Here is a 144,179-nt window from a genome sequence, read left to right on the forward strand (position 1 = left end):
ATATGCATGTGTATATATACATATGTATATGTACATATACGTACGTATATTGTACAATATGATATAGTATTATGCATATAACATTACACATATATGTGTGTGAATATATAATACATGTGTGTTTATATAGGCACATGTATATACACATATGCATAACCATGTACTGGCTATACATACATATTTATATGCTGGAAATAAACAGAAAAAATCAAGTGGATGACGAAGGCTTATTGTCTAGTCTATGGCATGAAATTAGAGTCAAGGAAAGAAGCATTTACTAAGCACTTACTATGTGCCAGATGTTGTGCTAAGAACTGAAATATCAAAATAAGTAAGAAAAAATACAGTCCCTACCCTCAAGGACCTTGCATTATATGTGTGGGTAGAACAAAACAGAAACCTGAAAAGCCAGGGGGAGAGGGGGAACATATCAAGATGAGAGGGCAGCTGAGGCTTGGTGGCAAAGTTCTGAGAGTCAGGTGATGAGCCAGAAGACAAATGAAGCATGGCTGGCCTGGGTCCTTTCCCAAAATGGAGGCCCTGGGAGGAACTTGCCACTGAAAGGTGGAGGCTACATGGATGAAGGAATATTCCAAGCCAAGAAGGTCTCAGTGCCACCGAGGGAACTTCCATAGCTAGATGGAATGGATAACCCATAAGGCCCACCAATTCATGAATGTATCCTGGACAGATATGACAAAGGGACAATGAACCAGGCTTAGAATTAAACAGAAGGAGCAGAGGGTATGTTAGGAAATCATACAATTCTTTTAGTGACTCTAGGCTTCTCCCTGACACAAAAGTCCAAATTTTAATATAGTTTTAATAGTAATATTTCATTGATAACTTTTCAAAATATAGCTGTCACTTTCCAACATTTATTTTACCTTAATGTAAATATTTGATGGCATTCTTAATTTGGGGGAATTGTACCTACATCGGTGAGATTATACAATCTTGGAAGAGGGATGTTAGCATGCATGTTTTATGTATATAGAGATAAATTCTCATGAATTTATATTGTCCATGAACCTGCATTATGAATCACAACAATTTTTAATCAATGCTCTGTGAGTAATGATTGCAGTTTAGATACTTTCACCACGCAGTAAATCCAATCTCAGGCTTCAGTCCTGTTGAGACTCATCATGACCTACTTACTACTTGTCTACAGTCACTCACAGACCATAACAACTTTAAATCAAAGATTTTTCTGCCTTCCCTTAGCAGCTAACTCAGGCTCATTCCTCTGCTTTTCTAAGAATCAATAAAGCTCCAATCCACATAAATGGATTCTTAGGTAGCATTCCAGGCATATCCAAGAAGTCATCACAATAACTCTGGATTTATAGCACTTGAACTTTTATGAAGCCATTTCTTTGACCCTTGGAGGTGAGCAGTATATTTGCTGTTATTATTGTTATCACTTTTATACACCATCAAGTGGCATGATGCAGCGTATCTTGGTTCAAATCTATCCTCTGATAGGAAGAAGTTGGGTGATCTGGAAGAAATCACTTAACCTCCTTAGTCCTTGATTTTTCTCATCTGTAAAGTGGAACTACATGGATTCTAATGTTTCCTCCAATTCTCATCTGTGATAATATGAAATCAAAGTAACAAAATAACAAGTAAGATGGTGTCCCAGAATTCTGATCTGTATGATGCAAACCATACTAAAATTTCTGGGAGTATTGATTTCAATAAAAAGAAAATGCACTTTTAACAAGGCTATGAAAGAGGTATATCTTTTGTTAGGCCACATATTCTGGTTTTGGGATTAAAAAATATGGTCACTCTGCAGGTCAGTCCTCATCCATCTGCTACTTAATGGACTAGAGCAGTTGCTAAAGAACTAATGATCTCTGCCTATTAGCAGCTGTTTAAGTTGCAGCTTACAAAGAAGTCTGCTGTCTGTCAACCAAAGCTGTGGAGTGTTTGCCCGAACAGGCCAGGCTGCTTATATCCAATATACGAGATATACTCTCTACTATGGGAAAATTGCAATCATTAAAAAAAAAAAAAAAGAAGAAGAGGAAGAAGTTAAAGAATGCCTTGCCTAGAAAGCTAGTCCCTGGGACTCTTGGGAAGAAGGAATATTGAGAAGAAGAAAGAGAAGCTTGGATAAAATTACATTTTTAAGGTTCGTTCCTTGAAGATAGATCTCTGACACTTAGTATTCTAAAAGCATTTTCATTTGCAGATCTTTGGAGGCTGGTGGGGGTGGGGTGCAATAGACAAAAGAGTCCCACTCAAATTCAAGTTAAAGACTGATTTTCAGTGACATGGTTGAGTTTTGATTCCCTTAATTTCCAAGCCTAAGCAAATGGAAATCGCCCTTATCTAGAGTCTGGCAAAAAAATTTCTGGATAAATCCAGTATCTATTAAAACATTTTATAAGTAGTAACTATTCTTGTGAGTTCAGCTAAACAAATATTTCATAGTGTATGACTATTTACAGCTTCAGTTTAAGAAAGTAGTTGTCATTTCCTCTGAATTCTTAGCATTTTAACATATACCAGTTATTTAGTTGCACAAACATCTTTGATTTTTAATTCCTCTTTGTGTATGTTATTTTGTAGCCTGTTTCCTGACCTGCATTTGGTTCGGGGAGACTGGAGTCTAAAACTTTGTATCTAAAGAGTGCTGTTTTTCTCTGCGTCTGATCCAATCTTCTGGCACACCTGGTTTATCACATTCATTCCATCATTATAGTAACATTGGCTTTGATTTTTTAAAAATTCCTATCCTTTGCTTCTATCAGGTTGTGTTTCGTTTTAGTTGTCAGGTATTAGAACTCTTTCATTCTTGGCTTCTACATTTTCTTTTTCTTATCAGCAGAGAAATTGGCAAGAAGGCATATTTCTCCATCATCCTTGTCCCCTCACCACTACTCCCAAAATGGCATAATCAGAACCAGATGATATTAAGGTGTTTTGATACTCCAAAATGTGAGTGAGTCCTCAATCTCACTCATGAGTGTATTCCATCCAGTGATTCAGATCCCAATTTATCCATACCTGGTGAAGGGTCTTACTCTTGTTGTCTTCACATATGAGGATATCAGTTTGGCATATGGGATATTCTTCTCCCTATGAAAAGCAGTGGAAGGGACAAAGTGACTTTTAAAAAAAGCTTGACAGGAGATTCACCTACCATAGACATTTGGAAAGTATTTAAGTACAAAATTATCATGAAGCAAAAGACAAAAAAAAATGGAATTATTAATAAAAATGATAACTTGCATTTATAAGAACTCGCATTTATACTGTGCTTTAAGGTTTGCAAAATGCTTAAAAGCATAATCTCATTTTATCCTTACAACAGCTCTGGCGGAGAGGTGTTATTATTATTGTGATTTTACAAATAAAGAAACTGATAGAGATAAGACTTGCCCGCAGTCACAGGGCTAGATTTGAACTAAGGTCTTCCTGGCTGAACATCCAGTGCTGGATCCATTGTGCCACCTAGCCACAAAGATGTTTATAACATATTTGTTTCACCATCAAGTAGTTACCAACATTCAAATACCAATCTTGTGGTATTAGATGAGCTTCTGTGGTGGGCAGATATAGCACTGTGGAAACAAAATATTGGGATCTCATAGATAATTGAGCTGAACCATACCTAAAGCATAGCTGAAATTCATGAGGTCTCTATATTTAAAAACTATTAATTAATGTTCAAAATAAAATAGCCTATGTGCAATTGCTAGCATATACTGTATCAAAACATGATGACATTTGCAATTCTTGGAAGAAAATTCTGTTCACAAAGACTTACTCTTACTTGAACTTTTGTCATCTGGAGTATTTTCTTATCTCATCTCCTGAAGTTCCTGGAGCTGTACATGTTATGATTAAGCATCACAAATTGGACAGTTCACTTGTTTTCCCTTTCCATTCACTAAACATTTTCTTTTACTTTGTACCTTTAATGCAAACCACGTGGTATGAGATAATGCCCAGAACTTTCTGGAAGTATGACCCCAAGAGTATGCAAGGCCCAGCCTTCTTGTGTCAAACTAGGACAGTTGGTTGCTAGAGAGGAGTCTTTTTTTCTGAGCAACCATCTACCAAACAGCTGTTTGACATAACTAATAAAAAATACTGTTTGTCATAGATCTCATCACTAAACAGTGCTAAGTAATTCAGTGTATTTTCCTTAACAGAACTAAAAGAAATGGGTAGGAAACATTTGGAGCAGCTCAACTATAGAAGGGGTCTGTCAGGAAGGGACACAATTTTGAGGCATTTGAGATTTTAATACTCAAGGTATCTGGAAGAAGGGAAGATACTGAAGCAAAGGAAATTTGGGGATGTTGCTATGACATAATAATCCTTGGCAAAAGTCCTACCCTGATGCCTCATTGTATTTTGAAAGTGAATCTGGCTTCTTGAAGGCTATTCCTGGAAAGCACAAGGTCTGGAAGACTCTTCCAAGCAGGAAAGACAACAAGTATGGGGCAGGTGACAAATTGCATTGACTTGTTAGAAGATGAGCCTAGCTAAGTATTGGGAACCAATTCATAAGAAAGAGTGTTCCACTCTGAGTCACAGGACCTGAGTTCAAATCCTGGCTCTGCCATTTACAGCCTGCATGATATCTGGCAAATCATGTCATCTCTCTAGAGCTCAGGTTCCTTGATGGCTTCAAGGGTTCCTTCCAACTCTATATCCCCAATTTTGTGGCTATGGTGATTCATGAAATTATTGTTTTTAAAAATGCCCTGGAGTCCTATGCAACACTCTTTCTCCTATACAGTGATGGTGACAGGCATTAACATCATGGTTGATGATCTACGTGTGAGATCTCTGTCCAATCACTAGCAAGATTAATTAATAATAATAGTATCTATATAGAACTTTTAGGCTTGTGAAACACTTGGTATACGTTACCTCGTTTGAGCACCATAACAACTCTGCTATTATTACTTCCATTTTACAGATAAGGAAGTTGGGCTGAGAGGAGTTGGCACCATGACACATAGGGTCATGCAACTAGTAAGAGTCTGAATGGAGATTTGAACTCAAGTCTTCCTGGCTTCAAGTCCAGTGCTCTATCCATACATTACCTAGTTGCCTAATATACTATAACCTCTATCTCAATGTCAATTGGTATGGAACCCTATTGGTGGAGATGAATTCCTGCCTATTGAGAGAGAGAGAGAGAGAGAGAGAGAGAGAGAGAGAGAGAGAGAGAGAGAGGGAGAAGGAGGGAGAGGGAGGGAGAGAAGGTGGGGAGAAAGAGATTCTTCAAGTCTTTTTCAAGTTCTTTTCAAGCTTCAAGTTGCTTGGGGTCTTTCAAGTGCTTCAGGCACTTCTGGCTTCTAGCTTCAAGAGGAAAGATGAACAAGGTTAATCCTATTCCATATTGTTGAAAGAAAAGACTCAGGAAGACATGAAAGAGAGGCTTGCAGTCTCCATCATATTCTCAATATCCAGCTTGCTACACTAGAAAGTTCAGGTAACTTTCCCTTGGGTGAGATCTAAGACTCTTTCTCTTGACCAAGCTGAGACACCTCATTCCTACTGGGAGAGTTCCTTCACCCTACATTGTCTGGTATATATCCTTCTCTGTATACTTGCTGTGACTTATGTTTTACTATCAATCTGGATAAATGGATTTTGAGGGGTTACGTGCTGTATGTGTTCATTGTGGATTTGGTAGTTCATGGGAAAGGGGTTAAGTCAAGCCTTGGATATAGGGCTTGTGGTTCTCTTTTCCCCTTAATAATGAAACAGAGATCAAAAGTTAACTTGAACCTGAAACTCATATCTCCTAGACTAACAATATTAAAGGGAGGAGAGGAGAGACATGGTGATACCCCATGTGGGGCAAGAGGTTTCCCCCACATGTAGCATGGTGGTGTCATTGTATAGCTTGCAAGGAGGCAGAATAGATAACTCTAGTCTCTTATCCCCTGACTCTTCTCCATGGAAGATTTTAATTCCTGCCAGGAGGGGAAGCCGGAAGTTGGGGACAAAGACCACGACATTGTGCACTTCAGAAAGAGACGATACCAGAATAGAAACATAGCAATGTGTTCCCAAGAGATGGATAACTAAGTAGAAAGCCCCAGTCTTCAGTCAGTGGACTTAGAGTTCTTCTATGTCTTATAAAGGTTGGCTTTGATTTAAGTCCTTATTATGAGAATCTGGGGACTCCTTTAGTCCCTTCCTGTAGGAGGATGCTAATGTTTTCATCTTTTCCTAGATCCTGAGATTCTGTCATTAGATCTTGGATCCTGTTTTCTTATTGTGAAGTGGGAATGGGGCAAATTGATGTATTTACTCTCCAAAGAAAATTTGTGAAAGATGCAGTTGATGCCTTGATTCATCTTATGGGTTGTTATGTAAAAGAGGGATTCAATTTATTCTACTAGGGTCCAGGATATAGAATTGGGAACATCTGGGTTGGTGAGTTGGGCAAATTACTGAGAGGGAGATTTTGAATTTATGTAAGGAAAAACTTTGGTACAATTAGAACTATCCAAAACTGCCTTGGAGTTAGAAGGATCCCCATTAATGGAAGTCTTCAAGAGGAGGTAGGACAACCCCTTGTTAGTAAACTAGTGGAAGAGATTCTTGTTTAGGTAGCAGCTGGACTGGAAGACCTGAAAAGTTTCTTTGAACTCCAAGATTCTGCATGATTTTGTTGAGACAATAGATTCAGAGAGCAATATACAACATAAAAAAGAAACTGAATCACAGCAGACAGGAGCTGTTGGTTATTACTATGATAATCATTTCTACACATAACTGGCTGTACGTTGTCAGGTCATCAACTGAACAGAGCAAAGGGCAAAATTAGCACCAACTTAGAAGAAAAGTTAATGATGAAAAGACACTATATACAATTATTATGTTTCAAATTCAACTTTAAAAATCAGCTTCAGATTTTGTGAAATAAAAATGAATAAAAATTAAGACATTAGTCATGACTATTGGGGTCATTTCTTGGAAAATTGTAACCAATTTAAAACAATAAAACAAATCTGCCCTCATTTCTATAACGATCTACTCATCATTGATGAGTCATCATATTTGGACTCTACAATCTTGGTAACAGAGGAGTGAAAATTGAAATTAAGAAAGTCAAGTCAAGAGGAGGAAGTCAACTTTGATAGAACAGAAATCCATGTTCATAATAAGACAATTTTAAGGGCTTCTAGGCAGATTGTGGGGGAAAGCACAGGAAATATACTAGAGTGTATATGACTGGAAACATTGGTAAAAGGAGACAATAGGTGGACACTTCAATTCATACAACAAACCATCTGTCTCCCCAACTCCTTGCCTTTTCACTGTCTGCATGTCTCCTCCCAGTCCTCATTCTTGCAATGCTCTCTCTCCTCAACTCTGCCTTCTGACTTCCCTTAAGAGTCAGCTCACATCTCACCTTCTGAAGTTCTCCCCTCCACCCTAAGCACTGCCAGTGCCTCCCTCTGAGGTTACATTCCATTTACTAGGTATATATCTTATATGTACAATTTCTGCATGTTCTCTCCCTTATTAGAATGGGAACTCCTTGAGGGGAGGCATTGTCTTTTGCCTTTCTTTGTGTCCTGAGCACTTAGCACAGTGCCTGACATGCAGTCATTGCTTAATAACAATGACTTACATTTTGATCTTGGACAAGTTACTTCACTAATCTGAGCCTGTTCTTTTCTGCCAAATGAAAGAGATTAGACAATAATTATTGTCCTTCCACCTCTAAAAGTCTATGACTTTCTGACTACCAGGGTTAATATCAGCCTAGGAGTGACACAATGGCTTATGGATCTTGCTGGTACTGATAGTGGATTGGAGGGTGGGGGGAACGCTCCTAATTTGGGAGCTGATGAAGCAACAGCTCTCAGATGAGGTAAAAGGAGGTGGGTGGGGAGGGGACAGAGAGCAGGAAGATCAAGTATTGTGAGTTCATCCAGAGTTAGGAAAGAGTATGAGATCAATATGGTAAAGGCAGAAGGACAGATGAGAGAGTCTAAAGCAAAAGTAAGGTTATTAAAAACCTGTGGTAGAAGGCTGGCAGTGGGAGGAATTGCCAGGAAAGCTGGGCCAGTGCACTGGCAAATGTATAAAAGTATAACCAAATGGCAAGACAGAAGTTAATTACAGACTGACGGAGATTTGAAGAACGGAATGCCTTTCAATGAGACATGGACCTGATAGTTTGTTATGCCTAATCATAGAATCAGAGCATTGAGTTACAAGTTAGTTCAGGTGCCACATAGTCCAGCTTGTACCTGAATAGAAGTTTTTATCCTGAGCAAATGGTCCTCCCGTCACTATGCAAAGGCTTCCAATGATAGAAAACTCATCATTCACTCCATTTTTATATATCTACAATTGGTCAAAAAAATATTTCTTTATTTTGAAGTCAAATATACCCCTCTGAAATTTCTACCTATTGCTCTGTATAGCTGTTGGATACCCAATGTGCTTACTTCCCACCTAAGGCATCTTCCAGAGGCTCTGGATTTGACCTTGGCTAAATTGGTGTTGAAAGACCTTCATTATTTTGGGAGCATATATACAAATAGGCAGTTTCCACATTTGGTCATCTGGACCATTTCTTTCTCATTCTATAAAGTACTGGAGTTGGCCATACCAATAAGTAGAGATGATAGCACAAACTACCTTTCCCCTTCAATGATAACTTATGGGACTTCTTATGATGATGGCTGATATAATAACCCAAGTTAAGTTCACTTAAAAAGAGATTGGTGAAAGATGCGATTAGTCTAAATTCTGGTACAGATGAAGTTAACAAGAGCCAAGGAGCAGAAGAAATTGATATTAATATTAGAGAGTAGTAGAGGCTTCAACTGGTCAGTGAGCCAACTGTACCTTGGCATGGTGAAAAGAATATGCAAGAGAAAAGAAGCACACAGGTCAAGAATTCTATAGCTGATCAAATGGCAAGCCTTATGAATTCAACCTCCACAATGGCTCTTGTATTCTTCTCCTCACCACTCACACATAAGAACTACTTTAGTTCGAAACCTTTTACTTGCTTTTTTCAGATCACCTTCTGAAGTGTCTCCCCGATTCATCTCTCTCTTCACCACCCCATGACACAGGTGTCAAAAGAAACTTTTTAAAGCACTTCAGGCCATACCTTTTCCCTGCTTGTAAATCTACAGTGGCTATTTCTCCTAAAACAAAATATAAACTTCTCAACTTGTTATGTGAGAACCATGGGCAAAACAAATAAAGAATATAAACTCACTTGTAAAATATGAGAAAAATGTATGGTGAAAAATTATAAGTAGAATCATCTCATAAGAGAGTAAGGAGTCATTATGGGAAAAAATGAATGTAAATAAAACTTGATGGTACCCAAGTAAGCAAAGTCTTCCTGAATATATATGGATGAAATTGGAAATAGGACAATTGACAGACAAACAAATGAAAAAGATCTGAAAATATGTCTATGGCAAAGACTGTATGCCATATTTGAACTCTGGCATCTCAGTGTGCTTGTGGATGAAGTAGAAATTCCATGAACACACACATGGGAAAAGCTACTGGACTAAATTAAGTAAATGTAAAGATTGCATGTGCTAGAGGTAACAGTTCTGATGGGGTTCAGGGATTGGTTTTTAAGGTAACTGAGGTCAAAAGTGATTTAAAGTATTGCTAAAAAGAGACATTTAAGAATATCAATAACTACCAAGAGATTTATACTAAATTTTTATGAGATCAGTCTACACATACATTAAGGATATCTTCTCTCAAAGCACTGAAAGAGAACAGGTATCCTTTTGAAAATTATATTACAGAGTATACCACATCTTCATATTATTCACTGAAAGATATAGAGAATATGAGATTCTCTTGTGATTATTTCTTCTTGATGTCTGCAACAACCCTAGGGTCTGCCCTAGGGTGGGAGTGGAGGGCAAATAGCAATTATGCATTGCTCTCAGTCCTTGGCTTGGAATGGAGCATTTATCAAGCCTGGGCGGTAGTAACTTCTAAGTCCTTCACCTCTCTGCAGTCTCAGATAGGACACGTCTTGAGTTGAGCAATCGTGTCCATCCCATTGATCAAAAGCCCAAAAAGCGTGAGTATGGGACAGGTATCAAGCTGGGTGGTTGTATCTGCCACCCTTCCTACTTAGCCATGGCTCAAAGCAAAGACCTTCATTATTTGGAGCTAGTAGCTGCCTACATTTCTTCTTGTACTGGCTAAGAGTGGACCAACATAATCCAGAAGACAGATGTCACCTCTCTTCTCACTCACCCTTGGCTTTAAGTGGGGCCAGTAAAGATACTGACAGTCAGTATAGTTCTTTTTTTTTTCTTTAAAATGAGTATTAACCTACCGTAGGTTCTTTTCATTTGTCTATTTTACTTTTTTTTAATCTCACATAGCTTAATTTCTTATTGTTCTTGAGGTAGTTTTAGAATAGAGATTGTTAGCCTGGGGTCTGTAGATATATTTCAAGGAGTCCATGAACCTGAATGAGAACAAATTAGATCTTTATTTTTACTAACTAATCTTTGTTTTTACTCATTGAAATTCAGTAATTTCTTCAATTATTCAAAAACATTCTTAAAAGGGGTTTCACTAGACTGTCAAAGAGATCCATGATACCAAGAAGAAGAAAGAGGAGGAGGAAGAAGAGGAGGAGGAGGAGAAGTGAATTTAGCTGGGACTTGACATCATTTTTCTCTCATTTATTCTTGAAAATTTACTTGTTTTTGAAATGCAGTTTTTAGGCCTTCTAACAGGCAAATTACCATAAAGTCTCTCTTTTCCCTGTCCTCACTCTTTTGATAATCCCATCTGGGGTCACTCGTGGGAACAGCAGCTGCTCCTGGGGGGTATTTTATGGGATTATTGCTAGCTATATGATCCCCAAATTTTTGGGCATGTTCCCAAATTCTCCCTTTCTCCTCAACGGTACAACAGACAGAGAAAAGAATATGCAGATCCTTCCAAGAAAGTTCAAATTGTAGGGATATGTCCCTAAAACCCTCAGCAAACGTATTGGGGTCTTCCGAGTATCTCCCCAGTTTCTCTTTAATCTGGATGAGATCTGAAAGAGAGAGTGGAACACGCATCCTGGTTGTCCCACTGGGTGGGGTAGGTACTTCTCTCAAGGGAAACAGTCCTGACAGTCCAGTGGGGACAGGGGCTTGTGGAGAAAGATAGGAAGTCCTACTTCTTGTGAGGGAGGGGCTGGGGAATGCCTGCTGAATTGGATTAGGCTGCAGGGCCAGGGGATCTGGCTGGCAAGCGGAAAGATCCACTGGTACTTGAGGAAGAGTAGGGATCAAAGGGGGAGATGCCCCAGAGAATGCCATGGGAGTGGGGCCTAAGGCCTGAGTGAATATTGCCCCAGCGAGAGGGGCTGCAGAGGGAGGCACCCCAGCAAGGCCCATAGTTGGGGCCTGAGGTAAAGTCTCCAAGGAGGGGTGGGTTACAGGCAGTGATACTGTACAGACTGCCATGGGGGTGGGGCCTGAGGTCTGAGTGAATGTTGCCCCAGTGAGAGGGACTGCAGAGGGAGGTATATTAGCAAGCCCTGTGGCTGGGAACTGAGTGAGGGTTGGGAACGGAGCTAGGGGAGGAAGTGAGGCGGAGACCCTAGGAGCCATAAACAGGGGGTCATCCAAAACATCCAATTCACCCCCATTTCCTTTTTGTGGGTTGGCTCTAGCTACAAGCGTCTTACAATCTGTTCTGAGAATGGGGTCCTGAGAGAGTTCGACAAAGGCCCTTGTGTAAGGTATTTCTATCCATTTTCCCTTTTGGAGGCAATATAATTGTAATTGTAAAAGGACATTACATTGTAAGGTCCCAAATATGGGCCTCACTTCGTTGTCCTCCAGGTGATACTGAGGCCAAAATGTGTTGCAAAAGAATACCAACTTTTTCTTTTTAAGGTCTTTAGAGAAGTTAATTTTTTTTCCAATTTTGTAAAAGACAGCCCAAAGGTGAATTCCTTGGAATTGATGAATTTTGACCCATTTTGGGGGGGGGGGGCTAGAAGTGCCCCCACTCCTTAAAGGAGGATGTGGAAGTAAGCCTTGAGAGAAAAAAACAAGAGGACAAAAATAATCGAGTTTTCCCTGATTTCCTTGTGCCCAGGAAATCTAGAGAATTGGACACCCACTTAACTGATGTTTCTCTAACCTTCTAGTGCCCAGAAAGTTCAGAAAATTGTGCTTTGGAGGGTATGCCCAGGTCCATGACCTCAAACACAGCTACTGGACCAACAACCTGAGTCTCTAACTCTCTAGTGCCCAGAAAGTTCAGAGACTTAGGCACACGCTAAAAAATAACCGAGTTTTCCCTGATTTCCTTGCGCCCAGGAAATCCAGAGAATTCCCAGGTCCACTGCCTAACCAATGGACCGACAACCTGAGTCTCTAACTTTCTAGTGCCCAGAAAGTTCAAAGACTTTGCCTGATACTGGGACCTGAAGCCAGGTCCAAAAATCTGCTTCCAAGGTGCTTGGAGAGCAAGTATGGGATAGGGAGAGGGGGAGGCTTACATACCTTCCAGTTTGAGCAGAAGAACTTGAGATTAGCAGCTTTCCGGGTCAGGGAACCATAAATGATGAGGTTGAGGGGTGAAGGGGACCCCAAAATACCAACAGTCCAGGTCATGCTCAAATGAATTTGACTCAAGCTTTCTTAAAGCCAAAGAAAACAAAGTTTATTAAAGATTCACCTAATTGGGTTGCCTCTTAAGGAGCCTAAGCATTTGTAATGCTTGTATTCACAAGCAGGCCAGACAGAATCTCAGCTAGACAGAGTCTGAGCTGGATTGAATCTGAGCCTCTCTCATTTATTCTTAAAGGACTAGAATTCTGCTCATCTTTAATGTCTCTGGTTGGGGTCTAATAGATAAAGCTTAAATCTTTTCATATTGCCAAAGGTCAGAGGGAAATTCATCACCTTAGTCATTTTACTCATAAAATGACTTAAATAAGTAAATTATTTCTATAATCCAATTTAAGATCTCCATCTGTTCTGAAAATGAAACAAAGCTTTTCCATAATGTTTAGGAACATATTTAGTTGTAGTGACTATACCTTTTAAATGGAAGACATGAAGAAAGGAGAAGAGGCAAGGGAGGAGAGAACTGAGAAGAGGGTAGGGAAGGAGAGGAAAGGGGAGGAGAAGAGAGGAAAAGAAAGGGGAGGAATGACATAAACTCCCAGGAGGGGACTGGATCACAGGTACAAATAAAGGATTTTGCTTTGACAAGGAAGAAAGTCATTTATGAGTATTACTGTAAAGATAAATCAGTGAAAGAGTCCTAGCTTCCAGGAGCCCTGGAACAAGCTGCTGCTCTTCTCTGTTCCTCAGTTTCCTCCTCTGTCAACTGAAGGTGTTGGACTAGATGATCTCAAAGATCTCTTTGAACTCTAACATTTCGTGATTCTTCTGCATCTATGATGCCTAGATAAAGCTGAAAATATAGGTTTCTTTTTATTTTTTTTTAAAGCTAAGTCCAACAATTTAAATAGATATGCTTAAAAAAATTCTTTAGGATCTGTTCAATGTGCAGTAGGGTAATAACAAGAATAAGAAGCATTTATGTGGCCTTTACATTTGCAAAGCACTATATATATGCATATGTATATGTATGTATATGTGTATGTCATTCACTTTAACTTCAAAGCAAGTCTGTGAGGTAGGTTCTGCAGATATTATTAACATTCCCATTTTATAACTGAGTCTCAGGTTAAGTAGTCTGCTTACAGTCACAGATCTAGGAAATGTGAAAGCTGGGATTTGAACCCAGGGCTTCTTGATTCTAGCCCTAGTAAACTGCAAGAAGCTATATCATTCTGTGGACCTTAAGGGATACCTCCACTGAGAAAACTGGGAGTTTCCAAAACGGAGCACAGATGTCTATTTCTGTCATCTAGATGAACAAAGTAAAATGTACTTGTTCTCATTGATTTCTAAAGGAGATCTAGGACTAGCTTGTAACCTGTAACTTTAGATCAATTCAAACTAATTCAATTCAATCCAAGAAGTATGTGTGTGTGTGTGTTTGTGTGTGTGTGTCTATGTGTGTATGTAGTGCCTGCTATATGGCAGATACTCTCCTAAGTGCTAGTGATACAAAGACTAAAATAAAACATTCTCTGCCCTCAAAGTATCACATCCTTTTGGTGGGTGAATATGTGTTTGATGTAAAACGTGTGTTACTATATATACATTGTCGTGAATTTTCAATACTGTCATGCTAATTTTAAAGGAAAGTTAATATCTTAAAGTATGTACCAACCCTTTGTGTGTGGATATTTTACAATACATGCATACATACATGTGTACATATACAAACATATGTGTGTATGCACATAGGCACATATACACACTGGGAAGATAATATATGATATAGTCAAAAGGGCACTAGAGGAAGTCAAGAGGTCCAAGTTCTAGTCCTGTCTCTGTCACAAACTAGAGACTTTGAGTAAATTATTTTCCACCTCTTGCTTGCGATTTCTCCATTTGTAAAACGAGGTAGTTGGACTACATGACCTTTAAGGTCCTTTCCAGGATAACATTCTACAACTGTATGGTCACTGACTTGTAGGACCCTGATTAGCTGACCCACATTTTGTAGACTTCATTGAGATTATGAAAATATCCTTTCCAGTGTAGATAGTGCTTATTTTTAGTACTTGCTTCTTAATCCTAGCATGAGGACTGGACCTGAGAGTTCCAAAGTGCTCTTGGATATGGGTCATGATTTATTTGTAGGTAGTTTGTGTACATTTTCTGGAAAGGTCAGAGGGGTTGGGGAGAAGAGCGGAAACTTTTAAAATATGTATATTTAATCATTAAATTACATTGTGTTGTCAATCTTACTTCCTCATCCCCCACAAACACACCCCTGGTACCACCAAGCTCATCACTTGAATCTGGGGTACTAAGGCAAGGAGTAGTTAGAAAATTCAGGGATGACATTGTTCTTCCCTAGATCCACAGCTGGTGTGTGGGGCGGGGGGAGCAAAATTCAAGGCTTTGCTCACAAGTTATTTTCAGCAAGCTGATAACAGTTGGGTTACTCATCGCTTGTTCATCCCTTCACTCCTGTGCTTTCCCTCCCCACTCACCCCTCCCCACCATGGGGGGCCAAGGCTGGTGATTGAGTGCCTTGAGTATTTAAAGGGGACCCTGGGATTCTCTGCCTTAGTTGAACACACAGAGACCACCCAGGGAGGTAAGTAGATACACAAAGGAATTTACATTTTTCTGTAATGAATGAGGTGGGAGGGTGTGCCATGAAAAGTTTTGGCTATTGGAATGTGATTGGGTGTTTTGCAAGGGGTACATAGCAATGGTCCTGCTCTTGAAATACGGGGCTGTTTCAGGCCACAAGTTCCAAAACAACCAAGGCTTGGAGAGGGGGTGGGGGTGATTAGATGTCCTTGAATGGATTAGAAAAGCCTTTGGCAGGCTTCAGTGGGTCTTCGCAAAAGCCCCTTAACCTATTTTCTTTGGACTCCAAAGGCAGTTGATGGTGAGATGAATGGGTCAGGGAGGGTTCTCTGCTGGTGTCTACTGCTTGTTTTCATAGTGGAATAAATTTTTATTCCCTCACCACCCCTCCACAGAGTGAAATGTCACAAACAGATGATAGTTGTACAGTAGACTAGATTAGATTACCAGAAGTCATGAAGCTTAGCCCTGCCTCTTATTAGCTGCTGACCTTGAGTGAGTCCAGTCCCTTTGCTTTCTGTCTCAGTTTGTCAGTTTCCTCATCTGTGAAATTCACACAAAGCCTTGCCTGAACTCTGTTGGAATATCAAAGGGGGTCCTAGTACAGAGATGTAATAAGGTACATGCAAATAGCCCAGGATCTGAGATTCAAATCTGCTTCTCTTGTTACTTTGGGTGAGTCAATGCACTTCATTAGGCTTTAATATCCTTCACTGTCAAATGGATGATCTCTAAAGCTTATGATTTGGGACTATTCTTATCTGGTGAAGAAGCAAAAGACAGAAACAATAGAAACCAGTCTCTCTAAAGCATGCTCAATAAAGCTTCAGGTACCCCAAAGAGCCCTAGGGGTGTGGTTGAAGGTGGATATGCCTATACTAGGCATAGCATTGCAATACTTTTCTATAGGTTATTTTCAAATGAAGAAATTCTTGAGACTAAGTGATTTATTTGCCCAAGATCTCACAGTTGGCCAGTGGCAGAGCCAGAATTTGAACAGGGTTCCAACTTTCAATCCAATGCTCTTTCTAGGGATTCTTAACCTGGGGTCATAAACTTGATTTTTAAAACTATTGCAATATATTTCAATAGAATTCATTTCCTTTGTAATCCTTTCAAAACATTTTATGCATTTAAATATATTATTCTAAGAAGAAGGGGTCCATAGGGCTTACCAAGTGGTTCATGGGTATCTAGGGGAAAGAGGATTAAACATTTTTAAAGTACCTATTATGAGTCATACATTGTACTAAGCATTTAATAAACATTTCATTTGATCCTCACAATACCCTTGTGAGGTAGGTGCTTCTGTTATCCCATTTTACAGCTGAGGAAACCAAAGCAAAGAGAGGTTAAATGATTTGCCCAAGGAAACATAGCTAGTAAGTGTCTGGTACTGGAATTGACTTCTGGTCTTCCTCATTCTAGGCCCAGCCCTCTATCAACTGTGCCACTCAGTTGTCTCTGTTGACTTTTAGGAGAAACAAAAATATTGGAGAGAGGGGTGGGAGAGACTCTCAAGAAGGGAAGAAAATTAGGAATCAGTAGTGCTGGGATTTTCGTCTCACTTTTGACGTTTACAAGCTACCTATTAGTTACATGACCTATAGGTAGAGATGGTTTGAAATCTTGGTCCCTTGACTCCCAGTTCACTGAACATAAATTACCTCATCTGTAAAATGAGGATAATGCTTCCTCTGGTCTGTGTCACAGTTCTCAATTCGTCTGATGATCTGAAAGAGAAGGCACCAGAAAAGTTTAGTGGATTGAGTGCTTAGCTTAGAAACAAGAAGCCTTAGACTCAATTCTAACCTTTGTAACTTTAGGTGGTTGACCTTGAGTAAGCCATCTAATCCTGTTGTACTCAAATAAATCCTTAGGACTTATCTATAGAGTATAGAGTAAATCTGAGTATGAGGAAGCATGACAAACTAGAAGATATAGGATAATTTCCCCAAACATTAAATATTACTCAACAGGGAAGCTCAGTTTCAGTAATAATATTGCTGGTACTTAGAGGTTCTTCTTATGAAAGAGAAGAAATCTATGTCCAGTAAACCAATCAACAAACCTTTCTCAGGGACCATCCATGTGCTAGGTACTGAGGATGTAAAGACAAAGACAAACAGATTTGAGTCCTTGCCCTCAGAGTGCCAGTGCTCCTCAGCAAAACAACATGTTCCCAGACAAATACACTTAATGCACACATACCTGTTTTGACTGGTCCTGTGATTTCATCAATTTAAGGAATCTCCACAAGAAAAATACCAGGACAAATCAACAACTTTTATGTAACTTGAGAGTTGTCTGGCGTACTGAGAAGTCAAATAACTATTCTAGGATCACAGAGAGTTGCGTAAACTATGGGACTTGAACTCAGATCTTCTTAACTTTAAGGCTCGTCCTTTATCCACTATTCAACATTATTTATATGTGAAATACATTTTGTTATTTTTCAGTTGTGTCCAACTTTATGACCCCATTTGGGGTTTTCTTGGCAAAGATATGGGAGTAGTTTGCCATTTCTTTTACAGTTTATTTTGCTGAGGCAAACTGGGTTAAGTGAGTCACCCAGAGTCTACAGCTAATAAATATCTGAGGTTGGATTTGAACTCAGGAAGATGAGTCTTCTTGACTCTAAGCCCCAGTGCTGAATCCACTCACCACCTACACATAAATATAAAGTAATTTAGTAGGTGCTGCATAACAGCTTCCATCGACCAACCCAAGAGGTAGGAGCAAGTCTACAAATGCTTGATTCTCTGTCTTCTACAGGGCTACAGCAATCAAGGGATATATGTGTGTGATATGGGACCTGTTCTGATGTCTTGAACTAGAGCAGCCAGACTTGTTGGGAGGGCCATATTTATTTATGCTTAGAGAATAGAACTGAAGCATCTAGATAAAAATGAGTGTAAGCAGTGTGGCATTTCTATGAGACTCTGGTCTTTATTCATCCTTCTAGTCTATGAATCAACAATTTGGGAAGTTTTGATAGTTTGTTCTGTGAAGTCTGGATTCGGTCAAAGGGCCACCCTTGAGGACCTAGAGGGCCACATGTGGCCTCAAGTCTGCAGGCTCCCCATTCCTGGTTTAGTCTGACACCCTCATTTTCCCAACCTAGACCCAGACCTAGAGAAGGAAAATGACTTGGCCAGTGTCACACAGTAAATTAGTCTTAGAGATGGGGACTAGAGCTCGCTCCCTTGACTCTGAGGTCCAAGGATGATCACTTTATTTTTCCATTGGAAAGTACTTAGAAATCTTCTAGATTCTAAATCTTCTAAGCTATATCTATAAATGAGAAAATCAAGGCTCAGAGAGGAAAATGACTTGTTCAAGGTGACACCGGTAGTGAGGAACAGGACTGGGAATTGATTCCTGGTCCTCTGAAATCTGAGACAGTGTTCAAACTCAGTCCTCTGACTCACAATCCTGCCATCTTTTCCATGGCATTATACTTCCTCCCCCTCTAATTCAGGACTCCACGTAACAGTAAGTCTCCTGAGCTCTTCTAATTGTTTGCTAGTTGGAAACATGGTGTTTCTGAAACCTGATACATGTCTTTGGCTTGTCAATATCTTTTCTGTGGCTTAGATTCTTTCCCTGAATTCATGTAGACGAGATGACGCAGGATGGAGGGTGATCCAGGGGAGAATAAGTATTGAACTGTAATGGTCTGTTTTGGCTACTTTGCCAAAACACCTTCTCTAAAGCTACCATACTTATAACTTAAATGATTGCCGACTAAATCCTGACCCAGGAGAAGTATAATCACTAACTAGCTGTTTTACTTGTTATGTTTAATTATCTTCAGGTGAAGCCTCTGAATATTTTACTTTTTTCCCCTTTTTTTGAAACCAAAAAGATTCTCTGAAACAGAGAATCTTAATACTTAAAACATAAGTACTTTCTACTTATTTTAATCCAAATTAATTCTAAGTAGCATTATTCCAATGGTAATCATCCCTGCCTATGATGCCTATCTTGATAGCAGTTTAGCTGTGGGTTAAGAAATTGGTCCTGTGAAAAGGTTTAATCTCATTTGGACTAGAATTGAGCATTGATGCCAAAGAAAATCCAACTGGGAAGCCTGGAGACATTCTGTCCCCTTTCTATGGGGACATTAGATAGGTCTCACTTTTTTTCAATTCTCATACTTCCCTGCTCAGATTCCTATTTTCATCTTGACCCAAGACCCTGTCAATGACAATGTAGACATGTCTAAAACCAACACAGAGTGGTCTGAGGGTGTAAGGGTGTTTGTGATAAATGTGACAGATGGAACTCAGCGACAAACTGACCTATATTTGGTGACCTACGCTAGCCATATCACACTGATAAACAAATGGTGTTTCCATCAAAACTTGGCCTGGAAACTCTAACATTGAGAGCCCCGTTGGAGGAATGTTGAGATGCAGGAATCCCACAGAAATGCAACAGGCTTAAAGGTCCATGTGTGCATGCCAGGACCCTAAACGCCCTTCTAAATAAATGACAGCTGTTTAATTCACTCCTGAAATGACACTCATATGAGTCCCTTACATTAATATAGCAATTATACCTTTCAAATTGCTTGGACATACTGTCCTTTTGGAGCCTTATGATAATTCTGGGTAAGGTAGGTAGGACAGTTTATCATAGTATTATTTTGGAGGGTGTACATAGAAGGGAAAGGGTCTAAATTGGTTAAAACGCTTGCCTAATATTACATAGCTACTTAGTGGCAGAGACAGGACTGGAACCCAGGTTCTCTGACTCCCAGTTGAGTGTTCTGCCCACTATGTTAACATGCTTCAGATTTGCTGGCTTCAGAATAAGAAATGATTGTTATTGACTGTTTGTAGTCTCTGTGGACACATTCCTGTCTGCACACACGGAAACTAACACCTGTTCAGTAGAAGGTTTGAAGACTCCCAATTTTTGCTACTTCTCATGCATGGATAGCAGAAATGGGCATCCTTTAGAAATAATCTTGGATGTGATACGTTACCTGATGGAGAATGTTCTACTCATTTTGAAACGCGTGTTGCCAATCATAGTCCCCAAGAGGCAGATCCATAGCCCATTATCTTTTAGGACGTGGAAGTGAAGTTCATACTGTAGATCTGAAATGAGAAATCCTATCCAGGGTCAGTTTGTAAATTTCCACATCATTAATCTCATCAATTCCACTGTCATTCTTGAATGAAATCAATTTACCTTACATTGAAAGTTGCAAGTAAAATAAGCATGAACAAAAATAGATTGTTTTCTTATTCTCTTGCATAGTTTGTCATCTTTCATGATAGAAGGTTGCATCTTTGATATAGAGGTGATAGCTGATAGATGTATCCCCAAAATGAATTAGAAGGCAGCATGATGTAACAAAACAAGCATTTTAAAGGGATTTGGTAAACCAGGGTCTAGTTTGGGGATTGACTCTGTCTCTAGCTAATTGTGTGACCTTGGACAAATCAATTTCACCTCTTTTGAGCCTCAGTTTTTCATATCTCAAAGGAGAAGGTTGGGTCAGATAAGCCCTAAATCCCTAAGTTTATCATTTACTCTAGATCCAAAATGAACAAGAGGCAGCACATATATAAATACTATACATAGAAGAGAAAAATATCTGGCTGTGGACAAGACAATTTTCAGTATAAACAGTAACTTCCTTTTTTGATGGTGACATTTAGTTACTATTTTTAAGGCTTTATGAAAAAAACATGTCTGTGTCTGTGCTAAGATTTTGAAAAGACTGAGACTGATATATTCTTCCCTTCTTGTCTTTGGGTCAGTGAAGAGGGGGTGGATGGGACTTGTACTTATTTCTTAGCTACAACTTAAGCTTTGAATTGAATTTAACAAAATATTTATTAAGCATCTGTTATGTGAAATGCACTGACTTTGTGCAATATGATCTGGACAAGTTGACCTAGGAGTATTCAATGATACTCATTAACTATTCTAGGGAAATGATTTCCTTCCAAGAAGAGAAAGGTCAGAGCCAAAAGCTCAGAGTGGTCTGATAATATGCCATGCAAATGACAAGCTGACATTCCAGGCACCCTGGTATAGTGCAAAGAGCCCTGTTATCCAGGGATCAAAAGACTTGGGTTTGACTCCTGGCTCTGTAACTAGCTGTGTGACCTTGAGCAAGTTACTTTGCATCTTCAGATCTCTGCCGTCCCCCAGCCCCCACCCATCTCTCTCTCTCTCTCTCTCTCTCTCTCTCTCTCTCTCTCTCTCTCTCTCTCTCTCTCTCTCTCTCTCTCTCTCTCTCTCTCACACACACACACACACACACACACACACACACACACACACACACAATGGTACAAAGATCAGTCTCTCTCTCTCTCCTTCTCTACCTCCCCCACCCTTCCTTTTCCCTCTCCTTTGCCCCCTCTCTCTCCCTGTCTTTCTCCCTCCTACCTGTCTCACTGAATCTTAGAAGTCAAAGCCCCTGAGTGCCACTGAACCAGATTAAAATGAATTGGGAAATGTTAAAAAAAATAAATGAAGCTACAATACAACATAGATGATATTTAATTGATGTTTTCTAAGATAATACATGGCTGCAGGAAATTTGCTTCCTTTTGACTTTGACACCATTGCTAGCATAAAAAGTTGGCATCTAAACCAGGAAAACTTTTCTTCATGGCCTCTCTCTGATACTTACTGGCTGCTTGACACTAATAAAGTCAAGACTCAAGGCAGCTCTCTAAGAATGCAAGTTAGACTGAAGCTTTGGTAATAGAGTTTCCTCACTAGGGCATTTCCTTTACCAATGAAATCACAGATCCAGTTCCCATTTCAAGAATACTTTTCTAAATAATATTATTTTGTATAATAAATAAGAAGAATCAAAATTGGGCAAAGCAAAGGAAACCAGAGGATGATTTATTCCCTCACAGTAAGGAGTATTTCAGAATCTGTGTCAAGAATCCATTAGTGCCATTCTAGACTGAAAGAATGGAAAATGGAATTATATTGTTTAGGAGAGAAAATGATTTTAAATAGCCCTCCTCAACTAATGCCATCTGCTAAACTTAGCGCTTAAGTATGGATTACAACAGTTTGGTAAACTCTATAGATAAGCAGATCCCATGTGTCTTATAGTTAAAAAACCTTCACAGTTGTGTAGTATTTTATATGTTTCCAAAGTACTTTCACTCCACTGTCTCATTTGATCTTCTTAACAACCCTGTGAGGTAAGCAGGGCAGAGATGATCATTTCCATTTTACAGGGGAGGAGACTGGAATAAATTGCCCCATGTGAGTGGGGATCCACTGTGTTACTCTAGCCCAATCCTTGTGAAGTGAGGAAAGCATTTTTGTATATCAGATTTTACATATCAGAGATTTTCAAAATCAAATTATTTTCTTAGCCAGATAAACTAGAGGGAAAAGATGGCTATGATGTAGTTTATTTCAAATAATTTTATTTCAAATTTCAAATTTATTTCAAATAATCAGAGATACTTGAGCCTGAACACTTTCAAGTGACAAGGAATCTTTTAGCTTCTGCTAACCTTTTGAAGGAGCTTATTAAGTTTTGTTGTTCAGTTGTGTTCAACTCATTATGACCCCATTTGGCATTTTCTTGCAAAGATATTGGAGTGGTTTGCCATTTCCTTTTCCAGATGAGAAAACTGAGGCAAACAGGATTAAATGACTTGCCCAGAGTCATATAGCTAGTACATGTCTGAAGTCAGATTTGAACTCAGGAAGATGAGTCTTTCTGAATCCAGACCCAATGTTTTATCCACTGTGCCAATTGAATTGTCAGGAAGCTCCAGCTGTTCCAATTGTCTAATTCTTTGATGTGTTGAGTTGAATTATGTTTCTCTAATAATTTTCACCCTTTAGTTTTAACCTCTCCCACCTTCTAGAGTCAAATAAAATGGGCATAATCTTCATTTTGTATGATAACACTTTAATTTTTGGTTTGAATGAGGCAGTGGAAAAACACCACTAGATTTTGGAGTAACAAGACTTGGGGCCGCATTCCTTCTCTGATATTTATTATCTATACATGGGAAAATCAGTTAACTTCTCTGGGTCTTGGTTTCCTTGTTGAAGGATAAAATAAATGCTTGTTAAGGTCTTGTCTGTCTCTAAATCTATAATCCTATGAATTCAATTTTTTGTTCGAGCTGAGATTTACTTGTTGAGACAAACTTGTATGGAGAAAAGTGATCTTACAGAAGATTTGTTCCACTCTTGGTGTTTCCTGAAAGTATTTTGTGTGTGTGTGCGTGTTCCCATAGGCTGCTTCTAGAATTCACTGAGAGCCTTGAAGATGCCAAACTGGGGTGGAGGAGCAAGCTGTGGGGCTTGTGGAAAAACAGTCTATCATGCGGAGGAAATCCAGTGCAATGGGAGAAGTTTCCACAAGACTTGCTTCCACTGCAGTAAGTTGGGTGACAAACCCTGGGTTTAGGTGGTGCTTCCAAATGCACATTGGATACAATGAATGAATGAATGAATGAATGAATGAATGAATGAATGAATGAATGAATGAATGAATGCAGTCAGTGAAAAAGCCTTTATTAAGTGCTTGCGTTGTATGTCTATCACTGACATATTAAATGAGGGGGAGGGTGGTTAGAGTTCTTTTTGTCCAGCTAGATTGTGAAGGGTCTTGGACAACAGGCTAAGCAGTTTAAACTCCATAGACCCAACGTAGCAGAGGGGAAGGGGGAGAAGGAAATGAGCATTTATATAGTGTCTACTGTGTGTTAGGCACTGTACTAAGTGCTTTAGAAATATTACCACATTTGACCCTCACAACAACCTTGCTATTACCCTCATTTTACAGTTGAGGCAACCAAGGCAAACAGAGGTTAAATGACTTGCCCAGGGTCATACAGCCAAGAAATATCTTGAGGTTGGATTTGGAACCCAGGTTTTTCTAATTCCAGGTTCATTGTTCTATCTACTCTATCACCTCCCTGACCAAGAACAGACACAGGCTTTGGAATCAGAAGACTTGAGTTCAAATTCTTGATGTCCTATGTACTTACTAATTCTGTGACCTTGGGCCAAGGTATATTCCATTTGTGGGCCTCAGTTTCTCATCTGAAAAATGAGGAATTTAGATTAGCTAATCTCCAATATTCTTTTTAGCTCTTGGGAACTTTATCATGCTGTCATAGGGAACAGAGAGTTGGCATCCAAGACTGGAAGACCCAGGTTCAAGTCTCTCTTCTGGATATATGACCCTGGATATAATTCCCTTAACCTTTCAATACTTTAGGCAACACATTGACAGTGTAAGTTGGGGAGAAGATGCTGAAGTTCATTAGTAAAAGAAGCTTTTCACATGGAACATCCTACACATATATGGTTCCAGTTCCAGTCCCCACCCTACCTTGTGAACTTTATTGGATGACAAAAGGGGGACTACCTACCCTGTGTCTTGTAAATGATGTCTGCTGGTTCCCATTTTATCCATGAATAAACTGGGGCTTAGAAAGATGAAGACTTTCCCAAGGTAGTCCAGATAGTAAATGGCAGAACCTGTGTTCCCATCCAAGCTTTCTGCTTCCAAGTCCTTCAAGACACACTCTATTAAGGCCCTTTCCAACCCTCTGAGCTCCTCAAAATCTCTGAAAAGTTGCTAAAACATGGATTTCTGTAACAGTAATACATCTAAAGGACATATAAGATGACTTTAGAAAACACTTCACCATCCTACAACTCAAACCATTAGCAAAATTTACACCTGTCTAAGAGTGTGTTTCTTTTTTCCATTTTATGTATTTTGTTCTGTTTTAAATTCTAATTCATTAGCTCTGCCCATTTGAGGATTTTCATCTTTAAAAGCAAAATAGCTAGATACTTAAAAAACTCCTGATGTGAGCAGATCGTGGGGTAATCTGTTAATCCAGCAAGTCATTCCACTTTGGGCACTGGTTCCTAGGATTTTCTTGGGATTATTGGCCTATCAGGTTATTCTCACAGGCACCGAATATGTCACTATGGTTAGAAGCTTAGAGTGATGAAAAAGACAGCACATGTCTGGTGCAAATGTTATCATTAACCAGCCCCATTGGTGCAAACTTGGTCATAAATCAGCCCCTAATGGGATGAAGGAGGCCCTCCTTTCCAAATCGCTCCTCATCTGGGTCTCCCCCATCTTGGTAGGCCTGGTTTCAAATTTAGCAGGCCAGTTCCTGCCAAACCTCTAACTCCTCTGTGCTCCTCATGGACTGCTAAGTTATGCCATATCTGGGAGCTATTTTAATAACACTTCAAGGGCTTTAGCTCCATTTGTTACAGTGAAAAAAGAGACTCCATTCCAGAAATAGGAACACTGCATCTACCCCCATGGCTTCCATTATCTTTTACCCTCCTTAGTGACTGTAATTATCATCATAAAACTGGGGAATAAATGGTCATTCTCAGATGAAGGCAGATTATCAATGTTTTCAGTTTTGTGATGAGAGATTTGTTAAAAGTCATGTCATACAGAAAGATTTCTACCATGATAATCCAGGTTTCAACAGCTCTAGTGAGACTATGATGGATTTTACAAATTCATACAGACAGAATCCTGGAATCTCAGAAGTGGGAGGAGTCTTGTGAGTCATCTAATCCAACTCATACCCCACCCAAGAATTCTCACAAGATAGTAAAAATTCATTTTTAGCCCATGATAAACAAAGCTTTTGAGGAGATCTTTGTCTTTGTCTCTTAATAAGTGTGGTTGATTAATTGATGATAAAGAATAAAAAATTCCATATGTCTGGAATGCTCTCCTTCTTAACCTCCACCTCTTAGAATTCCTGGTTTCCCTTAAGACTCAGCTCACATGTCACCAGGATGTCTTGCACTGGTCCCACAGCTACTAGCGCCATCTCCCCTAAAGTTACCTACTCTGTATGTCTCTCATATGTACTGACTTTTGTACATCTCCCCCAGTAGAACAGTAATTAGCCCAATGTCACTGGATAATAGAGCATGTGATGGAGGGAGTTTGTGTAAAAAGACTGGAAAGAAAGGAAGGGACCAAGTTGTAAAGGACTTTAAAAGTCACAGAAAGGGTTTTCTACTCAATCCTAGAGGTAATAGGGAGCCACTGGGTATATTGAGTAGAAAAGTGACATGGCCAGACCTATATTTAGGGAAATCATTTTGGTAGCTAAGAGGAAATTACTTAGAATGAAGACAGACCTGATGCACATTATTGCAATAGTTGAGACATGAGGAGATGAGGCCTGCACAAGGGTGGTGGCTGTACAAGTAGAGAGGAGAGGACATATAGGACAGAGGTTGTAAAGGGAGAAATAAGAAGATGTGGCAATAAATTGGCTACGTGGAATACGTGCAAGAGAGTAGTTGAGGATGACACTGAGGTTGTGAGCCTGGGTGACTGAAAGGATGGCAGTATCTTCAATAATAATTTGAGAAGTAGGGAAGAAGGGAAAGTCTGAGAAGAAAGATCATGGGTAGTTTTGGACATGTTGATTTTGAGATGCCTCCTGGACATCTAGTTGGAGTTGTCCAATAGACAACTGTTTATGTGAGATGTTCAGGAGAGAAGTTAGGGCTGGATATAAAGATTTGGGAATGATCTGCATAGAGATGATAATTGAGCCCACAGAACTGACTGGTGAAGTCAAATTAGGTAGTATATAGAGAGAAGAGAAAGTCTGGGACAGGGACTAAGGGATCCCCAAGATTGGTAGACATTAACCTAGATGAAAAACTAATAATGGGGACTAAGAAGTGAATAGATAATAATTTAGCTCATTGGAACTGATAAGGTCACCAAATAAGAATAATATAGAGAGATACCCAACATTAATGGGCATGACCTGGAGTAAAATCCAACAAAGGAGACTAAGATTGAGCAGGAGAACCAGCAGAAAAGAGAGTCATGAAAACCTAGAGAGAAGGGAGTGTCTAGGAGAAGTGGGTGATAAACAGTGACACAGCCTGTAAAGGAGGATTGACAAAGGGTCATCAGATCTATTGATTTAAACATCCTTGGCGACTTTATTGAAAGCACTTTCAACTGAATGATAATGTTGGAAGCTAAGTTGCAAACAGAGGTGAATTCAGTCGAAGGGCCACAGTTGAGGAGCTAGAGGGCCACATTTGACCTGGGGGCCAAAGTCTCTCCAATCTAGTGAGAAGAGAAGAAGGGAAGCACTGAGTATAGAAATCTTTGTCAAGGAAGTATTCACAAGATTTAGGATTACAGTGAGAAAGGACAGATCAAGTGAGGGTTTTTTGAAGGATTTAGATGGGCATGTTTATAGGCAGATGGCAAGGAGTCAACAGAATGAAGGTTGGAGAGAGTGGATATGACAAAGGAGGCTATCTTTTGGAGAACACGGGAAGGGATGGGATCAAAGCTGCACGTAAAGGGGTTTGCCTTGGTAAGGAGAAAGGCCACCCCAGGAGGATATAGTGGGACAAGAGATCTGAATGAATTGAGATGAAAATGAGAGAAGAACAGAGTGCTTTTGGTGGACGGCTTCAATGTTTTTCAGTGAAATATGAAGGGAAGTCCTCAGCAGAGGGGTGGGGGTGTGCAAGGATTGTGAAGGAATGAAAAGATTTATTAAAGTTGCAGTGGTAAAGAGAAAGAGAAGAGAGGAAGGGAATAACCTACTATATCCCAGACACTGTGCTAAACACATTTTACAATATTATCTCATTTGATCCACATTTTAGGGAGAATTAAAAGGATTGCCAATATTCAACCAGGGCCCAGTGTAGATTATGTACCATAAATCCATAGTGATTACAGTCAGTAGAGTTCCATAACTTTTTATAGTTCTTATCAGCAGCATGTGAATAAAAACAAAGGCAGCGGAGGGTGGTAGTAATCCAAGATGGGGGTTTGGCAAGGCATGTAGAAGGCGAGGAAAGAATTCAAACGCAGAGGGCAGTGTGGAGTTGAACTCATTCACTTTTGAAAATGTCCCTTTTTTAAGATGTTCAGTCTCAATCATTGAATGCCTAAACATGTGTGGCCTCTATCATATACTTATTATGTATTCGTTTGGGTCCAAGTTCTTTTGCCAATTTCATTTTCAATTTCTTGTCAAATTTCCATTTCCTCGTATAACTCAATGTGGATTGAAGTGATGAGTACACTAGCGGTGTTTTAATGTTAATAATAATCATTCAATCAACTGTTAATTATCCATGAAAATATTTTTCAAAGGTTTTAAATGACTAATAATAAGAAAAAATGCAAATTAAAGCAACTCTGAAGTTTTATTTCAAACCCAGTACATTGGGAAAGAACCAATCTGATCCAACAAAATTAGAAGCAACTCCAGTTGGATGGGTTATGGGAAGACAGGCACACTTTACTGTATTGTTCAAGTTGTGAATTGGTCTAACTGTTCTGGCTGATGATCTAGAATCCTTACAAGAAAAATAACTAAACCTTTCACTCTGAAGAAGCAGTCACAATACCAGCACCCAATTGGTGCATGCCCCAAGGAAGTCAAAGACAGAATAACAGACTCCATATCTAATGAAACATCTGTAGTGTGGTAGCAAAGACCTAGAAACAAAGTGCCTACCCATCACTTGGCCAACCAAAGCGGTATATGAATGGAATGGAATGTGTCTGTTCTGTGAGAAATGACTATGGAGAAACTGAGAGACATGAGAAGATCTGAATGCACTTTGAATGCGTAAAGAGAGACATGGTTGGGAGAATACTCTGTGAGATGATTATAATAATTGAAACAGAAAGGAAGCCAGACTCTGGATGGTTGAAATGACAAATCTTGGTCATGGAGAATGGTTAATGAAACATATCACCTTTTCACTGCAGAGAGGTAGGGGGCAGACAATGGGGGCAGAATATTATATACACTGCCAAATGCAGTGGTTTAGCTGAACTGTTTTTCTTTGTTACAAAGAAGTATTCCATTTTGGGGAACAAAGGGGAGTATCTGGAAATGATGGTAATACAAAAATAATACAAATTAAAATGCATTATTAATTCATGAAAACAAAAGATAGGTAGTAATTGAACAGCACTTGAAGCAAAGTAATTTATAAATATATCACAACTACCTTCGGAGACAGATGCTATTATTATCTTCATTTTATAGATGAGGAAACTGAGGCAGATAGTGGTGAAGTGACTTGCTTAAGGTCACACAGCTAATAAGTATCTGAGACCAGATTTGAACTCAGTTCTATCTGACTTCAGATCCAGCATTCTATCCACCACACCACCTCCCAATCTCTCATGCAAACTTGATAATGAACTTATTTTAAAAGTGACTGCTTAGGAGAATTATGATATGCTGACATAAGCAGGACCCATAATACCAAGTTTCCTCTTTCAGTGGCTTGCAGGAAATCTCTGGATAGTACAACAGTAGCAGCTCATGAATCTGAGATCTATTGTAAATCATGTTATGGGAGGAAATATGGCCCAAAAGGAATTGGATTTGGACAAGGTGCCGGCTGCCTTAGTACTGATACCGGTGAACATCTTGGATTGCATTTCCAACAGTACGTTAAAATCCTGTCACCTCTCTCTCTATTTTGTTGATGTTCTATTACCCAATTATTAGGGCACTTCATTTGGTTTCCATAACGATGCTTTCTGGATGTGGAAGAATGGACTGTAGTGTTGATGGGTCTGTAATGGGGATAGTCAACTTAACCAAGTTTTTTTAAAAAACAATGTTCCATTTTTCTAAAGACTCTTTAAATTATCTGCCATTCTAACAGGCAATTACTCTTACACAAGGTTCTTGGTTTGCATGTTGATGGAGAACCTGAAATGTATGGACTTTGAAGGTTTAGAGACCTTCACAACATCTCCTCTTTTAACCTTTGGTCTCCCATTAATGTCAATCACATTAATATAGGTAAAGTCATTACTGTACTGTACATTCTTATCTTTATAAGGGATACAACAATTCCCTCACCGGCTCCCCAGATTTTCACCCCTGGGTCATAAGATGAATAATTACAAACTATCCAAAAGGATGAGTTATAATAACTGTTTGTTGATTGACCTTACAATGCTGTTTGCTTTGTTTCTGATCTCCCACACAGGCTCCATCCTTTGAGTAAAATATGGTAGATTGAATTGCAAAGGGAAACTCTACATGCTTTTGGACATGTATCATCAATCCATTCTCACCCTATAATAAAGTTTTCAAATTTCTCTTTAGAGAGGAAGACAGAATGCTTCAAATCACTATACATGTAGAAATAGGGCCCCAAGCTGAAATGGAAAACTAGAACCTGGAAGCATAAACTATTAGAACTGGAAGGGCCCTTTAAAATCATCTCATTCATCTCCATCATTTAACACAAGAGATAACTAAGGCCCAGATATGGAAAGGGAGAGTCAGTGGCTGAACCTGCTCTTTCTACTATAATATCTGTCTCAGGAAATTAATTATCATTGGAGAAATGAATATTGGTAAATTGTGGACCACTAACCTGTTATTTGTCCATTAGGTCCCCAAAGACAGCTCGGTCAACTACCAGCAACCCTTCCAAATTTACCCCCAAGTTCGGTGAGGTGGAGAAATGCCCTCGCTGTGGGAAATCAGTCTATGCTGCTGAAAGGATAATGGGTGGTGGCAAAGTAAGGAGAACCTTCTTCTCTCTTCATTTTTGGTGGCAAACAGCTTTTGGTTGCATTTTGAATTCAAGAACCCAGGATACAATGAAAGAAATTCATATTACTAATTGTCTATGACCATCATTCTGAAACATACCCTGAAGTATGAAATTGAGTTAGCACTTTTGGGTTTGGGGATGTGTGGGGGCCGGGGAAGGAAGACCTTTAAAATAAAGAGATTGATGATTCTCACCTCTGACATAATTTTAGAGTTAGTTATCAAAAACAGAAAATAAATGTCCCTGAGAAGAGCCATAACTAATAATTCTGGTGTTTGGGGCAAACACCAGAAAATGTTCCAGCCCAAGACAACAGATCTCACAAGAGAAAACTCTGTAGAGGGGACAGATGTGAGTATAGCACCCTGTGATGGGGAAGATTGAGACCCTGGATCTCCTCTCCCCCAATCCCTGACACCCTACCCCTAAGGAAGAACTAGGAAAGGCTATTGCTATAAAAGCTGCAACTGGGGAAGAACTCACTTGGTTTATGGAAAGTGAGAAGGAAGTATGTCAATCAAAGAGCATTTATTAACTGTGTATGGGATACCAGGTATTGTTCTATACATTGGAGATACAAATAAAAAAGCAAAATCCCTCCCTGTTCTCAAGAAATTTACATTCTAAGGGGGAGAGGAAGACAACTATACACATATGAAATATATACAAATTTCATACAAAGTAGATAAGAAAATAATTTTTAAGGGCGAAGCTCTAATAACAATAGAATTTATACAGTGTGTTAAGGCTTGCAAAACACTATCTATCTATCTAGATGTTATTTTATTTCATCTTCACAATAGTCATGTGTGTAAGGGGCTTTTATTATCCCCATTTATGGATGAGGAAACTGAGGCTCAGGTAGGATGATGATTTGTTTAGGGTCTCACAGTTAGTAAGTATATCAGGCAAGATTTGAACTTAGGTCTTCCTCTCTTGAAGTCTAACATTTTATCTACTCCAGCTCAGGGGAGAGGGATAAGGGAATATGGGAAGGCATGGGACATTCAGTTTCCTATTTTAACTAATTTTTCTTTTTTGTGGGGGGCTGTTCAATACTTTTTTCTTTCTATTTAAATAATATTTTATTTTCCCCAATTACATGTAAAACAATTTTTTAAATTGAGTTCTAAAGTCCCTCATTCTCTCATTCCCCTCCTCCTTCCCTGAGTTAACTAATTATTCTTGATAGTTACCTTGCAGGGTTTTTCTTTGAGGAATACTTTATAAGCCTTCAAAGTAGGTAGATAGATAAAGCATTTATTAAATACTTACAGTATTTCCTACTGTCAAAGGAGTTTACATTCTAAAGGGGGAATAAAATACATAAAGAGGAGCAAGAAAGAGGGGGTGAGGTGGATGGAGCTAGGAACTTTCTGGTGAGGGTGCTGGTGAGGAAGTATAGAAGTCCTTAGAGTGAGAAATGGATCTGGGAGTGAAATGAGTGTATCTTTGGTACCTTATAAAATGGTGGTCCAAGCCAGGGACTCACCAATCAGAGGAGAGGGCTGCAAAACAAAGGCATCTTCAGAGTGAGAAGGCTGCTGGCATGAGATGGAAACGTCTAGAGAGTCAGGAATGGAACTGAGAGACTCTTCTAAGTGAGTTATTCAAATTACTGTGATGACTTGGGATAAACCCACAAGGTCACTTTCATCTGAAATATCCAAATAACTAAAGCAAAAAGATTTCAATAGGTTGAATTACTTGGATGACTGGCACTTTTCCTTTCATCCTGGATACAAGCTTAATTTGATCAATTAATTAATCAATGTCATATGCTTGCCACACACTGTTAGGTTGTTACTTGGATGATAAAAACTAATGAACATGTTCAAACCAAGCTAGCCTTCCTTGCTATAACGAAACACATTTACTCATCACTCATTTTAAATTTAATTGGCTTTAGCTGGATTTTTCTTCTGAGCCCATCCTGGATAATAGCCACCTATATTCTCTAAAGATTGGTTGGCTCTTTTCCTATGGCTTCAGTCACTGTCCTGTAGTATGAAAAGCCTGGTCATTTCTGACATCTTCCCTTCTACTCCTCAGCCATGGCACAAGACTTGTTTCCGCTGCGCCATCTGTGGGAAAAGCTTAGAATCCACAAATGTCACTGACAAAGATGGAGAACTTTACTGCAAAGGTGAGTGAGAGGAAAGGAATATGAAGTTACATCACGGGTATCTCTGTGCCAGGGGCTCTTTTTGCCTTTCTGTCAGTTAAGCCTTCCGAGCAATCACAGGATTTGGGGTCTCTGATAAGGGCTAAGGTGGCTTCAGAAGAGAGGACATGCCAAACTCAACACAGTTTTAGTCATTCTGTCCATTTCATCCCTTACCCAGAACCCAGCCTGGACTGAAGTCCTAAATCCCATACTTTGATGGGGGGCGGGTCAAAAGGGGAGGGAATTAAGTGTTACTATGACTGGAGAAGCAAATGATATATTCTCAGGCCCTAGAAATTAGCACTAAAAATGCTCTGAAGCTCTCATATGTAATTCTGTTTGTCTATAATGAAATCTCCACCTTCCACACATCTTTTTGGCTGCCTGTGCTTTTTGGCAACAGTACTCTTTCTCCTTTCAGACACCCTGCCAACTCAATCTCTGGCCCTTATCACCACACTCCTCAAGAAATTCTGGTCTCCTCCTAAGTGGAGGAGAAGAGTGATCATTGACTAACTTGTCTCGAATGTCACATCTCCCCTTCATTTCCCTTGCATTGGCACAGACTCCTTATTTGATGTCATCAGTGTGGGAACTCCCTTCCTGAATCTGATTCTAATACATCCACCCCTTCTCAACCAGTGTCTATATGTTTTCCTAAACCCTCATAGGAGTTAGAGATGGAAGGACCCTCAGAAACCATCCATCCCTCCTCTCATTTTACAGAGGAAAAAACTGAGGCTTATGGAGGCTAAGTGATGCCACGGGTCACGTAAGCTAGTAAGCTTCAGAGGCAGGATTTGCCACTGACCCAAGCAGCTTTGCCCAAAGAAGTTTTCCTCTGGTTCTTTGATTATTTCATAAATATCGGTGAATCACTGGGGCTGACTTTCATATGTTACTCTCACTACCCGGCCAGCCCATCTCTTTTTTTGCCCATAGATGGTCTTTTAATGTTTTCTGCATCACTTCCCCAGCACAAATCATTAGTGATGAGGTCTCCTAGTTACAGCCAGCATGGGCTCTTGTGCCCTCTGGGTACCCCACACCTAATTCCATGTAAATCTCAAAGATTTTTACATAGGGTTGCAAACAAATCACCATATACCTTGTGTTCAGCAACTCTCTTTTATTTACTTGTTCCAGCAATGTCATTTCTATTCCAGTCATAGTTATTTTTTCTCAATCTCATCCTCCACGACTCTTTTCTTATTGGCTTTTCTCTCATGTAATTGAAGAGGAAATGTGCCTCTTTTCAGAAATGTGAGGTTTCATTTTCTCTATAGTAAGTACTGCCTGGCTTCCAAGGATGAATGATGGATTTCCCCCAGATCCTAGATTTAACACTACTTGGACATTGGTCAGTGGCAGACAAAATAATGGTTCTGACTGAGCTCTAGGTTCTGATTCTAGGATCTGTCACTATCTTGCTGTGCGATCTTGGATAAGTCACTTAAACTTGAGCCTTATATTGCACTCCATAAAATGAACTGATTAAGCCAGAGGATCGTTAAGACTTTTTCCAGCACTTTTCTTCTAGAATTCTCTTACTTTTCACCACCCAACCTAACCATTGCTTCAAAAGTCAAACACTATCATGAAAGCATGGGATACCTACTGATGAGTGGACACAGTAAGAGCTGGTATCAGAACTGAAGTTGGCCCATTTTGTTTCACCCCAAAAGTGAAATGCCACCCAGAGTTTAGGCCTTTAAGAGTTTTCACTTCTTGTCCACACAACTAACTACAAATCATAACTACTGGTAAGGTTAGGATGATTTCCTCTTGGCAGACTACCTACACTGAAATTTCTTCCTGTAAGTTAGGCAAGAGCTTGTCAGTTACACATTCAGCTTAAACCTTTTAAGTGGATACATAGGTAGGTCCAGTTTTAAGAAAAACATTATTTAAGATACAGGTAGATCCAGATTTAAGAAAAAAAAATTTAAGATATTGGTAGGCTTACTTTTAAGGAAATCTACCCCAATCCCCACAAAAGAAACAAAAAGAATACCAAAAACCCAGTTGCTTTGGGGGAGATCATTTACATTATTGAAGCCCTCTGAGATTTTAGCTTGCCCAGACAGGTAGGTGTAAAGAAGTGAGCAAGAGAAGGCTTTGAGCACATATGGAGTAGATAGTTCTAGATGTCAAGACTCTCGTCATTCATTAAGGAGGAGAAGCTTGGAATTCTGGTATTTACTGGCAATAGAACCATGGAGTCCCAACCAGAATTCACAGATATTTTCAGAAAAATACCTATTGTGTAAAGTGTATTAGAACTAACAGAGAAAATGAACTCACTGAATCAGAATGAAGTAATACGACCTCACTGATGAAGCTGTCTTCTGTCTTTTTCCACATTCTCATCTCCTTTCTTTCAGTTTGCTATGCCAAAAATTTTGGCCCCACAGGGATTGGGTTTGGAGGTCACACAAAACAAGTGGAGAGGAAAGAGTGAAGTCTATGAATTCTGGGCATTTGATAACGACTTTTCCTGGCATAAAGTTTTGATGAGTAATCTCACACTGAATAACACCTTTTCCCAACAATCGTCTTTGAAGCTGGACAAGATTTCTTTCAGAAGCAGCTGATGTACTAAGTGATGCCAGGAAAGTCTTGGGGAGAAAATACATTTCAGTCTATTGTGTTACAAATAATTTAATTGTTGAGCTACTTTTGGGATTGATAAATAAATGTTAATTGGTGCCAGTGGATGTCTGGTATATTTTTTGAATTGACTTTCTAATGGGGAATGATTTTTCATGGGAAGTGAATGGAAGGTTTGGAAGTTGCAGGGCAAAGATTTCCTTGCACATGGTAGGTGTTTAATAAGTGTTTGTTGAATTAAAGAAAAAATAAGTGAGGAAAATAGCTGACTAAGGAAAACAGTGGAAGATTCAGATCATTTTCCCAACTTGGAGAAAAATTCACATACGGATGAAAAGAAGATGAGGGGATGAGGGAAAAGAGAAAATACAGTACCCATTTTTAAGCAGAAAGTTAAAAGCATGTTGTTGTTGGAAAGGAAATATTTATCTCACCCACCAGCTTTTTAATCCTGCATGTTTCTTGGAAATCCAAACGATAATAAATGGTAGATATTGTTTACTTCATAAACCATTTTAAAAGGCTGTTCCTTTATTCTTGGACTTACTCTCTCATTTAAATGTCTTTTATTTCAAATTATTAGAGTGGAGCTCAAACTGCAGCTGATTTTGAAACTCTTTCCTCTTTCATACTACCCAGAGATGCAATGTGTGTGTGTGTGTGTATGTGTGTATGTGTGAGAAAGAGAGAGAAAAAGAGAGAGAGATGATAGAAAATAGAAGTTAAGAAACCAGAATTGTAGTTCTACCTCAACTACCATGTGATTGTATAGACTTGGACACTTCCCTTCTCAGTTTAATCATCTGTAAGATGAAGGCTTTGGACTAAGTTATCTTTAAGACTCCTTCTAATTCTAATAATATTGGCAGTATGTTATAATGGGAAGAGTATTTGGAATCCAAAGATTTGTATGTGAGTCCAGATTCTCACACTTCATAGCTTTACAGGCAGATAATAACTAGCATTTATACATCACTTTAAAGTGCTTTACCTATGTTTTCTCAGTAACCCTGGGGAAGTCATTTAACTACCCCAAGATTCAGTTTCCTCATTGATGGGGATAATAATGTTTAAACTACCTGCTGAACTGTATGGTTCTGTGGAAAGTGTTTTATAAAGCCCTATAAAACGGGAGATGTCATTAGCATCCATGGTTCTACATTTTCATTAAACTGCCTTTTTCTACATTGATCCCTCATTTGAGCCAAATTATGAGATATATTCTTAATACAAACAGTAAAATAATCACCTCTATTTTTTGATTTTCAACTCATGTTTCGGAGTTAATTAAAACAAAAGAAAATGTATGAGAATAGGAGCAAATTAAGCGACAAGAAAAGATTCCCCCATAAGTTACCATCAGTAAAAGGAGAGCACATGCACATGCCCACACAGAGAGAAAGAGAGAGAGAGAGAGACACACAGAGAGACAGAGACAGAGACAGAAACAGAGAGAGAGAGAGAGAGAGAGAGAGAGAGAGAGAGAGAGAGAGAGAGAGAGAGAACAGAGAGAAAACATGCATGATAAGGAAACATGCATGAAGGGACACATACTACAAACCATTTAGTTAGGGTTTACACATGTAGGACACTGACACAGACATTCACACACACACACACACACACACACACACACACATCAGTGGTCAATGTGGCCAGGATAACTCACACCTGTAATGTTACTGGGCTGCCAAAGTCCTCCAATGATATCGCTGCTCAGTTCTCTTCTGGGCATTCAGTATCGTGTCTCTTCTCTGTTGACTTGTCTTTCCTGGATATCTCAACTGGTCTCATGATCTTCAAGCTACTTTAAGCTATTATTTACCTGGCTTTAGTTCTTCAGGGCTATTTGCTACTCTCTGCTTTTATCTAGTAAGATGAGATGGCTAGAAAGCATCTACTTGTTAAGTGCAAACTGATATTCTTTTAGTGTATAGTTAAGACTATGAGTCACCAGGATGAGTAGGGAAGAAAAGTAAGCAGGATACACTGGGCTAAGTTGAAGCCTATTCCAACCAGCACCCTGCCTCCTAGGCAAACCTGCAGTCCTAGGCTCCAGACAACCATTTGACTTAGGATTAAAAGTTCTTTTAAAATTCTTGATTGTTTTCCCATGTTTCCAAAGCACATGTTGTGGCCTCTGTCCTCAAAATTCTACTACATGGAAGCCTCACTCCCAAGCTCCTCTTTGACTGATATGCAAATGAAACTAGGTAAAGCTGGAATGATCCCTATTTCTGTTTTTGTTGTACATACCCACCAGTAACAAAACCTCTCACTTTTTTGCCATGCACAAAATCTCATAACTCTCCCTACATGTAAATTCTATGAGAATCAATGAATAACAACAAATTATTAAGTGCCATTGTGAATCAGGTATTGTGTCTCTTAGTTAGAGACACAAAGACAAATATGAAACACATATTACTCTAAGGAAAAATACATTCTATTGGTGTAAACAATATATAAGTAAGTAGAAATAACATATATGGAAGGCAATTTTGGGAGGAAGAGTACCAGGAAGTGATTAGGGAAGACTTCATGTAGAAGGCGGCATTTGAGCTGAGTTTTGAAAAAGACAAGTGATAGAAAGAAGTGGAGACAAGGAGAGAGTATATTCTAGGCATAGGTTATAGATAGTGAAGGCACAGAGATTAGAGATTGATTGTTATATGTAAGGGAACAGCAAAAAAGAATTTGGTAAGAGGAGTAGTGTATAATATGGCTGGAAAGGTAGGTTAAAGTCAGGTTGTGAAGGACTTTAAATGCCATATAGATGTCATACCAATCAAACTTACCAATGAATTACTTTATAGAGCTAGAAAAAATAACAGCAAAATTCATCTGGAGGAATAAAAGGTCTAAAATATCTAGAGAATTAATAAAAAATATTGGAAGGAAGGCAGTCAAACTGCTTTCCAGTTTTCCCAGTAATTCATTTAAATGGTGACTTCTTGGCCCAAAAGTTTAGGCTTTGGGATTTATCAAACACCAGCTTCCTGTGGTAATTTACTACTGCATATCTATTCCACTGATACACCATCACTTTTTAGTCAGTAACCAGATTGTTCTGATGCTTACTCCTTTGTAATATAGTTTGAAATTCGGCACTGCTAGGCTGCCCTCCTTCATATTTTTTTCATTTATTCCATGTGGGAGGAGTAGATAAAGCAAGAACAAGCATGGCACGTGTTGCCAGTACAGATTGACCTTGCTGGAATGGAGACTCTGCGTGGTGAAGTTATGTGAGAAAGAAGTGTTAAGATGGAGCCAGGTGATGAAAGACTATTGAAAGTGAGCTCAGGAACTACAAAATGACAGATAGCTACTGCAAATTCTTAGACAGAACAAAAGAAAATAGGGGAAATAAGGTAGCATTTGTGTATCGATGGAGTGGAATAGTATTAACCACTTAAGAGGCTGTCCCAGTAGACTAAATGTGAGGGTAGAAAGTCAAAACATCAAGGATGATTCCAAGAATCCATGACTTCCAGTCTAACACGAGGGAGATAGGAAATGGTAACATGATACTGACATAAAAGAGGAGCCATTTGAAGAAGAGGCAGGTGATGGTTTAAAATAGACACGGAGACCCTAAGGCAATGAAAATATTAATTAAAATAAAATTTTAAAATCCTAAATGACATTATTCTCCAGGGAGCTAAGAAAGAAATGGAGCTGTAGACTTGATTCTTCATTGTTTGTGGAAGTTATTTAAAATGAGAGAGCATAGGGAGAGGAGTAAAAGATTAATGGCTAAATTTCAGGGTATCCTTACATTTAAAGGAGAGGCAATGGAAGATCAGTTAGAGAGGTAAAAAAAGACCAGGGAAGTCATGTCGCAGAGGGCAAGGGAGAGAAGTTGAAGAGAATCAGTTCTCAAAAAGAATGAGAACTGGTCAAAAGGCTATTGGATTTTGCTGGGAGTCAGGCATATTGGTGACTGTTGAAAGAGTGGCTTAGTTGGCAGTGAAAAGGAGAAAAATGGATAATAAATCATGAAATATTGGAGTTGGAGGGATATTAGCGAAGTCATTCAGCACAACCTGCTCAGTTTACAAAGGAGGAAATAAAAAAGTGAACAGTCAAGCCCACATATATAGAGAAAGTGGCAGAATCCTGACTAGAAACCAGGAGCTCCAATTCACATTCCAGTAGGATAGGAGTTGAACCAAGGCGAAAGGTCTTGGTATTTTTATTTTTTCAAGCTAGGACAAAATGGACTCTGAAAGTAAAAGAATCTAGTGTAGAAGAAAATACTGAACATGCTGGAGAGGGGGATGAACACAGAATCAAAACCTCCTTATAAGCTGGGAAGGAATGGAATGTAGGTCATAGATAGAGGGGAGTGGGACACTTTTTCCAGACCTTGAAAAATACAGGAAAAGGGATTTGTTGAGGTAAGAGGGGTTGCAGATAGAACTACCATTATTATATTTGATTTTCTGGGTGAAGTAGGAGGTGAGATCATCAACGCTAAATGGACAGAGGGAGAGATTAAGGATCTAAGGACAGCACTGTGTAGACCTCATGGGGAGTGACCGATGGAGAAGATAATAAATATTGATTGATTGATAGATGAAGGATGATTACTAAGATGACTAATGATCAGAGCAAGTTATAGAGCAGCAGGGCATTATCCTGCATGTGGTGAGTCAGGTCTGCATGGTTTATTGTTAAGCCTCTAGAAAAGAGGCTGGGTGTTACTCATCCCCACAAAAAATGGCTAACTTTTAGTTTCTTTACAGATGTTGATACACTACAGGTGCAGTCACATGCTGAAGTATGAAGTTGTGCTTCCAGCCCTGAGTCTGACTCTTGAGTATTTTGAGGGGGAGGGGCTGCTTTAGGGAACAAGCCTTTGACACTGTTCCTTTTATCTAAAGGGTCTTCCTTGCTTCTTTCCATTTGTCTGTATGCTACCCATACTTTTAGGCCCATCTCAGGTCCAATAGTCACTATTAAGCCTTAACTTTGATGCTAGAGTCAATAGTGAGCTCCTGGAGTTTACAAAGTAGTGGAGGGACAGGATCAGCCTTGTGCTTTAGAAAAGTCAGTTTTATAGAGGCTGGATTGGAGGGGAATGACTTAAGGCTGGAAACCCAATTAAGAGGCTATTACAATGACACAAGTGAGAAATAATCACACTCTGAACTAGGGTGAAGGTTGCGTAATTGGAAAGAAGTGCACAAATGTAAGAAATGTTGTCAAGGTAGAACCAACAAGGTAGAACCACTTTCCTTAAGCAAAGGAAAGTTTGGAGTTGAACAGGTTAACAAAGTGGTGAAATCTCAAATGTTGGGGCAATAAAGTGGTGCAATGAATCACACTCCAGGCCTGGAGTTAGAAAGACCCAAGTTCAAATCTGGCCTCAGATAGTTACTAGCTATATGACCTTGGGCAAGTCACTTAACTTTGCCTCAGTTTCTTCATCTGTAAAATAAGCTAGGGAAGGAAATGGTAAATTGTTCTAGTATCTTTGCCAAGATCCCCACCACCACCAACAGCATCACAATCAGACATGACTGAAAATGACTGAACAAGATTGTAATTTAATATTATCTGCAATCCAGATTATAACACATGTATAGCTGCTATTCATATGCACCTCTCTGTCCCACTCAAAACAGAATGGGGAAAATCAATGTTCATACTAATCCCTGACACAGAGCACAGAACTCACCCTCCAAGAGTTACTGCTGCAGCTGAGAGGTGACCTGAGGGGCAAGGGCCTGAAGTTTTTGGCCCAGGTTGAGTGCTCGCACAGCCCAGAGAAGAGCTGCTGTGAGGACCACCAGGGGCCAAGCCTACGTGGGGTTGTATTGTGAGGCAAGCTCCACTGATTGGGTATGACAGCGACTTTTATGGGGGAAGTCACTTTTCCTCACTGGGCTTGCTTTCTTGGATATAACATGAAGGGAGTGACTAGGCTATCCCAAGGCATCGCTCTACATATGATGATTCTAATTCCTAACCTCTGATTGGCTCGCCCAGCTGCATTTCTCTCTGTGGATAAGAGCTGTTTTAGAGGTTTTTGACTTTTTCAGCGTAAATCAGTGATCAACTAGCCCAAGCTCTTCATTTTCTAGATGAGGAAACTGAGGCCCAGGAAGGCTAAGTTTGACAGTCTGGTGAAGCCTATGGGTTGCTTCCCCAAGCAATATTTTAAAATGCATAAAATAAAATACACAGGATTAGAAAGGAAATACTGAAATTTAGTTATCAAAACAAAACTGTTAAGGAAGTTAATTAAGTCAAGGTTAAGAACCAATGATATAGATCTGCCTCCTATCTCATCTGAAACAAGAAGCAGCATTTATCAAGTGTTTTGTATGTACAACTGTCTTTTTTGTTCTTACAATGACTGACTTCCTGGGCAAAGTTCATTTTAGAGTGGGTATCCTTTAAACAACTGATCTTAGTTAAATATAACAAAAATCATGTGATGTAGGTTTTGCCTTTAAACAGTTATGTGACATTGGATAACTCACTTCATCTCCCTGTACCTCAGTTTCCTCATTTATAAAATTAAATGGCAGGACTGGAGGGCCTAGCAGGTTCCCTTCAGCTTAGATATTCTGTGGCTCCAGTGCTCTTTGTACTTGTCTTATCCCTTTACTTAGAGGGTAAAATCCTTAGCTTGAGGACTAGAATCTATTCTTACTGCTCCCTGTCATCTCTCAGCACACAGTAGGCTCTCAGCAAAAACAAAGCTAAATAATAACAATGAGTCACAAGGTAAATATCTCTTCCCAACTGTTTCCACAGGGATTTTGATAAGCAGTAGTGCAATAAAGAGGTTCATGTCTGGCATTGTGAATGCTAAGGATGTTACAGTTCCTTCCATCTGATGGTATGGAATGGAATGGAATGGAAAGCATGAGTCAGCCAATCTGGTAACTAGCAGCAGGAGAGAGTGGAAAGAGTCAGAGGGGGTCAGAGAACTTGGGCTCAATTCCCTTTCTTCTACTTCCTTACATGGAAGATCACTTGGTGTCTCTGGGCCTCAGGTTCCTCATCTAGAACATGCAGGGCTTGGACTGGATGATCTCTATGATTTTCATGTATAAATATGAGGTTTAGGCATCACCCCACGCTCCACATCAGATGTCAGGTGCCCTGGCCTTTAGAACAGCCAGTGCTGTTGTTCCCAGGTCAGTAGCCCGAGGATCCACTGGGAGATGGGTTAGAAATGCCCGGGCCTGGCTACCAGCACTTTCCTATGGGCAGAATGTTGTCTTTACTGTAATCTGGTTAGCGCATGATCCTGGATCACACCCTATCATAGACCTAGTATCAGATTTAAAGCTGAGAGGAACTTCTGAGGAAACTGAGATTCAGAGAGGTTAAGTGATCTGTGTCACACAAGCAGCTGAGTTGGGATTTTCCCCCTAGTGCTAAGATACAAATCCAGAACTCTTTCCATATATCTTGCTGATATACTCACCATGATTTTCTGCAATAATCTCAACTTCCTCAACCTTTCCATCCTGAAGAGATTGTAGCCACCTTGAAAAACCATGTCCTTGTCATTGATCATGTGAAGCTTCATGGATTTAAGAAAAAAAAACAACTTTTAATGCTTCCATTATTTTCACTCTTTCCCACATTATATCAATCCAACAAATACTTAATGGGCACCTATCCTATATACAAGGCACTATGAGGAGCCCCATAAAAGATTAACAGATCTAACTCTTCTAATGCTTATAGGCTAAGGCATCTCAGTCAGTATTTCCTGAGTACATGGATTTAACATGGCTACATTCCCACACACATATGTGGAAATCAGTCCATACCACTTGAGAGAACCTTACATGAGTGAGGTGGCGCAGCATATTGTGGGACGTGAAGTCAGGAAGTCTTGAGTTCAAATCTAGCTTCAGAGACTTACTAGCCATGTGACCCTGAGCAAGTCAATTAACTGCTCAGTGTCTCAGTTTCCCCACTTATAAAACAGCAAAAATAATAGCACCTACTAGTTCAGGATACTGTAAAGATTAAAATGATACACTGTAAAGCACTTTGTACTTTGTAAGTCTTAAATCACCGTGTAAATGCTAGCTATTATTACTATTAATGCTACCTATTAAAAATAATACTCAACTTGACTTGAAAATGTGGTTTTCAAAGCTGTGGAGCACTAATATTGACAGCTGGCATTTTTATAGGGCACTAAGGTAGACCAAGAGTTTTATAAATATCACAATATATGTAAGGCACATTGCAAACTTCAAAGCTTTCTACAGAAGTTAGTTATTACTATTATCTCAATTCAGTTAAATATATATGCAGTATCTCATTCAATCTTCACAACAACTCTGTGGAACTGGTACTTTGGTATCACAATCTTAGTTTTACAGATGAGGAAACTGAGGCTCGGAGTGGTCAAGTAATTTAAAAATTAAGCCAGAAGAGGAATTTGAATCTGGGTCTCTCTGGAATCCAGATCTGGAGAACAGAGTGCAGTAGGTTGATCCTAAACTAGGATTATGGTTGTTTTGAGCTTGTTTCTTGGAAAGGAAATACAAAAGGACCTGGGAAGGCTTCATAAATTTACCTGCCCTTGCAGTGCAGATGGGGCATAAACACTGTTTCCATAAAAATAAATCAGCCAATTCAATCTAGACTGTTATACATATGCTTTCTCTTTCCTTAATTAAGTTTTTACATTTTAAAGTTATTCTTAAAGGCAGTTAAAATACTACTGGGAATTCTGAAAGAAGAAAAAAAAACACCTCATTTTGAAATGCTGGCTGGTTGCATCCATTCTCTAGTGCGTTAGAATCCCCAGGCCCAGAGAGAAAGGATTATGGTGATCATGCATCTCCATTTTTGCCTGAATTCTGCACAAGAACTGTGTTAACCTGATGCTATTGCTGGTTCTTAAAGGCCACGGCCCAGCCCGAAGAACATGGAGCTTGGAGTCCCAGGACCTGAGTTTGAATCCTGAATTGTCACTTACCATGAGTGTGGTGTTAGGCAAGTTACTCCACTGGTCTGTGCCTTAGTTTCCTCAGCTGTAAAATGAGCAGAGGAGACTAGATGACCCCCAAGGTCCTTCCAAGTTGGAAACAAGAACCATCACAGTGAGATTTCCCAAGAGCCTTATATTTTCACTAGGCACTTTCAACAGTCTAGAGACCAGTAAGAAACACAGGAATGCATTTGAATGTTTCACTGAATGGGCATCGCCTCCCCCTGAGCGAGGACCTGCATAGGCCTTGGCCTAAAGGGACCAAAGTCTCCCATTGCATCCTGGGCCTTCTCCAGTCATCCTGATGAACATCTGGTTACTGGACCCAGATGGCTCAGGAGGGGAAAGTGAGGCTGTGACCTTGCACAGCCCTCCCTCCCTCAAAGCAAAGTCAAGTGCAAGTCATGGCACCATTTCTCTGATGATCGGCATGGTCTTCTTCAGCAAAGAAGGACAAACACAACAACACAACAAGAATAAGCACTGCTTTTTGCAACAGATGTATTCCTAAAGGTTTGTGTGAATCAGATTCCATTTTACATGTACTGAGAGATTTAGTATCGAAAGGTGCCCTCCAACATACCTCATCATGAAGTTCCTTTGTACAGTGAATGACCAGACCTAATTTTCTGCCGTATTTCTATACTGCGGATTTAAATCTTTAAAATGAGGGCAGATTTTGCCCGACTTGAAACATTTCCTTACACAAAAAGGGAAAATGAGACATGATCTGACTACTGATGTGACAGCAAAGCAGAGAGAACATGAAGTCAAATGTACTGCGTTCAAATACCAGCTTTACTCCTTATAACTTCCTGGGCCTCTGGTTGCTCATCTGTAAAATGAGAGAGAAAATACACTGACCTCAAAAGTCCCTTTTAGCTCTAGATCTATGTTTCCATACTACTGTGTGAGATAGTTGTATCCATCTCTATTGGTACTTTCTAGCTAATGCAAGCAACTGAATCTAATCCCGTGAGTCTGCCTAGCATGAAATCCTTGGTTTACCTCCAGGGCTGGGAGTCTAACGTGTTTCTTTAAGACATGTATGCCTTTTTCAGTCAAATTCCAGAGGTGTTAGGAGAATCACTGAATGAACCTACTTGTATAAAAGACCCGATTTATTAAGTGTGAAAGCAAAACAGATACATCCATTCAAACATTTTTTTATACAGGTTTATAGAAGCAATATAAAGAAAAATAATTTACCAAAATTCCTAGTTTTAAGAATAAAACTATTTCAAAATAGCCAATACAATGTGAAAATACAATACATTTTATCCACAATCAATGAATATAATCTTCAAAATTAAAAAAAAATTAAACAGTGGTATTTCTCTGGTGAAAAAAGTATCAAAAGAGTTGAAGTAACTTGCTGAGATAATTCAGGAAAAGTTTATCTTGTTGTAACTACAAAGTGCAATGAGGTGAGCTGTCGGCGAGGCATGAAGACCTGGAAGAGTGCTTTCATTTGAAGGTTAGCTTCAGTTTTGATAAATTTCTGACCCTTACTTGTTTCTGTGCCCCAGCCCAATAAACAAAAACTCAGATTTATAATTCGGAATTTAGCATGGCTTTTCGTCATACAGAGCGCAAAACTTTCTCTTTGGCTGGGTGAAATACCACAGTGTACTGGGAGGTCCAATCCACAGCACTGGGCTTGAACAGGCCAAAGCATCCACACTGAAAGAAGTCAGCGAGGTTCTGAGTGAATCCGTGGCTATTCGAGAAAAGAAAAGAGAAACAGAGCTGAGTGGGCTGCCTCTGGTCAGTTCTGGCTATTCCTGGCTACAGGGCTCAGGTCCATTGTTGGTGAGAGGCTACTACAGGGATTCTTTTCCTTGGTTTTCCCCGGTTACTCTACCTTGGCTTTTCCACTGTTTCTAGGTTCCATTTTCCAAGGGATTGTCACTACCATCAAAATGTCACTTCTTTTCCACTTAAAATGCTACTACCTGGTCCAGGTAACCACCCCACACTTGGACTATTATGACTAGCATCCTTTCTGGCCTCCTTGCCTCTCCCCCCCCCCCCCCCCATTTCATCATATACTCTGTTACCATAAGACAAGCTTATTAAAACAATGGATTTTATGTAGCACTGCTCCAATCAACATGGCTCTTCGTTGGCCAGAAAGTTAAGCCCAACCCCCTTATGCTGGCATTTAAGACCCTCTATGTGGCGTTCCTCATTTTCTACCATCCCCCCTACCAGAAAGACTGTATTATTCATTGTTTTCCAAGCAAATCAGCATTCCCATTGCTGTCCCTTTATTCACACCTATTGGCAAAAGGTCTCCTTCTTCTTCTTTGCCTGTCTGAAGCCTCCCTTTCCTTCAAGGCCCTGTTCAAGTCCTATCATCTCTACAAAGTCTTCCCAACTGCTCCTGCCACTGGGAATTACTTCTCCTGTATCCTACTGACTGTTCCTCACTCCCCCACCTCCGTGCTTTTGCACTAGCTGTACCCCTTATCTGGAAGGCTCTGTCTCCTCATGTCAGTCTTTAAGACTTAGCCAAAGCACTACTTCTGGAAGGAATCCTTCCCCAGCCCCTAGTGCTGCCACTTCCCCTCCAAGTCTACCTTCCATCTACTCTTGTATGTATCTTGTATGTGCTGACTTTGGGCAATTGTGTCCTCTAGAATGGAGCTCCTTAAGGGTAGGGGGCATTTGTCCTTGCATCCCTGGCACTTAGCATAATGCTTGGTACAGAGCAGGTATTTAATAAATGTGTGCAGCCCTGGCCATCTCTGGCACTTACTGGCATTAACTCTTCCATCACATTTAGCACAATCTACCTTTACTTTAAGAAAACTACAGTCTTGCCACTACCAGTACTCTGTAGACCTGCTGAGGGCAGGGACCAGGTGTTCTCTCTCTGGTTCCCAAACTCATTGCTTAGTATCCTGCACATAGGAACTGCTCTGTATACATTTGGAACTGTTATCATTAAAAGGTCTTTTCCTTCTAGAGACAGCTAGGCAGCTCAGGGAACAGAGCACTGAACCCAGAGTAAGGAAGACCTGAGTCCAAATACTGCCTTAGATACTTACTAGCTGTGTGGCCCTAGGCAAAATGCTTCACCTCTCTGCCTTAGTTTCCTTATCTGTAAAATGGGGATAAGAAGATTACTAGTTGTGTTAACACTGGGCAACCCACTTAATCTGTCTGCCTCAGTTTCTTCACCTATGTAATGGAGATAATAATAGCACAGTGCCTGGCACATCGAAGGCATGACCTCTCAGGGATGTGGTGAGAACTAAATGTAATAAAGATTCTATAGAAATACTGGCACTTATTATGTTCATTATGATTAATACTGATAAGAGAAAAATGTAGAAACTTCAGAGTCAGCCAGGCAGCCCTCTCAGGCCTCAAGGTACGATTAGGTGAGCCCCGGCCGAGCCATGCTTGGCAGGAAGCCTCTTCTTTCCTCTCCCTGCTATCTACTTCTTCTGGTGTCCAAATGTGGTATCATGTATTTGCTCTTTTTCTGATCAAATACCTGAGGCTTCTTTGAAATGGTCATCATAAGCCTGGCCCTTTGTTATTTCCCCACCACCTCTTGAAGCCCTCTTTCTCCAATGAAGCCCATCTGTCCCTTCTCCCTGTGTGTGTTGCAGCCACCTGACTTTCTTGTGAGAAGGCCTAACAGTTTTATCTTGTACTGTGATGGGCTTTAAAATAGACTTCTCATGGAGATATGCTGGGAACATTTGCCTGAGAGGGCTCTGGGTCACCTCAGCCGCATTCCTAGACCTGACGTGTGAAGTTGGGGCACAGATAAGCTTCACATACCAAAGACTTAAGACTCTTCTGTAAATACCCCTGTCCCCCTCTGGGAATAAACTGCAGAATTTTTATATGCCTATGGCTCTGGATTGAAAAACAAAACAGCAGCACAAAATTGAGGTGCTAATTTCCATTTGATATAGATGGAGAAATTAGCCATCTAGACAAAGGACTAGAAAGGAGACTGGCCAGGTCCTCACGATCACCCTCTTTCCCCAGAGGGCCCCATGCCCTGGCTTCCTCACAGAATACTTATCTACCTCCTGATGTCTTCACACTAGCACCATGCAGCCTTGTGACTGTGACACTTGTGGGAGGACCCTGCCTGCCTAAGCATCATCTCCAAAGCAGTTTACAGCTGAGGTCAAGCAGGGCAGGCCTCTGGCTGCCTACAGAGAAGCCATCTGGGGCCTATCTCTGTCTACAGAGTCCTGGCAAGCAGCTCAATGAGCTCAGAGAGGGAGGCCCTTTTGAGACAGGCAATGTGGGAGGTGAGTGGGAGTGAGGGACTGGCTGGGGCACTGCCCCAGAGGAAGGACATCTCTGCTTACTTGTATGGTGTCTTCCTGAGGGAAAAAGTCTGTTTCATGTGCTTGCTCTGCTTCACCAGGCTGATTCTCTCATGTGATGTCAAGCCCAGGACTGCAATCTGAAAGTGTAGCAAAGGTAACAGAAAACAATTTATTCCTGACAACATGTTAAAAGCATCCAAAGTTTTTCAAGAGCTTTTCCAAAGAAGATGGCTCTTAGCTGTCCAACCAGAAAATGAAGCCTTAACCCGCATGTATTGCAGCCACTCTTTGTTTGACCAATTATCTATTAACCTAGTACTAAATTCCTTTAAGAAAACATCACGCCATAAAACAAGTGTGCGATCTCTCCTTTCTTTGAAGAGGTAGGGGGTGCTATGAGTGTATAACATGGCATATACTGTCATACTTGGCTGACATATTGGTTAGCTTGGCTGAACTTTTTTTCCTCCTCTTTGAAATTCTTTTATCCAAGAGATGGCCAGCAAGGTAGAGGAGGAATCTATTCTGAAGTGAAGGTCAAAACAAAAGATATGAGTGAAAATTGAAAATTCAGTTTAAAGTAAAATATGAAACGGCACACACTGGACTCTTTTAAACTGCTTTATTATCTTATTGGGTAGAGGATAAATTTAGAGTTGGAAGGTACCTTAATAGTCATCTGTTCCAACCTAAAGTTAATAATTCCATGAATAAAATCTGAATAAAATGAATAAGAACTATCCATAAAACCTGCATATCACTTGCAGATTCAATTATTTTGAATTTTAGGAGCTGCTTTTATGAATAAAATCAAAGTTATTCTTTTGGTGGTGTTTATATACCAAGTTTCTGAAGAATACCAGAATACCTTAAAAGATTGACAATTATTGCATGAGGAAGGTAAAAATAAAATAACTTAACCTTATTACATTGGATTTACTGTAGTCAAACTTCAATTTACCAGGATGGCTTCCTCAGAATCCTACACTAGTAGAAGTAGAAGGTCCCTTGGAAACAATCTAGAAGCCTCATTGGGCACATGCTGAGGTTTACAGAGGGACTCATTTGCCCAAGGTCATGCGGTTAAAAGTATGACCAAGTTGGGACGAGGGCACAAAGCCCCAAATGATCCAGCCACTGAAGACAATATGATTTCCTGGTTAGCTGAGCATTAAATAGAAAGCCCTTACCAAACAAATATTGTGTCCCTGGAAATCTCTATTAGACTGGGAATTTTCAGAAGGCAGAACTATCTTGTTTCATGGCACCCAGAAGAGTGCACTAGAAACAAGGTGCTTAGTATTAGTAGTATGATTCCTTACACTCTCTGAGCCAACTCTTCTGCCCCCATAACTACAGTGAGAAGTTGAAATCCTTGACGATTTCCATGGTGCCTTATGTATAAGTTCTAGATAAACACAGAACTGAACTTGGATCCCCTGGGGGTCATGCAGGGTCTCATTCTCACTGTCCACTCTTGGCATTGTGGAAGACTGGACTGATCCACAACCAACACATGCTGTCCTCAGAAGTTATTCTGCGGACTAAACATCTCCTAAAACTTTTCTTCTTCTCTTTCATTTTAAAAGCATAACACAGCAACAAAGTCCCAGGTCTAGTGAATGAGTTCCAAATAATTAAGGTTCTGAATCAGCTTAGATAGCCTTCGTCTGCCCATTCAACGAGAGGCTCCCAGCAGCAGGAAGAGTGAGCAGCAGTACAAGGCTGTCAGACTCACAGGAAATGCAGGAAAGCATGGCTGGGAGTAAAATTGGTGGAAGCTGGTTGGCTGGTGCCCAGGTATCTGAGGTCTGCAACGGCCACCTTTGTCTTTGGAGGTGTCATCACCATAGCCATTAGCTACTATTTCACCCTTTCACCTCTTCCCCAGCCACCACAATAAGCACAGCGTTTTCATAGTTGGAGAATATGACATGTGTTTGGTAATGTTTTATGAAAGTAAGAGAAATGAGGGAATAAAAAACTTCGGTAGCTAGAAAATGGTGCCCAAGACATTATAAGATGTAAAAAAAATACCTGATAGAACTGATTTAATAACAAAAAAGTAGACCATGATACATGAAAAGACACCAGCATGAAGATATAGAGAACCCAAGGAGAACAGGATACAATCTGACTGAGGTAGGTCCATGCTCCATCTTGACTGTACGTTGTAGTGCAATGATTGGACCAATCTGTGGATTCATAAAAAGGAACTAATTAGAAAGCAAACAAAAGAACAGATGAGTGATCCCTCTCTAAAAGGATAAAACCATCACAGATCTAGTGGAGGAGAACAAGATGCAGCATATGTGTGTACATGTCAGGGAACTCCAGAAATTTACAATGAGAAGATGTTTTCTAAGGGTCACCATGGTCTGTGGGTTAACAACAAATGAAGAGAGAAAGGAAATGACAGAAAAAAATGTACCATCAAACTCGGAAAAAACTCTAGCAGATTCAGCCTAAAATGTACTGGGAGAAAGTTACTCACTTGAGGACTTGCCAGCTGAAAATGATAAAAGCTAAAAAATATTTTGCCTGTGTTGTTTTTTGGTAACTAACTCTCTCTCTCTCTCTCTCTCTCTCTCTCTCTCTCTCTCTCTCTCTCTCTCTCTCTCTCTCTCTCTCTTCTCTCTCTCTCTCTCTCTCTCTCTCTCTCTCTCTCTCTCTCTCTCTCTCTCTCTCTCTCTCTCTCTCTCTCTCTCTCTCTCTCTCTCTCTCTCTCTCTCTCTCTCTCTCTCTCTTTCTCTCTCTCTCTCTCCCCCTCTCTCTCTGTTGGGGGGGGAACCATCCCTTTTCTACAAAATGCTCCAATTAATCTAAAAGTTGCAAATAGTTTCTACTCTCTTAAGAGATAGGTTAAGCAGTTCCTTGTGCAGGGCTCAACTGAGGAACATACATTGAGAGCTGGAAGTGATTTTAGAGGTCATCTAGTCCAAGGGCTCCCAACACTTTGGCTTTCAATAAGCCTCTTACACTTATCAATATAAAATAAGAAATAAATTCTAGAGTTTACCATGTATGTGTACAGAAGAAAATGGCATTCATTATTACTTCACACAAAACAATGAACCCTTGATAAGGTTCTTGTAGACCGCTCCCCCCCCCCCCAGGTTTGGAAGCTCTGGTCCAGTCTACCCCACCTCATTTCACAGGTAAGGAAACTTAAGGGTATGAGAGTTAAAAGAACTTGCCCCAGTCACAGAGAATTTAAGTTGAAGAGCCAGGATTTGAAACCACATCCTCTGAATCCAATTAGGTCATCCTTTCTACCTTACTATACTGCCCTATAAAGTACCTGTAGCATCAGTGTGTTGAACACAAATAGGTCTCGACTATTACTCATCTGTCAACTGGGTCTTATCTCCTTATGATAATTAAATAGGTTACCACACCTGCTGGGGAAAGGCTCAGAGACACTGAAAGTCCGGAAAACAAAGCAGAGTTGGATCTATGCTGTCCCAACTTAGTGGCTGTCTATGGAACTCCTCTATCAAGTTAATGGGAGGTTTCATCTATCTACAGCCTCTCCTGGATCTTGACCACAAACCTAGGGTTCCCTCAGCGAACCCCCTGGGGAGTGGCCCTTGATGAAAGAGAAGAAATGAAGGGGCAGGACTCTTAAAGGGAAATTGAATAACTATTACAATGACTGTGACCATGTAGAAAGGGTGAATGGTTTTTAAAATTAGAATTCTGCAGAGCTGCACAATAGGGTTTCATAAATGCCTCTGACAGTTGGATAGTTTTAGACTTTTTTCCCCCAAAGGAGCATTTATAAATTCCTGAGATGCAGAGAAAATGTGTGCTGTCTTTACTATCAACCATCTGTTCAATTTGGTCCTGAAGTAAATTTCCTAGATCCAGCCTTAAAAAAGAAAGCTCTTAGACTGCCACCCACCTCCGCTGAATACATGCCAGCAACATTCTGGGGGCAATCATCGCAGAATGACAGTCAAGGTAACAAGTTAAAGTAATTTATACTCTCCACAAAGCTCCTCATTAGGATGGTGAAGGAAGCTACCTAGTAAGCACCTGATGTCACAAAGTCATTACTACAATTTCCAACAGCAGGTGGAGGCAACAGCTGACATGGAGCAAGCAGGAATGGGCATCCACTGGTTTTTAAATCTCGACTGCTTCCTTTAGAAGGCCTTCCATGAAATCACATAATCCCCAACAGGTGGGTTCTGGGAGTTGCGATGACTTAAGCTGAGCTCTTGTTTAACCCACAGGAAGTGAACTGAGTGAGTCACTTGCTAGCCAGCGGATGGACTAGTCACTAGACAGACCACCATGAGGAGAGAGCACGGGGTGACCAGTGCTTTGTGTCTGGGCTACACAGCAGTAAAAGCGGGGTTGGCGGTGATTGGGGTGATAGCAGGTAACTCATTAAGGGACTTGGGTATGTCTTAACTGTCCAGTAGATGCTTATGCCCTTACATAACTGGGGGTAAGGGTCACTGCCCGCTCATTAGCTCTTAATGTTGGGCCTTTGCTGTGACCTTCAGCCTGAGCAGTTGGGCTTCTTTAGGGTCATAACAAGTTTATGAGCTTTACCATCTATCAGAGGTGGATGGAGGTGGAAGGCCTTTTCAGGGTCCTTTGAACCCAACTGGCTCTCGCTTTCTGCCTTTCCCTGTGCCAGCCAGGTCTCATTTCTAAGAAAGGAGATCATCAGTTCAATCACAGGGTCACAGGGCCATGGCTCCCAAGAAGAAAGGGAACCCAGAGGTCATCTAATCCAAACCCCTATTTTATACAGGAGTAAATTGAGGCCCAGAGAAGCTTTGTGATCTGCCTAATGTCAGAGAGGTTGCCAGCGTCCTGGGCCAGGTTCTGACTCTAAACCAATGCTCTTCTCAAAAGCACCACAGTCCTTTCACCAATTGCTTCTTTTGCTAGTGTGGTACAGTAATAAATGAGGAATAAAGCACTCATTCTGGACTCAGAGAACCTGGGTTCAAATCTTGCTTCTTATGCTTAATCCATGTGTGACCTTAGGCAAATTGCTCACTCTTCCTGGGCCTCAGTTTCCTCATTCACAAAATGAGGTTGGATTAGCTGGCACCTGAGGTCCCTTCCTTCTCTAATTCTATGGTCCCCTCACCTCCTGGCATGAAACAAAACTTCATTATCTCTCAAGGGCTCCATATCCCATCCCTGCCTCATCTATGCAAAAAAGGTCTGTTCCACCACTTACCCCGAATCTTAGCTCAAGCCATTTGCGTAACTCCTTTTTCTACTGGCATTTCCTGACTATCCTCAGCCATCATCATTCAACAATTTCTTCTCTCCTCTGAGATTCACAAAAGCAAAATAGAACAAGTAACCTCTCTGAAGTCAGATGCCAACTTCCAAGACACTCTTCCTCCTCCAGTGATTTCTACATACAGCATGGTCTTTTTTTTACACCTTGTCTCTATCACCTTCAGCAACTTTATCATCCTCATCAATAGCTATTCTAAATTCTGATCTCCCAGAACTTACACTTCTCTAAGTCCAAAACCTTCTACATTTCTGGCATATACACATAGGGTCACAATGGAGACCACCTCAGACCTTCCTGTGACCGGATATTGCTCTGCCTTTAAGATCCGAAACTCTGCAGTTCCCTTCTCTCGCCCTCCTCTTCCATGCCTTCCCTTCTCCCATGCCTCTTCTGCAGCTCCTCATAGTGGTCTCTAGTATTTCAACACTTACTCTCCCAGTTTGCTCTGATTTCTCTCACCTTAACCTCTATCCACCATGCCACTCATCTGCACATACTGCAGTAGCACCAAGCAAATGCTGAATGAATGAACGGATGAATGTTAAACACAGGAGAAAAACAGGATCTACTTCATAAAAACTGAATAATATGAATTTTTATTTACCAGGCTATTACACATTTTTAAAAAAATCAATCTCTTGCTTATTGTGCAGGTACATTAGGAGAAGAAATAGAAAATAGATATAATATGGTAACCTTTTCAAGAATATGTCCAATGTAAAATACAAAGTACGAAAGTGTTGAGAAAACATGAGTCAAGAAAAAATTACTAGTGGAGGGATAAAGAAAAGAGAAAAAAACAACACTGAGTATAAAAACCATTAGCTCATTGAATTTAGAGCTAGAAGAAAAACCCAACCCAATGCACTTATTCTGTAGCTCCAGAAAGGATAAGTGACTTCCCCAAAGTCTCCTGGGTTTTAAATTAGCAGTCAGAATTCAAATCTGGAGCCTCTCACTGCAAATCCAGTAGTCTTGGCAAAACAATAAGTGACAGTAACTGGAAGTAACTTACAACCCTATTAATCCCTATTAATACATCCTTATGCTGGACACAGACATCAGATAATGATGATTATTTTTAGTGAAGGGAATGAGGAGGAGAGACATGAGTGTGATGGAAAACTTGGTTCCTCTCCATCAAACTAAATCCAAGTGACAAGTAGAAGTCATTTCTCTGAGGCCAATACAGAAAGGTCTTTCCAGGAAAATGCTTTGCAATCAGCCCTAAAAAGGAAAACTTTCCAAAGGGCACTCGAAAAAGAATTTGCTTTCTTGCATGGCCGGGCATGACCCAGAAGGTTCTAAAAGCATAGGACTCTAGAAGTTTAGCTATATACTAAACTATACTGGCAACTATACTGGCAGCTGCTTTTAGTTACAGAGGTTACCACAAGAAGAATTAATCCCAAGAATTGGTTTCAGGACTAGAAGGAACTGATTTGAGTGCTATGTCCATCAGCATATCTCTTATGAGACCACAACTAAACCAACTCACACAAATCACAATGCACACTATTAAAAAATTTCCAAAGGCAGAAATTTCCATCCATGAGAAATAGTCAAGAAATTGTTTTAAACATATAAACTAAATCCATCCTGATTTAATTTAAACCAGTTTCCTTTTGATCAGTCTACAAGAGAAATGGACAACTGTTTAGTGTCCTTACTAAAATGCCACTGTTCTTTCCAAATATTATTAAATTCTCACAGCTTTCTTTGTTCCAGGCTACATCGTTCTTTTTTTTTTCTCACAGGTTACTAGTTCTTGACCCTTCCCATTCTCTCTAAGTTCCTACATCTATATTCCCATCTGTGGATGATACTTATTTTTCTTAAGCTGACTCAGCCAGTTTAGGCTTAGCTGATTTTCCCATCATTCTTTGCCAAAACACTTGTACCAAATTGGTTCATTCCCATCTGGAATTCTGGTCGTCTTCTTTCCCTAGATGTCCTGCCTCCCTGAACTTGTATTTCTAATAATTTTTCCAATCTGACAAGAACATTTTAAATTCATATCTCTTTTAAATTTTCTGGGAAGCGTCTTTTAGCTTGGTGCCATTAGCCAATCCAAAGAGCAAATTCATCATTCAATCATTAGGTTACAAATGAAAACTGATAAACAATAGCCTTACTTCATATGACTTCTACAATTAATGAAGTTCCATAGAAAACCATTTTTTGAAGGACAACAATAACAGCTCATATTTATATCACACCTTAAATTTGGCTCAACACACTTTATATTCATTTTATCTTATTTACTCACTAGAAGAGCCTTTAAGGGAAGTTGTATGGTTTACCAGCACCTAGGCAGAATGGTACAAAAGTAAATGGAGAGGCTATGGCATCATGGCTTTGGGTAGATGGACCAATGTTAAAAAAACAAACAAACCAACCAACAATACTTACAGAGAAGAGTTGCATATAACATCCAATCACAGACTATGGCAAGGAAAATTAGGAAGAATATATAATAGTGATGATTTCCAAAACCTGAATTAAAGAAAAAAGAAATACTGAATAATTTCTCTTATTTTTTTCATTTAAAAATTATTTTAAACCCAAACACTAGAATACAAATACAATAGAATAGAGAGAAGAAAAATATATCACAGATTTAAATAGTGGAACTTAAATACAAAGTAAGAAAAGAAAAAAAACCATGTCATGTGCCCAGCAGAATATAAAAGAGGATTCAGAATATGTAACGATACATTTTCATTTCAAGAAAGCCTGTATGATAAATACTCCCTGTTGTGTTGAGAGCTGTCCTTTTCTTTGCTTCCTTCTACTTTTCTTTTCTCCTCTGCTCTGTACTTTTTACTTTGTTCTTTTTATCACCCTTCTTCCCCCTACCCCCAAAGGCTACAATTAAATGCAGATATATTACTACATAGAGATATATACATACACATATACACACCTCTCTATTCCCATAATAACTTTCTATGGCTGGATTCTTTCTCCTTTGCCTGTTCATTTTTGTGGTGATAGCTTTATTTTTGTCATCACCTCTAGCTCGGGAGTATGGAGGATGGTGCCTCCTGCCCGAGATCTTCAGTTCTCCCTTCAAGCCAGGACCTAAAGCCAAACCATCAGCCTCATGTAAGTGCCCACAGCCAGGGGCATTCTGCCCCATTGCTTCTGCACTCACTGGGTGTGTGCTGGCTCCTTCTCCCCCTCAGCTCTCTGCAGCACAGCTGGTTCGGGAGTTTCTTGTCTGCAGAGGTTCCCTCGATCTTTCTGGGCTCAGATGCTCAACTTCCCTCACTATCTTGGGGTGGGGGTGGCGGGGGTAAAAGTTCCTGTGGCTGGGACTGGGGCTGAGGCAGCCTCCTAACCCAGCTAAGCCCAGGGCTTGCCACTTGTTGTAAGAGGCTTGCTATTTGTTAATGCGGATCCTAGCCTAGAGGTGTTTACTCTTCACAGGGATCAAACCTCTTCCTTGGATTTTTCTTCTGATCTTCTCGGATTGTCCCAGAAAGATCACTGTCGTGCCCCTATCCTTATTTATTTTTACCCACACTTTGTCCACCCTAAGCTGCTATTTTCATCTTTTTTGTGGAAAATCTTCAGAGCTTGGAATTTTCTGACCTACTCTACCATCTTCCCAGAATCCTCTCCATTTTTTCCCATTTAAAAATAAATATCACTTTACTATCAAGGTCTTACTATGAAGGGAAGTACAAATAAGGTCATCCCATTAAACAATAATTAAGACAAAATAGCTGCATCATCTTGCTGTCAGCCATTCCTAGGGAAGTATGGAACCCAATGTGAATTTTAGTCTGCCTTTCCCTCTAATAACCCTTTTGTACATGTTAAATATGGTTAAAATGAACAAAAGTAGCCCTGACCAATGGAATGGAGAAATATAAACTTTAGCACCCTGCCATATTGCAATAGCTGGGTACTACTCCTGAGATATCTTACTCTTACGTTGCAAAAGGGCAGACACAGTGCAACAAAGGTCTGTGGGTGGAGCAAATGCACAAGAAGGTGCCCAAGAGAAACTAGTTCTGGTCTATGGCTGCCTCCGGTTCTCCTACTGCCAAGACGGGTGAAGAGCATGTAGAGAAGCTGGCTGCATCCCCTGAGCCTTTTTACAAGAACTGAGGACTCAACAATCCTGCTTTCCAAGAGATGATCCCCTTTAACAAGAAAGGACTAACAAAACTGATCCCTTTATCTTCCATAGGCCAATTACAGAGGATTAGTTTGCTGTTTTTCATTAAATGTGCACAGATGTGTGCCCATGTGCCCAAACAGACATGGACATGCAATCTCACCTATACAGCGTCCGGTCCATATGCAGTGCTGATCATACCGAGCCACACAGGAATTACAGAGATGACAGTGGAGGGACCTTAACGGTTTCTTTACCTAATTGGGAGGGCAAGAGACCTCAGTGAAAAACTGACACTTAAGCACTTAAGTCATGCATTAATTGAAGTATGGCTAATGCTTCAACTTCTTGTAGTGGAAAAAGTCCTAGATGAAGACTCTGTAAATATCTATTTGCCATTGGCTTTCTGACTGACATATGACAAGTTCCTTCTCCTGCACAGGGTTCATTTCCCTCACCTGAAAACATGGGGATTGGACTAGATGATCTCCATGTTGTTTTCCTAATATTCTATGATTTTGAGGAATTCCAAAGGAAGTAGTATACTTTTCAAATTATAGATTGAATATTAATCTCAATTATTATTTAAAGAAGGGATATAATGGGATAGATGATACAAAACAGGAGACCAATCAATAAATTATTTCAATTTGACTCTAGAACGTCACCTAGAATTTAGGGCAGTAGATTTACTATTATGATCCTGTTTTGATTAGGATATTTAAGATTAGTTTTTATTTCTTGAGTAAGCCACAGTGGACAGTAAAATACATGCTGGGTGGCAGGGGGAAGTTTACCAGAGACAAACAAGTCACTTATAACTTTTGAAGTGGATAATTGAGAGTTCATAGGATTTAAAGTTGGAAGGGATTTAGAAGACCAACTACGTCAAACCCACTTATTTTAAAGATAAAAAAGCTGAGGCCTAGAGAGGTTAAATGACCAACGTCAAACTTGGTATTAAAATAGCCGAATCAAGACTCAAACACTGGCCTTCTGATTTCAAACCCAGTGTTCTTCTTAGGACAGGTAAGTTGTATATAAGTTACACAGTATCTATAAAGCTTTGCCATGGCAGATGATCTTTTTGACATTACTTAAAAATCAGACCTTGGTAAAGATAAAGGAACACAGGAATATTACAAAATGTTCCAAATGGAAAACAGAATAGTGACACCCCCCCCCCCCCCCCCCAGTAGTGCCATCACAGCAGTTTGCTTTTAGAAGTTCACTTACAAGACAGGTTGTGCAAAATGTTCTGACATCCAGGCAACCAGCTTCTGCAAGGGCAATGATATTCTGAAAAGCATAACCAATGACATTATGATTGTGTTTCTTATCTAACTATGTATGGCTAAGTACCACTGAACAGACCACAGGCAGAAAGAAAACAGTTTCAAAGAGTTGCTACCAAACCATTGACACATTGGAAATATTGTAACTTTTTGAGACTACATTTTCTATTGTAGTCCATAACTATGGATGCATATAGATTTGCGATATCAACTCTGTGGCAATTCCCTCCCTCTTCTATTGGACAAAGGCAGCCTTTAAGAGAAATGGTGACACCATAAGTCATATTTGCTCTTGATTTTATGGAAGCAACAGACTTCTTGGCAAAGGTCAGAAGTGCTTCACCAACCTGCTAAAAGGGCATTTCACTGGCAACTTCACAGCTGCTGCTCTCTCACAGACCATGAGAGAGGTCCTATGGGTAAGTAGGTGTATTTATTCTGGTTGCAGGTCTGCATAAGTGGAGACGAAGGGACTACCACAGTAAAGGCCTTAAAATATTCATAAATCATGGATCACCAATTTTGAGCTGGAGGGGAATTTATTGAATCGACCCCCCTCTTTTTTATAGTTAATTAAACTGCAGCCCAGAGGGATTAAGTGTCCTACAGTTAGTAAATGTTGGGGGTAGGATTCAAACTCAGATCTCCCTGACTTGAAGTGCCACACTCTATTAATTATGCCTCTGAGTTGTCTCAGTTAAGGGACAACTGTTTTCTGGTAGAACTGGATGTGTTTATGAAAAAAAAGATTTAAAACATCAAATATATTATAAAAATTAATGGGAAACTCAGGTACAATCCACTAACTAAAATGACTGCTGATAATAAAAAGAAACAGAATGAAACAAAGTAGAGAAATTCCACAGTTATATTTCAAACCAAAGGAGATATCAATGGAGTTACTTAAAGAATTTACCGTTTTTCTTTCTTCCTCTGAAGTCTTGGAGTAGCCAGGATCGGTGACCCAGGTTTTGTAGAAAAAGTAGAGGAGGCCAGTCACACTGAGAAAGAAAGAAATCTGAAGAGGGGTGCCTGTTAAATGTAAAAACCAGGTCAAGGAACATAGAATTCAATGTTCAAGCCAGCCAAAAGGGAGTGACGGGGGTGAGCTTGTGTGTATCGCCCTCTCCTTTCTCCTGTCGATACCATATTTCTCCCACCGGGGTCTATCCCATCACCTAGTTGGTCAGATTCGATAAGTGTAAAACTAGTAATTAATTCTCCTGCCCCTACCTCCACACTCACCTAAAGTGTATCTAATAAAAATTTAAGGTATTACTTTGCCTAGAAATATTTGCATTTTAATATGGAACCTACAAGAGACTATAAAGCCTCTAAAGAATAGGAGAAACAAATCTCTAATTTGGACACTGCAAGGGAAGAATTTAGAGAGAGATGGAAGAGGAAGGAAGAAGGAAGGGAAATCTACTTTTATTGATAATTACGCTAAAACCATTTAAAAGCAGCTTCTGTAGCTAATCCAAAGAAGCACATTCTTGGCAAAAAAATTTCAAATATAATCAGCTTGAAAATTTTACTTATGTTAGATGTTGGTACAATTCATATTTACTAATCCTTGCGTGTAATAGCATTACAATGGAAAGCTGAATGACTGGGTGTAAATAGGTGTTAGTACATTAAGGAGAATGAATTGCCTTGCAATGTGTGAAGGATGGATAACAGCTAGAAAGGCTTTACTACTACATTTGTATCCTCCTAATGCCAAGAGATAGAGAGGAAGGCTCTCAATTAGCTGGAGAGATCCATTGGGGAGGATTTACAGGATGTGGGCAAGCAGCACAAAGGGCCAGGTAAAGTGTGGATAGGGTATGATAAAGGTTTTGGGGGGCAGGGACACACATTGTTAGGTTACGGTTCCATTTAATCACTGTAGTATGAGTAATAATATTATGGTGAGCTTATTTGGAGAGAAAAACCTGCTAAAAATAGCCAGCACAGATCAGGTGGCTTAATACAGAACATATTCTTAAGTAAATATAGCTCCCTTCTGAAATACAAAACAAAATAGCAAAGGCAAAAATCACTTTGCTATAGTGACAAAATGATGACGGTGATTATAACATTAATTTTTACTTATCAAACAAGAGTCAGTCTCCTGACATCCAGTGACTGTCATAGTCCTTCTAGAGTTTCTACTGTTAGGACTCTTGCACAGCACAGAAAATGTCATTCTAGGGGGCTGGGTTACAAAAAACACACCCTAAAATCCAGAGGCTACAGGGTCACAATTGTGGCTGAACCCAACAAGCATAGGAAATGGTTAGCACCCTTCACTGAGGCTTTTCTAAGTTCTATTTTTAAGAAGTATGTGGATTAGACTCTCCAGTTCATTTCTGTACTGTTGTTCCATATTTGTAATATGTTCTAGTCAGCACACACTCATAAGGTGCCTCTCCACTGCCCTCTGAGCGACATACCTTTTTATTTCTTCACAAGGTGTATTGTTCTGTGACTCATAGTCATACATCACAGAAGTATATTGGCATTCAAATAATGGGCTATTGTTTCAGTGAGAATTTTAGAATCATTAAAATAACTTCTCGTCCTTAAAGGCAATCTAGTCTCCTCCCCACTCCCTATTTAATCCTGGATTCAAGTGCCAGACTGACAAAATATAACAACACATACATAGACTCAAGAAAACAAACAAAAACTTAGGGGAAGGCCCCTTGACCAATGGACAGATCCTGTGTGGAGGAGCAACAGGACCAAGAAGTACACATAATGAACAGGCATGGATAGGTCAGGAGTGGCACCAGTGAGAGGAAGAGGTGCACTGATAAAATCACAGATTCACTACCTGTGGAATTATGGTCGAGCTGGTACAGACTTACAACGAGCATCCTCCTGTGGCAATCTAGGAATAGCTGTTGTCTTATCCTATCTGAGCGAGGATAACCCCAAATATGGAACCCTATCTTGAACTGTGGATAGTTCCCCATCAGCAGTCTCCTTTTCTCTCTCAGAAGTGTCCAGTCCAGCACCTTGGCATTCCTCTTGGAGTTTGCTCAAAATAAAAATTTTCCATGTCAGATCTTTTAGGAAAGGATGGGATTGTGTTTTAAAGACTAACTCAAAATGGCTTACAAAATCTAGTGTATCTATTCCCACTGCCCCTAGTATGTGGGTATGGAAATGATGGAAGGTTAGGGTAGCAGCAAAGCCATTGTGGCCAGAAGGATAGGGGCAGCAGCTCCTAATGTGTCCATAACTAATCAACTACTCCCTACATTGTGTATAGGTCTTACTGGAGCCCACGTATGACCTCTGTTAGGGCCCTTGTGGGGTACGAAATCTTCATACTGTTACTGTAAAGATGAGTGTATTGAAAGGAAGAGCCAGGTGAGGTCTCTGACTTCTTTGTTCTCCTTCATTACAATGCATGTGCTGCTGCAAAATAAAGGGCAATTTAGAAACACTGCCCAGGAGGCTTAGACATTTCAGTTTTTATAAATTAGCTGCAGGCAGACTCATGGCAGAAAAGGTATTAGTAAGTAACAGCTTTCAACTTTCAAATATTCATCTTGTCCTCCTCTTTGTATAAGACCTAAGCTATCTGGCTGAAATGTGAAAAAAGAAAGATAAATATTATATATAAACTGATTTTTTTCTTTGCAAATTAAATCATATTTTAAATAAGAGCACTCACTATTTAAGGGAACTCTAAGGTGAGTCACTGTGAAAAGCAGAGTCATCTCAATTTTCTTTCCTGTAAAACCAGATTTACATAGATGTGGCATAACTTAAAATAAGCTATATCTCCAAGCAGCTTCCCTGAAAGTACCTGTTCTACTGCTTGAGTAACTTTAAGATGACCCTGTGCAGAAAAGATCCATTGAATTTTCCTGTCACAGTCACAAAAGCCCAACAAAATAACCACTGAAAGCAAACTAAAATAACACAGCTTGGGAGATGAAACATATGATGACAAACCTTTCTTTACAGCCTGTTAGTGTCAAACTGGATTCTGCATCACTCTTCAAGGGCTGGCTTAAGTCTGATCTTTTACATGAAAGTTTCTAGGATGATATCCCCACTGCACTTATCATTAATACCACTCCAGCTTTCACTTAATTGTTCCCCAATAATTTTGCATTTGTTGGTTCTATTTTATTGTCCAGATTATAAACTGCTCAAGGGTAAAAATGCTTCACCTTCTTTGAGACATACCCCACGTAGCACAAATACCTTGTATACGGTAGAAGCTTAATGAATGCTTGTTGGATTGGTGATAAAGGATACTACCTAGATGTGCACCACAAAGTGGTCTTCTAACAAGTGATTTCTACACAGAGTCTGCATGTGTATTAAAAATAGCATCCACTGGATTCATAAAAACTGGGGAAGATTTATATGAATTGATGCAAAGTGAAGTAAGCAGAACTAGGAGAACAGCATACATTGTAACAGTAATATTGTATGATGATTAACTGTGACCAACTTAGCTCTTCTCAGCAACACAATGATCTGAAACAATTCCAAAGGGCTTATGATGAAAAGCGATATCTACCTCCAGAGAAATAACTGATGGAGTCTGAATGGGGATCACAGCAAATGTTTTTAAACTTGATTTTTCTTGGGGGTTTTTTTGGTCTGTGTTTTCTTTTGCAACGTGACTGGTATGGAAATAAGTTTTGTATGACTGCACATGTATCATCTATATCAAACTGCTTGCCTTCTCAAGGAAAGAGGATCTGAGAAAGGGAGGGAGAGAATTTGAAACTCAAAATTTTAAAAAACAAATGTTAACCCAGCAATATTGCTTCTAGGACTGTATCCCCAAGAGATCAAAAAAATGGGAAAGGGTCCCACATGCACAAAAATATTTATGGCAGCTCTCTTTGTAGTGGCCAAAAACTGGAAATCAAGGGGATGCCCATCAATTGGGGAATGGCTGAATAAATTATGGTATATGAATGTAATGGAGTACTATTGCACCATAAGAAATGATGAACAAGAAGACTTCAGGGAGGCCTGGAAGGACTTATATGATCTGATGCTGAGCGAAAGGAGCAGAACCAGGAGAACTTTGTGCACGGCAATGACCACAGTGTGCAAGAGTTTTTTCTGGTAGACTTGGATCTTCGTAGCAAAGCAAGGACATTAAAAAAAAAATTCTCAATGGTCTTCTAAGGCAAAATACCTTCCATATTCAGAGAAAGAAATATGGAATTCAATCTCAGAATGTAACAGATCATTTTTTTGTATGTGTCTGTGTGTGTGTATTATGTTTTGGTTTGTTATATGATTTCTCTCATTTATTTTAGTTCTTCTACACAGCATGACTATAATGAAAATGTATTCAATAGGAACGTATGTGTAGATCCTATATAAAATTGTACGCCATCCTGGGGAGGGAGGGGGGAAAAAAAATCTAAGTTTTATGGTAGTGATTGTAGAGCATTAAAAATAAATAAAATGAATATATTAAAAAAACAAATGTTAAAAACTGTTTTCATATGTAATTTAAAAATATATATGTACATATAATTTTTAAAAATAACATCCACATGAAGAATCTGAATTTGAACAAATACTAGACGTTTCTAACAGAAAAAATGAGACTGTAGAGTACACAACCAAAGAAGGAAACTTCCAAAGGGCATATGCAGGTCAGCTTCATTGATTTAAAACAAAAAATCACATTTATCTAAAGAAGAAGTGTGCCACCTAGTGATTTACCCAGAGTCTCTCATGAACAGCAAGCTTCAATTTAATGTTTAGGAAAAACTGTATGCCAAGGTGGACTCTAGACAAGGGAATAAAGTATTCCATCTCATTAGCTGTAATCCCCTGCCATGTTCGCCAGTCCACCAGGAGGTTCTCTCAGTTTTGTATTATATTCAGAGTAAAATATGTCTAAGTATCTTTGATCTAAATAAACTCAACTCATTTCCAATCACAATGTTATATCTCTGTTAACTAAGAAAACACACTCCAAGGACATTATCAGAAATTTCATGACCATAATTAGAAATAACACAGGGATGTATTCAAGATGCTAATTTCTTCCCCTCTGAGTTCCAGAAAGATCTGCCTTTCCTCCCTTCCTTTTTGTCAGGCTGCAATTCCTCAAGTCTTTGGGGCCTACATGGAGAAAAACTCTCATTTCTCTTCTGACGGTTGTCTGTCATGCGGTTGTTGCAGCTAGCTTCAGGCACTTACTAGCTGTGTGATCCTAGGCAAATCATTTACCTGTTTGCCTCAGTTTCCTCAATTGCAAAAATGGCAATTATCTACCTACAATCTAGGGTTGTTGTGAAGATCAAATGAGATAATAATTGTACATCACTGAGCATAGAACCTGGCACATAGGTACTTAAGAAATGTTTTTTCCTTTCCTTTTCTTTTCTCTCCATAACTGACATCTGTGTTCAGGCAGGTCTGTCTGTCCTTTCAGCTCCACAAGAATTCTGTATCTAGGAAAAACTTATTATCTCCTCTTTTTCAGCTGCTTTTGTCACTAACAAAACAATGAGGAGATAAGAACTTCTCCCAAACTCTGCCATGCCTACATTGGTTTTGTTAATGGGAGTTTTGTTCTCAGAGGATTTATTCATTGAAGAAACCCTGTTCTATAAAATTCCTGGCCAAGTTAAGTGATAGAACAGCTCAAAGGACATGTTTAAGAAATCAACCAAATTTATGTGCAACAGTTTAAAATGTAACATCTCATGCTACTGTTTGAAATAATAATAAAAAACCTGGGTACCTTCTGTTCTCACAGCATTCTATGAGAAGGTAAAAACCTATTTTTCATGCATTTCATTCAATTAGAATGTTTAAAGCAGGTATCTTTAACCTTTTTGGTGTTGTAGGCCCCTTTGGTGGCCTGGTGATGCCTCTAGACCCTGTCTCAGAAGAATTTTTAAATGAATAAAATTAAATTGAAATTACGAAGGAAACCAATTCTGTTGAAATAGATTTATCAAATTTTTTTCTGGAAAGTATTCAGATAAGGACCTCTGTTTTAAAGGGATGTGAATTTCAGCTTCCTTCCCAGAATTTCATCTGATACTCCATTCAGAATAAGGAGACTTCTTTTTGAGAGCAGAGAAATTAACCCAGCATTGGATGAAATTAAGAAATGTAACTTAGTTCACACAAAGGATATCAGGCAAAAATAAGATGAACCATGTCAGGGACATCCAAAAAATGGAGCTCAGCAAAATAAAGGTTGGCAAATACTTGAGGTTCTTGTGCTCCACCAGGAACCTAGGTTTAAAAAAAAAAAAAAGGAAAACCTATTTCTAGAGAGCATGATCAATCAATCACAAATACTTATTAAGTGCCCCCATATGCCAGACATTGTTCTAGGTAGTGAGGATACAAAGACAAAAGTGGTGATGGAAAATTCCAGGCACTGTCAATATTTGTTCTATTTCTGCCCCTGTCCCCCATTCCCACAAGGTATTTTTTTAATTCTTAGAGAAAACATAACCTAAAATTGTCATACACTTTAACCAAGTCATCTAGATTTGTTTTAAGAAATTGTAAAGCTAAAATACATGGAATGTTTTAGGTATAATCATATGTTTCTAAATTACTGCCACAGCATCTAACCAGTGACTTGTTCTATTTCACTGACTGACAAATTTACAAATCATAGCGTCTCTTTCACTGTTCCAAGTTCATTGACTTATTTAAGGTAATTCATCTCTTTAGCCTCAGTTTTTTATCTGTAAAATAAGAGGATTTACCTGATGGTTTTCAGTCTGTTCCAATTCTATGACTGCTTGTATATCTAAATGTCCAAATGCTTTCAAATATTTTATGCGCAATGCAAAGTTTTTACAAAATTGCCTTAGTATTTAAATGCCATAGTGTATATACTATGTAAAAATAGTGTCTTTATATAAATATATGTTCTCGTATATAACCAATATTCTATATTTGTATTTCTCTTACTTCCCCAATCACATCTGGAATAGACCTTAAGCATTTCCATGGTGTAGTCACCTCCACAGGAAGAGATCAACCTAATATGTTCAAAATCTCCCAAGTGACATGAAGATTCTCCCTCATTTTTGTCAAATGGATTAGTCACATGCACGTTGAAAGAAAAAGCTTTAAGTCTTTTGTACGAAGCCACTGACTTCTCTAAAACAACAAAGCAACCACACTTTAGCAAAGGAAAGGAAGGCAGATAAAGGTGAATGCAATAGGACCATTTCCCTTAATGATAAGGGTGGTTTACTGCCTGGAGAAACAGCAGGCTCCAGGCCAGCGGATCTTGCCAGCCTTGCTTCCCCACTGACAAATACAACAGGAAGCTCGCCAGTCCCACTGGCCCTCAGGATTTAATTATGTTGATTATTAATATTCACATTTCTAGGAAAAGGCACAAACCCAGACAAGCAATAAAGCTGTAACTGTTGATTGTGGGACCTGGGGCAAGCAAAACACACATACACACACACACACACACACATATGCTTGAGGCAAGCAGCATGAAAGGTGCCCTCAAAGTGATCCCTTAATTTAATTTCAGAGCACAGAATGACACTCTTTCTTTCTTTTTTCTTTTTGGACATGGCTAGTATGACACTCTTTCTTTCTTTTTTCTTTTTTGGACATGGCTAGTGCAGGAATTTGTTTTTGCTTTCTTAATGAGGGAAGGAAGAAAAGGGATCTGGGAAGGAGAAAAGGCAGATATGAAAATAAAATAAAATTAAAAATAAAAAAAATAGTATTCCTTAATATAAGTTCAGATGAAGGGGGTGGGGGGAAGCCTTGAAGAAAGTCATCAGGACACAAGGCCCCCAGGAGGGAAGAGACTCCAGGACACTACTGGAGAGGCAAACACTGAGGCAAGGAGCAAAGTGAGGAAGTAAATAGCTCCTTTGCAGAGTGGTCACTGGGGTGGGAGTGGGGGAGAAGCACGTCATTCTTGCTAAATATAATTAGTAGTTTCTATCTGCCAAAGGAGTGAAAGTGTTGTCTGGGTCCTCTGAAAATCAGCACTCTGGAACAAAGCTGTTACTGCCCCACCCTAGCTCTGCTGGTCTGTATCCAAACTAAGCAATGAATGCACAACCATTACTATAGCAACTCAGGAAAAAGTGTACATACCTTGGAAATAAAGATGTAACAAAAAATAATGCAACAAGAAGACTTCCTTTTAAAAGCCAAGAATCTGAATTGAGGTCCATTATGTATCCTATTGCCCACATCGTAATCGTGGAAAGTGCCAACAGCAGGAAAAGCTATTAAAACAAGCATAATTAAAATACTATAGGTAAAAAATGTTCCAATTACTATACTCCTTACAAGATCCATGTCAATAATAATTACTTCAACAACAGCAGTGATATGGGAAACTTCCTGTAGATTGATTGCTAAGTCATAAACTTAGAGAAACATACCTGAAAAATTCCTATAAGTTGCGGTGAAACCTTTATTACTTTATATCAAAATCCTGTTGATTTTTGTGTTTGGATGTTGCTTAAAATGTAATTTTTTATGCATGAAATATTACCTATTTTAGAAAACTACTTCAAGCATAAGTTGGTTTTGTGTGACTATAAACTCTTTCAAATAATTGTCTGTAATAGAAAGAATAATGATGGTTGCTAACAGGAACACAATTAACTCCAAAACTAGCCTGAGAAGTCAAAAGGTGGAGGAAAGCAGTTCTACAATCCTTCCCAAATACGTTAACTAAGCAAAAATACCTTTATTTGAAGAAAATAATAATCCCAAGATATATCATGCCGTGTGCAATGCTAGCTGCAGATCTACCATGTAACTCTAAATTATAAGGACAAGTGATGTGAGATCTGGGAATTACTTAGGAACTAGTTATTAAAGGCAGCGGTGGCAGGGATAATTCAAATCCAATCCAGGAAGCATTTATTAAGCGCTTACTTCATGCAAGACAAAGAGGCCCCATATTGGGGTGATTGGTTGGTTGTTTTCCTTCCTTCTCAGAGAGGATCGAAATGACACCACTATGCTAGAGTCATTTCTTTGTGTCCGACTGTGGCTGATCAGACCAATAGGAGCTCAATTTCACAGCACCATTGGGGAACTTTCCAAGATAGAAGTTACAGAAGAGCTGCTGTCTACATTACTGAAAGAATTTTTACACACAGGGAGTTCCTTACTTAACTGAAATTGGTCCTGGAGACCCAGAAACAAAATAAAAAACAGCCCTGCCCTCAAGGAACTTCATTCTCCTAGTAGCAAACAACTTGTAAACAGAAAAGTACATACATGGTAATCTGAAGAAAAGAAAACAAAGACCCTAAGCTAGGAAATAAAAAAAGACTTCTCATAAAGACGGCACACAAGCAGAACCTAGAAGAAATGTCCTAAGAAGTGGAATTGAGGAAGGATGCATTCCAGATAGAGGCACTATGATAGGAGATGGAAGAAAAAGCAGGTCAGTCTGGGTGTATCTGCAGTCATGACTGCAAAAAGCAGCCAGACTTTTGATGTTAAAGTAGTCTGAAAGCAGTAGCAGGTATCTTACCCTGGAACGACTTGGAATTATTAAATAAAGAAGGTGAGTTACAATGGGACTTTTTTTTTTTTGTTTATCCAAGACTGGTTTATAAATTTGTAGGTGGAATAATTTCCTAACATTTAAGGATTACCAAGATATCTGGTTGTACTTAAGCATTGTTTTGTTTGAAACTTGGTCTGCAGAATAAATATCTTTTAAAAATATTTAGTAATACAGCTATGTTCAGATGGTTTAATACAAAACTGACTTTTTAAAGGGTTGTCTAGAAAAGCATGCTAACCTTTCTTCATTAGCCACACCTACACCTGTGTCTGATTGTTCAGACCACGTCGTGCTACCTTTGTTCGTCTGGCAGCAATATAGTCTAATTAAAGGCAAAAAGAGAGGTAATGACTTCAAGTAATGAACTTGTAAATCTAAAGTGAACCTGACATTTCATGTAGGTATAGTTTTCATATACATACTAATGAGGGAGACAAGCATATACATATACATATATACATAATATATATATATACATACACTCACATGTATGTGAGTGGGTGTATATAAAATATATAATACACACATAATTATAAATAGAGATAAGTACGTTTCCCAAAACATAAATTATGTGGGAAAATCACTCTAGTTCAGATTCTCCAAGTAATTAAGCTCAGCCCAAGAAAATGTTCCAATAAGACTTCAACTGATCATGCCCATGGCCTGATAATCCTAGGGTCCTGCTTGATGTTTGTTTCTTGGGCACCGGGCCCACTGAGTTCAGAGTCAGAGAGATGCCCCTTCTGCGGATTTTGTGGCAGTGTCTGGAGCAGAGCTGAGCCAAATCTGCACATCATGTCTCCTTTGAGAATACACCTTACACCTATAAGGTGGATGGAACCTCTATAACTCCAAATGGGAGAAACCCAGTTTGTTCCACCTTGGCTGACAGTCAAGTTAGGCCCTGGGGTTGGGGAATCTCAGCCACAATGACTCTCTTTAAAGTACCTTCTGCATCTAAATTTTTGTTTGATTCAAACTTGTGATTTCATTGGTATAAAGAACACCTCAAGAGGAAACTCCCTCTTCTAAAGTAGATCAACACCTGCTCTGTGCCTTAAGAGTCTTAGAGAGCTCCTTGAGCAACAATGACAGGTGAAGTAACTGTACCAGGGTCCCACAGCTGGTATATGTTAGAGACATAAACCCTGGCCCTCCTGATTTGGAGGCCAGTACCACTCACTTCACCTTGATTCTTCTCTTTCAACTGTAATACATGTTATGATACAAATCAAGTGAGCTCTGGTTGAAAAGAAAGGTTCTTTCAGGTACTTTAAAGTTTGCAATCAGTGCAGTCTGAACATAGGAATGGTGATGAAATCTAAGTTTTTAAACTCTAATTCTAAATCTACCATTCACTTTGTCTCAGTTTACCTAAATATAACACAACCATAATATTCTTAATGGCCCAATGCAGAAGAGTGCCACATTTCTAATTATGAACAAGAAACTGAGAAAATGCCAAGTGCCACTTACTACTATTATCTGTATACTAGATGGCTATATTTGGAAGATGAAATCTTTCATTTGAAAATATTAGCCTAAAAGAGGCATCTGGATACTCTGCTTTACCTTTTCTCAACAGAAAGCATAATTTGAATTTGGCTGCTCTAATTTAGATTTTGTTAACCATTCCGGATAATGGGAAATTGTAGCTCTTAAATCAGAGTCAAATCTTGGCTTTTTCAGGGCTCAGAAGTTCATTTAAAAATTTATAAGAACAGAAACACCCAGAAGTTAAATGGCAGGTAATCTTCAAGACTTTTATGTCAATCGCTAGTCCTCAGCAATTCTCCCAAGGAAAACTATAAACACCTAATAATTATCAAGAAAAATATGACTTGACATCACTTCTACTTGGATTTTTTCCCTAATAACCTTAAAATTCAATTACTATGTTCAACAAATGGGCTCTGAAAATACCTCACATTTCTGTAGCCACCTGCAAAGTTTTAAGTTTTTGTTTGCTCTCATTTTAGCTTCTGCTCTTAGCATGTGGATAATCAGCTGATGTCTGTTTTTCTGAGCCAAATCAAGTGGTGTTTCTCCCTGAAAAAAAAAAAGAGAACAGGAAAACTCATTATAATTTTAAACATCATGCATACTGAACATTTCTCTGAATCATCATAATCATAACCTCTTTTTTCCAAAAGGAAGAACCATGTAATGTTTGTCCATTATTTTCATATATTCTGTGATAAATGGAGACAAAAGTCTGTCTCATTATACATTCCTACTAACTCATCACATTTCTAGCCAAAGATACAATTAATGGGAGACAAATAATTTATTCATACCTTGACATTTCTGATATCCAGACTTGAACCGGCTTGTAAAAGTTTGTCTACAGCACTAACGTTTCCTGCTGCAATTGCCCAGTGGAGTGGAGTGTTTTGGTGAACTTTATCTACTACATTGATAGAAGGATTAAACTTTAAAAGAAATCCAGTGGGTTCTGGTCTGCATATGAAAAAAAGATAAATACCACAATGTATTTAGCAGAAGATAACTTATACTGGAGAATTACTTTCATCTTTCTCACTAAGACACAAGGATGTATTTATCAGGCACCCAAAGCATCCTGTGCTAGGGAGTGTGGAATTTATACTCCAATGGTATCTATTTGTAAATACACACATATGAGGAGGAGAAGGGATTTCATCTGAAGAGGGAACTCTCTCCACCACCCTAGTTCACAAAGAAAGTCCTAGGCAGCTGCCTGAGGCACAGAGATGCTAAGTGACTTGCTCAGAGTCATAGTGTCATCAGTGGGATCTGAACTCAGGTCTTCCTAACTCTAAACCCAGTCATCATCATCGTCCTAGCCAACAATTATATAGCACCTACTACATGCTCTGCTTAGCCCTCTACTATAATCATCTCATTTGATCCTTACAACAGTCCTGAGAAGTAGGCACCATCACTACCTCCATTACAAAGCAGAGGAAACTGAGGCAGGCAGCAGTTAAGTAACTTGTCTAGGGTCACATGGCTAGTAGATGTCTGTTGTCGCTATAGTCTGTCCTCCAAAGTGAATTGGACTGAAGTGAGGCAGGACTGTACAAAGTCACCAGCCTCACTCTCTCCTCTGGAGTCATCTGGAGCCAGAGAGAGATCAGCACAGTTGGAGATGGCCTTGGATGCCATGGGGGATGTTGGCCTTTTTAAGCTAAGGTCTTGAACAGGTCTCGGTCTGATGGAGGCAACTTCATTCAGTGATTAAGGACTGATAAGAAATGAGGCAGAGAATGGCCTCTTTCTTAGTAAACGTCTGAGGCTGAATTTGAATTCAGGTCTTCCTGACTCCACTCCAGGCCCAGCACTTGCTGAACTGTGGTGCCACCGAGTGGCTTCCTGTATCTTTTATGCCACATTGCTTCTACATATATTAATCCTTACAGTTACTTATAAACACAATTTATTTTATTTTAAAGTACAATATATTAATTGTTGAATTAATTAAGGCATGAATGAGACACAGTCTTTGCCATCGAGAAGCTTACTGCTTAGCTGGGAAAATGAGAAAAGATAGGAGATAAATGAGAGAAAAGAATTACCAAATAAGAGTAACAACATAAGAAAGAATAAAATGGACGAATGGCATATCAGTACAAATTCGTGAATTTGCCAAGTGAAATTTGCAAAACTCAAATCAAGAAGTATTTATTAAATACTTATTATGGGCAAGGAATTTTTCTAGAAATTTTTGGAAAACAAAGTTGTATAAGATATGATTACAAATTTCATCTTTGTAGAAGGTCACTTGGCAGAGCCTAAACACTAAACTCTGAAAGGTAAATATCACATCCCCATTGCTTTCCCAGAATCCAGAGCCTGGCCTAAATGATAAAAAAAAAAAATTATTTTTGTGGTAAAGAAAGTGAAATTCCTATGGTTTTCCTTAAAGCTGATGATAATAGCTCACATTTAACCTACTTTATACAGAACAGACAAATGAAGAGAAACTCTTCATTAGAAGCTCTTAAATTTAATCTGTATTAAAGTGATGGATCAGAATTGAATGAAAATAATACAAAACTGGAAAGAACCTTATAAACCACCTAATTCAATGCCCTTGTTTTATAGATTAGAAAACCAAGTATCTGTTTTACAATTCTCATCAATTTGTTCCTTTCTACTATGGATGTCCCAGAGAGCCTAATACTGAAATAGCAGTCTTTTCTTAGTATTTAGGAAAATAATGGCATTGATACTTTTTCATGGAAACTGATAAAACAAAGAAAGAGAAAACAAAAACAACAAATGTTTGGCATTTAAAATTAATAGCATTACTTCCCTCTTTTATTTATAAAGCTTGGATACTGTGGTTGTAGAGCACTGTATATAATGCTGTACTTGGCTAACATATGGGCCATTATTCATTTATATCCTTTTCATAAGAAATGTCTCTCTGTGCCATCTCAAGGAGGGAGGGGAGAAAGAGAGGGAAAAATTTAAAATTTATGGAAGTGACTGTTGAAAACTGAAAACAAGTAAATTGGAAAAAAAAGAAATGTCTCTCTGAGGGAAGTGAAAGAATATTTTGGGAAAAGTAAAGTAATGCAGATGGCATTAACGTGGTGACCAAATCTTGGCCTTGGAGAACAGATGACGAAACACTTTCCCCTTTGTGGGATCCAGGTGAGACATGATAGGTGTGGAATACATTGTCAGACCAAGGCCTCTAGTTTTGCATAACTGATTTTCTTTGATACAAGGGAGGGCTCAAATAAGGGATGGGGAAGTGTCAGTATTATGGTGGTATTTTTTAATAGGCATCAATAATTTTTTAAAAAATAAAACAAGTAGCATTACAAGAAAAATTGAGCTTCTCGTCTCTAATCTGGTTTCTAGAATAACAGTCACGGCTGACAGTTGATCCACGGAGGGACAGACTGTTGAAAAACACTAATACTAACAGTGAGAAATGGAGCTTTTGCACAGAAAAAATACCAACAATCACATGATTATTAATCCTTTGTGAGGATATTTGTGAGGATAAATATAAGAGCTTAAGTTTTAAGCGCCTCATGGAATTGCACATAAAAAAGGATTTTTCCCAGATCGGTGGTCCTTAATATTAATGCAATATTCATAATATATTCAGAGAAAGTTCAAGGAAAATATTTATGGGGTTCATACCTTTCTTTTGCAGAACTGCATTTTATCATTTAGATCTCAGGCTGTAGCCATTAAAAGCACAAAGAAAACACTCCCACATCCCTAAACTAGGAAACACCAATCCAGTTAATGACCTGCACCACTGAATGAATATATAACCTATTTGAATGTTTTAATCATCATTAAATTAGACTTTTCATCATAACAAGTTAATGTTTTCTGAAGCATTTCAGTGGTGTTCCAAAATCCAACTACATCAAAAGGTCTAGTCATGGTTCTACTGTCATCCTTTTCTTAGGAGGACATCTTCAAATGTCAAAGTTACACAGACCTAATGCAATACATGTATGCAAAAAAATCAAGAATTAGATTGAGCATAACTCAATAAAGCTCACTACTTACCCAACTACTTTGTAAGCTGACAGCATCAGTGGTGTTTGCCCATTTAAATCTGTTGTGTCTATATTCTATTTCAAAAAGAAGAGAAGAGCGCTTCAACGTCACTTTTCAAACACACTTAAGTATTTCAAGGTTGTTTGGGTCCCTCAACCATGAATGTAAAGCCCAGCTCCTTTAAGCCCTAGCAAACAATCTCTATAAATTGCTGAGGCATCACCCAGTGGCCAACTTCATACCCAGGCCTTCTCTTCACGAGGCTCCAAGATTCTGCCTGCACCAGAAATCAAGTTCTAGAGGATTTAACCCTTTAATGCATGGAAATCCCACTCTGAGACTCCACTGTCCTGACAGGTGGTTGCCTCAATCACCTACTATATCTAGGCTTGGGCTACAGCTATGCTTCACTTCATTTCTCTATCGTTCTAATCATTTGCCCTATAATTTTTAAACCAAAATATCCCTCCCTGTCTAACACTCCTTTATATGTGTTATCTTACACTATTAGACTGCATGCTCTTTCAGGACAGGGATTACTCTTCATCTCTTAGCACAGTGGTTGGCACATAATAAACACTTTTTCATTCATTCCTTCATTTCCCTCTGTAGTCATCCCAGGGATCCCTGGGACATCCTTAGATAACAAACAGCCAGTCCAGCACTGGAGTTAAACACAAAGTCTTTGTAGCCTGACAAACTGGCAGAGCTTGATGTAGTGTAGTTGTTGGTCTAGTTTTTAAGAACCCAGAGTCCCTTTTATATCATGATGAGGCACCAGAGGAGGATTTCAGTGGAGGAACTTTTCAAATATGACATGCAATTGTGTACTTAGAATTCCCTTTCTTTTGTCAATATAAATACTTGGTATCACACTATCCAGCAACACAGTTGTGAACATAGGTCAAATAACATTTCAATTACTCTCATGTTTCATATTTCATAGACTGGAAATGGCTTTTATACTAATATTTTAAAAGGAAATCATATATGATTCAATACTTTGTGAAAATAAGATAGGAAGAAAGCTGGAAAAGAGGAAAATGACATCACTCTTCACAATTAGCAAGTAATGTTTATAATAAATAAAAACTAGAAACTACAGTCATCACAACTCTCTTTCCATACTCTGGATCAAAGTGGGGAATCTGTGGTCTTGAGGCTACATGTGGCCCCTTAATAAAAGGATTCGTTCTGTGAAGTTTAGATTTGGTGAAAGAACCACACTTGAGGACCTAAAGGGTCACATGTGGCCTCAAGGCCTCAGGTTCCCCACCCCTGCTCTGGATTATAGTTTTACAAATGGTACTTTCATCAGTAATAAGCCCAAATCTATTAAAACGTCCATAAGATATAGTGGGTTCTCCCTCATATGAGGTCCTCAGACAGTGGCCGAAGGACCACTTATGGAAAGTGTTAAAGAGGAAGGAAATTTTTCAAATAAACTTCAGTACTTCAGAGATGTATAATGGCCTCTAAGGACTCCTTCCAAATCTGAGGTTCTGTGATTCTGAAATATGCTGTATACAATGATGTACATCAGAGACAGCATATATTGCCCTGAAGTAATAAAGGTTAGATGTGCCTTGAAGTACTGTAATATATAGGGTGTCCCCCACATCTTGAACTTCAATAGTTTAAAACTGCGCTAAGACTTCTGAGACACCTTACATGAAGACGACCAAAGGGAGGATATGGAAGAATTTACTACTCCTACTCCTTTCTAATTTATGACTCAAGAGGTTATAATTATTCTGCTTCAATTAGCTCAGACTGATGGAAAGTGCTTGTTTAAACCAACTGCAATCATTTGGATATCATCTGTGCAAATATTTTTTCAATCTAAGTCTACTGGTACGTAAACTGTTTTCCCATCAGAAAGCATATCTTGGGCAGATGTAGTTGAGAGTGAAACCCCCCACTTCCAGTATCCTATAATTTAAACTATCATATTGAGCTACAAATGGATGCCTCATTGGGCAAGTCTTTTTTTTACAGAATTATATTTGAATACATATGAGAAATGTGAATTCAAATTGGCCTTTTATCTACTACACAGGTGATGGGTTAATTAAGGGCTGTACTAACATTTTTTACATGTCAGTGAAAGAAAAAACCAGGCTTTGAAGATGTGTCTTAAAGATACAATGGAAATTGTTGGGTTCACATGGAACACTATCATAGGCTTACATCTAGTTAAGTGCTGCAGAGCCAAATGGAATTTACTTTTGCTTGAATAGAATAGATGGAAATATGGTGCTCAATACCTATGCTAAGTGTAGATATTTTAAGGTTCAAAGAAAACTTCCATCCTTCAATGGATTCTTTGCCCCGTCAAAGCATGTACTTTTTCCATCCCTTAGATCACAACCCATCAATGGTATATTAGCTTGAGAGATTCTTGTTCATGATTCCTGGAAAATCCTCTCTAAGGTAGGCCCCCAACCTACTGGAGTACTTATTTGTGTGCATATGTGCATACGTGCATGTGTGTGTGTGTGCGTGCGCTGTGCAGGGGTGTGTGTGTGTGTGCGTGTGTGCACGTGTGCGCGTGCGCTTAACCGTTTCATGGACACTATTGAGGCACACAGACTATCTGTTGGTTATCCCTTATTCCTTACGCAATGGATCCATAATCTTACTCCTTCTCTATTTATATATGTTCTTGATCTTTTGCACACTTTTCTCACATATAAGTAATCACTGGTAATATAAGACAGACTTCTTACACACATTGTCCATTTCCCTGTGGTTCACCCACAATTCTGTTTCTTCTGAGTTTGGTGCTCTATGATTTATAGCCATAGGTATCAATGAGAAAATATTAGTATCATAAGAAAGATTGGCTATCCCAAGAGGAAGCAGTTTTGTAAAGGCTATAAAATTGCTCAAAAATAATTTAGCCTGACCTCATCTTTAACTGTGGAATCAGCTCACTGTTCACTAGCAGCACTAGTCTAAGATTTTGTATCAATCTAAGAATGATGATGATGAGAAGAGTAATGGGTTAACTGAATGGGCTGCCCTGAAACTGCACATGATCATCTGTTCATGATGTGCTTTTCATACCCTTTAGATTTCTAGGATGAATGACCAGGCCTGTACCTTTAGAGCAATAGTAGAGCTCTTTAAGATGGCCCTGGAGGGCTTGATGCAGTCAAGCATACTGTGTTCTGCAAACAGGAACACTTGGAAAATATCGCCATGGAAAGGAATCTTTGTTCTGTTTAGACATCTTGGTCTATACCAAATCTCTGTTTTATGCATTGCTTGATGATGATACTCAGTAGATACAGAAAAAACTGATCATTAAGATGGTATCTGTTCTAGAGACATGTATGGTTTTAACATACATATTTAAGCATCTTGTCTAAAGAAAGCCTTTCAGGTGGCATTGTGTTCTACCAAGTCAAATGCTATATCAGGACACTTCTGTAGAAAATTGCCTGTAAAAGCCTGCCTGTTGCCTTCTCATGTTTTTATCAAATATAAACTTGATGCATAAACTGACCATTCTCATAAGGATTTTATAAAGATGAGAAAGTAGGTCTATAAGTACAAAGTTGTGGATGTTTTACTGGTCACTTAATTTTTAGTAAAAATACTCAATAGATCTGTGTCTTCATCAATTCTTGAGCTCCTTTCAGTGACGCAAATTGCAATCCATCCATGACTACCACATCCTATACGACTCTTGTCCAAGTCATTCCATCAGTTTGCCACAGAGGTATCACCCCATGTGCTAGCGACCCTCTTACTTTCTTTTGATATTGTGAGGGTACCAGAGGAGCACTCTGCCTGTTCAACTGTCATCTTTTGTTCTTGCCACATGACCAGCCCATCTTCTCTTTTTATTTTACAATTCCTTGATGACATCTTCTACTCCTCCTTTGGAGCTTCCCATTAGTTAAATGTTTCCACTTTTGTACACCTACCATGTATCTTTCCATTGCCCTCTGTGTGAAATTTCTTTTTAATTCTTCAGAAGTAGTTCTATTCCATGTCTTACCGTCATAAAGGGAGAATGTTAGTATTAAAAATAAGGATGTTGGCTTTCATGGGAGGCTTGGGATCAGTAAAAAAGCTCTGAAGTTTACCAAAAACAATCTAATCCAATCCTTTCCTCCTATTCAATTCTGGGCCAAACTTGTTGTCGATTAGGATTATCTGTCCTAGATATACATATGGATGGAAAAACTCTATACTTTATCCTGTGTCCACTTTTTCAATTGACTACTGAAGTGGTACAGTCCACATGTGGTGCTCCTAATCTCTTCAATGATCTCCATGTCATGTCTATTTACTGCCCTCCTTCTGATTTCATCTATCAAAACTCTCAGGATAGTCTGGCTTTGCAGGCTCACACCAAGCTTCCTGGGGGTGCTATTTTCTTCTCAACTGCTTTTCTCTATTTTTCGCATTGATACAGTTCCTCATCTTGTCACCCTCCTCCATTGTGGCAAATGAGCTTTTACACTAACTTAGTGTTGATCTTAACTACTACATATTTTCCTTGGAAAGGTGTCCACATTTTTTCTTTTTTAAAAAGGTGATTGCCAGGGTCTTTTGATCTTCTTCTGGGGGCAACTATTTTGTATTCACTTAAACTTATCTAAAGAATCTCAAATGCTTTTCTATTTCCTTTCATCTTCCCATTTTTCATGGTCGGAAACTTGTTTAAAAGGTCAGATTAGTGCTGACCTTACTTGTCTTTGTACTTACTTAGTTGTAATTGCATGTATTATACCTTTCTCATTTTCATCCTTTATTCGTAATTTCTGTCTTGATTTTGATTTTTGTTCTTGTCAATGACCTGACTGCTCACAAACAGGCAATTCTCTCCTAATGGTAACTAGTTATTTCCTGTCCATTAAAATATAATATTTTTCAATTGCTGTGATATTGTTCAGTGTTCACTATAACCAGCATGAATCATCTTGAAGAAACAGGTAAGAAACTTTCAAGTAGCAAGACTTAAGCCTTTTGACTTGTTCATTTTTATCACAGGCTTTTTATCTTTCCTCTCCTGTGTCCACTTTCACTTCGATGTCATCAAAAATCATTGTATGTATCAGACTCAATTCGGAATATTTCACCAAATTCTTCAGAAAATTGTTCTACTTTATCTTCTGCACCAGGTTGAGGCCAAAAGCTGCAAGTATTTTCATGGTGGTCCACCTGTTTATCCTACTTGGAAGCATGACCAAAGAGCTCATAAAATGGTTCCTATTGCCTATGGGGATATGATGAAAACCAATCCTGACAACCCTATTACTTACTTCTCTGATGAGAAACTGTAAACTGTCCTTTCATCTGCCATAATTAGTTTATATTTGCCAATTACATTTATAGCAAGAATATTAAAGCAGATATGGTTTATTTCTCTAGCATTCTACCAATACATTATCCATTAAACAAAGATCCTATATAAGAACCATGTGAACCTATTTTCCTTCATTTTATGGAATCAGAACGAGGACCTTTTGGAATTTTAATGTTTGTGCATCACCATGCCCATAAAGTTAATCACCTGATAATTGATCTTCTAGTAATGAACCTTTCCACATTTGGCTAAACTGGTCCTCAGGGAACACACATAGTCTGTCACCAGGATCATTTTCAAAGCCTTTCCAGCTTAGTAGAACCTGCCAGTGTTTTGGGGTCATCTCAACATCTAGGTGAGGCATGAGATTAGGCCTTTTGTGATAAAGACTTAAATCCTATTTAAAAAACTGATTAATAATTAGAATCTTTCCAATTTATAACAGATGAAATATAAGGCATATTTCAAAAACATACCTGACCCTTTGAGATGAGATATGCTATGACAGGCATATGTTGAAATAATACTGCCAGATGGATACCACTAAATCCTTCTCCATCAATGAGCGTGGGATCTGCACCACATTGGAGTAACAATATTACCATAGGTAAATGTCCTTGTCTGTAAAAGACGACAGAAAAAAAATACCGTTGAGTTCTACAGTACCGAGGGAAAAAGCAAATGTTAACTTGAATCACCTTATCTGAGTCATGATAGATTTAGTTTAGAAATAGATAACCTAGTAGATAAAATATACATGAAAAGTTGCTTTCATCCCTATGGACACCTTTAAGTTAGGAGTGAATGTCATATACATGGGATGACTTGTAAGCAGGCAATGAACTGGTGATCTAACAGTACTACAAAAGATATGGTGATGGGGTTGCCTATGCCAGCCACTCCTCATGAATATATGTAGACTGTCAATATGTGTTCTTGGTCACAGCATTTTGCAGTATCCCTCATGCTATCCTTGTGGACAAGATAGAGAGATGAAGGATATGTGCGCTTGAAGTTGATTCAACTTGGGAAATGACCAATGTCCAAAACCCATCGGATTTGGAAGCAGATGACCTGGCTTCAAAGCCCAGCACTGCTGTTTGTTACCTGCGTGACCTTGGAGAAGTCATTTAACCCTTGTGGGGCTTAGTTTCCTCATGTGTAAAATGAAAAGGTTGGACTAGATGGTATCTTGGGTCCCTTCCAGATCTATGATCCTATGAACAATGAAGGAAGTCTGTAGTAGAGGACTACAGGTATCTGTTGTTGGTCCTCAGCTGTCCAATATTTTGATTAATAACTAAGAGAAATATGGTATCTAGATCAAATCTATGAATTATATGGAACTGGAAAGAAAAGCTAACACACTGAATGCTAGAATTGGGATCTATAATTTAAAATTTTTTTTAACTAGATCTAATAAATAAAATTATAACAGCTAACATCTATATAGTACTTCAAGGTTTACAAAGCATTTTACATACAACATCCGATTTGATCCTCAAAACAACCCTATGGGTTGTTGCTATTATCATCCCCATTTTATGAATGTTGAGAGTTTATATGACTTGCCCAGATTCCTACAGCTAATACGTGTCTGAGGCAGAATCTGAACTTAGGTTTCCAGACTCCAAGTCCAATGCTTTATCCACTACACCGAGTTTACATATAATTTCAAAAAACTCAACTGTGTAAGTTCAGGATAAAGAAATCAAGGCTAGAATACCTGGGAGTTTAAATCGTTAGCAAAGGTCAATAGAGTCAAAACTGTAGTAAAGCAGTCTAAAAGGCTCAGGTAATATTATGCAACATTATTGGAAGTTTAGAGCTCATAGGTTATTATAGTCCTGCTCCTTCCAAAGTACTGTGTTCAGTCCTGGGCACCACATTTGGAGAGAAGCATAAATAAGTTAGGCACTTTCAAGAGAGCAATCAGGACTGCAAGGGACCTGGAAATCACACCCTATGAGGATGAGTTGAAAGAAATAAGTACATGTAAACTGAAGATGAGAAGACTGAGGAGGCAACATGAGAGCTATCTTTAAGTATTTAAATGGCTGTCATGTGAAAGTTTAATTAAACTTGCCTTTTCTGGCCCCTGAGGGCAGAAGCAGGACCAAGAGGTAGGAGCTTCACAGGAAATTTGGTTTCATATTCAGAAAAACTTTGGAGCTGTCCAGAGTATAATGGATTACACCTCAGAAGACTGCGTTTCCCCATTAGTGAATATCTTTAAGTGGAAGATGAGGGGAGAGGGATTCCATTTTGGATATGGTTATACTAAACGTGAGTTCCCTTCTATCAAAATATGTGATTCTACAATTTAATGCAGCTAACCTGTTGACCTCTACCTCCTAGGTGAACATGAAGCCTGACTCTACAGAAATCAATTTATGCCAACAACTATAACTTTGAAATTACTTCTTATACAACATTATGCCTATTTACAAAATGAAAAATGCTATTTAAGCACCAGCTACAGAGATGTTTAAATTTAACAAACAGCAACATTGTAAGGCATATTATTTTAAAATATGTACATATATTATATCAGCCTAGGTTTTTCCTCCTAAGTACTTGACTTGGAACCCACAAAAAAGTTACTAATAACTCCAAATGTTTTCTGGCTTAGTCTCTCTGGCAACTGCTTTCTATTTCAAGTTTGGAGCTTCATTAAAGTGAGCCCCATTTGTAGCAAATGGAAGGATACTTACAAAGAAGATAGATGTAACTGTTGATGTACCTCAATGACTCAGGGGCCAGTAATTTCAATGGCCTATGTCACTACACCCTCAAGATGTAAATTGCAACTTCTCTCTGACTCAGCAGATTTTCTTCATGAGTTGCCATTGACAAAGTTCATTACCCCGTAACCAATCCAGTGGTGAAGTCTCTGAACTTAGCCCTGATTAATTCATGAGCAGGGAAGCTACATGGTTTAGAGGATAGAGTGCTGGGCCTAAAGTCAGGAAGAGTCATCTTCCTGATTTCAAACCTAGCCTCAGAAATGTACTAACTGTGTGGCCCTGGGCAAGTCACTTAACTCTGTCAGCCTCCATTTCCTCATCTGTAAAATGATTTCGAGAAGGAAAAAGTAAACCACTCCAGTATCTTTGCCAAGAAAACCCCAAATGGGATCAAAAAGAGACAGAAATAACTGAAAAATGAGTGAATAACAACAAATTCATGAGTGGCAGACATACTGTCTCTCCTGCTCACACTCACATTCAAAACATGGAAAGAGACCTGTCAGAACTTGTGCTCTACCATGTGACCTGAGTGAACCTGGGATCATCTGCATGCCACAATGAGGCAAACAGCAGGCCTTCAGGAGAAGATCTGTTAACATAACAGAATGGAAAGAGAACACTGCTTAACTGTGGCCCTCACAGTTAATGAACCAGATGACCCAATGGCAACTGCAGAAAGATATGGAGCTGGGGTTTGCCAATGCTAGCCATTCCTTGCAAATATATGCGAATTGCTACATCTATCTAACCCTATGTTTTAAGTTCTTTGATATGGGAAAAAAAATACATTTTTCTTACACTACTTTGGTTTCAAATGAAATTACATTTAAAGGTTATCTTTTATGGACAATGATATGGTAAAAGGGAAGTAAGAAGGGCAGAAGAGTGACTTTTAAATTACAGAACAGCACTAGGTGGGCACTGGTGGTCTCTACTTTAACTGCTTGGTATTTTATACTGGCCTATCTGTTCTTTGACAAATGTCAACACAGCTGAACCATTTGGGACAAATTCAGTCTACTAATGGTATCAGGATATGCCTCATATGCCCCTGATTTGAGGATCAAGCTGTGTTTTTGAATCCACTGATTAATGTTTTCAAATGGACATACATTCTATCACTACTCTAAGTGAGATCCCCAGTTTATAGAAATAGCAGTTCATCTATGTGATTAATTATGGGAACAGGAACTAGATCAAGGATCTCAATGATAAAGGGAACTCTTTCATGAGAAAACTCCCTTCTCCAATGCAAGTCAGTGCCTTATCTCCAAGTCATAGTCTAAGAAAATTGCTTAGGGCACTAAGATGTTTAATGGCTTGCCCAGGTGTATATCAGAGACAAGAACTAAACCCAGGTCTTGCTGGCTTTCTGTGCACTATGTCATGCAGTCCCTCAAGATTAATTATTCAAAACATTTATCTCAATTATGGAAACAATGTTTAAAGGCATACATCTGAATCTTGCAATCATCACTGAACAACTACATTATAACAGAGAAACCAATAACTCTACAAAAAACTTAAGGATAACATGAAAAAAACATTATTAAAACTGCTTATAATGCTTAGATAGGCTTGTGGAACCTGGGTTGAAATCTTAATAATACCAACTCACTGGGTGACCCTGGGTAAGGGCTTCACCTGTCTGAGCCCAAGTGTTCTCAATTATAAGATAGTAATGATATTTATAATTATTAACTCACAGATTTGTTGTGAGTAAAGAGCTTTCAAACCTTAAAAAACAATATAAAAAATCATTAGAAAACTTACCTGATGGCCCAGTGAAGAGGGGTTGAATTTAAGTCCCCACCCAACTGATCTACAACAGCACCTTTTGAAATATAAAACCTGGGCAGGAAAAGACATAAATCTATTAAAATTAAAAATTCATAATTCACATCAGATTTGTAATAATGCTAACAAAAATATTATTTGCTAAAAGAAAATACATTTTCAGCTCTATGGAATTTTGAAAAAGATTCTTCCTTAAGTTTTATGACTATTCCTAGTCAAATATTCTTGGCTGGTAACTAAAGACCTCAGTTACACATTCTCACTAGCCACATCAGCCTTCAAAAGCTTCATGCCTAAAATTTCATTATACGTATTAATGTCACACATGACACAATCTTAACGTGGTGCAAGAACAAAAAAGAGATCCCATCAGTTTTAATATTGAATTCAATTTCTCATTTGTGCTACTTTCAAAGTAGGACAAAGTTGGAAAGTCTTTCAGAAAAGTTTAAAGACAGTGCTCTCATCTTATTTGAGGCAAAGTTCTGGAAACTTAAAATTAGATAAAATAAATCTGAAATAGATTTGACGTTTTATATGAGAGTCTATTAAAGTAAGAAGACTGATTTTTTAAAATGTAACACAAGAAAACATATCATATCACTTTGTTATTACACCTCACATTTGTGGTAACATGCAACAAGGATTTATTAAGCAACTATTATGCACCAGGCAGTTTGGAAGGCACTAGGGATAGAAACACAAAAATGAAAAAAAAAAAACTGCCTTCAGGAGTTTACGTTCTATTGAGTGGAGACAAAATGTACACAGAAAAGTAATTACACACCATATATAAGTAGATACAACGTAACTGGGGTGGGGCTGAGGCACTAGCAAATAGATCAGGCTGGGCCTCTTTTAATGAAAGAGTGGGCACTTATGCAGAAACCTGAAGGAAGCAGCGAGGGGATCCAGGAAGTAGAAGTGAGGAGAGAGCACATTCCAGATTTGGGCTTGTGTGGAAACATAAAGGTGGGAGATGGATGGAACGTGGCATACAGAATAGGAAGTAGGTGACTTTGGTGGTGATTAGAGTGAGAGAAGGAGACTACTATACAGTAAACTTGGAATCTGGCTGGAATCAGATTGTGAAGAGCTTGAAAAAATGTCATTGTCTTTTCCCCTGGGGACGAGAAAGGGTTCCTAGGATAAATGGGACTTTCTTGAGCATGGGAGTGACAGTTAAAGCTGTGCTTTAGAATACAAGCCATGTGGAGAATGAACTGGAAAGGGAAAAGACCTGCTATTGCAAATAATCTAATGAGAGCCTATTAAGAACTGAAGTAGGGTACATGGTGTTTTAGTGTAGAGAAGAAAGTTATAAAAGGGATTATGTTCATAGAACTGAAAGGACTCGTCAATTAATTGGATATAAAAAATGAGGGTAGGTAAGGCACCAACAAGTACTCTTTTGTGACTGGAAGGATGATAGTGCCTTCAACAGAAAAAAGGAATGTTAGGAAGAAGAGATGTTTGGGTAGCAAAGATAATGAATCCTGTTATGGAAGTGTTGAGTTTGGGATGCCTAAGTGATATCTATTCAGAGTTATCCAATAGGTATTTGATCACATGGGGAGGAAAGGTGAGAGGAAGGGAGGACAGTAGTGGGCCCCTGGGCTGCACGGTAAGTGGGACATGGATGATGATCCAGCAAAAACAACTGAAAAGAAGAAGCCAGACATGTAAGAAGAAAACCGGAAGATAATGACATCAGGAGAACTCAGAGGAGAAAGTGGCTTACAGCATCACATTCTGCAATTTCGAGAAGGATGAAAAATGAGGAAACGCTACTGCAAAAAGGTCATCAAAAAAAGCAGATAGCTGTTTCCAATTATTCAAGAGTGGGAAGCATATGGGATGGAAATAACAATTTTTTAAATAGTTGCTTAACTTTAAAAAAAAAAAGATTATGGCCTCAGTGAGAACTTCTCCTAAACTTATGTTAGTAAATGACAAAATAGTAAAATACATATATATAATGTATATATATACATTATATATATATTAAAGAAATAAAAAGGATCATGAGTAAGTAGCAGTGTAATAATATCTTAAAATTTTATTGAAAGGGCAGTTCAAAATTCTCCCAACCATCTTCCCAAATGTAAAACACTGTAAGATCACAACTAAACTAGATTCAAGTTTCTGATATGCCATAAAAGGCATTTCCCCCCCCTTCTTTAAAGACTTCACATTTTTGGCACTCAAATTTTGTCTTTATGTTCACATCGATTCGATTAATGGCCTGTTGAAATCGCATTCTCAGGGAAATGACGAAAAAAAAATTTCTGCCAACCAAAGTCATTTACAGAGAAGTATTAAAAATGGGTCATCATTCAAACTTAAGCTTCAAAAAAGAGAAAAAATTCACACAAGGAAAACAAGAAATGGAAAAGGAAAATAATCATTAACAAAGAGACAGAGACATTTACGAAAGAGTTGCCCAGTCTTACTTTACAAGATCCAGTCTGTTGTTTATAGCAGCCCAGTGTAAAAGAGACACATTTTCTTTGTCCGGTTGTCTGACATCATATCCAGCTTCTATCAACTCCTTACATCGCTCAAAAATTCCATATCTAAAAAAAGAAAATATTCAAATCTACGCCACAGAGCACTATTTAAAAAAACATTCAATACACTAAAATGTCTCCTTTCCAAAGGCTTGTATTCTTTTTAGTCTGTCCTGCAGGTGAATAACAAGGCAATTACAATTCAAGGTAAGATGACAAGTTTGAATAACACAAGATGATGAGTTCTAATATTCAGACTTATGCTGATTTACTTCATTTCCTGATTCAGAATAAATAATGCTTGCTCAGCAAGTCCTCTAGGTCAAGGCTAACCAGGAATGATCTACAATTTTATGTAATAACAAGAGTGAATGGAGAGTGATATACAACAGGACTTAATTCTCCATCATTTAAACAACTTTAGGATTTTGCTGGAAAAAAAATACTTGTTTTTTCCTGTAATTAGTTAGTTTTAAATCTTCTATTAAAGTTCTACTCTAATGCCTCATCACTAGGGACATGATTCTGGAGAAGACACAACTTATCAGGAACATGAAGTAGCTATAGGAGTATTTGGGAGGTTGTCATGTAGAATAGGGATAAGATACGTTCTGTTAAATCGTAGAGGACAGGCTTAGGAGCAGTAACTGGGGCTTGAAAGTTTGAGCTTGAAGGAAGGAGAAATTATCGAACAACTATAGAGCTTTCCTGGGTGGAATGGGATGGAGATCTTTGGGAAGGGTCTGGATAATGATCACTTGACAGGAATATCATGGGGAACATTCTTGACCACGTGTCGGTTAAACTAGATGGCCTTGAGGTCCCTTCCAGTTCTGTGATTCTGTGATCAAAAGCTGTAGTAGTAAAATGCAAGCCCTGGAAGATAATCACCAAAAGGCTGGTCATCAGGCAATCAAGTTTTTGGCCCCAGCAATACATGAAGACTATGTACCAAGTTCTACAGGGTTTGTAATTTACAACTGTAGATAGAATATTCACAGAGAAGAAACCTGGTATCTGCTAAGACACAAATTTAGACTCACTATGAAGAAAAAAACTTTTCAACAATTAGAGTTGGCCAAAAGTATAATGAGCTACCTCAAGAGGCGATGGGTTCTTCTGCCTTGGAAGTCTTCAAGAAGAGACCAGAAAACCAATTTTGATTATGTAATAATGTTCTTTTTCACATATGGGTTGGACTAGATGAGCACTGAGGTCTCTCCTACTTTTCCAGTTCTATGACTCTGTGATATTTTATTTAAGCCTTTGATTGCTCTTTTAAACCACTCTAGAGGTTCTCAGCAGTGATGGTGTTGTCATCCTGGTATCTTTTCCAAATTTGTCAGAAAACCTTTTACCAAGACCTTTTCAGGTGAGTTTTACACACTTTTCTTTGTAATTAAGTACATCAATGGAGCTCTCCTCCTTAAATGTCTATTTCTCTTCTTCAATCAACCTTTGCCTGTCTTTATAAACCACTTTGCCAATTCTTCTCTAGCGTCTTCACTTGAAGTGTGCTTCTTACTGCAGCTCTTTCCTTCGGAAGGCCTAATGCTCTCAAGTCCTTCTTCTCAGGACCTTGGCACTGAATGAATCTACAATCCTCTCAGGTTGACAGAGACCCATTGGATAACATTGCCAAAATACTCTGACAGGCCTCTATAGTTGAACCTATTCTCCAATTTTCCCAGATTTATTTGGTTCTATGTCTAGGATCTATATTCACTTCACTCATTTTTAATTTTTGGTGAGTACCAGAAGAATTTTTACAATAACCACCTTCATCAATTTGCCTACTTTATTTTCCTTATAAATTTCCTTTAGCATTTTAATTCATTTATATAAAGAAATACATTAGTACTTTGATAGTGCATTCAACCTACAAATTAATTTATGAAGTATTGTCATTTCCAATAAGCTGACTTGTTCCATAAATGATTATTAAATGTACCTTCAGTTTTTTAAATCAATCAACAAATATTTTTTGAATGCTTATACTATGTGCAAAGGTTTTTGTTTGTATATTTAGAGTCACCTTTATTAAGGTTAGGGTCACCTGTACAAAGACTGGCTGTATATCCAAATAAATGAATTTCCAAATGTTAAATGTTCTTTGTTGTTTTAAATGCAGCCTTCTTATATATTTTCTTGAATGTTACTGTTATCATCCTTCATTAAGGTGAAAGCAGCAAAACAATGTTATGAACTGCACTGGATAGCACAGCATATATAGTAGTATACCAATAAAATTTAGCCCAATGATATGTGATCATAGAGGACTTACTGGGTAGCTTTCACAATGTCACAGTTACTAGAGTCCTCTATAAGAGGCAAAGCTTCTTTTTCCTTTGTGGGTTCTCTGTTTTCCTGTGCAGAGATGTTTCGATGACCAAGCCCTGGAGACCAATGGGAGCCATGACTGTGATTCCTGCACTGAAGATTTACAATGCAAAGGGTTATAAAATCATCAATAGTATATATAACCAACTGAGCAAACAAACATGATATTTATGTTAATTAACTAATTAGCATTTTGAAGTCTTAGTCATGGGTTCTGGGGTATGTAACCTTCATATTTGTTGATTCTGCCAATAATCTCTAGTACTTGGCACATAATAAATGCTCAATACTTTTTTCATTCATTAATATAAAGTCATACATTGTATAAATCATTACAGAAGGATGTTAGTAGTCTGAATGAAAAATTGTTTAGAAGTAGTCCTATCTTAGATTTATTAAATTTAACCTAAAAGTAAATTTCAGTTTTGAATGCCTTTGGCAAAAACACTAAAAGACTTCCAATGATATGGAATGGCTAGTTTGGTCATTAAGAAAAAAACAATTCAAGCCAATTTTTCGCAAACCAATTTACAGATTATCCATGACCTTTGTTCTTTTTCTTTCCTGCTGTATGGCTTTTAGGTTCACTGAGTGGAAAGCATAGGGGAAAGAAGGTGAATAAAGAATCAAGCCTGTTAACTTTTGCTACTAGTTAACAGTCCTATTAGAATAGCTTGTAGAAAAGAAAATTGGAACTATGGATTTAATGTAGTTTTTAAAGCCACACTGTCTGATTGTACAATTATCCCAAACTAGAGTTGATCAATTCCCTGAAGAGGGTAAAAACTATGTGAAAAATGAGCCCTCCTTTATAGGTTAGGTAAAGAAGCCTTAGTGTGCCTTAGTGCTTCCTCTGCCAAGTAGGGCATCCAAATCTGTACATGTAAATAAAATCTAGATATTATCTTACAGATATCATCCTAAGATCCTAAAAGGGAGGTCGCAGGTGCTGTGGGGAAGGGCAGGAGGAGAAGAAAGGATTACATAGGATCTAAAAATGTTATTCTATTTATGATATTGATTCTCTGGACCTTTCATTTACATAAAAAGAATTTTCAATAGCATAACCAATAAAATATTCAGAGATATTTCCATTGGGTGTGCATTTATAATCTGGTGGTTACTAGACTCAGGTTCTCAAGCCCGATAATACAGAACTGGCACTTCTTTTTAATGATGAGTCTCTGATTTTAAGATCACCTTAAAGTCAATGTGAATATCTTTAAGAAAGCTGGGCGCCATTCTAAAGTAGACCTTGAGAATTTTAGAGTCATTACCTTAAATCATCATATCTCCTCCTTCTTCTAGGCATTTATACAAGCTTTTTTCCCATCCCTAGAATACCCTCCCCCATCATATATGTCTTTCAGATTTTTTACATGCTCATAACACGTGCCTCTTCTTCCACCTGGCCTTCCCTCCTCACCCTGCCTTGATCACTTTGTTAAGTTCTCTTCTTTGAATCTATTACTCCCCCTCCCTTGCACCAGGCTTATCAATGTACATGCCATCTCTTCTTCCTGTCCTACCCCCAAACCAGAGAATAAAGACAGTTTCATGGATTGAATGGGAGAGAATTGAAGCAGAGGATTACAATTAGGAGGCAGTATTGTACAGGATAGAGAACACCGGACTTCGATTTAAGGCTTGGTTTTAAATCCCAGCAGATATTTAGTATTCATTTCCAGTAAGCAAATCCTTCAATTTTTAGTCTGTTTTCCACATCAGTAAAAATGGGGATAATAGCATCAACCTCATAGGATCATGTAAAGCATTTTGCAAATCTTATAGCACTATCTAAATGTGGATTGTTGTTGTGTTTGTCCAGGCAAAAAGTGAGGCATGATGACCTTAGATGGGAGCTGTGTCAGTGGAGAGAATGAGATGGATACCAAAATAAGTTGTGGAAAGAGAATCACAAAGACATGGCAACTAATTTAATATGGGAGATGGGGACAGAGTGAGCACCATGGATGATTCGGTGGTTATGAACCTGGGTGAATGGAAAGATGGTGGTTTTCTCTAACTGGGAAAGTTAAGAAAGGCAGGTTTTGGAGAAAAGATAATGAGTTCTGTTTTGTGCATGTTAAGATGCTTATAGGTCATCCACTTTTAAATGTTCAATAAGTGACAGCTCAGGAATAAAGCAGGAATAGATAAGGATAAGAGCTCAGGAGAAAGATTAGAGAATAGATAGACAGATAGATCTGGGAATCATCTACACAGAAACAATAACTGAACCCATGGGAACTGATTCCTCCATTGAAGGAGGATGTGGAGAGTAGAAGAGGGTGCAGGGGAGGGGAGAGGAACACAGGACAGAGCCTTTGGGGACAACTGTGGTTAGGCACAAGGCATGGATGATGACTCAACAAAGCAGACTTGAGAAGTGGCTACAGAGGTAGATGGAGAAGCAGAAGACAGCAGTGTCATGAAAAGCTGGGGAAAAGCATCCAGGAGCATAGGGTGATAAATTATGTCAAGTGGCGAATAGATGTTAACAATATGAGGAATAAGGAAAGGACATAGAATTTGGTAATTAGGAGTTAAATAGTAACTTGGATGAAAGCAGTTTGAGGTCAGTGATGAGGTTAGAAACAAAACTTCAAGGAGTTAAACAGTGAAAGGAGAGGAAACAGAAGTAATAAGCAAAGTTTTATCTAGGATTTTTGGCTATTAAAGGGGATGGGAAGACACAGAATAACAACTTGAAAAGGCAATAGGGTCAAGTGAAGTTTCAGTGTTTTTAAGAGTAGGGAAGACATGTTTGTAGACAACAAGGAAAAAGTCAGTAAATGACAAACTGTAGATTGGTGGGAAAGGTGTTAGAGCAAGCTGCCAGATGAGATAGAGAGGGAATGACATCAAGAGTATAAGTGTAGGGGTTGGTCTTAGGAAGAAGAACTCTATCTTCATCAGACACAGTAGTAAAGAAAGAGGCAGTGGGAGATAATGTGAAAGAGTTTTGAAATGTAAAAAAGGAGAAATGTGAGGCTATGGCAAATGGTCTCTATTTTCCCAGTAAAGTATGAGGCAGGGTCTTCTGCTAAGGAAAGAGAAAAGGGGTTGAGAAGAAGTTTAGAATAGTCTTTGTAGTTACTGGTATACTGAATCAACTAAGGAAGAGTAAAGGGATTACCTTACAACAATGAGAGCCCAGTAGAGGTTAGATAAAGTAAATTCATAGAGGACCCAGTAACCAGCACTTACTTGAGTTAAAATGGAGGAAGCAGATGGTGAGGGTAATTTGACAAGGGAAATTTGTCAAAGCATGAGAAACAATTAGAAAATGGAGCAAGGAATATAAGAATTATATTAGTGTGCAGATGAACCATTTTAACAAAACAAAGTTAGAGCAGGGGTGATGGCTTAGAAGAGCACTGAGGTCTGGAGGAAGTACAAATCATAATAAGGACAAAGAATGGAGTTAGAAAGAATGAAGAACAGCAAGTGATGAAAAGCTGTATTCAAATAAAGGGATTTCTGAACTCTTGATCAAAGAAGAGTAACTTGTAAATGATGGTGAGCTCGAGGGTGTGACCTTTCGTGGATGTGGCTAAAGTGAATGAAGACATAGGAAATGGGCGTTGAGGAAAGTGAGGACTTGGGAGTTCAAGGTCTTTGAGGGATCGTCAATATGTAAACGAAAGCCCATAAATATAAGTGAATAAGTCCAGGTAGAGAGAAATACTGAGACTCAAATACCAATCACTTGGAGAAAGGAAGAATGACCTGTGAACTGGTAGATAACTGCCAAGAGGTACAGATAAGATGATAAATCTGGATAGAACAAACTTCAGAAGATTGGGTGAATGGTATCTCTACCATGGAAACAATTTTCTCTTTCTGTCATCTCCCATACCTGATTAGTTACCAAGCCCTGTCAATGCCACCTTTGAAATCTGAATCCTTTTTTTAACCACTGCTGACATTCTAGTAGAGGCCTCAGTGTCTGGGCTATTACAATGTATAAATGTATACAAATGTATAACAATTCCCACCTCCTGTCTATCTCTATGAGATTCATCCTTCACACAGTCAGGATGACTTTTTCCATGCACAGATCTGATGTCCTCACTTCATTGCTCAAAATCCTTCAATAGATCCCTACTATATGCTAAGCTGAAGATCCTTAGCTTAGTATTCAAGTTCCACCACATTTGGTGTCTAACTTTCTTTTCATCTTTATCTCACACTACTTCCTTCCAAATACATTACACTGGACTATCCTTTGTACAAATCCAGAGGTATTCTTTGATCAGTCATATCCTGAATGGCCCTCCCCCAGCATTCCCCAACCTCTACCAGATGAAATTTTACAAAGGCAATGTGATACAGCTGGATGTGTGGAGCCATAAGAGACCTGGGTATAAGCCTTGCCTCTGAAGATCAAAAGCTACGTGACATTAGGCAAGTCATTGAGTTTATTTGAACCTCATTTGTAAAATGAGATAATAACAACTGTAGCACCTACTTCACAGGACTGGCATGAGGATCAAATGAAATACTGAACAAAGAGTGTTTTCTAAATTTTACAATACTACAGAAATGTCCTCTGCTGTTATTCTCATCCTTCAAGGTCTAGCTCAAATCTTCACCTGATCCTCTCAGTCATAAATGATCTTTCCTTCTACTGACCTCAAATAACACTTTGTATCTCTCTTGTACTCTTATCATGATTTATGCTGTATTATAATTATTAGACTTAGTTAATATTTACACTACATTTCCACATATCCTCATTTAAACATAGAGAATATGAAACCTAGTAAAGATAACTCTCTATTGGGCTTTGCAAGAAGTACTTTTGCCACTAAAAGCTTATTCCTAATCACAAGCATGGAAGGAGCTAGTCAGACAGCTTCTTATGAGATTAACATTTGACTGAGGATGGTCCCATAAAAGCCTTTGGTGAAAAAAACTGATCTTTCACTCCCCCTATAGAAAAAATATTAGACTAAATCCCTCTCAGAATACTGCCTGCTAGTCACTCTCCCGTTAATGAGTGCTTTACAATTCTTCTTTAAGTTCTTCATACATTCATATTTTGCCTCCCCTGAAACGATAGGCTACTTAAGCACAAGCACAATGCCTTCTTTCATCTTCCATTCATAAGAGTAACTTTAACAATTAAATATTTGTAGGCTAACTAAAATCTCCTGGAGATGTGCAAAACTCTTTCCCATCAGAATGCTTAAAATTTTCAGAGGACATGCTATGGTCAGGAATGGGCAGAATAGAATGACTTCCACAAATTGGGCAGTGTAATACCAGAACATTAGGCAGAGCTTCAGGTCAAGTGTGTAATGGGCAAGCAATTGTCCAATTACTGAAGCTCTTCAAGCAGAGAGGGGATGAACAATGGTCAGAATGTTATACGAGGCAATCTGTTGTACAGGTAGAGATTGGGCCAAACTTCGAGGTCCTTTCCAGTTCTGAGATCCTATGACTCAGGAATTCTAAGATGTAAACTATATTGAATGATAAATATATTTAAGGAGGTACAAAAGAAAGTTCTGCATTAGATCAAGGGAGAACGGAAATTTTTCTGACAAAGAAGAATCAAAGAAGTCTCCAAAGAAGGCAACTTTACAGGGCGAGTAGAAATTTAAAAGGTATAGACAGGGAGGAGAGTATTCCAACACTGGGGGACAGTATGAGAAATGGGATAGAAAGAAAAGTGCACAATGTATTTAAGGAATAAAAACCTAAGCAATTTGTCTGGAACATATGGAGAGAATACTATGAAATAAAAAGGAGAGAATGAATTTGGAGCAGAGGATCTTAACCTTTTTTGTGTCATGGCTTCCTTGTGCAGTCCTTCCAGAAGAAAGTTTTTAAATGAATAAAATAAGATATAAAGCATTATAAAGGAAACCAATTCTATTAATATGCAGCTATCAAAATACTAAAAGCAAACAAAGAAAACAAATTCATGGACCCATGGAAAATAGATTGAGGAAAAATAATTGAAGAATTATTGGATTACCTGAAAGTCATGATCAAAGAAAGAGTGTGGACAATTGTATTTCAAGAAATTATCTAGGAAAACTGCCCTGATATCCTAGAACCAGAGTGTAAAACAGAAATAGAAAAAATCCTCCAACCACCACCTGAAAGAGATCCCAAAATGTAAATTCCCAGAAATATTATGGCCAAAATCTAGAGTTCCTAGGTTAAGGAGAAAATACTTCAAGCAGCTAGAAAGAAACCATTCAAATACAGTGGAGCCACAGTCAGGATCACACAAGATTTACCAGTTATCACATTAAAGGAGCAGAGGGTTTGGAATATGATATTCCAGAAGGCAAAGGAACTGGGATTACAAGACAAAAACAACCTACATGGCAAAACTGAGTAGAATCATTCAAGGAAAAAAATGAACATGTAATGAAATAGAGGATTTTCAAGCATCCCTGATAAAAAAAAAGGCAGAGCTAAATAAAAAATCTAAATAAAAGGTAAGCATGAAAGAGAAATCAAATGGGACCTGAAAAGGTTAAACTGTTTACATTTCTAAATGGGAAGATGATACATGTATTTTCCAAGAATTTTATCAGTATTAAGGCAAATGAAAGGATTCTACATAGAAAGTGGGTGTAGGAGTGAGTCAATTAGGTTAGGATGATGTTTAAAAATCGAAAAATGAGAAAGAGGGATGCCTTTGGAGAAGAGAGAAAGGAGAGGAAGAATGGGGAAATTTATCTCACATAGAAGAGTTGCAAAATGAAGAGATTTTACAGTGGAATGGAAAATGGGTGGTGGTGGAGGAGGCATGAAATGCTTGAACTTCACATTTAAATTGGTTTGAAAAGGGGAAAAAATATATATACGTACACAGTTAGTAATAGATACCTATTTTACCCAACAGGAAAGTAGAAGGGGAAGGGGGTAAAGAGAAAGGGAATGGTGGAGGTGGTGACAAAAGGGTGAGCAGATACAAGAAGGCAATAGTCAGAAGCAAAAAAAATACTTTAGAGGAAGTACAGGATAAAAAAAGAGGAGGATAAACAGAAGAAAATAGGATGGAGGGAAATGCAGTTAGTAATCATAACTATGAATGCGAATGTGACAAACTCGTTCATAAAACAGAAGTGAATTGCATAATGGATTAGAAATGAGAATCCAACAATATACTGTTTACAAGAAACAAACTTAAAACAGAGTGACACATAGAGCTTTACAAAATGGCAGGGGAGGGAGGAGACTGGAACAGAATCTATCATGCTTCAGCTGAAGTTAAAAAGGCAGGGGTAGCAATCATGATCTCAGATAAAGTAAAAGCAAAAATAGGCCTAATTAAAAAGCATAAGCAATGTGGAAGAAAAAAGGTCAAGAATATCAAGGGAATCAATGAAAACAAAATGTGAAGAAAGATGAATTAGCAGTACCATGACTCAAGTGTATTACAATGTGGGAATCATCAAAGCAATCTGGTGCTGGCTAAGAAACAGAGTGGTGGAGCAGTGGAACAGCTTAGGTACACAATACACAGTAGCAAATAACCATAGTAATCTAGTGTTTGACAAACACAAAGATCCAAGGTTTTAAGACAGGAAATCACTATCTGACAAAGATTGCTGGGAAAACTTGGAAGCAGTTTGGCAGAAACTAAGCATAGACCAACGTCTCACACAGTATACCAAGATAAGGTCAAAATGGATAAACGATTTAGACATATATAATGATATCACAAGTAAACTAGAGAAAACATGGCAAAATGTACCTGTCAAATCTATGAATAAGGGAAGAGTTTATGTCTAAACAGAAAATAAAGGGGATTACAGGAAATAAAATAGACAATTTTGATTACATGAATTTAAAAAGCTTTTGCACAGACAAAACCAATGTAGCCAAAATTAGAAGGAAAATAGGAAACTGGGGGAAATTTTTTTTTACAGCAAGTGTCTCTAATAAAGGCCTCATATCTGAAATATATAGGAAATTGAGCCAACTTTATAAAAATAAGAGCCATAACTTATCAAAGGATATGAACAGACAGTTTTCAGAAAAAGAAATCAAACTATGGTTATGTGAAAAAAAATTCTCCAAATCACTATTGATTAGAGAAAAGCAAATTAATTAAAACAGCTCTGGGGTACCACCTCATACCTATCAGATAGGACAAATATGGGAGGTGATGCTGAAGCATAGACAATGAAGTGATATCAATACTAACCATATATGTACCAAATGGCAATGCATCCAAATTCTTACAGGAAAAATTAAATGAATTACAAAAGGGAATTGAAAAATTACGTTAGTGGAGAACCTCAACTTTCCCTCTCGCAATTACCTAAATCGAAACATAAAATAAATAAGAAAGAAGTCAAGGAGATGAATGGTAACATAGAAAAGTTAGATATGATAGACCTCTGAATGGGAATAGAAAAGAATACACCTTTTTCTTAGCTATATGTGGCACCTTCACAAAAACTAACAATGCGTTTAGGGCATAAAAACCTCACAACCAAATACAGAAATATTAGATGCACCATTCTTAGACTATAATACACTAAAAATTACATTTAATAAAGGGCTGTGAAAGCATAGATTAAAAGCTAATTGGAAAATAAATAATGTAATCTTAAAGAATGAATGGGTGAAGGAACAAATCATAGAAACAATCAATAATTTCATTAAAGAAGATGACAACAATGAAACGACATTCTAAAATTTGTGGAATGGAGCCAAAGCAGTACTTAGGGTAAAATTTATATCTCTAAATGCAGGCATCAATAGAAGAGAGAAAGAGAAGATCAATGAATTGGGCATGCAACTAAAAAAAACTAGAAAAGAACAAATTTTAAATCCCCAATTAAAAAATCAAAATAGAAAACTTGAAAAATCAAAGAAGAAATTAATAAAATTTAAAGTAAAAAAACACAATGAACTAACAAATAAAATCAGAAGCTGGATATGAAGGGGAAAAACCCACATTAAAAGATAAAACAATAATTAATTTGATTTTTAAAAAAGACAGAAGAAAATGAAATTCCTAATATGAAAAATGAAAAGGGTGAATGCACCACCAATGAAGATGAAATTAAAGCAATTATTAGGAGTTCCTTTGCCCAATTATATGCCAGCAAAACTTACAACCTAAGTGAAATGGATGAATATTTACCAAAATATAAACTCCCCAGATTAGCAGAGGAAACAAAATACTTAAATAACCCTAGACTAGAAAAAGACATTGAACAGTCATTCCCCAATTGATAAATGGTCAAAGGATATGAACAGGCAATTTTCAGAGGAAGAAATTAAAGATATCTATAATCATATGAAAAAAGGCTCTAAATTACTTTATTGATTAGAGAGATGCAAATCAAAACAACTCTGAGGTACCACATCACACCTATTAGACTGGCAAACATGACAGAACAGGAAAATGATAAATGTTGGAGAGGATGTGGGAGAGTTGGAACACTAATTCATTGTTGGTGGAGATGCAAGCTCATCCAACCATTCTGGAGAGCAGTTTGGAACTATTCCCCAAGGGCTACAAAATTGTGCATACCCTTTGACCCAACAATATCACTTCTAGGACTGTATCCCCAAGAGATCATAAAAATGGGAAAGGGTCCCACATGTACAAAAATATTTATAGCAGCACTCTTTGTAGTGGCCCAAAACTGGAAATCAAGGGGATGCCCATCAATTGGGGAATGGCTGAATAAATTATGGTATATGAATGTAATGGAGTACTATTGCGCCATAAGAAATGATGAACAAGAAGATTTCAGAGGCCTGGAAGGACTTATATGATCTGATGCTGAGTGAAAGGAGAAGAACCAGGAGAACTTTGTGCACAGCAACGACCACAGTGTGCAAGAGTTTTTTCTGGTAGACTTGGAACTTTGTAACAAAGCAAGAACTTAAAGAAAAAAAATTCCCAATGGTCTCCTAAGGCAAAATGCCTTCCACACTCAGAGAAGAAATATAGAATTCATTCGCAGAATGTAGCAGATCATTTGTGTGTGTGTGTGTGTGTGTGTATTATGTTTTGATTTGTTATATAATTTCCTCCATTCATTTTAGTTCGTCTCCATAGCATGACTATAGTGAAAACGTATTCAATAGGAAAGTATGTGTAGATCCTATATAGAATTGTATGCTGTCTTGGGGAGGGAGGGAGGTGGTAGGGGGTAGGTAGGGGGGAAAAAAATCTAAGTTTCATAGTAGTGATTGTAGAACATTAAAAATTTAAAAAAAAGAAAGAAAAAGAAAAAGACATTGAACAAGCCATCAAAGAACACCCTAAGAGATTTTTCTCCAAGACCAGAAGATGGATTCACAAGTGAATTATACCAAACATTTAAGGAACAATTAATCCCAATACTATACAAAATATTTGAAAAAATAGATAAGAAGCCCTACCAAATTCTTTTTATGCCATAAATACATTTTTGCTATCTAAACCAGAGAGAACAAATACAGAGAAAGAAAACTATAGACCAACTTCCCTAATCAATACTGACACATAAATTTTAAATAAATACTAGTAAGGAAATAACAGCAATATGTCGCAAAGATTACATACTATGATCAGGTATGATTTATACCAGGAACATAGGCCTGGTTCATTAGGGAAACCCTCAGTATAACTGACCCTATCAATGACAAAAACTACAAAAATCATAATTATATCAATATATGCAGGAAAAGCCTTTGACAAAATACAACACCCATTCCTATTAAAAACACTAGAAAGCACAGGAATCAATGGAGGTTTTCGTAAAAGGATAAACTTGAAGTCTTCTCAATAGATTAAGAATGAAACAAGGGATGTACATTAGCACTGCTATTATTCAGTATCACACTAAAAATGCTATCCATAGCAATAAGAAAAGAAAAAGAAACTGAAGGAATAAAAATATGCAACAAGGAGACAAAATTATCACTATGCAGATGATATGATGGTATACTTAGAAAATCAACTAAAAAATTATTTGAAACAATTAACAACTTTAGCAAAGTTCCAGTATATAAAATAACCCCACAGAAGTCATCAGCATTTCTATGTAATACCAACAAAACCTAGCAAGAAGAAATAGAAAAATCCCATTTAAAATAAATGCAGACTATATAAACTATTTGAGAGTCGACCTTGCCACGACCAACCCAGGGATTATATGAACACAATTATAAAACACTTTTTACACAAATAAAGACAGATTCTAAACAAAGAGAGAAATTTTAACTATTCATGGATAGTTTAAGACAATATAATGACAATTCTATGTAAGTTAATTTACTTATTCAGTGCCATACCAATCAAACTACCAAAGAATTATTTTATACAGCTAGGAAAAAATAGTAACAAAATTAATCAAGAGAATCAATGAAAAAAAAATGTGAAAGAACATGGTTTAGCAGTTCCAGATTCCAAACTATATTAACAAAGGGGTAAACATCAAAACAATCTGCTACTGGCTAAGAAATAGAGTGACAGATGAGTGGAAGAGATTAGGTACACAATTGTGGTGGTGGTGCTTTTTGTCCTTCATTCTTGAAGAGGACCATGGCATCTGAGAGGTGATACCATGACATACAAGTGAATTGGATTTAAATGAGGGAGAGCTGTGGAAAGTCACCAGCCTCACTTTCTCTATCAAAGCCATCTGGGACCAGTGGCAAGATATAGATCTGGATGACTGGAGATGACTCTGGATGCAGGAGGAGACCTTGGCCTTTTTAAGGCAGTACGCAGTAATAAATGAACATAGTAATGTAATGTTTGATATCCAAGCTTTGCGGATAAGAACTCGCCATTTGACAAAAATTACCGGGAAAACTGGAAAGCAGTTTGGTAGAAATTAGGCATTGACCAACATCTCATACACTATGCCAAGGAAAGGTCAAAATTGATAAATGATTTAGACATATAGGGTGATATCATAAGTAAATTCAGGGAACATGGAAAACTGTACCTGTCAGATTTACAGGTAAGGGAAGAGTTTATATGTAAATAAGAGATAAAGAGAATTATAGGAAGTAAAATGAACAATTTTTCATTACATGAATTTAAAAAGCTTTTGTACAAACAAAACCAATATAGCCAAAATTAGAAGGAAAACAGGAAACTATGGAAATTTTTTTTTTTTGCAGCAAATGTCTCTGATAAAGGCCTCATTTCTCAAATATTTAGGGAACTATGCCAAATTTTCAAAAATAAGAGCCATTCCCCAAATGATAAATGGCCACAGGAAATGAACAGGCAGTTTTTGGAAGAATTCAAAGCTATCAATAGTCACATGAAAAAATATTTCAAATCACTACTGATGAAAGAATTACAAATTAAAACAACTTTGAGATATTACCTCACACCTACCAGATTGGTTAACAGGACAAAAAGGAAAAATGACAAATGCTAGAGGGGATGTGAAAAATAGGGACATTAATACACCATTGGCAGAATTGTAAACTAGTCCAATCATTCTGGAGAGTAGCTACACCCAAAGAGCTGTACTTTACATACCCTTTAACCTAATACTCCAGTTAGGTCTGTATACCAGAGAGAAATCAAAGAAAAGGAAAAAGGACCTATTTGTACAAAACAAAAGATTTTTAAGCAGCTCTTTTTGTGGTGGCAAGAAACTGGATATTGAGGGGCTGTCCATCAGTTGGGGAATGGCTGAACAAGTTGTAGTATATGATTGTGATATACTGTCACTGGGCTATTAGAAATGATGATTTCAGGAAAAAAAACCTGGGAAGACTTACACAAACTGATACAAAGTGAAGTGAGCAGAATCAGGGAAACATTGTATGTAGTAACAGCAATACTGTAACAATTAACTGGGAAAGATTTGGCTTCTCTAATCAAGGTAATGATCCAAAATAATTCCAAAGGACCCACAATGAAAAATGCTACCCACCTTCAGAGAGAACTGATAAATTCTGAATGCAGACTGATGCCCAATTTTTTAAAACTTTCTTTATTTTTATTGTTTTATTTTGTGTTTTCTTTTGCAACATGGCTAATATGGAAATATGCTTTGCATGATCATACATAATATCATATCACATGTCTTCTCAAAAAGAGGGAGGAGCAGGAGAGAAGGAAAGAATTTGGAACTCAAAATTTTTAAAAATTATTTTTAATTTTTTACATGTAATTAAAAATATTTAAATAAGTAATTAAAGATAATTTTAAAAATAGAAATAAAACCTCTTAACTAGATACCCTAACTCAAATTTCTCTTCTCTTCAGTGTATCAAACAATCACAAACCAAGGACAGGTACTGCAGATTCAAAAATAAAAACCAAACAGTCCCTTATATCATTTTTATTGGGGAGGCTACAGACAACATATATAAATAAGCATATTCTTAATATATACAAAATAAACACAAAATAATTTTCAGAGGTTGACACTAGGGGTTAAGGAATCAAAAAAGCCGTCACAGTGATGGTGGTGCTTGAGCTGATTCTCAAAGGAAAGAAACTTTCTGAGAGGTGGAGGTAAGGATGGATTCATTCCAAGCATGGGGGAAATCCAGTAAAAAGTAACAGGGACCGTTAATAAAGTATTTTACGTGAGAAACACAAAGAAAGGCAGTTTGGATATTTCCTACAGTGCAGAAAAGGAAGTGATAAAACTGGAAAGATAGCTTGGAACCAAGTTGTAAAAGGCTTTAAATGGAAAACAGAAGAGTTTGTATTTTATATTTTCTTTTAGAGGTATAGGTAGCACCTGAGATTTACTAAACAGGGGAAAGACATGGTCATATCTGTGCTTTGGAGTAAATGTGTGGAGGATGATTGGAGAAGGATGGATGGAGAGATTTGAGGCAGGAGAACAAGTAGGCTACCATAGCAGAAGAGAGGTGATCTAGACCTGAACTAAGGTGGTAGCCACTGTATGACTAGAAATGAGAGGTCAGATCAAGAGATGCAGAGATAGAAAAGTTAAGATTTGTTAATTGAATAGACATTTGAAATGAGAGAAAGTGGACATCAAAGATAATGTCAAAGTTGTGCAGTTGGGTAACTGGAACAAAGTGGTGATGCCCTTGACAGAAATACAGAAGTTTAGGAGAGGGTTAGGTTTTTGGAAAAAGACTATGCACTGTTTTATATCATTTGGCAGACATGGCTATATACCTAGGTACTGATGGTTCAGTACTGGAGCTCAGGAAAGAAACTACCCTCCACACATGGGCCAAAGTGACACTCCCTAAGTGTAGCTCTATCAGCTCTAGTAATTCCTTCCTTCCTCTAGGATAAGTTACAGCCTTAAAGCCCTTCACCATATGACTCCAGTCAAGTTGTCTTGTTTCCTATACTTGGCATTCCATCCCTCTCCCATCTTTGTGCCTTTAACAGGCTATGTCTCCTATGTTTGGAATATACTTCCTCCTCTTAGAATCCTTAACATCATATAAAGTTCAGCTCAAGAGCCTTCTCCTTCAGGAAACCTTTCTTGGTCTTCTCAAGTGTTTCCCCCAGAAATGACATGGTAGGTATTTTATATTTAATTGTCCACGTACATATTTCTCTCAAAAGAATATAGGTGCTTGAGGATAAAAACTGTTTTATTTTTGTCATAGTAATCCCAGCAAATAGAGTGTGCCTGGTGCTTGATAAATTGAAATGAGTGAATGAGACTATCAAAGGAGAGGAAAAAAAATAACTTAGAATTAAATGCACCTCTATCCTTGGTGTTGTCAAGGACATCCAACTCATCTTTCATTAAGTAAATATGACCTGGTCAAAACACTAAAAGAATTCTTCTAAGGGGAAGATAAATGTGGTAATGTTATGCTGGGCATTAATTCAATACAGAACCATCAGCTCCACCTGCTTTGATTGAGGGAACTAGGCTCCCATAGGCCCCAACTAGTGGCCATTAAAAGATTCCACGCCCTTTTAGCCAAAACAACTACAGTTACATGCCCAAGTTTCCAATGCCTCCCTTCCCAGTTCCCACGTAATTACAAATAGAAAATAATTCTTTCACACCTTTTCTAAATAAATAAAGAGTCAGAAAAGACATTTCACTGGCATCTCAGAGAGCTAAAGAAAGAGGGTTACCACCATTATCATCAAATTTCCATTTGAAGGTGGAACATCTCCTTTGCAGAACCCTGTCTCTGCCTATAAATTTTGCTTGTTTGGTTGCTTTCCTCTGATTGAATTAGTGGATATATTCACACCTCTACATTTATCCACATTTGTTTTCTCCTCACCTGAATCCACCTTCAAAATAAGTGCATGAGAAAGAACTATGGAATCTGAATGCACATTGAAGCACACTATCTGCTCTCTTTGTTTTTTTTGCTCATGGTTTTTCCCCTTGGCTCTAATTCTTCTTTCCAACATGACTAATGTGTAAATATGTTTAATATGATTTATATATATAACCTATATTAGATAGCCTACCATCTTGAGAAGGGGAGAGGGAAAGAAGGGGGAGATAATTTAGAACTCAAAATCTTTATTAAAAGTGAATGTTGAAAACTAAAAATAAATAGATAAGTGAAACAAAAACAAAATAACTGCCTCAGAAGAGGGAAAAGAAAACAAATAAGCAAAGGTAAAATGACTCTAAACCACTACCGGGGAAAAAACAAACCAAAGCAAAGCAGGGGGAAAAAATAGATTCTCCCAGGGGAGTGGAATCAATTAAAGCTTTTTCAAAAGATTCAAGGTCAAGGTGAATGGTCCACTAAGAGTATGTAACTGAACACCTCCTCAGAGGAAGCCTTCTCTCCTCTAATCTTTCCCTCCTACTTAGCCCAACCCCCATGGAAAGGCCACCATTTCTTCCATTTCTACCTGGTTTGGAGGGGGGAAAAATAGTGGCACCTAGGTGCATGGGGGCAGAAGTTGGAAGGATATCCTGCCCCTTAGATTTTCCTGGCCCTCCAGATTTTCTCAACCATTGTTTACTATCATTTTATTTCTTCCCCAATCCCTCCCCTCTTCAACCTCTTCCCTTATTCCCATTCTTCCCTTATTTTCCCTCATTCACTTGCCCCCATTCCCCAATTTATTTTTCTATCTTCCCCAACTAAATTACCTACCTAAATTCTCTAACTGTCCCCTCTCTCCAGGCTCTTCCAAGACCCTTTAATCTAGTAATAACAAATCAAGTAATAACCGAGAACAAGTCCCCCATACTTTTCCCTACAAAAAAGAGGGGATCTGAACTAGCTCAGAGAATCCAGATCTAGGAGGGTGACTCCAAATAGCTCATTTTACAGAAAACTGAGGCCCAAGAAGTGACTTTTCATAGAACCCATGGAGAGATCTAGAGTTGGAAGGGACGACCTCATTTTACAGCTGGGGAAACTGAGGCCCAGGAAGGTTAAGTGATTTGTCCCAATTTCCATATAGAAGATGATGGGAATTGAGGTCCAGAGCTGGAAGGAGCTGGGGGTGTGGGGGGGTGAGGTCATTGAATCCATTCTTTAATATCATTCTTTCAGTCAACCAGAATCAATAGAAACTCAGAGTTGGAAGGGACTTCAGAGACCAGCTAGCTAGACCTCTACTTGACAAGAAATACCCTTTACAACAATCTTTAAAAAAGGTCATCTAGCCTTTGCTTGACTATCATCAGTAATGCGGAACTTACTATTTCCTAAGACAGTCCATTACATATTGGGCAACACCAAAATGATAGGAAAAAAATAATAACTTTATATTAAGCTTAAGTCTGTCTTTCTACAACTTTAATCTCATCTAGGTCTTGCTGAAGCCAAGTAAGAAATATAGTGCCTTTTCTGACAGTTCTTTCAATACTTGAAAAAGGCTTTTCCATGCCCTCAAGTCTTCTGAAGACTAAATATTCTCAGTTTTTGGAACTGATCGCTGTAAGGCATGGTGGCCAGTCCTGTGGTGGCATTACTCTGTAATGTTCCAGCTGGTAAACCACCTCCCTATAAGGTGAAAACCACACCTTGACCTGATATTTCAGATGTGGCCTGACTAAAGCAGAGAGCAGGTGCTGCCACTGAAGAATACTCCATCTGAAGTCAGAAAACTTGGGTCAAAGTCCAGCTCTGCTGGTTTTTACCTCTGTGACTTGGGCCAAGTCATTTCAACAACACCTCCAAGGCTACGGATACCTCTATTAATACAGCCCATCCCTATTACCCTACATATCACTTATCCTTTTTTCTTCATTCTTTCCCATATGCCCTTCTCCTCTACCTTTCCTTCTCATTACCTGTTCCCTTCCCTTTCTCCTTTCCTCCTTTCCCCATTTCTTCACTCCACCCCCTACTCCCAAGATGCACCACTTTTACTTTCTGACTCCGGGTAAGTTAATTTCACTTCTCTGCTCCCCTATCTACAAAATGAGGAAAGCCGGAGATCCAGGCATCTGTGACCTCTAATCAGCCACCTCCCTGGGTCGGGACCTTATGCCTCTATTAATGCAGCCTCGGAATCTGCATCCCTACTGCCCCGAAACTCGTACCAGTCTTACTCCTCCCCCTTCCTCCTTTCCTTCCACCTGCCCACATTCCCTTGCCCTCCAGCCCCTCCCTTCCTCACTGACCCCTCAGCAACCCCTTCCCAGACCTCCACCCTCACCTCTCCATCCCCTCCCCCAAGCTCCCTCTCCCATGACCGTGACCTTGTCACCACGTGACCCAGAACAAGCCCCCCACACTTTTCCCTACAAAAAAGAGAGGATGTGAACCAGCTCGGAGAATCCAGATCTCCAGATAGCTCATTTTACAGCTGGGGAAACTGAGGCCCAGGAAGGTTAAGTGATTTGTCCCAATTTCCATATAGAAGATGATGGGAATTGAGGTCCAGAGCTGGAAGGAGCCGGGGGTGTGGGGGTCCTCACGGTCATGGAATCCATTCCCCTCCCCCGCCGCCTCATTTTACAGCTGGGGAAACTGAGGCCCTGGGGAAAGCGGTTTGGTACCGAGGACGGTGGGCCGGGGTCCCGCAGCGTCAGCTCCCCCTCCCCCCAAGGCTGCGGGGTGGGGGGTCGGGGGTCCCCAGGGCCCGCCGGGCATCGAGGCTCCTACCCGGGGCCGCCTCGGACGCGAGCCCCCGCCCGCCCCACCCGCTCTCACCTGGGAACTCGGCCCGGACCAGTCCATCTCCTCCTTCCCCGACCGGCAAACTTCGAGCCCGTCCCCGGCTCGGTTCGGAGCCGCCGCCTCCTGCTCCTCCGCGAGCCGCCACCGCCCACTTCCTGCCCCTGTCAGCGCGGACGCCTCTTCCTGCTCCCCGAGCCTCCCGCCAATCAGGACGCGGTCCGGCCAATCCGCTCCGAGGGGCGTGGCCTCGCTCTCCAGAGGCCGCCCTGATTGGTGCATCCCACTGGCAGGGCGGGGCGTCTCCTGCTCCTCCTTGTCATCCTCCGCGCTTCAGTCTCGTAGCATCGCAGATTTCAGAACTGCCCAGTGCAACTCCCTGATTTTACGGGGCGGGGAACTGAGGCCTGCCTACGGTCCCGGCAGTGAAGCCTGAACCCAAATCCGCTGCCATCTCCATCATCTCGGTCCCGGGACGATCTTTGCTTTACTGAGATTTGTAGGATCCAGCCCAGGGATAATAATAAATGTTAATAAGTAAAAACAAATGCTTAATAAATGTTTATTGACAGACTGGCCTGTGCATCCATGGACAAGCGTTTATTAGGGGTCTTCCGTCTGCCAGGTGGGAATACCCGCCCCAAAGGGTTTCATCGCTTGCCAACATCACCTTAACGCTCAACAACTCTCTTTAAGAGACGGGATCAATGAGGTATAACAGCTAGCCTATAACCACAGCGTTTATATAGCGCTTTCAGATTTGAAAAGCACTTTACAGGTATATTATCTTATTTTATCCTCTTATCAATCCTAGGAAGTAGGTGCATTTTGCATATGAGGTAGACAGGTGAAGACAGGTCACACAACCGATAATTGTCTATCCAGTGGATAGAGAGTAGCCCTTAGAACCTTGAGTCTGAGTTTAAATCCTACCTTAAATGTATACTGACTATGTAACCAGGGACAAGTCACTTAACCTCTCTGTGATCTAGACAACTCTCACAGACTATCAAATTGCTTTAGTACAAAGGAATTTCCTCACCTGGAAGTTCCCTATACCCATGAAATCACAGGTTTACTTCCTACAAATTCTATACAAATCCTTGTTGGCAGATTTGAGGACAGGGATCGTTTCATTTTTGTCTGTTCCAAGCACCAAGTTCCGAGTGTGACACATAGCAGGCATGTCAAAGGGACTTATCTGAAAGAACTGGAGCCCAGAGTCAGAATTATCAGAAAGGTAAAGAAGGTTTATTGGGGGGTTGGGGGTGGATGCTGGGCGGGGTGAGATCACTGGCTAGCCGGACACAAATCTCACCACAGCCACCCCTCCATATTCTCCCCCCAAATTTCCTGAAGAGTTAATACCTTGCATTTCCAATATACCCCAAGCATGATGGACTATTCAGTTTTATTTTCTTTTTAGGAATTCACTCAGTAAATCTTATGCCCTAGAGAGTAGGCAGAATACAGAAGTCGATATATCCTAATTCCCATGTGAGAAACCTGCAATTTCCACTGATGTGTGACCGATTCCTTGCTGCTTTTCTCTAGTGTCTTTCACTGGCTGACTCTCAATAAGTTACTTAAGAAGAACAATGATACTCATTTAATGTTCTTGGTAAAAGTCACTTAATGTTCATCAAGAGCTTCCAGGATCAGATAAGAAGAACTGGAGAATTCCAGTCTTTTGAATGTTTGTTGCTTTTAATACATCAATGAAGAAATAAATAAGACAGCAATGTGTGCTCAGAGGAGAAAAAAACCATGCACATACACACCTAATATGTAAGTTACACGGTTTCTGTAATGTTTCATAGAAAAACAACAGTACTTCAATTTCAAGGATTACTCTAAGAAGACTGATGAACAATGGGGATTTAAAGTGTATTACGTAGCATCCTTCTCTGACAATGACTCAGATACCAAAGTCTTGCGTGCTTTTGAAAGAAAATTCATTTGCACTTGACTAATACCTGCTGTGGGAGTAGTCAGTTGGCAAACTTGTCAGAGCTATATCCTCAGTAATAAGAAATGTCGATTGAATTGAATTGACTTGAACTGATTTCCTTTCTCATTTTGGGGGCCCCCTGAAAATTGAGTGTTTCTTGAACTGAATATACTGGAAGATCTAGGATCTGATGAATTGCATTCACAGGATGAGTGATTCCAAAATATTTACTTCCTGTTGAAATGAGGACAGTCATCACCTGTATTATATACTGGAATGCTAGAAAAACTAGGACCTGTGAGAACAACTATAATTCAAATAGTTTATATTTAATAGTCTAATAAGGTTTACAAAGTACTTTCCTCCTAACAACCCTATGAGGTTCAAGAATCCTTCTAGCCATCTGATTGATGAGGAAATTGAGATTTCGAGAGGTTATAGATAGATAGATAGATAGGTAGATAGATAGATAGGTAGATAGATAAATATCTATATCTATATCTATCTATCTATATCTATATATATATCTATACATATATATAGATATATATATATATAAAATCTTTCTCAGGGTGATCAAACTAATAAGAAGCAAAGCTAAGATTTAGATTGCATGATTCCTGACTCTAGTGCTCTTTCTAATAAGCCACATTTCTGAGCCCAAAGAAAAATGGCCTTGATCAGTGGTGTCAAACTCAAATAGAAATGACAGGTCACTAATCTCCATATAAAGATCCTCGGGGGCAGCATAATGATTTAGTTTTAAATGTAATATTACCTATGTTTTATTGTATTTTTATTTATTTTGTTAAATACTCCCCAATTACATTTAATCTGGTTCTCCTGAATTGGGGAGTTTCTCTGGTGGCAGAGGACCTGCAGGCTGAGTATTTGATACTTTTGACTCTGATGTTCCTCAGACAAGATACTTCATCTCCCACCTCCAGGACTTTGCATTGGCTGTCCCTCACGCCTAGAATACTTTCCCTTAACTCAACCCCATGGTTTCTCTGACTTCCTTCAGGTCTCAGCTAATGACCTACCTTCTGCAGGAAGTCTTTCTCTATCCTTCCTTAATCATAGTGCCTAACTCTAACTGGAATGTAGCTTGTTCCTACAGAGTTGTTTGCATATCTTCTCTCCTATTAGATTATGAGCTCTTAGGGTAGCTAAGTGGATAGTACAGTGTATAGAGTACTAGACTTGGAGTCAGGAAGACTAGAATTCAAATCTTGCCTCAGATCCATATACCACCTCTGTGTCCCTGCACAAGTCACTTAATCCCTTTCTGCCTCAATTTCTCCATTTGTTAAATTGCCATAATAATAGCATAGTTACCTCCTAGGACTATTGTGAGGATGAAAGGAGATAATATTTGTAAACTGCTTTGTAAATTTTAAAAGAACTACATAAATGCTACCTATCACGGATGGACAATATCACTTTCTTTGATGTAGTTTGTAACCCATTAATGCCTTCTTACCTTGTATAATTCCTTATCCATGTGCTTCTATAGATCCTCCACAGAGAATCCATCCAAATTTATAGAGGTCTTTTCCTAGGTGTATTTACCTTTTTGTGGGTAAGAGTGGAACATTGGGCTTCTTTTTCTCTTACCAGCCCATCTTCTTATCTGATTATGGATCTCCTCAATGAGACTGCTACTTCTTGGATGCTCATCTTTACTGAATACATATCATAGACTACACAGTAGTTGTATTCACTATGTATCTCTATCTTGTATCACTTTCAACTGGGATTTCTCAGATATTAGAACTCTTTAAAGATAAGAAAATGAAAATAGATGCTTGTTTCAATCACAGAATTCCAATAAGCAAGATTTAGGCACCAATCTTCCCCTACTCCTAAGCCTTAAGTAAAAGCACTCTTTCGTTATTTTTCTCTAAGTATTTGTTTTTCTGTTGTGATCATGGGATCAGAGAATTTAGGTCTGAAAGACACCATAAGGATCATCCAGTCCAACATCTCCATTTTAGGAATGAGAATTCTTCAGCCCAACGGGGTTAAGTGACATCATACCTACAGAAGAATTTGAACAAGGAGGAATCTCTTCCAACTGGGCAATCAGAGGAAATATAGGGGCGGGAAAAGGTCACAGTAGAACTCAGACTGGAAGGGAAAGATATCAACAGGCAGGTGGTAACTTTCCTACCATATACCGGTAGTAGAGAGCAGTCAGGATTAAAACGTAGGTCCTTTGACTCCAAATCCTAAGTTCTTCCCATTAAACCTTGTGAAATGAAAGATTTTATTTATTTGTTTGCATGTGTGTAGGAGCAGAAGATGGGAGTAATTGATGAAGGAGGTGTCCTGGAAAGAGCTCTGGACACAATGGAATGAGTTGCACCCAAAGGCTGCCTTTGCCACTAATTTAATCGTTACCTTCCTCACTAAAACCTGCCCCTATTCCTATCTTCCCTATTTCTCTTGATGGCACTATCATTTTTTATTCAACCAATCTCTAAACCTGTCATCTTTGACTTTTCCCTCTTTGTCACTTACCCTATCCAATTTCCTGCCAATCTTACAACCTATCTTCCTTCTGCAATATCCATCTTCTCACTTTTTTTCAGGCCTACATCATTTATTTCTTTCCTGGACTATTGTTAACAGCCCTCAGTCTCTCACCTCCTGTTTATCCTTGGCACAGCTGCTAAAGTTATCTTCCTAACAACCAGGGCTGATTGAGTCACTCAGAAAACATGAGTGGATCACCAGCGTCTGGGCAATAAAATACAAGTTCCTAATTCTGGCATTCTAGGCCCATCACAAGCTAAATACAACCTATTTTCCCAGCCTCTTTTTAAACAAACAATTGCCCCTTGTACTCATTCTACATGAACTAGATCACATGCTGTCTTAGGTAGGACCATAACTGTAGTTAGAAAAGATTTCGGAGGCTATCTAGTTCAAACCCTTCTTTTTACAGAAGAAGAAACTGAGGCTAAGTGACTTGTCCACAGTCACTCACCTAGTAAGTATCACAGGTAGAATTTGAATTCAAGTGCTCTGAATCCAGAGCTCATAGTCATTTCCACCATACCATGGGTATGTATCTTTTCTACCAGACATTCTTTTTATGGGCACTTCTATCCGCTGAAATCTTTCTCTTAATGGCTGAGTTCTATTGTGAGCTCTCCTCTCTAAAGTTTTCTCCAATTGTCCAAGTAGAAGAGATCCCTCTACCCAAAGGCCCTTTGAGATCACTCCTATCATCAGATCGTATTTTTCCCTTTATCCCTTCTGCTAAACTGTATGTTTTTTGAGCATGAGAACTGGGTCATTTTTTAATTTCTGAGGCTCAACACCTTCCTTTCTTTCTTCTTCTTCTCCTTCTCTTTCTTCTTCTTCTTCTTCTCCTTCTTGTCCTTCTCCTCCTCTTCCTTCTTCTCCTTCTTCTTCTTCTCCTTCTCCTGCTTCTTCTCCTTCTTCTTGTCCTCTTTTTTCTTCTTTTCTTTCTTCTTCTCTTGCTCCTTCTCCTCTTCCTCCTCTTCCCACCCCTCCTCCTCCTTATCTTCCTTCTCTAAATTTGATCTTAACTTTCATTAACACGTTCAACTACTCAATTACAAAAACAAGAATATGAGAAAAAAATCAGAAAAATGAACAAAAAGATGAAAAAACTAAGAAATCATAAATAATTATACATATGTCTATAAACTCTTATGTGCATATTGACTTTTAAATAGTTGTCTTCAAAACCTCTTGGATTTTGTTATCCCTTTTGATGTATTTTCCCATGCATGAATGTGACTTTGTTCCCTCAATTGCTATCTTTATATAGTCACAGTGCATTAATCTAGCATTTGTTTTGCACTTTGAGATTTACAAAATGCTTTATGAATATTATCTTATTTTATTCTCACAACACCTTTGGGATGTAGGGGCTATTAGTATTCCTATTGTACAGATGAGGAAACTGAGACAGACAGAGGCTATGTGATATGCTCAAGGTCATCACACAACTATCAAGTGTCTGAGACTGGATTTGAAGTCGGGACTTCATGTCTCAGGTGTAGCACTCTAGACATTGTGCTACCAGCTATTCCTTTTGGCTCTCTTTCCTTAACTCTATATCACTTCATGTAGGTCTTTCCATTTTGCTTTCCATTCTTTAGATTTCTCATTTCTTATGGCACAATGATATTACCCTTAGCATTTTACTTAAGCTCCTTCAGCCTCAGTTTCCTTATCTGTAAAATGAGAAGTTTGGACTAGATGACTTTTGAGGTCCTTTCTAGCTCTAGAGCTATCATCCTATAATCCTATTCTCTTAATTAATATTGGGTCAAGTATGAATGTTATTGTGGAGCAAACAAGACAAATATGAAGAATTCAAAGACAAAGCAAAAAATTTACCTGAAGGAGTAAAAGAATGAAGAAAATACTCGTATATTCATATTCTTTTAGATATTCCTCAATCATTGGAGACTTAGCTCATTTTCAGTTTTCTTTCCTTTGGCAAACTTTCCCAGTTAGGATCTCTACTTATTCATATATTTGTTCATTTACTTATCTATTTTTTATGAATTGTTCTTTCCCCCTTGACAACAACCTCCTTACGGTACAGTCTTAGAAGTGATACAGCTAGGTATGAACAGTTTTGTAACTTTTGTTGCATAATTCCATAATCCCTGCCTGTTGGAGAAATTAGGGTAATTGTTTAAGTAGAATAATAGGATGTTAGAGCTTTAGGGGATCTTGAAAATCACCTTGTATAAACTTTCTATTTTTATAGATACAGAAACTGTCTCAGGGAAAGGAAGTAACTTGCTTATGGATCCATAGCTACTAAAAAGCTTCCAAAAGAGTCGACGACTGAACACCCACTTTCCTGATTCTCAGCCAAACTCTTCCCGCAAAAGCTCACTGCTTTACTGGAGAAGGACAAACTTTTTAGAGAATGACCAGAGCTAGAGCAGGGGTTTAGTGCAGGGGAAAGAATGTTGAACTTCTAGTCAGGAAACATGGGTTCAAATTCAACCTCTGCTATTTACGAGCAGTGGGACTCTGGTTAAGTCACTCAACTTCTCAAAGACTCAGTTTTATCTACGAATTATGAATAGTGATAGCTATTAGGGCTATCTTAGGGCTATTGCCGGGACGAAATGAAACAACCTAGTTACCATGCTTTGCAAATGTTCAAGTTCCATATAAAGACTATCATCATCATTATTATTATCATTAGTTATGTTTGCTTTAGGCAAGTTACTAAACTCCCCTGCTCCTCAGTTTCATCATCTATAAAATAAAGGGGTTGGCCTACTCAGGGGTGGGGAGCCTGTGGCCCTAAAGCCACATGTGACCTTCTAAGTCCTTAAGTGTGACCTTTGGATGGAATCCGAATTTTAGAGAACAAATTTGTTGAATTTGGATTCCATCAAAAGGCTGCACTTAAGGACCTACAAGGTCAGATTAGTTCTGTAAAATTTGGATTCAGTCAAAAGGCCACACTTAAGCACCTAGAAGGCCACACATGACCTTAAGGCTGCAGGTTCCCCACCCCTGGAGATAAACTCCAAGGCTCAGGAGCATTTTGATCTTGGAGAAAACATTCTTGGCAGCAATACTATGGTAACCACTTTGGTCTGTGACTCAGGAGAAATGTCATGGCAGGTGAACCCTTTTACTACAAACTTACTGTGGCTTCAATTTAAAAAATTAATATGAGTAATTCTCCTTCTTAATCATGGTTCCCTCATGCACATTAAACTAATTATTTTAATGAAGGAGGCAGCATTCTTCTCATTTTTGCCTTCCCTGGAGTTCATATTGATTCTGCCTTCAGCTGCTACTTTTCTAATTATGACATTGGTCATGTACATGATAAGGAAACATATGGTAATCTTTCCTATTGCAAAGACTGTGCAGAAAATGAAAGAATCAAATGAGAATGGATCAGTTAATAACTACCCTGGTTTCTAAATAAAGCAAGCCCACTGATGACTTATAGTGAAGCAACATGACAAAAGCTGATGCCACTAATCTATAAGATAAGACCAATGAAGAGTAAGCTGAGACCCCAAAAAATCTCATCTCCGAGGATGGCGATTGTTACCCAAAGCAGATAATCCTTACACTCAGGACTCTAATGAAGACTCGGTATACCAACACAGAGAGACATCTGACGCTGAAGGTAAAAGAATGATCAGATCTGTCCTCGAATGCTTACAACCTCTAGTAAGACCATAAGCAAGTCTCTTACTCTCCCTAGACCTCAATTTCCTCATCTATAAAATTAGAGTGTGGTACGAGGTGGCCTCTGAGGGTCCTTCTTTCTCTAAGTGTGTTTCAGGAGCCCTGTGAAGTGATATTGGGGAAACAATGATCCTTACCTTAAGAATAAACAAGGACTCCTATCATTTTCCATAATTCAACAAACCTCTATTAAATGCCGGCTACTTGCAAAGTTCTAGGTGCAAAGGCTACCAAGACAATAAACATAACTATTTAATAGTCCTGGCCTCTGAGAACTCCTTGGGCCCATCTTTTTTGTCCTGCTTTGTTTCCCATACTCAGTATTCCAATGAAATGGGACCAATCCCTCAGGACCTGTCTAAGCCCTGAACTTTCCTACTTTTGTGACTTTACTGTTGATGGCACCTAGAAAGGCCCACCTTGGCTCATTGAAGACTACCTCAGATGCCACTTTTTTTTCCAGGGATGCTTCTGCGGAGATGACACTTACCAGTTGACTTTTCTTCCCTTGAATTTCCCTTATCACCTCGCACTTTTCTCATGTACTTTGATGTATTATTGGATATCATAGTTATTTAGGTCCATGTCGAAACTTCTGCTAGATTATAAACTCCTGTGTTTTTATGCCTTTCTTCCCTTATATACTCTGTGATCCAGTGGCACTGGCCTCCTAAAAAAATCCATGTCCAGTCTCTGGGCATTTTCACTAGCTGTTCCTAGCCCTTGGCTTAAAAAGGTCAAGGTTTCCCACTGCATCCTGGGCTATCTCCAGTCACCCTGATCGGTTTCTGGCCACTGGACCCAGATGGCTCTGGAGGAGAAAGTGAGGCTGGTTACTTTGCATGACTCACCCTCACTCAAATCAAAGTCAGTTGCAAGTCATGTCATCATCTCCCTGACATCATGGTTCTCTGAGAATGAAGGACAAACCACAACACCGTGCCTGGAATACTCTCCCTCTTCATCTCTGCCTCCTGACTTCCATGAGTGCCTTCAAATTCCAGCTAAAATTCCACCTTCTACAAGAAACCTTTCCTGATCCCCTTTGATGGTAGTACCTTCCTTCTGCCCATTACCTCCAATTTATCCTGTATATATATCTTGTTTGTATATAGTTGTTTCTGAGTTGTCTCTCCTCCCACCTCATTAGGCTATGAGTTCCTTAAAAGCAGGGATTGTCTTTTGCCTTTCTCTGTGTCCCCAGGGCTTAGCACAATGCTGGGCATATAGTAGGGGCTTAAAAGTATTTATCGACTAACAGGTTACATCCATCTCCCACACGTAGAGAAGTACTCTATATACAATGAAGATTCTCCATAATCTATCCCTCCCTGAGTACACATTATCTGACTCTATTTCTTTGTCTTCCTCAACAAGACAACTTTCAGTTTCTGGCATCCCAGCCTTCTCACTGATCTCCCTATCATAGGACTATTGCCCTTTTTCCATGAGAAAGATCAAGAAATATGAAGGGTGAAGAGGGGTTGAGAATGTGCCTCACTGAGGAGCTACATTGGGAGGGGATATACTTTGAACTATGGGAGATTTTTAGGGAAGAATTCTAGGCCTTCAAAAATAGAACTAGGCTTTGAGGTAAGAGGGAAATGGACACCTAGAGGGCAGGGAATTACCACTATCAGGAGTAGGAGAGAATCAGGAAAACATAAAGGCAAGATTGCAAGAAAAAGAAAAAAAAATGGTGGTTTGGAGTTGGAGGACTTGGAGTCAAAACCCACATCAGATACTTACTCTGTGACCATGTACATCACTCAGCTTCTCTCAAATCTCAGTTTTCTCATCTGAGGTGGTTGGAGTAGATGTTCTCTGAGATCCCTTCCAGTAATCAATCTATTAAAGGAAGGGAGGAAGGAAGAAGACACTAAGAACAACTTGACTTCCTTTGAAATCCCAGGGCCAATTGGGATCTCAAGGAGCAGAGAACAACAGTCATTTAACCCTTTGGATGTTCCCATCCCCACCCTGCCTGGCTCTGCCTCAACCTGCATCTTGGCCCTGCCCTGCCTGGAGTGGTGAGATGAATGGGAGGATTGGAGAGGAGAACCAACTGCAGGGAAGCAGACCAAAGACTAAAGTGCTCAGAGACTTGTTTTAGTTGTGCCTAAGTGTGGCTTACTGAGAACTATTCGCTGGTTCTCCCAGGGTTTGGTTCCTCTGTACCTAGCATTCCTAGCCTTGAATGACAGGCTCAGAATTGATATGCAACAATGGAAAAATTTGAGGACTAACGTTGAGCCATTTACTACGTCATCCTGGGAAAGTCAGTCCACTTTCATAAGTCTCAGCTTTCTTATTCCTAATCTGAAAAGTGGGGGTAATAATAACTTGTACTACATATCTCACAGAGTTGTTGGGAGGAAAGTGCTGTGTAAATCATAAACACTATATAAATGTGAGGTATTATTACATGATGTCCATAATCTGTCGTAACCCAAAGCCCTGGGATAGTGTGTGTGTGTTCATCCTTCGTTGCCGAAAAAGACCATGCCACTGGAGAAATGATGACATGACTTGCCTTGACTTTGTTTCGAGTGAGCGAGGGCTGTGCAGGTCACCAGCCTCACTTCTCCTCCAGAGCCATCTGAATACAGTGACCAGATATTCATCAGGATGACTGGAGGTGACTCAGGATGAGGCAGTTGGGGTTAAGTGACTTGCCCAAGGTCACACAGCTAGTGAGTGTCAAGTGTCTAGGGTGAGATTTGAACTCAGGTCCTCCTGACTTCCTGCACTGGTGCTCTAGCCACAGCACCACCTAACTGCCCCCCTGGGATAGTATCAAAAGAGAAAAGCATAGGTTTAGAGGTTGAAGGCTCCTCAGGGACAATCTAGTTCAAATCCTTGTCACTCCTACATACACACACACACACACACACACACACACACATACACACACACTTCAAAAATAAAGAAACTGAGGTCAAGGGAGACTGATGGGTCCAAGATCACATAGGCAATAAGCATTCACTATGGGATTTGAATCCAGGTCATCTAGCTGGGAGACAGCAGTGTAATATAGAGGGCTATCCTCCAAACTAGGAAGACTTGAATTCTTGTGGCCCCTCTAACACTTATTGGCTTTGTGATTAGGAATAATTCACTTAATTTCTCAGTGCTCTAGGCAACCCTCTAAGACTATAAATTGCAGAGAATGTGCCAATTTGCTCTGGTAGAGGGACCTTCCTCATCTAGCAGTTTTACCAGTTATATCACAGGGCCAGTTCCTATATCATCTTACTCCAGAGTACGGACTTTTTCTACTATGCTATGGAAGGATGGAGGTTGTCTGAAAAAAATGCCAAGTACTAGATTGAATTTGAAAGAGAAACCCAAAGCATATCTGTGTTTATGACATATTAGATAAGAAAGTGGTTTGGTGCTCCCTGTAGTTAATAATCATGATAATGATAATACCTGGTATTTCTGTAGCATTTTAAGGCCTGCAAAGCACTTTACAAATATTAGCTCATTTTATCCTTACAACAACCCTGGGAGTGCTATTATTGCTCCATTTTTACAGAAAAGGAAACCAAAGAGGACAGGAATTTAAAAGATTTTTCCAGGGATACCCAGTTAGTAAATATCTGAGGTCAGATTTGAACTGTGGTCTTGTCTCCAGGTTCAGCCTCCCAGCCACTGCACCATTTAGGTATCTGGGTAATAGTTATAAGTGATGTTCTATTACATTTAGAATAGTGTGTACATCTGTGCATTGATTTGTACCAGTTTGTTCTGCTAGTATTGAAGTATGGAGAAGGAAAATTGAGGAAAGTGTAGCTTCTACTCCAGTTTTCTCTGTTAAAGATCAAGTTAAGGCTCACTAGACCTTTCCTGATCTTCCCAGTTTGCCAGTGCTTTTCTGCCTCATTCAGTCAGTCACTTAGTCAGCCTGCATTTTTTAAACACCTACTATGTGCTAGGCACTGAAGCTATAAATAATACTGAGCAGAAGGCATTGAGGATACAAAGAAAGGCAAAAATCAGTTGAAGGAGCTTACAGTCTAGTATGAGAGACAAAATACAACATAGAAACAAGGTATATACAAGAGAAATTAGGGAAACTCAACAGAATAAAAGAACTAATTAAAAGCTTTGTATCTACTTTGAACCAGTTTTTATTTACATGAGTACACATTGCCTCCACCCATAGAATGGGAACTTCTTGAGGGCAGGTGTCTATGATTTTTATTGGGCTTAGCACAGTGTTTGTCACTAGGAAAGCATGTTAAAATGTTTGTTGAATGAATATCTTATAAAGTTATAAGATAATGTATTAGCTAGAAATATTTGCATTTTAAAAAGGAAACTCAGTGGTTAACCTCTCACTTGGTGGTTTAAGATTAAGGAAGGCATTCCCCAATACAATCTGATGATAGTACAGCTAGATACCGATTGGTGAAAACAATCTATTTCCTGACAGGGCCACATGTATTCAATTCTACGCTATTCAAAGTTCTGATTCTGTAAAATATGAAAATTGGTCCTAGTCCAGTGGAGCTATAGAGTGTGTTTTTTAAATAATACAACCACTTTGGGGAATGAAAATTCATTTTCTGTACTAATCATAATCTGTTAGTCTTTTCAATTTACACTGCAACCATGTGATATTGTCAAGTGGCCAGGATCATAAAGGTGAGCAAATAATAGAGCTGAGACTTGAATCTTGCCCAAGCCTCTGGTGATTTTTTTTTTCCATCAGTGCTTTAGCACTCCTTTAGCACTTCCTGCCTGAGATTTTGGATCATCTGCCTTTCCTACTAAGTCTTTGTGGGCCTATTTTTTTATTTTTAAAATGAGGTGGGGGAAGCCCTTAGTCAATTTATATTTTCTATTATGAGTGAAATAAAAGCCAGTCCAATACCTGATAGTCATGCTAGTGTTGTTGTCTTTCATTCTTTGAAGAGGACCACGACATCAGGGGGGTGATACTATGATATGCAAGTGAATTGGATTTAAGTGAGGCAAGGTTGTGCAAAGTCACCAGCCTCACCCTCTCCTCCAGAGCCTACTGGACTCAGTGACAAGATGTAGATCTGGAGACTGGAGATGGTCCTGGATACAATGGGAGGCCTTGGCCTTTTTAAGCTAAAGTCTTTACATTGATTGTGTAGGAGTTGAGCACCTGTTACGCCCATTTGGGAAAATTAGACAGGAGTCCTACCTAAGCTTTATTTCGGAGATTTCCCTGGAGAACCTCATGAGTGGGGAGATGAGAAAAAGAGAGATAATGACCTCTCTGGATCAGGCTCCCAAGACTGAACTTGGTCTGTGTGGACCTAAAACTAATCATAGAAATTTATAGCTGATAAGGACTTTCTAGATCTACTCCAACTTGTTAGTGCATGTTTCCCTGACAGATGCTCATCTGTCCTCAGACTGACCACTACTCATGGAAGAGTTCACTATCTCATTGGGAAATAATTATCCCTGAGATATCTTCCAACTCTAAAGTTTCTGTATTTGGGGACTAAGAAAGCTTCTCTTTACCCCTGAAATTCTAAAACGCAGGTGGCTGCATCACTTGCCCATGCATAAGACCATCACTGAGTTTAATGTAGAGTAAAAAAAAAAAAAGATCAAACCATAGTTATGGAATCAGAGGACTGGATTAAAGCCCCAAGTCTTTTCATTACTAGCTGTGTGACCTTGCTAGATTTATTTCCTGTTCTGTAAGTTGAAGAGATAAACCAGTCGGTGTCTAAGGTCACTTCTTTCTATTGATCCCATAGTTCTGTATAGGCAAGAATGGTAGCTATTTGTTGTCGTTGTGTTTGTCCTTTGTTCTCAAAGAGGACCATGACATCCAGATAATGACATGACTTGCAGTTGACTTTGCTTTGAGAGAGGGAGGGCTGTGCAAGGTCACCAGCCTCACTTTCTTCTCCTGAGCCATCTGGGTCCAGTGACCAGATAGTCATCAATATGACTGGAGACAGCCCAGGATGCAATGAGAGACCCTGGCCCTTTCAGGCTAGGGTCTTATCACATTCTCACTTTGAGTGAGACATTGCCATTCAATGAAGAGGCTTCTTTAAGTAGTTGCTCAAGGGATGGCCCCTTTAATAAAAAATAAACAAAACTGGGAGGAGAAGACCCTCAGGTTTCCTGGGTAAAAGAGAAACAATTACTAGTTAGTACACTGATGATAAAACTTCAAGCAACCTGTGTCCAAGGAGGCCTATCACCCATCCTGGGGTATAAGAGTTAACCCAGGGTTGTACATTGTCCTAAGGGCTGGGTGAGTTACAGATGAGAACAGAGAAGCAATGTCACCTAGTGACCTGAATACCAAAGGGACTGGGTGTCAACATCATCAGCTGATATCTGAACTGTGCCTCTAGGCTTGTTCTATGATCTCAGTTATTGCCCTTTGCTGACTCAGCTTCCTCCACAGGAATCACTATACAAAAGAAATGTAAGATCTTTGCCCCTGTCAGTTTTAAGATAACCTGAGACATCATCTAGTGCAATTATCTTATTTTAGAGGTGAGAAAACTGAGACTCAATATTGAAGCAACTTGTTAAAGGTCACATAACTAGTTAGTGGAAGTCCTGGGATTAGAACATATTGGTGTATCCCTCGAGAACAATTTGGTTTGATTCAGTGATATCCTTGCATAACTAGAGTGGGTGACTTGACTGTTGGTCACATGTGATGTCAAGTATTCAAAAAGAATGATGGATTTGTGGCAACTCTTTCCACTGAAGCAGATTTCTGTCTATGACTTAGAGAAGTCCTAGATAATTAATTACCTGAGATACTTAGTAGTGAAGAGCCTTATCCAAGCTCCTATGGGTAATGTAGGAAACTGATATTTTAACTGAGGTTTTCTTGACTTGAAGTCCAGCACTTTATGTAGTAAGCCATGCTGCCTCCAGTGTCAAGGTTGCCCTTGCAAAATATATGTATTTTTGAATCAAATGTATGTGTTATCAAATTTACCAGCCAAGATATATAGAATCATCCTATTTGTCACTTTTTGTTCAGTTGTTTCAGTTGAAATCAATTCTCTGTAACCCCTTTTGGGGTTTTCTTAGTAGAGATACTAGATTCTTCAGTTAATTTTAAAGATGAAGAAACTGAGGCAAAGAGGGTTAAGTGAGTTGTCCAGGGTCATATAGCTACTAAATGTCTGAGACTAGATTTGAACTCAGGAAGATGAGTCTTCCTGACTCCAGGCTGGACACACTATCCACTGTGCCACCAAGTTGCCCTATATTTGTCACTCATTTTCGTTAAAGCAAAAAAAATTCTCTGTTGAGTGGAGTCAATTAAACCCAAATTCTTCCTGGTTCCATGTTTTGAACTCTTTCCACTATTCTATTGTGATCAAGGAGTGTAATTTTAGTGTTAGAATCACAGACCTGACACAGTTTGGGAGTGACGTGTAAGTCTAGGATTTGATCATCTTTGTGGATAGTTGAGGTAGGGTAGAGTGGAAAAACTAGGGAATTAAAGCAGTTGATTAACTGAGCTACCATAATACCCAAAACATCATCAACATGAAAAGTTGACCAGGACTCAGGTTTTAGAGGTCTGCAATAATCAGGAAGTCAAACGCTCCTCCCTTAATGGATACCATTCTCACAATAGGGTGGAATGTCAGGATGACAAGTAATTGACCTAAACAAGTGAACAGGTAGGTTCTGGGAGAATGTTAAGTGAAGGCAAAAATGTAAAGACTAGCACCCTAAATGATCTGCTGCTCTGATAATTTCTCTCATCAGTAGCTTTTCATTGACAATTGAATAAGTTATAAATTGCTTATCCTATGTGGGAAAATTGGAATACTAATGTATTGTTGGTGGAGTTGTGAACTGATCCAACCATTCTGGAGAGCAATTTGGAACTCTGTCAAGGGGCTATAAAACTGTGCATACCCTTTGATCCAACAATACTGCTACTAGGTCAGTAACCCAAAGAGATCATAAAAAAGGGAAAAGAACCCATATGTACAAAAAAAATATTTATAGCAGATCTTTTTGTAGTGACAAAATTGGAAATTGAGAGGACGCCCATTAGTTGGGGAATGATTGGACAAGTTGTGATTATATGAAGGTAATGGAATATCATTGTGCTATAAGAAACTATGAGCAGTTAGTTGAATTTCAGCAAAACCTTGGAAAGACTTGTATGAACTGATGCTGAATGAAGTGAGCAGAACCAGGAGAACAGTATACACAGTAACAGCAATATTGTGCCATGACAGACTTTGTTAGACTTAGCTCTTCTGAGTAATGCAATGATCCAAGACAGTTCTAAAAGACTCATGATGGAAAATGCTATCCACATCTAGAAAAAGAACTATGGAATCTGCAGATCAAAGCATACTATTTTCACTTTTTTTTCTTTCTTGTGGTTTTCCCCTTTTGTTCTGATTTTTCTTTCACAATATGACTAATGTGGAAATACGTTTAACATGATTGTACATGTATAGCCTATATCAGATTGCTTAATGATTTAGGTAGGGGGGAAAGGAGAAGGGAGAAAAATTTGGAACTCAAAATCTTATTAAAATGAATGCTGAAAATTATCTTTATATGTAATTGGAAAAAATAAAATACTATTAAGTGAGGAAAAAAACAACAAAATTGCTTATCCTAGCATTCAAGAAGAGTATCATTTGGTTGTGACCTATCTTTTCAATTTTTTCTAACACCATTTGCCTTTGCAACTCTAAATTTCAGTCAGATTTTACCATTTAATTCTCACCTATCTCCTCCTATCTTCCTGCCTTTCTTCTCTCTCTTCCCCAGTCCCTGGAATCATCTCCCCTCCTATAACTGCCTGTTGAAATTCCTTTCTTCCTTCAAAGAGTGGACTCAGATTGGACCCCGAAGTCCTCTCTACCTTTGGATGGATGATCCTCTGAGCCACATCTCCCATGAAGTTTTTTTGATATCTGCCTAGCTACAAATGCTTCCTCTCTAACTTCTCTGAGAACTTTGGAGCATTTCAACACTTTCTCACTTGAAATATAATGGAATGAAGACTGGATAAGTGAAAGTACCGGAAGCAACCTAGCTGAATGGGGTGGTTTGCTACTACTGACAGATATGCATTCTAAAGGAAGAAATGAGGGCTCTAAAAGTAGAGAACAATGACTTTGCCTCCTTAATTTATCTTTGATAGGTTGGAGAGGCTCTTGAGAGTGCTTAATCCTAAATTAAATAACTATCTGTTAGAAAGACTTCAGAATTTCAAAGAAAAGACTTAATTCTAGCCTGGGGGTGCTGCCCTTTGTTAGCTGGAAGTGATGGCTATGATTAAAGATCTGACTGCCTGCCCTTAACTAATGGAAGTTCTAGCAATTCTGCTTTGGCAGACTGAAGTTGAGATGGCCAGTGGATAGCACCAAAGAGTCAGAAGTTGGGAGTGGGGAACCCAGTTTTTCATCTTATGCTAAGTTCTTATTGGATGAGCAGGAACTACAGAACAATGAGCTAGTGGAGACAACAGAAGAAAAAAGAAGTCACATTCATTTAAAACTACATGCCTCGTTTTCCCTAGGGGATCAAGGGAGCAAAACGTCCAGTGGAGATTCCACAATCAGTGAGGATCAGGCTCCATTAGACCAGGGTGATGATGTCATCAGAAGACATCCGTGGTCCTATCGAATCAGAAATGCGGAGCGCCCCTCCATACATGTGACCTGGCCACCCAAGTTCCCTGCCAGTGTGCCCCTCATGTGCAGTGACTTGTCTTGCCTATTCTTTCTACTGGTGGTAGGAAGAACTTTGGAGATCTCTTTTGCCTTTGTGAGAAAGTGTTCTAGTTTTTTGAGGGACACTTGAGGTAGAATGTTGTCACAACTTTTATTACAATGCTGTGTGACTTTAAGCAAGTCATAAATCCTTCCTTAGCCCTCAATTTGATCATTTGTAAAATGAGAGGGTTAGACTAAATGACCCCTGAGGTCCTTTCTACCTTCAGATCAATAATCTTGTTTTAATCACTTCATCAAAACCAGGCAAGATACATCTATGGCTCGGGGTTCCAGGTCTCTTTTTGCCATTGCTTAAAACCCCACCAGCAATGGGGTCCATTTGTTAGGAACTAGTGACTCATAGTATCCTAGTTCCATTTTACCACTTATTTACCACTTAACACTGATAAACTTTTACAAAAAGATATTTTCTTTAAAGATATAGCAAGAAAAAACTTTTTTTTTTTGCCCCAACACACCTCATGGGCATATTCTCCCCTACTGCTATAGGTTCACAACTTAGTTCAGTTCCTACACAGCATTGGTTTGAATGCCAAATATTCAGTCTCTACTGCAGAGAGTACAACTCTGACAGGCTGGCCACATTGTTCAAATGCCAAATGTACATTTGCCTAAAAGACTATTTTACGGAGAACTCACACAAAGCAAGCACAAAGAGTGATACAAGGACACTCTCAAGATCTCTGTGAAGAACTTTGGAATCAATGGGAGACATGGGAGACACTGGCAGAGAACTGCCCAGCGTAACATGCTCTCAACAGAGAAGGTGCTGTGCTCTATGAGCAAAGTAGAATTGAAGCAGCTCAAAAGAAAACACACAGTATGCAAATATAGAGAATCTACCCCTAATGTTCACATGAACTATTTGTGCCTGGCTTGTGGTACAGCATTCCAAGCTTGTATTGGTTTGATCAGTCATAGTCAGAACACTATAACTTGACTCTAACATAGTGGTGTCAGTTTGGTCCCCTCTGAGAATGAAAGACAATAACCAAACCAAAGCATTAGTCCCACCAAGATGTGGCATGACTAACAATTGAGTCTGCCTCTCAGTTACCTATGGATTGGGGTCCCAAAAGTTACTCCCTTGCTTCTTATGGCATCAATGCTTCACTAGTTGAGAACTCCAGGATGCTGAAGGAGGCTCTACTCCCTTCTTACCTTGGCATAAAAATGTGGTGTGACCTGCAAAATCAAACCCTAGAACAGGAAGTTCAAGGAGTTCTCTGGACCTTTTGAACTGACAAAGTTATAGGCTCCATTCCTTTCCCTAGCCGACAAGCATCCCAAACTATGCTGAGGCAAAGATACCTTAACTAAAGTTGAGAGGGCCTTTTGAATGCCTCCTCAGCTAATCAAAGAACTTCACATGCAGTTAACTGACCAAAACCAACTGGAAAATATGCTCCACAGTGTGTCTCTTCAAAGCCTTACTTTATAAATCATTTTGATTTTTGTGAAAGGAAGGAATTCCCTTGTGTCCTTCACAAGGAGAGGTGCCATCTCAAGGGATCTAGAGATATTCCAGATCCCTAATGACAATTCTATTAAATGTCTTTGCTTTGAACTAATTATTCCCCTGTGACTGACTAGAGAAGAAGAAAACAGCAGTAGGGGCTCGTGAACTTATGCTTTTGAATGAATGTGAACCTTCAAAGTGCCAGGAATTTAAAGTATCAATTCTGGAAGCATAGAAGGGTGGGGTACCCCCAGTTTCTACCTAGTTATTTGTATTCATGTCTTGTCCCATCCCAACCTTCTACTCCCTCTGATTCATTCATCTACCAGAGTAGTCATACTGTAAACCTTTCTATTATTCAAAGCTGTTCTGCCTTTGAAATCTCTAACTTTGAAAGTCTGCACTTAACAAAATGCCCTTTTCTTCAACCTTGTCTAGCTCCTTCCTCTTACTAAGCCTGTTCTTTGACCTCCTGATGATTCCTCCCTCTACCTTAGGCCCTCACATTTATACTCCTTTGGTTTCCCTTCTTATCCAATCTTGACATAAAGATCATGAACAAATTTAAATCTTTTTTCCTCCTTCCCTCTGGAATCCCTCATCTTTGTTCCCATAAGTCCTGGCTCTGTTAATTCCCAACTACTGGTAATGTCCTCCTTCTTTGCATGTATTTTGGTGCTTTAGAGTGATTCTAGAGGACATGAAACTGTGCTAACTAAATCGTCAACTGGGTCTAACCTGCTACGGAGGTAATACTTCAATTAATCTCTTATTATCTTGATGTTCCTTCTCTTGCCTTTAAGGATTGTCCTCCATGCCTAGGATGCTCTCTCTCCTCACCTCATTTCTTTGAATCCCTAATTTTCTTCAAAGCTCAGCTTAGGAACAATTTCCCAAATGAGGTCTTCCCTGATTCACATACTCCTCCTCTCCCCATTGCTTGTATTTCCTGAACCCCTCAAACAATTCTTTCCTTTAGGAAGTACAAGCCAAGGTTCAAGTGAATGTAAACCAGAAACCAAGCCAGGTCAGAAATCAGAATTCCTTGGCAATGCCAACATACAAGGAACTGAAATGCCAGGAGGAGATCAAAGCAGAGATTTCAAGTCAGGGAGATTAGCATGGAAATTAGGAGGTGCACCGAAATGACTATTGCCTTCTCTCTTCCTGGGTCTTTGCCCTTTTGTGACACTGATCTCTAGCCACCACCCTTGGCTTACTTGGAGATCTCAGTGAGCTCAGGGCCAATGGATCTACAAAGCCCCCTCATCTCATCCTAGGTTCACACAGTGAGGCTGTCAGCTCATTGTTTGTTGGCAGTTAAATGGTGCAGTGGACAGAGTGCTGAGTCTAGAATGAGCAAATCCTGAATTCAAAGCTAACCTTACACACTTACTAGTTGTCACTTAAATTCTGTTTGCTTCAGTTTCCTCATCTGTTTTTAAAAAAAAAAAAAAGTAAAAGAAAATAATAGCACTTACCTCTCCGGATTGTTTTGAAGACCAAATGAGCTAACAATTACAAAGTGATTAGCACAATGTCTAAACCATAATATATTTTTGTTACTTAGTTTTGTCTAGCTCTCTGTGGCCCCATTTGGGTTTTGTTCGTTTGTTTGGCAAAGGTACTGGAGAGGTTTGCATTTTCTTCTCCAAATCATTTTGTAGGTGCGGAACTGAAGTGAACAGAGTCAAGTGACTTGTTCAGGGTCACACAGTTAGTAAGCGTCTGCGGTCAGATTTGAATTCCAGACTTAGCATTCTATACACTGCCCCACCTAGCTGCCTGGCACAGAGTGTTATTTAATGTTAGTTATTATTACTATTAATTATTTTGGATAGGTATACATACATATATGCATCTCAATTTTAAGCTAGTAAAGTTATTAAAGTTTAGAACTGCACTGAGGTACTTTGTATATTTACATATATGCATATGCATACATACGCACACACATATATATATGTATATATATACACATGTATATTATGTATATATGTATATGAATAAACATTGACTAAGTTCCTTCTGTGTGCCAGGAAATGTGCTAAGCAATGGGAATACAAAAAAGGGTAAAAGACAGTTCCCACTGCCAAAGAGAAGGTCACAGTTTAATGGAGAAGATGACATGTAAACAACGCTGCAAAAACAAGATGTATATAGGATAAATTTGAAATAATAATAGAGGGAAGGCTCTCAAATTGAGGAGGATGGGATAAGGCTTCCTGTAGAAGGTGAGACTTTGGCTGGGACGTAAAGGAAGTCAAGGAAGCCAGGAGGTGAGATTAAAAGGGAAGCCTTCCAAGAGGGTCTTTTTTGAAAAACAAAAAAACAAAAAAGTCAATGTTGCTGGATTGAAGACTATGTATGTGTATGGGATGTAAGGTTGGGAAGGCTAGACTGATGGAGAGGGGTAGGAAGTGTGTAAGTATTGTTTGAATACAAGAGGATTTTATATTTGATATGGAGATGATAGGGAGCCCATGATGTATGTGTGTGAATGTACAAATATCCATATATTCTAAGAGTTTCTACAAATCAGTGATGTCATCTACTGTGAGAAGATACATTCTCATCAAAATATAACAAATTACTTAAAGCAGTGTGTGAAATAATAGCTCCATGGATATTAAAAAATGAAACCAATTAGGGATAAAGTGATGCATTCTATTTTCTTCCAATGCTGCAAATTGCCTGGTGTTTGCTTCAGTGCATTTTTTTAAACAACCAGGATAATAGTTCTTTGTAGTAATTTGGTGCTTATCCTCCTGAGAAATCAAAGATTCTGTCTTTTGCCTAGAGAGATTTTTTTAAAAAGATATTTTTTGCTTGATAAATTCTAATGGGCAAGGAGGAATACAATGAGCCATAAAATTAGTACACATGTTTAATCATTCAGGGACCAACAAACAGTAGGTCATGTGTTCTCAGTTAATTTTCTGTGAGATCTTTTGCTGGAAAAAAAATCCATTATAAGAAATTAAATTCTTCATAATGAGTTCTTATTTATGGCTGCATCTATGTGGGTGAAACTCCTTAAGGATAAATCCTCAGAGGTTTTGAATTTTAATGTCTGGGGATTCAGAAGATGACTGTCACAGAGAAATATATGTTAAATATTAAATCACTCTTTAGTCCCATTTCTAATATCCACATGACTGCTCCCAGAGTACAACATCTGAGGGAAAACAGGCAGCACAAATATATTTTTTCATCGTTCTCTAAGCAGTTTTAAATGTTTTATTTTAGCGGTTTTGAGGAAATTGATAAAAGTGATAATAATTCAGTAGGGCAGCCTATTCCTTCCGTCCTGGGGCCATTTTTACCCCTAGTTGGTCACCACCTTAGACATATGATTGTGGAGCTGGAGAGTCAAGGGATGACAGTGTTTACTTGCAAAAAAAATATTATTTAAAATTTCTTTTTTAAAGCTTAATGCTTTTATAATCTGCTGGGTTAGAGGTGTATAATATGTGGGACTTATTAATGCCACCTAACCACAGCTAAGAAACACATCTGTGATAAGCTTCCCCATATCTGTAATGGTTCTACCATTAGCTGTCGCCTAGACTCAAAACTTCAAAAAAAATTTTTTTAATCAATTATAATCAGGGTGGTGAAAATTCAGGTTCCTGTTTCATATATATATGTGTGTGTGTGTGTGTGTGTTATATAAAATATATATACACATATACACATACATGTATATATACACACATGTATAATGTGTGTATACACACATGCATGTATATATGCATATATACATGTATATTCACACATATGTATATACATGTATATACACATGAAACAGGAACAGAGCTTGAATTTTCACCACATTAATGTAGGTATATGCATATGCACATGCATGTACACATTCGCACACACACGTATAATATATAAGACAGAGACACAGAGAGACAGAGAGAGAGAGAGAGAGAGAGAGAGAGAGAGAGAGAGAGAGAGAGAGAGAGAGAGAGAGAGAGAGAAAGTCATAGTCTTCAGAAGATTTTGAGACTGGCAAAGTCTTAACATTACCTTCAACACTATCTTTTGTGGCTGGTGGATGGTATTTGAGATCAAGAAGGATGTACTAGCTTGAAATAATACATCAGCACTCTGCGGGCTGTTTGAGATCCTGAAGAGTCTCAGTGTATGAGTACGTAGCAGAGGAAAATTGACATTTAACCTTGAAGCTGCGATGGACAGCCTTGATGTCTCTAGGCAACTAGTGGATTAGACCAACAGCAGCTACTTACATTCCAGCCTGAAGTTTATTTAACACCTTTATTTTCTCACTAAGCCACATCATAGACTTTGCACACTTGGGTTTAGTGCCCAAAGGACTTGTACTATGTTTTAAGGAAATAATTGCAACACACAACTTCAGTTTTAAAGGGAAACGATGAAAATAAGCAAGAAATGCAAAAGGAACTCTTTACTTTGCAAAAGTAAGGTGAATGAGACCAGTAAAGTGCCTAGTAAGATGCCAGCCACTCCACAAACTTGCATGCAATACACCTCTCATTTTTTCACACAAATGTGCATGATTGCCAATGTGAAAGTGAAAATGAGATTACTAATAAAATCAAGAGAATGCTTGAAGTCATGAAAGTTAAATGCAGGAATGTTGAAGACTGACTTTATATTTATCTTTGAGTAGAATGCATGGGGAGAGAAAACTGTTGACACAAATCTGATATGTGATTTACCACATTTACTTCTCAAATGATATTGTTGTTATGATACCTAATGCTTTCTTGGTTCTGCTTATTTCATTTCTCATTATTTTATGCCATTCTATGTTTTTCCTAAAATCAATCTGCTCATCATTTTTTACAACACAATAATATTCCATTATAATCATATACCAAAATTTATTCAGTCATTCCTTGATTGATTGATTGAAATCCTCTCAGTTTTGAGTTCTTTGCCACAAGAAAAAGAGTTGCTATAAACATTTTGGAACATATACATTCTTTCCCCCTCTTTCCTGATCACCTTGGGAAACAGACCTAAAAATAGTATTGTTTGGTCAAGGAACGTAAACAATTTTTAATTCTTTTGATAACTTTTTATAATCCTTTTTAATACTAATGATTTTATTTTCTCTTAAAATGCTTTATCTATTTTATTAACTTTTAAAAAAATAAAAATAACTCCTACTATTATCTATTAATTTAATGATTTTCTTACATTCAGTTTTATTGATCTCACTTTGAATTTTCAAGATTTCCAATTTGGTGTTTAATTGGGGATTTTTAATTTATTCTTTTTCTAGGTTTTTGAATTACACACCCAATTTATTGATCTGCTCTTCATTTTACTGATGTAAGTATTTAGAGATATAAATTTTCTCTGATTACTGCTTTTTTTGTATCCTATAAGTTTTGATGTTCTATCTCATTGTTATCATTCTCTTTAATAAAATTATTTATTGCTTCTATGACTTGTTTTTTTAGTTCTCATTCTTTAAGATTAGGTTGTTTAGTTTCCAATTTATTTTTAATCTGTGTTTCTATGGTCCTTTAATTTTTATTGCATTATCATCTGAAAATGATGCATTTAATATTTCTGCTTTTCTGCATTTAACTATAAAGTTTTTAATGATCTACATAGGGTCAATTTTTGTAAAGGTGCCAGGTACCACTGAGAAAAAATTATATTCCTTTCTATTTTCAATCAGTTGTCTCCAGATGTCTATCATAGCTAGCTTATCCAAGATTCTATTCATCTCCTTGACTTTTTTCTTGTTTATTTTTTGGTCTGATTTATTTAGTCCTGAGAGGGGAAGGTTGCACTCCAGTTTTGCTCTCTCTTTCCACCTGTAATTGATTTACCTTTTTCCTTTAAAAATTTAGATACTATGTGTTTGGAATCAATATCACTTCATTATCTATGGTGCCTTTCAACATATTGTAATTTATCTGCTAATTTCTTTTAATTAAATGAATTTTAGCTTTAATTTTTTCTGAGATCATGATTTTTCTAGTTTTGGATCCATTCTGCTATCCATTTCTGTTTTATGGGTGAGTTCATCCTATTCAAATTCAAAGTTATAATGACTATTTGTGTACTTCTCTGCATTCTATTTTCCCTTACTATTTATCATTTTTTCTCTCTCTTTTTACCCAATCCCTCCTCAGAAATATAATTTGCTTCTGACTTCTGCCTCCATAATCTGCATGCCTTTCTAAAATTCCCTTCCTTATCCTATCCCCTTGCCCTCCTATTTCTTAATCTGCACACCCTTCCAAGAGTTCATTCTTTATTCTATCCCCTTACACTCTTATTTCTCTGTAAAGAAGATTTTTATACTCTATAAAATGCATATATTATTCCCTTTTTGACCTAGTTCCAATGAGAAAAATGTTCCTGCACTGTCCATATGCCATCCTATCCTTTCCTCTACTGTTAACAATTCTTCCATTCACACCTCTTTTAAATGAGATAATTTGCTCCATTTTACTTCTCCCTACCCAATTTTATTTTTGGCATCATACCATCACAATCAACTCAAACCCAAGCCTTCTATCTATGTATGCTCCTTTGACCTACCCCTAGTAATGATCATATTCTTAAATATTACAGATATCATTTCCCATATAAAAAATAAATAGCTTAACCTTATTAAATCCCTTTAACTAGTCCTTCATGTTTACCTTCTTATGCTTCTCTAGTTCTTGTAAGTCAAATTTTCTGTTCAATTTTGGTCTTTTCCTCAAGAACAGCTGAAAGTTCTTTAGTTTGTTAAATATTTATTTTCCCTTGCAGGAATATACTAAAGTTTTGCTTGATAGGTTTTTCTTGGTTGCAAACCCAGCTCCTTTAGAAGAGGAAGAATTTCTCCTTTGGAATACAATATTTTCAGTATATTATATTCCACACCTTTGGTATTTTCATGTGGAAGCTGATAAATGTTGTGTTAGCTTGACTATAGCTCCACAATATTTATTTTTTTCTTTCTAGTTGCTTGTAACATTTTTTTTCCTTAACCTGGGAGTGTTAAAAATCAGCTATAATGTTCCTGTGAGTTAATTTTGGGATCTCTTTCAGGCAGTAATAGGTGGATTTTTAAACTTTCCATTTTGCCCTCTAGTCAGAGAACTTCAGGGCAATTTTCCTTAATGATTTCTTGAAGTATAATGTCTAGACTATTTTTTGATCATAACTTTCAGGTAACTAGGTATCTCTCTGCCATCTGTTTTCTAGATCAGTTGTTCTTCTAATGAGATTTTCACATTCTCTTCTATTTTCCCAATATTTTGATTTTGTTTTATTATTTCTTAATGTCTTATAATGTCATTAACTTCCTCTTGTTGAATTCTAATTTTTAAGGTGTTGTTTTCTTCAGTAAGTTTTGGGATCTCCTTTTCCAATTGATTGACTTTCTTTTCAACAGTTTTCTTGATTTTCTTGCATTTTTCTTGTATTGCTCATTTCTTCTCCCAATTTTTCCTTAAAAGCAAAGACCCTGACACACCTGACATGGCCTGCTATCACAGGTTCTTTGATCTGCTTTTCTAAAAGGAAAGGCAACTTTTGAGGGGTCAACAATCACTTTCATCAAGGACATATATCATTCACTTAGTTCAGGGATAACAATCAGCACCCTGAACTTCAGAGAAAATACAAAGAAATAATAGCAGACAGGGCTTCCAGCTGTCTAACTATAAGCAATATATACATCACAGATCAACTGACAGATCCAGCTATCTGACCTTTACATACATACATAGTTACCAGAGACAGAAGCAGCAACATCTGGGTTTTCAAAGCTGAGAGGCTCCTTAGCAGCTGCCCAGAGTCTGGTCTGGCCAAACAAACACTTCCAGTGAGTAAGCCCCAAAGTAAAACCTCACCTCAGAGTATTTAAACACTTTTCAGAGCCAGAGGGCATCACAACCCTTAAGAATCAGTGCCTCATTAGAAATTTAACAAAAGGTGTGGGCCTCCCCTAATCAAGCTTCCCTTAATGGGCAGGCCCATTAATGGGTAGGGAAGATCTTTAACTCTCCTAATTGCCATTACACCTCTCTTATTTGATTTTTAAAGTTCTTTTAAAAGTCTTTCAGAACTCTTTTTAGACTTGTGACCATTTTACATTTCTTTTGAAGCTTTACAAGAAGCTGTTTTGTCTTCTTCTGAGGTTTAACCCTGGCCTTCTCTATCACCACAGTAGCTATCTCCAGTTGGATTCTTTCTTTGTTTTTGTTTTTAAACTCATTTTAACGTCCTATTTCTTGGCTACTAACTTTCTGTTACAGCTGGACTCTACTTCCAGAATGTGGGGGATCATGTTTTAAGCTTCAGTTTTTTCATGATGTTATTTTCTATGCTCTCTTCGGGAGCCTTTGACCTCTTGGTTCTTCCAATGTTCTATAATCCAAGGCTCCTCTGGTTTACTCCTTGGTGTATAAGTGACCTCAATCACTCCTATCCACCCTTGAGCTGTGACCAGGGCCCTGAGCACCATGTCCACTGCAAAGGTTTTTGCTCCCTAATGGTCCCTCCATTGGTTTTAAGTGTTAGTTCACTCCTCTGACCTAGAATCTAAACCCAGGACTCTGCTCCTGCAAGTGACTACAACCAGCAGGACCCTCACCTCTTGATGACTGCACTCACCTTGATTTATGCAATCCTCCTTGCTCACAGCCACAGGCTGGGACCCCACCTGATCAGTATGCCCAGGACTTACATACAGCACCAATGAAGGGCCCCTACAATCTTTCCCTGATCAGCTGCCTAACTCCTATACTATCAATGTTGTAAAGGCTCTCAGAGCTAAGGCTACCCCTATATAGTTTGCTGTTTGTTGATTCTGTGATATCTGTTCCTCAGTATCTGCACTTTAATCAAGCCAGACCACCATTTTGGATATTGTCTTGAACTGGATGGCTGCTTTACCCCAACTTTTAATTATTTCTACCTCTTCAAAATTTACTTTGAGGCATTTATTTGGTTATGAATAGCTTTTTATTAGTGTTAATTAGATTACTTGAGGGAGTTTACTCACAAGAGGGCAGTCATCCTGGGCAGCTGTAGGCTAAAGTAATACCGTGGATACACATACCAATCCCAGGACAGGTCGTTTATCATATAGCTACAAAACAAAGAAGGCATTGTGCTAGGATGAGCCGAGGTCAGGTACAAGTTTTTCCATGAGATAGCTGGAGCTTCTTTTGCTGTTTACTTTTACTCAAGGAAGTTTACATTTTTCTGTGGAGTCATAGATCATGTTCCCAATCTGGACTACCCTAGCCCCCATGTAATACCAATGGTCCTCCTATACCATGCTGTTTCCTGTTCCATTTTGAAACTTATCTAACATTTTTTTTTTTAAGCAAGATGTACTGACTGGTTGATGTATTGACTGGTTGATGTATTGTTCTCTGGTCTTTTCCATACACCGTCATTATTTTTATCCATCTCATGTCCCCTCCCCAAATTTATTAATGTATTTGTTTTCAGTTTTCAACAATCACTTCCATAAGTTCCAGATTTTCTACTCTTCCTTCTCCCCTCCATCCCCAAGATGGCATGTAATCTTATAAGGGCTCTACACCTACATTCTTATTAAACATATTTTCATATTAGTAATGTTGCACAGAAGAATTAAAACGAATGGGAGAAACCATGAGAAAAACAAAACATAACATAACAAAAGAGAAAATAGTCTACTTCATTCTGCATTCCAACTCCATAGTTCTTTCTCTGGATGTGGATGATATTTTGCATCATGAGTCTTTTGGAAATGTTTTAGGTCCTTGCACGCTGTGGCTGTTACTATGTATAATGTCACCTCACTCAGCATTATAAGTTCATATAAGTCTTTCCAAGTTTTTATGAAGTGTGCTTGTTCATCATTTTTTATAACCCAATAGTATTCCATTACATTCATATGCCACAACTTGTTCAGCTATCCCCCAATTTTTGGACATCCTCTAGATTTCCTGTTGTTGGTCACCATAAAAGAGCTGCTATAAATATTTTTGTACATGTGGGTCCTTTTCTCGTTTTTATTATCTCTTTGGGATACAGCCCTTGAAGTGGTATTGCTGGGTCAAAGTATACACACACTTTTATAGTCCTTTGGGCATAGTTCCAAACTACTCTCCAGAATGGTTGGATCACCTCACAGCTCCCCCAACAATGAATTAATTGAGGCATTATTTTAAGTTATTTGTAGAGGAATTTGAGAGAGCCAGGTAGTTTCCTGTATTCCCACAGTTCTTTACCTTTGGCCTGTTTTCAAGGTCACTTATTTTTGTTATCGGAAATCTTACATTTTCTTCCATTTTTTCAAATTTTTTTTCATTTTGTTCTATTTATTTAAGTCTTATAGAATCATTGATTTCTATATGGTATTTTCTACTTTTGGGGGAATCCATTTGTGACCTAAGACTACCAAATAAGTATTAAGCTACTTACTGTTTCTAATTCTTTCCTGGAGAGTTTTTGTTAAGAGATTTAAAAAATCTCTTGCTTCGTTTCTTCTTGATGTACAAAAAGAAAACATACTTTTTCCTCATGAATCTCTTGCAGTTGTTATGGGATTCCATCTTCTTTTTTTGATATCTCTAAATTTGTAAGCATTTTTATTTTGTTAGTGTTTTATTTCATTTACTCAAATCTCTAGCTTTATTTCCTGAACTGGGGCTTTGTGCCAGAGTCAGGCTTGGTCTCCTGCTGTTACCCTTTGATTCTCTTAGTTTCTTACACTGACTTTTACCTCCCAGGGTATGACTTCTCTGGATCTTTGATATTTAGAGTACTAGACCTTCAAAAGCCTTTCTGGTATCTCAGGACAGAGTATTATGTACCTCATAGTTCCTGACCTGAGTTGCCTAGATTTTAGCACCATGCTTCACTACATGGTCTACATTGCTCTAGTTGCTGTGTCACTGACAACTGCCACTCCCTGGGCTTCCACATGGGCTTTCTGACTGCCTTGATGCCTTCTCAGAGGAATCTTTGACTCACTGCTTCTTAACGCAGAACCTTGCAGATTACATGCTTCATTTCTGGTTATTCTGGCACTTGCTTTGCTGAATAGTTCTCCTTTATTATTACATACTGACTTCCAGTGAACTTTTTAAAAAATAAACTTCTAGGGTAGAAGAAGTAACTTATTATAGTTTCATTTGGAATTTCTTGATTAATATCAGGTCTGGCACAAATTTCAGGGCTGTGCTTGGGTAGACATGATAGAGCTGGGTGATCTGCTTCCTATTCAGGCAGCTATCTTGCCAAGAAGAATAACCTCAAGAAAAAAAGAAATTTTAATGAATTATATTGAAGAAAAGTGTGTCTCTTTAAAGACACCACTGTAAATGTAAAGGGAACCCATTAACCAACTTAAATTTTCTTTTTCTTTAATTTTTAAAAAAGTTGATGTCATTTGGTTTTACATCACATTAATTTCTGAATATGATTCTCCCCACTTTTTTGCTGCTTAGCAAGTCCTTCTTTACAACAGATTTATAGAAACAGTTTTAGCAAAATCAGCAAATATACTGACACTGACAATGTCTGACAACATATCCAAGAATCTACACCCACAGCAAACTACTACTCCGACAAAAGTAGTACCTTTTTTTTAAAATTTCATCTCTGTTCCTAATCTTGTTCATTATAAATGGCCAGGAAACCAATACAAATTTTAAAACAGAAATGTGTAGAATATAGAAAAGGTTTATGTAGGAGAATATCATTACCAATTGATGGCATAGTCCCATAAGAATATTGTCAAAAGAGCTGAAAGCTTCAAATGAACTGAGCCTAGTGATGAATACTAAGGACAACAAAGAAAAGAATGCTTACTTGTCTAAGACCTGGAAAAATCACATCCCAGAGATTTGGAAAGCTAATAGATTTGATTGACGAACTGCTATCTGTGACCTCTGACGGTCTGTAGACCACAAGAGTGCTGCTATAGGACTGGTGAGGGACAAGTTTTGTTCTGCTTTTCACAAAATAGGAAATTGTGGAATGTTCAAATTATGAGACTATTCTTGGCCAAATTATATAATGCATTATTAAAAGGTTGCTTTGTGAACATTTCAAAATGGGTGTGGTAATCTGACAGAGTAAAACCTGCTTCAACAGAACAGGCTATGTCAGGCTAATCCCACTTCTTACTGTAAAGCAGTTACTAGACTAGTATATCAGGACAATGTCTTAGACAGAGTATACCTAGATTTCAACAAAGTGTTTGACAAAATATCTCATACTATCCTTGTGAACAAAATAAAGAGATGTAGGTTAGATTAGAAGATCATAGAAATATGAATTTTGAACTAGGAAGAACCTCAAAGATAATCTAGTATAACGTTTCGAAGAAAAGATAAGTAGGATTCAATAGCCAGTTTTGATCATGCTTCTTGTCTCTCTTTCAAAGACATTGGTCTTTGGGTTGTGAAGGAAGGGGGGAAAGATGAATAAGGAGTGACTGCCCATAATAAAATAGAAGACACTCAGGTAGAAGCAATGGGTTCAAGTCACAGGGTCAAAATGAACCATATCCTAGAGTCCTACACTTTGTGTTTTTTTTAAATCAGCTTCAAAAATGCACAGTGGGGCAAATGTGGGTAGTAATTTAATTGTCCTTGTGAAAAAGATCTTAGAATTTTAGAGAGCTGCACAGCTTGCCTGTATATCCAACTACTTTTTACTGCTATTTATTCTACCTTTACTGTATCTCTCATATATGCTCTCTTCTTTCCTCTGATATTATTACCACCTTATCACCTCATCATTTGGACTATTGCAATAGCCTGCTGGGTAGTCTTCCTGCCTTATGTCCCCTCACTCTAGTCCATCCTCCACTCAGCTATTAAAGTGATCTTCCTAAAGCTCAGGTTTGACACCATTTTCCCTCTATTCAATAAACTCCAGTGGTTCTCTATGGTCTCCAGGAGCAAATATCAAAACTCTCTGACTTTTAAAGTCCTTCATATTCTGCACCCTTACTACCTTTCTGGTCTTCTTAAACGTTACTGCTTCCATATGTTCTGCAATTCAATGACATTGACGTCCTTGCTGTCCCTTGGACAAGACACTCAATCTCCCTATTCTGAGCACTTAAAAAAAATTTTTAAACAACAAGATGTTGAACTTGAAGGAAAAGCTATCTAAGATCAATTTCTTTACAGTAATTCATTCCTGCTGAGAGCCAGAGATTGCCCTACATGAAACAGCTATGTACAAAAAAGGCTATAAAATCATCCTTGGTTTTACAATGATAAAAGAAAAACATTGAAATTAACCAATCATACAAGGTATGCAAGGATTTTGTGTGTGTGTGTGTGTGTGTTTTTGTTGTTGTTGTTAAACAGTGAGAGAAAAATAACTCATTGGAATATAAAGATAAAAGTGGAATGCGCATGCCACTAATGGAGAAATGGGATATTTTCACAGAACCAGTTTGTTTTTCTCCTCCGCGTCTCCATTTGATGTTGATCAAAACATACCATCGGCCATTAGCTAAAAAAAAAACACGCATTACGTCTATGCATATACACCTGTTACTTTATGTACAATAAAGGAAGGGGAAGGGAATCAAAGAAGAGAGAAAACTATATTGCAGTAGTGAGGATGTGGATGAACCAAGTCTTGGTTTTTTAATTGTGAATGTATGATTTTCCTTGGAAGCACAGTTCTGGAGGAGAACTGTAGATTCTCTTTTTAGTAAGCGCCTGCTGTCTGTTGCTGGAATACATCAATCGTATCTTCATCTTCCATTTCCAATTGTGCAGGTGTTTCTGTTTCTTTAATTGGTTGCCCATCAAATCGGAATCTGATCTGCCTCATTGACAAACCCTGTCGTTCACAATAGGCTTTCATTAGTTTACCAAGTGGTGTGTGCCTCTTAATCTTAAATCGTACCACTGAACCATCTTGTCCTTTCACCTCCAAATTAAAGTGGTCATTGTTCTCAGTCTTGACTCCTTCCTTCGGTTTTTCGTTGGCCATGGCGAGACCGGGGGTCTCCTAAGCAGCCGCTTCACAAAAGAGGTACCAGGACGGTCCACTCCAAGGGACGGCGGGGAGAAGCAGCAGCGGCAGGAGCAGGAGGAGAAGGAGGAACTATTCTAAGCATTTTTACTTTCTGTCCTCCATGAACATTCTGGAATTCTCTCACAGTTCATCTCTGCCTCTTGGCTTCCCCAGCTTCCTTTCAATTCCAGTCAAACTCCTACTTTCTACAGGAAGACTTTCCCAGTCCCCGTTAATGCTAGGGATTTTTCTCTGAGATTATCTCCAATTGACTCTGTCTATATCTCGTTTGAACACAGTTGTTCGCAGGTTGCCTCTCCCCATTAGACCTTGAGCTTCTTGAGAACAGGAACTTTTTATTTTAAGCTTTCTTTGTCTCCAATCCCTTACCCCAATGCCTGGAATATAGTAGATATTTGTTGATTTATCTCAAATATGAATTAACAATATGAACTGTAGATAAAAATGTTTATTCTAGCTACAGCTTTATTTGGAATACCATAGCATCCAACATGAGGGAAACAGTAGGTTTTTTTCTACTCTGTTCTGGCCGGATCACATCACATCTAGAGTGTTGTATTCAGTTCTTCACCCCACATTTTAGGATAACTGGGGCATGTGTGAATGGTGAGAAGACTGGGGAATATGCCATAGCAAAATTAGTTGATGAAAGTGGAGGGGGGGCGGTTAACCTAGAGAAGAGCAGTCTTCAAGGACAGGCAATATGATATAGTGAATTCATAGTCAGGAAAATCTGGGTTCAATTTTTGCCTCAGACGTTTATTAGTGTATGACCCTGGGCAAGTATCTTAACCTCTCTGAGCCTCAGTTTTCTCATCTTTCAAGTAAAGTAATGATGGTCTCAAATACCTCTCAGTCGTAAACCAATAATCTTAGTAAGGGTTTCAAGGTTTCAGTTAAAGATTGTGCTAGTTTTTCTTAGACTCGGAAGGTAGAATTAGGACTATTAGGCAGGAGTTGCAGAGAAGCTGATTGAGTTTTTATGAAATGAAAAATTTCCTAACAATTAAGGTTATGCAAAAAATGGAATGGGTTGCCTTGTGAGGGAATTGTTGCACACTATGCTTCTGAAAGAAAGAAGGGAAGAAAGGAAGGAAGGAAAGAAGGAAGCAAAGAATAAATCAGCCCCCAAAAACTCAGTCCTCTTCCGATCACATTGTTGACTCATATTCAAGTTGGGTAATGCAGAATTTGGAAATTATTTTGTTGAGGATATAAAAAAAATCATCCAATCAGTCAACAAGCATTTATTAAGTATTAAGTGTATACTGTGTGCCAAGCAGCGTACTAAGTTCTAGAGATACAAATACAAATAAAACTTTCTTACTAACAATGAGCTTACAGTCTAATATAATGTCTTCATAAAGTAATTAATTAATCCCTTCTAGCTCTCAGAACTCTGAAATGTGCCCCATCAGACAGAAAAAATAAATAAATAAATGACTAAATGAATGAATGAGTGAATAAATAAATACATAAATAAAATTCAGGTAGAACTGAATGTGAGGTTCAGTTTTCCTGTCTGATGTTGTCAGCATAATTACAAATTGAGCCAAGGAATAGGTTTCCTTAGATATTTTATGATTTGGAGGGTTCATTCCCAAAAGTTCAAATTGTTCTACACGCTTGGATGTTGTGAATGGATGAGTTCATATTAAAGAAAGTCAAATCAATAATTGGGAGCTAAACTATATAATGGCTAATAGGAGGTTAGATCCAAATTACATGGAATAGGAAGAGTTACTCTTCCATTTGGGAGAATTCTGAGAGTCTAATCTAATCTAGTCTTTTTCATTCTAATCTGTGAATGGTGATTTTTTTTTTTTACACATGTAGGAATACTGAAGTGTCTGATGACAATACATATGTAAATACAGCTCATGAGAAAATGAACTCCTTAGAAGCAGGACTCACTTTTTGCCTTTCCTTGTATTTATTTCCAGTGCTTAGCACAGTGCCTGGTACAGTAAGGACTTAATGAGCGCTTATTGATTGATTCATTTTATACTTAAATAAAGAACAACAGGATGTAGACTAAGGACTGGAAGGGACTTTAGAGATTACTTAGATCTTTAGTAACTTACACTTACAACAGTTATTACCTGAAAGATGTCAAGATATAAAATTCCCATCCTTTGGTCTGTGGGATTTGGTGGCATTTTTGGTCAGATTTTTTGTTTTGTTTTCTCCCAATAAGCCTAGTCTTTAACATTCCTTTAAAAAATCTTTAAAACCCCCCCAAAAGAACTTTAATATTTGAGTAAAATTACAGGAATTAATCTCATTTTCTCAGTCACACAAGGCAAGACTAGACCACAGATCTCACAGCATTCTTTCTGTTATACCATGTTCTTCCCAACCAAAAGAAAATGGAAACTGTTAGAGTCCTTGTTTTATATCTGTAGTTAAGATTTCTAAGATTATAGAGCAAAAAGACTCAAAGATTTA

The 144,179-nt window shown here is 38.6% G+C and overlaps 2 protein-coding genes and 1 pseudogene across 3 annotated transcripts; 1 reads left to right on the forward strand and 2 right to left on the reverse strand.

Moving 5' to 3' along the window:
* Nucleotides 1–15,075: 15,075 nt before the first annotated feature.
* On the forward strand, nt 15,076–35,693 carry CSRP3 (cysteine and glycine rich protein 3). The gene is made up of 6 exons (XM_072619359.1): nt 15,076–15,201; nt 23,453–23,596; nt 29,513–29,681; nt 30,645–30,774; nt 32,862–32,955; nt 35,361–35,693. Exons 2-6 carry the CDS (start codon nt 23,485–23,487, stop codon nt 35,435–35,437), a joined length of 582 nt encoding a protein of 193 aa, XP_072475460.1. The 5' UTR covers nt 15,076–15,201; nt 23,453–23,484; the 3' UTR covers nt 35,438–35,693.
* A 9,973-nt stretch (nt 35,694–45,666) lies between these two features.
* On the reverse strand, nt 45,667–108,524 carry ZDHHC13 (zDHHC palmitoyltransferase 13). Of its 2 annotated transcripts, none has more exons than XM_072619358.1 (17): nt 108,377–108,524; nt 90,276–90,419; nt 87,935–88,057; nt 85,458–85,535; nt 81,411–81,555; nt 75,621–75,685; nt 72,395–72,557; nt 72,021–72,146; nt 68,660–68,793; nt 66,702–66,802; nt 60,483–60,607; nt 59,508–59,570; nt 58,435–58,528; nt 56,555–56,638; nt 50,905–51,062; nt 48,907–49,004; nt 45,667–46,283 (listed from the first exon to the last, which is right to left on the reverse strand). In XM_072619358.1, exons 5-17 carry the CDS (start codon nt 81,537–81,539, stop codon nt 46,145–46,147), a joined length of 1,479 nt encoding a protein of 492 aa, XP_072475459.1. In that variant the 5' UTR covers nt 81,540–81,555; nt 85,458–85,535; nt 87,935–88,057; nt 90,276–90,419; nt 108,377–108,524; the 3' UTR covers nt 45,667–46,144. The 2 variants fall into 2 exon arrangements, with proteins under 2 accessions (XP_072475459.1, XP_072475458.1); XM_072619357.1 differs by having other exon boundaries at nt 90,276–90,424; nt 108,377–108,522.
* Nucleotides 108,525–141,241: 32,717 nt separating this feature from the next.
* LOC140512688 (small ubiquitin-related modifier 2 pseudogene) lies at nt 141,242–141,748 on the reverse strand (annotated as a pseudogene).
* Between the last annotated feature and the right edge of the window lie 2,431 nt (nt 141,749–144,179).

This window comes from Notamacropus eugenii, chromosome 6, assembly GCF_028372415.1.
Source record: "Notamacropus eugenii isolate mMacEug1 chromosome 6, mMacEug1.pri_v2, whole genome shotgun sequence".
Classification (NCBI taxonomy): Eukaryota; Metazoa; Chordata; class Mammalia; order Diprotodontia; family Macropodidae; genus Notamacropus; species Notamacropus eugenii.

Bases quoted from the DNA above. Each gene is read 5' to 3' on its own strand.
- CSRP3 (XM_072619359.1), top strand. From the start codon at position 23,485: ATGCCAAACTGGGGTGGAGGAGCAAGCTGTGGGGCTTGTGGAAAAACA. The intron at 23,597-29,512 runs GTAAGTTGGGTG...TTCCTCTTTCAG, and splicing joins CAAGACTTGCTTCCACTGCA to TGGCTTGCAGGAAATCTCTG. The intron at 32,956-35,360 runs GTGAGTGAGAGG...CCTTTCTTTCAG, and splicing joins TGGAGAACTTTACTGCAAAG to TTTGCTATGCCAAAAATTTT.
- ZDHHC13 (XM_072619357.1), bottom strand. From the start codon at position 108,403: ATGGACTGGTCCGGGCCGAGTTCCCAG. The intron at 49,005-50,904 runs GTATTTTTTTTA...CTACACTTTCAG, and splicing joins TATTAAATCAGTTCTATCAG to ATTGCAGTCCTGGGCTTGAC. The intron at 46,284-48,906 runs GTAAGCAGAGAT...TTTCTCGAATAG, and splicing joins CTCAGGAAGACACCATACAA to CCACGGATTCACTCAGAACC.